Genomic DNA, 144,179 nt, shown 5'->3' on the forward strand with positions numbered 1-144,179 from the left:
ATTATGGCCGCCTAATAATATTGGGATTGGTGGTGATGGGATAGAACTGAAAATATAGAAGAAAACGTATTTATACACTGTTCAGCTTTAAAAATTTTTTTTTTCAATAATTTGTTTTCCTTTTATCCTTTTGTCCACATGGCAGCCGACACTCCATAAAATCCATAATAAAAAAACACATTATAACGATCACTGCTCACAACTTGCAGGGTTTTAAACGGAATCAAAATTAAAATACATTTATCACGACCAGCGGCTGAATCACGTTAATAAGACATAATCGTACACGCAACATCTCTGGCACCAAAAGTAAAACCCGAATAAATTAAATCTAGGTATAAAAACAAAGGAAGAAAATAAAAAAAGCTTATTGTAAGGTTTTCCTCTCATTTTTTATATTTGAACATTAGTTTTCTATTGGGTTATGGGAAATAAAAAATACTTCATTTTTTTTTTCTTTATGCCAAAAAAGATGTGTTACCAGTGTGTATCATATTATATATATATATATATATATATATATATATATATATATATATATATATATATATATATATATATATATATATATATATATATATATATATATATATATATATATATAAAATGAAAAAAATAGTAGAAACAGCACTCCAAAAATAGATGATTTATTAGCTCAGCAAGAGCTATGGCAACGTTTCGGCTGAATACAGCCTTTTGCTTGAAACGTTGCCACAGCTCTTGCTGAGCTAATAAATCATCTATTTTTGGAGTGCTGTTTATACTATTTTTTTCAGATGTAAGAACATTTGGTATTTACCTGGAGGACGGGCACCCACCCATTTACAAGTTGTTTGCTTGTGCTGCTCTTTTTTTTTTTTTTTCCTCTATATATATATATATATATATACACACACACACACACACACACACACACACACACACTATAGTTCAAAAGTTTGGGGTCATTTAGAAATTTCATTATTTTTGAAAGAAAAGCACATTTTTTTTCAATGAAGCTAACATTAAATGAATCAGAAATACACTCTATACATTGTTAATGTGGTAAATGACTATTCTAGCTGCAAACGTCTTGTTTTTATTGCAATATCTACATAGGTGTATAGAGGCCCATTTCCAACAACCACCACTCCAGTGTTTTAATGGCACATTGTGTTTTCTAACTGTGTAAGAAGGATATTTAGAAAACCCTAGAAAACCCTTGCACAAGTATGTTAGCCCAGCTGAAAACGGTTTGGCTGCTTTGAGAAGCTATAAAATTGACCTTCCTTTGAGCTAGTTGAGAATCTGGAGCATTACATTTGTTTGTTCTATGAAACTCTCAAAATGGCCAGAAAAAGAGAACTTTCATGTGAAACTCGACAGTCTATTCTTGTTCTTAGAAATGAAGGCTATTCCATGGGAGAAATTGCCAAGAAACTGAGGATTTCCTACAACGGTGTGTACTACTCCCTTCAGAGGAGAGCACAAACAGGCTCTAACCAGAGTAGAAAGAGAAGTGGGAGGCCCCGCTGCACAACTGAGCAACAAGACAAATACATTATAGAGTCTCTAGTTTGAGAAATCGACACCTCACAGCTCCTCAACTTGCAGCTTCATTAAATAGTACACGCAAAACGCCAGTGTCAACATCTACAGTGAAGAGGCGACTCCGGGATGCTGGCCTTCAGGGCAAAGTGGCAAAGAAAAAGCCATATCTGAGACTGGCTAATAAAAGGAAAAGGTTAATATGGGCAAAAGAACACAGATATTGGACAGAGGAAGATTGGAAAAAAGTTTTATGGACAGACAAATCAAAGTTTGAGATGTTTGGATCACACAGAAGAACATTTGTGAGACGCAGAACAATTGAAAAGATGCTGGAAGAGTGCCTGACGCCATCTGTCAAGCAAGTGAAATGTGAAAAAATGTGAGTGAGCTACATTGAATAAGCCATTGCACATGCCTGACAAGTAGTGTTTGCATAGTTTTTTTCTGCTTTACTATCTGCTATATTCACTTTTTCAACCAGTTTGATTGCTCACATGCATCCAGAATAAAAAAGACTTTGCCAATAATCGCGATTACAAATTTCCTACCATCTCCATGACTACAGACTACAAACAAAACCTAGCGTAGTCAAACAATGAAATCATGTGTTATTTCACTCCCTCTTTTTTCCTTTTCTTGCTATCCCACCAGACAACAGAAGAAAAGGCAGGTGGAAGAATTAGTTTGTAATCAGAAACCATGGAAACCTATGGATATGCATAGGATCTGTATACACAAAACTATTTGCACAGTTAATGATGTAGGATGCATTAGGACAACAGAAAATGGTTGCAAAAGCGTACAGACTGCACTCGGGAACTGGGATTTTCTGAAAAGGGGCAATACCTTTAAGGACATGTGCTAGTGATTGAACATTAGACATCCACCCCACTATTAGAATTGGAATACACACACAAAAAAGTAAAGAGTTTTTTTTTACTTTAAGAGACAGTACTAAATACTTTAAGAACTTTTACTGACGAAACTGCAATTGTGGTTTTTACATATGAATATTATGCACAACTTGTTTACTAACATAATTGGAATTTTTTCTTTACAATACAGTCAACCAGAAAAACCCAGCAAAAAAAATGTGACAAAACCTTGAAGAATATCAAATGCAGCAATTTTTGGCTGCAACGATAAAATACTGGAGCAGCCAAGATAGACCATGTGAACAAATCCCGACTGAGCATTGATAGGCAAGATGGATTCAATCATCAGTCATAATGATCACTGCGGACAACACGAGAAAGGAGGTCAGAGTCCAAATTTTTATATTTCAGACTTCATTTGCCTAATTGAAGGCAATGGCGCCGCTATCGGGGGCATGTCTGGATAACGTTTTTCTCGGATTCAGGTGGAAGCCCCAGATGTAGTCATGAAAGGTGACTAAGACATGGTTTGTAGAGAAAAGCAAAAAGACTCAAACTACCCTGGTCCAGCGTCCAGTTCGGTACTCCATGTCAGCCGGGCCAGCGCTCTGAAAACTACCCTGATGCCAAACCAGGATAGTTGAAATTTGCTCATCCCTAGTGATGTTAAGTTGGCTTTACTCACACACATCGTTAGGCCCCATTCACACATGATTTTTTCACATATGAGCAAAACAGACCGATTATTCTGATCGGACTCTGATCTGAATGTCATCAGATTTTCTCGTACGTGGAAAAAGAAAAAGAAAAAATATCCACATACTCCATTCTGACAGTTTTGTGAAAATCGGACTGCACTCGGATGTGAAAATCACAGACAGCAGTCATACGCAAAAATTAAACATCTGAATGAGACCTAACTGATATAATCATTCCTAGAATAAGTGGCCTAATGGGAAATCCCATTGGGGAATAGTAAAATTTACTTTGCAAGGGTGGATTTTGTTTTCTAGTAAAACACTACAAAATGCAATCTAAAATCCATACATCCTAATAGTTCATCACAAAAATGCAAGTTTTGGGAGATTTTTTATTTTCAAATCTTTTTTTATTATTTTTTTTCAAAGTCGTAAAGACAGTAACAGATATTTCAATGTGTAGTTATTCATGTAGAGCACAGTAAGCTCCCTTCAATGGACGCCACAATCTGTTATGTGCTTTGGGGTGGTGTGTTAGCAGGACACAATAGTCACTCAAAGGACTATTTCGCTGTAAGATGGCAGATTTTCGAGTCTATGTCACTGATATTCAGTCATTTTTCTTAATGGATTCCAATTTTATATATACAATTTTGAAAAATCTAACGCTGTCACTAAGGAATGAGGTAGATGATACCTCATACCTAAAATGTTGGGTTACTAGTAGGGATGAGCGGACTCGTGAATGGTCTGGCTCGACCGAACTTTAGTCCAAAGTTTGGTTCGGGTACCAAAACCAACTTGAACCTGAAGTCCATAGAAGGCAAAGGAGACCCGAACTCTGTCTCTCTCTCTCAACTCCAAAAACTAAAACGGACTTCCAGGAGAAGTCAATGTTCAGAATTCACCACCTGCCCGGTGCAAAACCCCGAACTTTACAGTTTGGGTTTGCTCATCTTTAGTGAATAGTGATGATTCCATCCACATATAATTTGCTCTCTTAATTGTTGACCCATATTAATTCCAACGTACTCTATAATTTTCAGATATATCATTTTATATTGTCTGACTGCGTCATAAGGTCATTTTCTCAAGGCCATAAAGGCGTAGTCAGAGGTGTAACTTGAAATTTCTGGGTACCAACACAAATTCTGTACCAGGGTCCACATGTACCACTGGGTGACCACAGGTTTAAGAGCATTTACTACTTTACACCCTTTACAGCTATGTTCATTATCATTACAACTTTTTTGGATTCTAAATGCACAAAATAGTTACAAGCCTGCCGCCATTTTGCTCAATTTTTTTGAGGGCCAGGAAAGGGTTAAAGTAGTAATAATAATAAAAAAATTATCCAAACCAGTCCTAGTCCCTCAACTAAGTCCTTAATCTGCATCTGGCGCAGCTACTTCGGTCCTCTGGGCGGGTCTTTGGTTATTCTGGCACGAAAGCCAATAATTGGCCTCAAGCAGTCACATGCGGGGCCATCACAGTCATATGGGGGCCAACAACATGCACTGCCCCCTATCCTCCTCCCCCCAAGTCACCACTTGAGGCCAATTACTGGCTTCACTGGCGGAAGAATCGAAGACCCACATGGAGAACTAGGAAGCGGAGACGTCAGGAGTAGGGATGAGCAGACCCGTGGAAGTTTGGGTTCTGGTACCAGAGCCGAACTTTAGTCTTTCTCGCTCTCCTCCTGGACTTCCCTGCAACTCCGAACATTAAAACGGACTTCCGCTGAAAAGTTCGGGGTTCGTACCGGACAGTTGCCAAACTCCGAACATGGACTTCTCCCGGAAGTTTGTTTCAATGTTCGGAGTTCCGGGGGAAGTCCAGGAGGAGAAAGATATTTTCCACCTCCAAAGTTCAGGTGCTCATTGTTTTTAAAGGGGTTCTGGTTCAAGTTGAGGTAAAGTTTTGGTACCCGAACCGAACTTTGGACTAAAGTTTGGCTCTGGTACCAGAACCCGAACTTCTATGGGTCCGCTCATCCCTAGTCAGGAGGCGTAAGGAGTCAGATGATGGCCTAGGACAGGTAAGTATATTATGATGGGGAGGGGGTTTAACCTCTTTTAATGTCTTTTCACAGCAATCAAGGCACTTTCAATTCGTACTGATTTTATATGGACCAAATCGAATCTGCCAGCCGAGTGGAGAATTTCCTAGAAACTAATTTCGGGAGATTCACTCATCTCAAGGCAATAGTCATAACAGTCATCTCAGCCATCGTAACACACTGCTCTTTGGTAACGGGGAACCAGGTATAACAGGGGAAGAAAACATCACATGATTTAAAAATAAGTATTTACAAAGTGACTCGACATTATAAGAAAAGTTTAATTTCACAAATATGTTATTTAAGGACATGTTCACATGTGGCAGATATGCTACAGCTATTCCACTCATATATGTGGCGAGGTCCGCTAGGGTGGAAAAACCTACCACAAATTTGCTGAGTGCGGACGTAAAAGGTGTTTTAATAGAAGGACACCTGTATGAAAAATGGGCGGTATAAAAAAATGAAGGTCCGAAAAAAAGAATTCTAGGAATTTGATTGGTTGACATGGCCAGCAAACAGTTGAGCATATTAATCAATCAGATCACTCCTTAAATTTTATAACCCGATACTAAAAGCTGATTGGTTACTACGGACAACAGATCCATTTTTTTTTTTGCCTGCACTAATCATTATAGTTTTTGCTGTTCACTAATCTCCTATAATATGGATTAAAAGAGCCCCAGCTCTATGGATGAATAATAAATAAGGTCACCATGATGACTGATTTATGAGCTTGCATATATGAACCTTCTTAGTCAGCCATGTTCTGTGAAAAAGTTCCAAAAAAGTACTTTTACATCAAATATATTACCTCAGGGGAGCAACCGGGCCTTGACGCTCATCATAGCAACCAGACAGATGTCGGCTGCCCTAATCGGTTACTATAGACAACATGGCCGTTTGCTCCTCTGAGATTTGATACCTAGGCCTATGTTCCCTAACAGGTATTACAGTCTAGTCTTGTGACAGATAGCCGCTCCATGTGATGCATAGGAAACCACTAAAAGTACAGGCTGGATAAAAAGCAGCCATTTTTTTTTTTTTTATCATACTGGAAAAGCATTGGCAGAGAAATGCTCAAAATGGTCGCCGTGGATAGTAAAAATTGTATCAAATGCGCCTCATATTGGTTCAAGTTCTAGCTCTTTTTTTTAATATACTTAGACAAAGCTGTCCTCCTGGCACTGGTACTGCCATAACAACACTTCACTTGGCAACGCCAGTCTTGATGGTTTAAAAAAAATTAAGAAAACAACATGGGTCCATCATGACAGATGATGGCTGTAAACTTGCAAATCGTGTCAGATAAAAATCACAAAAAAAAATGTCCCGGTATGGGGTAATTTTTTTTTTTTTTTTTGCAAAAAAGCTGGCAAACTCAATATTAAAAAAAAAAAAAAAAGAAAAGTGTAAAAATGCAAATTTCTGAATTAAAAGCATAAATAAAAACTTATAATAAATAGTCAATATTCCTTAGAAAAAAAAGAAGTAAAGGGGTAAAGTGCAAATGGAAGCACCAGGGATTAGTGTGGTCTTGTTAAATCCTAATCTGGTAGCCGACATCATTGAGTGTGCTGAGGTCCGCTGGTGTCTTGTCCATCATGGCCGGCCTGGGAACAAAATACAGAAAGAGGTTAATTGGTGGAGTAGACAACGAAAGAGTACACGTCTCCTACCAAAAATTACCTTTGGAGCTACTAATGGCCAACCATTCCAAATTTATGTTTTCTCTATATATATGATGGCATTCTTGGGACTCTGTTTATAAGGGCAAGACACGTAAAATGCCTCGCTATTGGTGTAGGTCCACGTGTGGCAGATTGGCAACAAAATCCACATGTTTACATGTAGATTTTACCACAGATTCATCACATATTTCATTTGTACCATGTTGATATTTGAGACTAGATGTAGTGGTTGTGAATCTGAAAAGGGTCTTTCATTACTACTACTTCCTTGTGGGGTGCCCAGGGTGCTTAAAAAAACATACCCACCTACCACACAGACGTCATTGCACCTTTTACTGTTGGTGTCACCTGCAGGGTTCCTGCCTTCCCCTCCCACACGAGTTTCATATTTCTCTCTTTTGTGAGTTTCACTCCCAGTAATACAGGCTGGACATTTGGTCAGGGTCAATTAGAGGCCACTGATTGACTGCAGTCATCACATGACACTTGAAGAGTATCAGGTGGTGGGTGATGCTGGCAGGAGAACTCTGCATTAGGTCACGGCCCCACTATCAGTATTTGGTCAGTATTCGGTCAGTATTTTTCTCAGGAGTGGGAGCGAATACCAGGTGAGGAACAATCAGAGGAAAAGTTTAATAGAAACAAGTCACCAATTCTGCATTTATCACCCACTCCTGGGAAAAAATACTGACCAAATACTGATAGTGGGGCCGTGGCCTTAGCTCCAGTTCAGTAGATCAATATTTTTTTTTTGTTACTATTCATGGATCACCCTGGACCTACTGAAAAAACTTTGAAAAGTAGTGAACATTCCCTTTTAAATATTCCCAATCAGTAAATCCATCAACTGTTGATGTTACAGACGCGTTTCGAATTATAATATATGCTATGAATAAGCACGTACAGTAGTTCAAAATGCACAAGGAGTCTCAAATATCAATGGCTGTTCAGGTTCTGTATCATTAATAAGATTGGAAATTTGAATCTGGATCTCTTTGTGTGAAGGCCATGTCAATTTTCCGTGCACATGTGGGAAAAAAATCTGTTGGGGTAGTGGTGTCTATAAATACAGGTGAATGTGAGCCCCTGTCTTTGTAGTACAAAACTACTAGAGCACATTTACACAAATCACTATGGGGCCCCCATGCCCACTGGGGCCCGGTTCTTCTGTCCATGCTTGCTTGGTGCAGACAACACGAGTGTTCACATCTCCTACCCAAAGTTATCTTTGTATTTTAGCCATCAAATACACCCAGTTTACAACACTAAAATGTAGGTAATAACTACAACCAATTAGCTGCAGGAACAACATTGTGGAAGCGAAAAGTAGAAACTGACAAGAAAGCAGGGAAGCTTCGGAACCGTAGCAGCAGTGGATCAGTAAAATGATTATGGCTTTTATTATTTTAGTAAATTTTGCCTGGCTGGATAATTCCACTAAAAGGCCTTGATAAATTTTACATGTAAAAAAATATTTTTTTACCTATGGTATAGGCTACCTTTAGTTAAAAAAATTGCTTCAAGTTTCAGTCTGCAATTTTCATTCCATCATTCATTTTCAGACACTAATCTGCAGTTTACAGTTTGATCCAAGTTTTAGATTTTTCTCTTGTGGGAGCATCCCTCCAAGTAATAAAGGCTGGAATTGAGGTCTGTGCGTATCCAGGCTGCTGCTATCTTCACTAGCTCATACATCAGCACAGCTTCTATCCTGCACTTATTTAATCTTTGTGTGCTTTCCTCCTTGTCTATCGTCTATTTTCTCTGCTCTCCATAAAACTTAGATAGATACTTTCCCCTCTGCCCACTGCACATCTGTGTACAGCCCCCTCCAACTTCTTCCTGCCATTTCTAGCACTGAGAGAAGGGAAGGGGGAGCAACGGCAATAAAAAAATATTTTTGAAGACTATTAAAAAAGAAAAAAAATTCTGTGTGACAGTGTACATAGCCTTTAAGATAGTTACAGATGGGCCATGACCAGCAGCCTTGAAGAGAAGTTGTCCCAAGTTTTGCACTAGGACCCCTAACTCTTAAGCTTTGGCCCTGATTTAAATGGAGTTCTAATTTTTTCAATCATGAAGAACCTTAACAAGCAGCTAGATCAAAATATCACCATCTTCACCTGAAATGATTTTGCTACCTAATCTGAGAGCAATATAATATAGAGGCAGAGACCCTGATTCCACCAATGTGTCACTTACAGGACTGCTTGCTATAGTTTTGATAAAATCACTGTTTTATCAGCAGGAGATTATCACTAGAGGACTAGTGAACCCAAAATAGTCCAACCACACCCCCCACCACTGATTGGCAGTACACAGAAATCTGCCAATCAGAGATGTGGGCGGGGTTATACATGGTTCAGCATTTAGAGAACTGCTAGATCTGCAGCAGAGAAAACAGTTTTTAATCAAAACTGCAGCAAGCAGCCCAGTAAGTGACACATCGCTGGAATCATGGTCTCTTTCCCTACATCATAATGCTCTCAGATAGGATAGCAAAAGCCTGGTGAAAGATTCCATTTAAAAGTTGCTGATCAGCAGGCATAGGACTGCCAACTTTCAAAAGTTAGTTTTATCCTTTTTTTTTTCCCAAAAAGCTGGTGACATCAGGGTGCAACCGGTTGTTTGTCAAAGCTGTGTCATTATCAGGGGCGTAGCTACAGAGGGTGCAGGGGTTGCAGTCACACCTGGGTCCTGGGGCATAGAAGGGGCCCAAAAAGATCCATTTGGCTCATATGTAAAGACCGATGAAAGTTGGAGACCCTGTTGGAGATTTTGCAAAGGGGCCCACAATATTCACGTTACAACAATGGTCATAATTTGTATCATTTTCTTTATGGAAAAAAAACAAACAAACATAATAAAAATATATAAATCTTACATCAATGATACAATAAAAAAAAAGTTTCCAAAATATTGTTGCTGCAGATATTTCCGTCCTGACATCACGGGAAGAATCCTGACCTTATAGCAATGTCAGATCGATATAACAAGATGTCAGTCTGACCTCGAGTCATTCACGGGTATTCTCTCATCCTGGAAGCCTGTGACGCAGCCGACAGCTGGCAGCAGGGTGGCATCTTTCCCTCTTGACCTACTCCATATACCAGGACGATGTTGTAGTGATTCCATAGATAGACTCCTATATTATTACTAAATCCCACGCTCTAAATATTTTCTAGGCCAGGGGTGAATGGGGGAAGACTGGCGCTGTGATGCAAGTACTATAATTATCAGCACCGCTCAATGGGGCAGCAACGTCACACGTGCCAGGGTTGTTAAGTCATGGGTAAATATAGGCCTTTGTGTCATGGCCTCCTCCCAGCTGCCACGTTTACTGTAGGTTATGTTTGGATACATGTCACTTATTTCTGTCTTTGGCTCTTGTGTAATCCTTAACAACAGTAGTATTTACAGGGGTGAAAGAATTAGGCTGGGCTCAATGGAGAGGGTTGGCATGCCTTGGCGCATCACGGAGAGGGGAGTACAGTTACATGAGGCAGCAGAATCTTTAATTATAAGGTTACGTTTAACTTAACACCAGCCCACCACCTGCGCGTCACCACAACACTCACAACTATTAACTCCTCCATGGCTGAGGTCAGTCTTCAGCAATTCATATTCATTTTTTTTTTGCTACATCGAATTTATTTTTTAAAGGGGTTTTCTCATGATGATAAATGAGTAAAATTGCAATTTTTCGCTTAGTAAAAACCATCCCCATTCTCAAAAACTGAGGACTTTTTTAATTATATAGTTTACTGCTCCTTGTCTAGGTCACCGGCCACCTCTACAGTCTAGCAGTGGTGGCCTGTCTCCCAGGCAGCATGCGCTTCTAAGCGCCTTAATGTGCAGCTCACAAGTTCAGAGCCCCTGTGTTCCTCCGATGGCAAAGCTGTCTCTCCATGCAGAATGGGAAAGCACACAGCTAAGAACTGTCAATGATCAGGAGTATACCACCCCACCGACAGGCAGGAAGCTGGGAGGCAGGGGAGAGGTGCGCTCCTGAAAGCAGAAGCTAAACCTTTAACTGTGATGATTATGCTCATCAATGACATCTTTGTGGTATAGCTATACTTTACTATTATGTATCCTGTATATCTAAGAAATTAGTTCTGTAACTTATATTAAATTAGTAGATAGATATAATCTTTGTCACTATATAGAATAGCCTGTTTAGCCCGAAGAGAATTCTACGTGAAAAGAATGATCATTAATATGCTGGTTCCGTGTGCGTAGAATATTATTGATAGAATTGCAGCCCCTGTTCACACAGGGAAATGTGATGCCGAGTACGGTAACTTTAATGCATGAGTGATTCAAACGCACAATGAACGAGCATTTTCCTGACACATATACAAAATAATGATTGACAAATGCTTGTCCTAAAGATAGATCTAGATATAAGAGACAGGGAGAAAGAGAGAAAGACTAAGAGGAGCCTGATATGTCATGGACCCCTAAACCCAACCTGGATGTGTCCCTATCCCCATTTCCCTCGTTATTTTACCAATTGCTTTGGCAATGCTAACATGTAGTACTTAGTCCTGCCAATAAAGCTCATTTGAATTGAACGAGAAAGAAAGAAAGAGAATGAAAGAGAAAAAGAAAAAGAGAAAGTGAATGAGAGAGAGAGAGAAAAAGAGAAATAGAAAAAAAGAAGAAAGAGAAAGTGAATCAAAGAAAGAAAGAGAGAATAAGAAAGCGAATGAAAGGAGAAAGTGAGATAACGAGAGAAAAAGAATGCAAAAAAGAGAAAGAGAGAGAAAAAAAAGAGAGAAAGATCAGCGATAGATATAACAGAGAAACAGTACAAAAATAGAGCAGGTGTTCCCCACTACAAAGTGATTCAATAAAGGCATCGTTCAAAAAGTGCTGCCTTTTATGGATGTATAGATTAGATAGATAGACAGACAGACAGACAGACAGACAGACAGACAGACAAACTTCTCCAACTCAATGCAAGTTCCTTAGGGCTATGGTTAATCTCATATTACTTACGATTTATCTCTCCGGCACGCGCGTCTATGGGGGCTGATACGGACTCTTGGAGGAGAGACTGACTTCCCTCGTCTTTCTTTCACTGGAGACTGAGCACTTGAAGATTTCAGGATCTAAGAGGATAATAAAAAAAACACAACAGATCAGTTAAGAGAGGCGTTTTTTCCTACACTGCATCACATAGCAATCATTCTAATACATTAAAATCAGCACCCCATTGTTGTGTAACCTTCCATTATTTCTCCCCACAGTTTATATACTCCTCTTTAGCACTATTCTACCATCTTTTTAGCAATCGCATATAATCCTGCGCGAAGCATCAGCAATTCTTATGTTCACAGGTGAAAGAGTGATGCGAATGAGCCGCTAATGCATGGTGCATGCGCGAGATTTTGCAGCTGACAGGGAAATGTCCTCTTATATGGGATCAAGCTTCTGGCCCCTCAGAGACGCTAAGGCCAGACATTTACCCATTGGGAAATGTAGTATTACAGGGTGCATTCACATAAATAGCCATCTATGGACAGCTGAAATAAGCCACCAGTCACATCTAAATGTTGCCGTCTGAATGGTCAATGACTTTTCTTTTGACAATAGGATTGAAATTGCATTAAAAAAAGAAAAATCCTATAGCCATATCTAGGGAATGCAGTTCTGCCACGCTCAGTATCACACTTTATAGGCTTATATACAGATGTAGGCGACAAAGATTATATTAAATTCATACGTTCTATAAAATGGAATAATTGCACTTTTTAATTACTTGATATTCTTGACTCTAAGAAGCCATGTCTCTATGAAAGTAAAAGAGAAAAAAAATCTGTTTCCATGGCAACAGATAAAAAGTGTTCTAATCTGAAAGGATTGAAATAAAGGGCGACTCCACATCAAGCTCCTGCCTCCCGCCAAGATTAAAGAAAGCAGAACGCACTCAAAAAGCTGCCTGTACTTAAGAAGAACTGTATGATTTTACTCAACAGTACCATATATATATATATATATATATATATATATATATATATATATATATATATATATATATATATATATATATATACATATACATATACACACAGTACAGACCAAAAGTTTGGACACACCTTCTCATTTAAAGATTTTTCTGTATTTTCATGACTATGAAAATTGTACATTCACACTGAAGGCATCAAAACTATGAATTAACACATGTGGAATTATATACTTAACAAAAAAGTGTGAAACAACTGAAAATATGTCTTATATTCTAGGTTCTTCAAAGTAGCCGCCTTTTGCTTTGATGACTGCTTTGCACACTCTTGGCATTCTCTTGATGAGCTTCAAGAGGTAGTCACCGGAAATGGTCTTCCAACAATCTTGAAGGAGTTCCCAGAGATGCTTAGCACTTGTTGGCCCTTTTGCCTTCACTCTGCGGTCCAGCTCACCCCAAACCATCTCGAATGGGTTCAGGTCTGGTGACTGTGGAGGCCAGGTCATCTGGCGTAGCACCCCATCACTCTCCTTCTTGGTCAAATAGCCCTTACACAGCCTGGAGGTGTGTTTGGGGTCATTGTCCTGTTGAAAAAGAAATGATGGTCCAACTAAACGCAAACCGGATGGAATAGCATGCCGCTGCAAGATGCTGTGGTAGCCATGCTGGTTCAGTATGCCTTAAATTTTGAATAAATCCCCAACAGTGTCACCAGCAAAGCACCCCCACACCATCACACCTCCTCCTCCATGCTTCACGGTGGGAACCAGGCATGTAGAGTCCATCCGTTCACCTTTTCTGCGTCGCACAAAGACACGGTGGTTGGAACCAAAGATCTCAAATTTGGACTCATCAGACCAAAGCACAGATTTCCACTGGTCTAATGTCCATTCCTTGTGTTCTTTAGCCCAAACAAGTCTCTTCTGCTTGTTGCCTGTCCTTAGCAGTGGTTTCCTAGCAGCTATTTTACCATGAAGGCCTGCTGCACAAAGTCTCCTCTTAACAGTTGTTGAAGAGATGTGTCTGCTGCTAGAACTCTGTGTGGCATTGACCTGGTCTCTAATCTGAGCTGCTGTTAACCTGCAATTTCTGAGGCTGGTGACTCGGATAAACTTATCCTCAGAAGCAGAGGTGCCTCTTGGTCTTCCTTTCCTGGGGCGGTCCTCATGTGAGCCAGTTTCTTTGTAGCGCTTGATAGTTTTTGCAACTGCACTTGGGGACACTTTCAAAGTTTTCCCAATTTTTCGCACTGACTGACCTTCATTTCTTAAAGTAATGATGTTCACTTGTTTTTCTTTACTTAGCAGCTTTTTTCTTGCCATAATACAAATTCTAACAGTCTATTCAGTAGGACTATCAGCTGTGTATCCACCAGACTTCTGCACAACACAACTGATGGTTCCAACCCCATTTATAAGGCAAGAAATCCCACTTATTAAACCTGACAGTGAAAACCATTTCTGGTGACTACCTCTTAAAGCTCATCAAGAGAATGCCAAGAGTGTGCAAAGCAGTCATCAAAGCAAAAGGTGGCTACTTTGAAGAACCTAGAATATAAGACATATTTTCAGTTGTTTCACACTTTTTTGTTAAGTATATAATTCCACATGTGTTAATTCATAATTTTGATGCCTTCAATGTGAATGTACAATTTTCATAGTCATGAAAATACAGAAAAATCTTTAAATGAGGTGTGTCCAAACTTTTGGTCTGTACTATATATATATATATATATATATATATATATATATACATACATACACACAAACAAACAAACTTACAGTATATATGCACATACATGGCAATGGAAAAGTATTCAGAAACTTGATTACCTGTCAGATATTACTAAATAACATGTCCGGAATTCTAACTTCTAATAACAGTAATATTCATAACTAGTAATTAATTCATATTACGATTAATTGTTTTATACTACAAAAATTCACAGGTAACTTGCCTCTTAAAGAGGTTATGTAATTTAAAAAAACGTAAAATTCTTCAAAAAGGTTCATGTGTGAGAAAACTTGTACTTTTGACCAACACCATTGATTTTACCATATCGTGTACTGGAAAACAAATTCCAAGTGTGGTGAAATTGCCAAAAAAAAGCAATTCCACAAATGTTTTTTTTTTTTTTTTTTACCACGTTCACTAAACCCTAAAACTGACCTGCCATTATGATTCTTCAGGTCATTACGAGTTCGCAGATACCAAACATGTAGAAGTTCTTTTTTATTTAAGTGATGAAACAAAAATCCAAAGTTTGTAAAAAAGAAAAATGGCGCCATTTTCCGAGAACCATAGTGTCTCCATTTTTCTGGATCTGGGGCAGGGTGAGGGCTTATATTTTGAGCGCCGAGCTGACGTTTTTATTGATACTATTTTGGGGTGGATACATTGTTTTGATCGCCCGTTATTGCATTTTAATGCAATGTTGCAGCCACCAAAAAAACATAATTCTGGTGTTTTGGTCTGTTCTTTTTCTCGTTACACCTTTTACCGATCGATTAATTATTTTTATATATTGATAGATCGGGCGATTCTGAACGCTGCGATACCAAAAGTGTATTGTTGATTGTTTTTTAATTGTTTTACTTTGAATGGGGCAAAAGGGGGGTAACTTGAACTTTTATATTTTTTTTTTATTTTTTTATTTTTAAAAACTTTTTCATATATTTTTTTAAACTTTTTACATGTTTCAATAGTCTAGAAGCTGCGATCAGATCAGCTGTCATGTGCCCAGAAGGATGCAGGCTCAGCCCCGAAGCCTGCATCAAACAGGGGGAGACGACCTTATGACGTACCTATATGTCATTGGTCATAAAGGGGTTAAAAAAAAGAAGTGTTAATTAAAAGAAGATTAAGGTGCAAATGAAAAACAGGCGAACAAGAGCAAAAACTAGACATAAAAAGGCGCAAATTCAATTATGAATTGAACCTCAAGGCTGTGTGACCACAATGAGGTTTTGGTGAGTTTCTGACGCTACATATTTGTGTACATCAAAAAAGTAGCGTTCCAGCAAAGTGGGTTGGATTTATAGGAATCGCCTGCCCACTGCGCTTTTTTTTTTTTAACTGACCTGCGGTGCGTGTTTCAAATCCACAACATGTCAATTTCCTTTGCAGGTATGTTGAATTTTATGTGCAGATTTTTTACCATAGACTTGTAGATGCAGAAAATCCGCAGGTAAAAAAACGCACATGTTTTTAGTGCATTTCCGTGGCAGAAATGTATAAAAAAAAACCTGCATGCAATCCGTACACGAGTGTATCAATAAAGTTAATGTAATACCTTTTTTCTCCTGCGGAGGCACTACAGGGAAAATGAACAATTGCAACGAGGTGATAAGCAGTAGTAGAAAAAAATGTTATTGTCTTATTGTCACAGGAACGCTCTTAAAAAAAACAAGGATGGCACTTTTTATATACAGCTGTTCAGACACTGACGCATATTATAGGGATTGTCCAGTGATACATTAAAAAGTGGTCAGGTCGGGGATGGACCAATCACAATGGACCACAGAGTCGCCTCTCCACCCACCTTCATCCTCATGTCCCGGGCATGTTTCTCCAGTTCCTTCTTGATGTCGGCCCGCACCATCTTTCCCATGTTGATGACTAGATACCTCCACTCGATGGGCTGGAACGTATGGGCATCATGGGGGACATATAAACCAATTTTGACCTTCTTCACCGTGTGAGAATACTTTTTGTAAGAGTCTTCAAAGTCAAAGATGAGCTCGCTCAGAGTCTTAAAGGTCATAGGTTTATCCATGAGATCCGATCTCCGGCTCATGCCCAGTGTGCCGTAGCGCCCATTGTGGTGGATCCCCAGGACTACGTGGTGGAAGAAGTTCCCTGAGAACTGGGTTTTAAAGCTGATGGGGAACCGCTCCACGCTGGTCTGACCGTTTGTAAGATATCTGCAGTACTGAGTTAAGGATTTTATAGCGTTAGGAAAATACTTTGGTATCAAGAATTATGAAAGAGATATCCAGGCACAGTCATTATATTCCATGGTATAGCGGTATCCTGGCACAGTCATTATACTGCACGGTATAGCGGTATCCTGGCACAGTCATTATACTGCACGGTAAAGCGGTATCCAGGCACAGTCATTATACTGCACGGTAAAGCGGTATCCAGGCACAGTCATTATACTGCACGGTATAGCGGTATCCAGGCACAGTCATTATACTCCACGGTAAAGCGGTATCCTGGTACAGTCATTATACTGCACGATATAGCGGTATCCTGGTACAGTCATTATACTGCACAGTAAAGCGGTATCCTGGTACAGTCATTATACTGCACAGTAAAGCGGTATCCTGGCACAGTCATTATACTGCACGGTAAAGCGGTATCCAGGCACAGTCATTATACAGCACGGTAAAGCGGTATCCTGGCACAGTCATTATACTGCACGGTATAGCGATATCCAGGCACAGTCATTATACTGCACGGTATAGCGGTATCCTGGCACAGTCATTATACTGCACGGTATAGCGGTATCCAGGCACAGTCATTATACTGCACGGTATAGCGGTATCCTGGCACAGTCATTATACTGCACAGTATAGCAGTATCCAGGCACAGTCATTATACTGCACGGTATAGCGATATCCTGGCACAATCATTATACTGCACGGTATAGCGGTATCCAGGCACAGTCATTATACTGCACGGTATAGCGGTATCCAGGCACAGTCATTATACTGCACAGTATAGCGGTATCCTGGCACAGTCATTATACTGCACGGTATAGCGGTATCCTGGCACAGTCATTATACTGCACAGTATAGCAGTATCCAGGCACAGTCATTATACTGCACGGTATAGCGATATCCTGGCACAATCATTATACTGCACGGTATAGCGGTATCCAGGCACAGTCATTATACTGCACGGTATAGCGGTATCCTGTCACAGTCATTATACTGCACGGTATAGCGGTATCCAGGCACAGTCATTATACTGCACGGTATAGCGATATCCTGGCACAATCATTATACTACACGGTATAGCGGTATCCAGGCACAGTCATTATACTGCACGGTATAGCGATATCCTGGCACAGTCATTATACTGCACGGTAAAGAGATATCCAGGCACAGTCATTATACTGCACGGTATAGCGGTATCCAGGCACAGTCATTATACTGCACAGTATAGCGGTATCCTGGCACAGTCATTATACTGCACGGTATAGCGATATCCTGGCACAGTCATTATACTGCACGGTATAGCGATATCCTGGCAAAGTCATTATACTCCACTGTAAAGCAGTATCCTGGCACAGTCATTATACTGCACAGTATAGCGGTATCCAGGCACAGTCATTATACTGCACGGTATAGCGATATCCTGGCACAGTCATTATACTGCACGGTAAAGCGATATCCTGGCACAGTCATTATACTGCACGGTAAAGCGGTATCCTGGCACAGTCATTATACTCCACGGTAAAGCGGTATCCTGGCACAGTCATTATACTGCACAGTATAGCGGTATCCTGGCACAGTCATTATACTGCACAGTATAGCGGTATCCAGGCACAGTCATTATACTGCACAGTATAGCGGTATCCAGGCACAGTCATTATACTGCACGGTATAGCGATATCCTGGCACAGTCATTATACTGCACGGTATAGCGGTATCCAGGCACAGTTATTATACTGCACGGTATAGCGATATCCAGGCACAGTCATTATACTGCACGGTATAGCGGTATCCAGGCACAGTCATTATACTGCACAGTATAGCGGTATCCTGGCACAGTCATTATACTGCACGGTATAGCGGTATCCTGGCACAGTCATTATACTGCACGGTATAGCGATATCCTGGCACAGTCATTATACTGCACGGTATAGCGATATCCTGGCACAGTCATTATACTGCACGGTATAGCGGCATCCAGGCACAGTCATTATACTGCACGGTATAGCGGTATCCTGGCACAGTCATTATACTGCACGGTATAGCGGTATCCAGGCACAGTCATTATACTGCACGGTATAGCGGTATCCTGGCACAGTCATTATACTGCACAGTATAGCGGTATCCTGGCACAGTCATTATACTGCACGGTATAGCGGTATCCTGGCACAGTCATTATACTGCACAGTATAGCGGTATCCTGGCACAGTCATTATACTGCACGGTATAGCGATATCCTAGCACAGTCATTATACTGCACAGTATAGCGGTATCCAGGCACAGTCATTATACTACACGGTATAGCGGTATCCTGGCACAGTCATTATACTGCACAGTATAGCGGTATCCTGGCACAGTCATTATACTGCACGGTATAGCGATATCCTGGCACAGTCATTATACTGCACGGTATAGCGATATCCTGGCACAGTCATTATACTGCACGGTAAAGAGATATCCAGGCACAGTCATTATACTGCACAGTATAGCGGTATCCAGGCACAGTCATTATACTGCACAGTATAGCGGTATCCTGGCACACTGGCACAGTCATTATAGTGCACGGTATAGCGATATCCTGGCACAGTCATTATACTGCACGGTAAAGAGATATCCAGGCAAAGTCATTATACTCCACGGTAAAGCAGTATCCTGGCACAGTCATTATACTCCACGGTAAAGCGGTATCCTGGCACAGTCATTATACTGCACAGTATAGCGGTATCCTGGCACAGTCATTATACTGCACAGTATAGCGGTATCCAGGCACAGTCATTATACTGCACGGTATAGCGATATCCTGGCACAGTCATTATACTGCACGGTATAGCGGTATCCAGGCACAGTCATTATACTGCACGGTATAGCGGTATCCAGGCACAGTCATTATACTGCACGGTATAGCGATATCCAGGCACAGTCATTATACAGCACGGTATAGCGGTATCCAGGCACAGTCATTATACTGCACAGTATAGCGGTATCCTGGCACAGTCATTATACTGCACGGTATAGCGGTATCCTGGCACAGTCATTATACTGCACGGTATAGCGGTATCCAGGCACAGTCATTATACTGCACGGTATAGCGATATCCTGGCACAGTCATTATACTGCACAGTATAGCGGTATCCAGGCACAGTCATTATACTGCACGGTATAGCGGTATCCTGGCACAGTCATTATACTGCACGGTATAGCGGTATCCTGACACAGTCATTATACTGCATGGCATAGCGATATCCTGGCACAGTCATTATACTGCACGGTAAAGAGATATCCAGGCACAGTCATTATACTGCACAGTATAGCGGTATCCAGGCACAGTCATTATACTGCACAGTATAGCGATATCCTGGCACAGTCATTATACTGCACGGTAAAGAGATATCCAGGGAAAGTCATTATACTCCACGGTAAAGCAGTATCCTGGCACAGTCATTATACTGCACGGTATAGCGGTATCCTGGCACAGTCATTATACTGCACGGTTTAGCGATATCCTGGCACAGTCATTATACTGCACGGTAAAGCGGTATCCTGGCACAGTCATTATACTCCACGGTAAAGCGGTATCCTGGCACAGTCATTATACTCCGCGGTAAAGCGGTATCCTGGCACAGTCATTATACTGCACAGTATAGCGGTATCCAGGCACAGTCATTATACTGCACGGTATAGCGATATCCTGGCACAGTCATTATACTGCACGGTATAGCGGTATCCAGGCACAGTCATTATACTGCACGGTATAGCGATATCCAGGCACAGTCATTATACTGCACGGTATAGCGGTATCCAGGCACAGTCATTATACTGCACGGTATAGCGGTATCCTGGCACAGTCATTATACTGCACGGTATAGCGGTATCCTGGCACAGTCATTATACTGCACGGTATAGCGGTATCCTGGCACAGTCATTATACTGCACGGTATAGCGATATCCTGGCACAGTCATTATACTGCACGGTAAAGCGGTATCCTGGCACAGTCATTATACTGCACGGTAAAGCGGTATCCTGGCACAGTCATTATACTCCACGGTAAAGCGGTATCCTGGCACAGTCATTATACTGCACAGTATAGCGGTATCCTGGCACAGTCATTATACTGCACAGTATAGCGGTATCCTGGCACAGTCATTATACTGCACAGTATAGCGGTATCCAGGCACAGTCATTATACTGCACGGTATAGCGATATCCTGGCACAGTCATTATACTGCACGGTATAGCGGTATCCAGGCACAGTCATTATACTGCACGGTATAGCGGTATCCTGGCACAGTCATTATACTGCACGGTAAAGAGATATCCAGGCACAGTCATTATACTGCACAGTATAGCGGTATCCAGGCACAGTCATTATACTGCACGGTATAGCGGTATCCTGGCACAGTCATTATACTGCACAGTATAGCGGTATCCAGGCACAGTCATTATACTGCACGGTATAGCGATATCCTGGCACAGTCATTATACTGCACGGTATAGCGATATCCTGGCACAGTCATTATACTGCACGGTATAGCGGTATCCAGGCACAGTCATTATACTGCACGGTATAGCGGTATCCTGGCACAGTCTTTATACTGCACGGTATAGCGGTATCCTGGCACAGTCATTATACTGCACGGTATAGCGATATCCTGGCACAGTCATTATACTGCACGGTATAGCGGTATCCTGGCACAGTCATTATACTGCACAGTATAGCGATATCCTGGCACAGTCATTATACTGCACAGTATAGCGATATCCTGGCACAGTCATTATACTGCACGGTAAAGCGATATCCTGGCACAGTCATTATACTGCACAGTATAGCGGTATCCAGGCACAGTCATTATACTGCACGGTATAGCGGTATCCAGGCACAGTCATTATACTGCACGGTATAGCGGTATCCTGGCACAGTCATTATACTCCACGGTATAGCGGTATCCTGGCACAGTCATTATACTGCACGGTATAGCGGTATCCTGGCACAGTCATTATACTGCACGGTATAGCGGTATCCTGGCACAGTCATTATACGGCACGGTATAGCGGTATCCTGGCACAGTCATTATACTGCACGGTATAGCGATATCCTGGCACAGTCATTATACTGCACGGTATAGCGATATCCAGGCACAGTCATTATACTGCACGGTATAGCGGTATCCTGGCACAGTCATTATACTGCATAGTATAGCGGTATCCTGGCACAGTCATTATACTGCACGGTATAGCGATATCCTGGCACAGTCATTATACTGCACGGTATAGCGATATCCTGGCACAGTCATTATACTGCACGGTATAGCGGTATCCTGGCACAGTCATTATACTACACAGTATAGTGGTATCCTGGCACAGTCATTATACTGCATAGTAAAGCGGTATCCTGGCACAGTCATTATACTGCACGGTATAGCGGTATCCTGGCACAGTCATTATACTCCACGGTATAGCGGTATCCTGGCACAGTTATTATGCTGCACGGTATAGCGGTATCCTGGCACAGTCATTATACTGCACGGTATAGCGGTATCCTGGCACAGTCATTATACTGCACAGTATAGCGGTATCCAGGCACAGTCATTATACTGCACGGTATAGCGATATCCTGGCACAGTCATTATACTGCACGGTATAGCGGTATCCAGGCACAGTCATTATACTGCACGGTATAGCGATATCCAGGCACAGTCATTATACTGCACGGTATAGCGGTATCCAGGCACAGTCATTATACTGCACGGTATAGCGGTATCCTGGCACAGTCATTATACTGCACGGTAAAGAGATATCCAGGCACAGTCATTATACTGCACAGTATAGCGGTATCCAGGCACAGTCATTATACTGCACGGTATAGCGGTATCCTGGCACAGTCATTATACTGCACAGTATAGCGGTATCCAGGCACAGTCATTATACTGCACGGTATAGCGATATCCTGGCACAGTCATTATACTGCACGGTATAGCGATATCCTGGCACAGTCATTATACTGCACGGTATAGCGGTATCCAGGCACAGTCATTATACTGCACGGTATAGCGGTATCCTGGCACAGTCATTATACTGCACGGTATAGCGGTATCCTGGCACAGTCATTATACGGCACGGTATAGCGGTATCCTGGCACAGTCATTATACTGCACGGTATAGCGATATCCTGGCACAGTCATTATACTGCACGGTATAGCGATATCCAGGCACAGTCATTATACTGCACGGTATAGCGGTATCCTGGCACAGTCATTATACTGCATAGTATAGCGGTATCCTGGCACAGTCATTATACTGCACGGTATAGCGATATCCTGGCACAGTCATTATACTGCACGGTATAGCGATATCCTGGCACAGTCATTATACTGCACGGTATAGCGGTATCCTGGCACAGTCATTATACTACACAGTATAGTGGTATCCTGGCACAGTCATTATACTGCATAGTAAAGCGGTATCCTGGCACAGTCATTATACTGCACGGTATAGCGGTATCCTGGCACAGTCATTATACTCCACGGTATAGCGGTATCCTGGCACAGTTATTATGCTGCACGGTATAGCGGTATCCTGGCACAGTCATTATACTGCACAGTATAGCGGTATCCTGGCACAGTCATTATACTGCACAGTATAGCGGTATCCAGGCACAGTCATTATACTGCACGGTATAGCGATATCCTGGCACAGTCATTATACTGCACGGTATAGCGGTATCCAGGCACAGTCATTATACTGCACGGTATAGCGATATCCAGGCACAGTCATTATACTGCACGGTATAGCGGTATCCAGGCACAGTCATTATACTGCACGGTATAGCGGTATCCTGGCACAGTCATTATACTGCACGGTAAAGAGATATCCAGGCACAGTCATTATACTGCACAGTATAGCGGTATCCAGGCACAGTCATTATACTGCACGGTATAGCGGTATCCTGGCACAGTCATTATACTGCACAGTATAGCGGTATCCAGGCACAGTCATTATACTGCACGGTATAGCGATATCCTGGCACAGTCATTATACTGCACGGTATAGCGATATCCTGGCACAGTCATTATACTGCACGGTATAGCGGTATCCAGGCACAGTCATTATACTGCACGGTATAGCGGTATCCTGGCACAGTCATTATACTGCACGGTATAGCGGTATCCTGGCACAGTCATTATACGGCACGGTATAGCGGTATCCTGGCACAGTCATTATACTGCACGGTATAGCGATATCCTGGCACAGTCATTATACTGCACGGTATAGCGATATCCAGGCACAGTCATTATACTGCACGGTATAGCGGTATCCTGGCACAGTCATTATACTGCATAGTATAGCGGTATCCTGGCACAGTCATTATACTGCACGGTATAGCGATATCCTGGCACAGTCATTATACTGCACGGTATAGCGATATCCTGGCACAGTCATTATACTGCACGGTATAGCGGTATCCTGGCACAGTCATTATACTACACAGTATAGTGGTATCCTGGCACAGTCATTATACTGCATAGTAAAGCGGTATCCTGGCACAGTCATTATACTGCACGGTATAGCGGTATCCTGGCACAGTCATTATACTCCACGGTATAGCGGTATCCTGGCACAGTTATTATGCTGCACGGTATAGCGGTATCCTGGCACAGTCATTATACTGCACAGTATAGCGGTATCCTGGCACAGTCATTATACTGCACAGTATAGCGGTATCCAGGCACAGTCATTATACTGCACGGTATAGCGATATCCTGGCACAGTCATTATACTGCACGGTATAGCGGTATCCAGGCACAGTCATTATACTGCACGGTATAGCGATATCCAGGCACAGTCATTATACTGCACGGTATAGCGGTATCCAGGCACAGTCATTATACTGCACGGTATAGCGGTATCCTGGCACAGTCATTATACTGCACGGTAAAGAGATATCCAGGCACAGTCATTATACTGCACAGTATAGCGGTATCCAGGCACAGTCATTATACTGCACGGTATAGCGGTATCCTGGCACAGTCATTATACTGCACAGTATAGCGGTATCCAGGCACAGTCATTATACTGCACGGTATAGCGATATCCTGGCACAGTCATTATACTGCACGGTATAGCGATATCCTGGCACAGTCATTATACTGCACGGTATAGCGGTATCCAGGCACAGTCATTATACTGCACGGTATAGCGGTATCCTGGCACAGTCATTATACTGCACGGTATAGCGGTATCCTGGCACAGTCATTATACTGCACGGTATAGCGATATCCTGGCACAGTCATTATACTGCACGGTATAGCGGTATCCTGGCACAGTCATTATACTGCACAGTATAGCGATATCCTGGCACAGTCATTATACTGCACGGTAAAGAGATATCCTGGCACAGTCATTATACTGCACAGTATAGCGGTATCCAGGCACAGTCATTATACTGCACGGTATAGCGGTATCCAGGCACAGTCATTATACTGCACGGTATAGCGGTATCCTGGCACAGTCATTATACTCCACGGTATAGCGGTATCCTGGCACAGTCATTATACTGCACGGTATAGCGGTATCCTGGCACAGTCATTATACTGCACGGTATAGCGGTATCCTGGCACAGTCATTATACGGCACGGTATAGCGGTATCCTGGCACAGTCATTATACTGCACGGTATAGCGATATCCTGGCACAGTCATTATACTGCACGGTATAGCGATATCCAGGCACAGTCATTATACTGCACGGTATAGCGGTATCCTGGCACAGTCATTATACTGCACAGTATAGCGGTATCCTGGCACAGTCATTATACTGCACGGTATAGCGATATCCTGGCACAGTCATTATACTGCACGGTATAGCGATATCCTGGCACAGTCATTATACTGCACGGTATAGCGGTATCCTGGCACAGTCATTATACTACACAGTATAGCGGTATCCTGGCACAGTCATTATACTGCATAGTAAAGCGGTATCCTGGCACAGTCATTATACTGCACGGTATAGCGGTATCCTGGCACAGTCATTATACTCCACGGTATAGCGGTATCCTGGCACAGTTATTATGCTGCACGGTATAGCGGTATCCTGGCACAGTCATTATACTGCACGGTATAGCGGTATCCTGGCACAGTCATTATACGGCACGGTATAGCGGTATCCTGGCACAGTCATTATACTGCACGGTAAAGAGATATCCAGGCACAGTCATTATACTGCACAGTATAGCGGTATCCAGGCACAGTCATTATACTGCACGGTATAGCGGTATCCTGGCACAGTCATTATACTGCACGGTATAGCGGTATCCAGGCACAGTCATTATACTGCACGGTATAGCGGTATCCTGGCACAGTCATTATACTCCACGGTATAGCGGTATCCTGGCACAGTCATTATACTGCACGGTATAGCGGTATCCTGGCACAGTCATTATACTGCACGGTATAGCGGTATCCTGGCACAGTCATTATACTGCACGGTAAAGAGATATCCAGGCACAGTCATTATACTGCACAGTATAGCTGTATCCTGGCACAGTCATTATACTGCACGGTATAGCGGTATCCTGGCACAGTCATTATACTGCACAGTATAGCGGTATCCTGGCACAGTCATTATACTGCACGGTATAGCGGTATCCTGGCACAGTCATTATACTGCACGGTATAGCGGTATCCAGGCACAGTCATTTTACTGCATGGTATAGCGGTATCCTGGCACAGTCATTATACTGCACAGTATAGTGGTATCCTGGCACACTCACTATATTGCACGGTATAGCGGTATCCTGGCACACGCAGTATATTGTGATGCAGAGTCATTTTGTAGTACACTCAGTACAGTAATAACCTGGCACATGCCCTATACTGACCCACTGATTTGCCCCGACACGCTGCCTCAATACACAACAAAAGAAATTATTATCAATTCACCAACTCCGACTGAAAAGATGGATCCTAGAAGCATTGCACGCCCGCGGGCTGAATGTAACATTTCAGGAGAGATCTGGTGTCGCTTCCAGTTTGATCACAATGACCTTTACCTTTTATTACCTTATTCAGTTATTACAAGGCTGCACACCAAGGTACAAAATCAAGAGGAAAACCACTGCGGAAAATGCCAAAAAAAAGGCGTAAAACTTCAAATAAACAAAACAGATCTCTTCATTCACACCCCATAAAGATGCGTACTATGTGAATAAGCAGAAAAGTGACAACTGGCACCCCATATATCTCTGATACATAGATGATCAGACATATTAACATCCAAAAATATTGGAATCGTCAACAAATATGTTATATGCATGTGAAGATTTGTGGCCCTAGGTATGTGGAACTTTTATGGGGCACAAATAATTTAAAGCTTACCGGCCACTTTAGGTGACTTTTCATATGTGTACATGACAAATAACACTACTGCTTACATTATATAACTTGTATCCAACATTTTCCATCAGTTACCCCTTCTGCAAGCTCTTGTTCTGATTTTCAGTTGCCTCTGAGCTAGTGGGAGGAGACTTGCTGCTCTGATGTCTCCCATGTACTGCACACACAGAGGGAATACTGCTCTCCTGTGTAGCTGTGAATCCAGCACTGGGATGAGATAAACCCTTACTAGAAAGCAGCTGCAAAATCTGTATGTGTCTCTCTCTCTCACTTCGCTCCTCCCTTTTTCCCCGCTTTAAATATTTCAATTGGTTCCGTAATCTGATCCCTCAGTGAGTTGGCAGCCAGCATTCTTAATACAGAGCAATATGGATATTTTAACTGCTTTTCAGAGTGAATGATGAGTTCAAGAGGTGGGGTGGAGGGAAGAAGTGTCTCATATGTACAGAAAGGAGATTTCTCTGATATTTTACAAAGTTTCTTATATTTGATTTGTACTATTGATTAATGCAAAGTGACCTTTTACCTTTTGGATTCTTTAGAAAATTTCTGGAAAAGTCTATCATAGGGCCATCCTCTTCCCAAAATAATTGCTTTATTATTAACTTTATTATTAACCTTAATATCTCGCTCTCTCATATGTTAGTTAACTTAATAAAGTGTCACAAACTGAAGAAACGAGAACTTATGCTATTCCATTTTTACAGTGTAATAGACTGCAATACTTGCTTCAACAACTAGAGGGCAGTAAAATGTAAGACAAAAATTAATGTGTTCCTTAAAGGGGGAAGTGTCATTTTTTAATATTTTCAATTTAAACTTATTTTAATTTTTTTTTTTTTACTACTTTATCATTCAGCTTGTGGAATTTATTTTGCTGCTCCCCTATAAGCTAAAAGAAGAAAAAGCGAATAGCCACATTATAATATTGGCGAATAATAATGTAAACTTTTTAGAAAAATGACCTTTTGTTTTAGAGATATTTTAATAAAAAAAAAAAAGTAAAGGGTTTAGTTAACCCCTTCTTACAATGCAGCTTCCTACAAGACATAATGGGGCTAAGGGTGACCATTATACACATACTAGATGTCACAGAAATATCAGTCCTCCATAACTCCCTACTAAAGTCACTGGTGCAGTCCTCCACTGGAGCAAGCCGCCTTGCTTGCCGCTCTTTGCTTTATATATAAGATCTAGGACAGTAGTTTTTAATTATCTTGCTTTCTAGTTGATGCAAAGTGAGAACTTTATTGGAAGTTGCAGTTTTGCAAAGTTAGTGAACTGCATTTTGAATACTACTAGAAAAATCCCATACTAATCACTGAAAGAAAATCAATTAAGCCAAAGTGACAAGGATAAATAAATTATTGAAATGTTTCTGCCTAGGGGAAAATCTCTAAGCCTAATTATAAAGAGTATATGAATGACAGCAGCCATTATTAATGCTACAAAGCATCTAAAGTAAAAAAAAAGTCAACTTTTTGTGTAGACAGAACTATGTGACGTCATGATCAAACCCTTTATAGTCTGATCCTGCAGTCCGGCTCCTGTTTGCCCCTCTTCTATTGTCTGTAGGTAAAATGTATAATATTAAGGGGTTGTCCATGGTCTCATTATTTTAACAGGTATGTTGGGAACACAATTTTGTGGCACTTACTAATATATAAGCATGTGTTCCACTGAAGAAAGGCTCAGAACCAGGAGCACGATAATTCAGGAGATCCCCAACAATCAGTAAGTCATCGCCTATCCTATCGGTAGGGAACAACTTACCATTTGGGGAATAAGCCTTAGACTGTATGTCCCTATTTTACCAACCGAGATGTTGATATGTTTTCCCATTGCATGACGGAATAAATGACGGAATGTCTATACGTTTCCGTGACAACAGACAACAATTACACCTTGTGTAGTCTGATCCTGCTGTCCCACTTCATCCCACTTCATTCTGTGTCCAACTTTATGTTACCAATTTTCAGTTTACTAAGAAGTAGAAGACCAAGGAAACAAAGTCTGTCTGCAAGTACCAGACTGCACAAGGTTATTTATTTTCTGTTACCATGGAGCCGTATAGGTTTGCATGTAGAGCTGAAGACACAAAACAATATTGGACATTTTTACTCAATTCCAGTTACAAATGTTAGAATTTTTTGATAGGGTAAGAAGTTGGAAGGACAATAAGCGCAATAGAGTTTTATCCGGATAAAGTGAGGAGTATGTGGGCAATAGTGCTCACCTGGTAGAGTTGTGTGATCACAACCGCTGAAAAGGCTTAAGGTTGCTGCAGACCCACAGATTGGAGAACATCAGAGACTGGAATAAAATGATTTACATCTGCGCTGTGGTGGTTCTGGTCCTGAATTCATGTACTGAGGGTGTTTCTGGCGCTGAATTCATGTACTGATGGTGTCTCAGGCGCTGAATTCATGTACTGATGGTGTTTCTGGCGCTGCATTCATGTACTGGCATTCTCTTTTTTTGTCGATTGTTTTATTTATTATATACCATTTTTATATATATATTTTAAATATATGTCAACCACAACGTATTGTATATAATTCCTTTATTGTTTGCATACAATTTAAAACTTTTAAGCAACATGTTGTATTCCGGTCATATGACATCTAAAGTCCGTTTCCTTACGCACATTTATTGGAATGCCATGTCTATATATACCTGCACTTTTTGGCTGTATTCAACACTGTGGTTTGTCCTGATGAAGAAGTTTGTCACTTCAAAATTCGTTGACCAATAAACAGCATTTCTGGATATCTGACAGCATTTCAGTCGCAAGCAGCGCAGATTTAACTAATTTTATTCCAGTCTATGATTATTATTTTTTTATAAATTTGGTTGCAAAGGGGGGGGGGGATTTTTAATATGTCAGATATCCCTTTAGTTCTGTCTGGTGTTCTATGAATAATATAAATTATTTTTAGTCACTTTCTCCTCCCCTAGGCAATTTATTAGATGCATTATTGGTTTAAAAATGTCAGTGTATATGTTTTATTAGATTAATTGAAACACTAGAAAATATGTGACGAAAACAGCTCAAAATCCTTCAGAATTCTGTATTCTGCATCCAATCAAGGTTCGCAGAGCAAACAGCAAAACCCTGTATTTGACAGAAGCACCCAGCCATGATGAAGACTGTCTATCAGCCATTATTGTGTTTCCTTACTGACATGTCACAGCTTTCTGCATGACGCTAGCTCAATAAGGATACAGGATCTCTACGCTGACAATGGAAACATAAACCTAGACGTGTTTGCTATGTGGACAGTTATAAAAGGCCATTCACACCTATCTAAGAGGGGACATAGACAAGTATTTCTGGATCTGTTAACCCACATATCAAGAAAGGAGCTCCTGCGGACCCAACAGTATATAATAGATATACATATACCAGGTACAACCTTGTATTCACTCAGTCTAAAACCTTCTTCATGTGCTAGTTTCCAATTGAGAAATATATTAGAAATGGCTGCATCTGCAGGCGCAGCTGCCCTTTGAATCATATCGTGATTTACTCCTAGTGAACAACAAAACTAATTAATTCCTCCCAAAAAAATCTCACATACAGTCATGGCCAAAAGTGTTGGCACCCTTGAAATTGTTCCAGAAAATGAGGTATTTCTCAAAGAAGATTATTGAAATTACACATGGTTTCTTATACACATGTTTATTTCCTTTGTGTGTATTGGAACAACACACAACACAAAAAAACAGAGAAAAGGGCAAATTGGACATAACTTCACACAAAACCCCCAAAACGGTCCGGACAAAATTGTTGGTACCCTCAACTTAATATTTGGTTGCACACCCTTTGAAAGAGATTAGTTACTTACCGGTAACGGGATTTCTCGGAGACCATGACAGCACCACGAGAGGGAATCCGCCCACCAAGGACAGGAAACCTACAGGCTTAAAAGGGGGCGGCCCTCCCTCTCGCCTCAGTTTGGATTACAGAGCATTGAGAGGACCACCCGGTTAGTAGACATAGCAACATAATCATGAAACAAACAGTATATACATTTTCTTACAACACCAATGTGTGAGAATAAAGAATGAAAACAGATAAGAAGTGCTCCCAAAAAGGGGTGAAGGGAGGGAATATAAGGGTGCTGTCATGGTCTCCGAGAAATCCCGTTACCGGTAAGTAATCTCTTTATCGGTCGACCATGACAGCACCACGAGAGAATTGCAGAGATGAAGATTCTAGGGAGGGACCACCGCTTGGAGCACCCTTCTCCCAAATGTGAGGTCAGACGAAGCACCCAGATCTAGTCTATAGTGCTTATAGAAGGTAGATGGAGAAGACCAGGTAGCTGCCTTACATATGTCCTCCATCGAGACGCCAGACCTCTCTGCCCATGAGGTTGCCACCGCCTACAACCGGCTTCCTCCATCAAGGACAGGAAACCAAAACTGAGGCGAGAGGGAGGGCCGCCCCCTTTTAAGCCTGTAGGTTTCCTGTCCTTGGTGGGGGGATTCCCTCTCGTGGTGCTGTCATGGTCGACCGATAAATAAATAATTGAAATCAATCGCTTCCTATAACCATCAACAAGCTTCTTACACCTCTCATCTGGGATCTTGGGCTCTTTGCAAACTGCTCCAGATCTCTCATATTAGAAGGCGCCTTCTCCCAACAGCAATTTTAATATCTCTCCACAGGTGGTCAATGGGTTTGGGATACAGACTCATTGCTGGCACTTCAGAACTCTCCAGCGCTTTGTTTCCATCCATTTCTGGGTGCTTGTTGAAGTATGTTTGGGGTCATTGTCCTGCTAGATTACCCATAATCTAGGACGCAAACCCAGCTTCCTGACACTGGGCTACATTGCGACCCAAAATCCTTTCGGTAATTTTCAGATTTCATGATGTCTTGCACAGTCAAGGCACGCAACGCCAGAGGCGGCAAAAAAACACCAAAACATCTTTGACCCTCCACCATATTGGACTGTAGGTACTGTGTTCTTTTCTTTGAAGGCCTCATTCCATTTTCAGTAAACAGTAGAATGATGTGCTTTACCAAAAAGCTCTATCTTGGTCTCATCTGTCCACAAGAAGCTCTCCCAGAAGGGCTTTGGCTTACTCATGTACATTTTGGCAAACTGCATTCTAGCTTTTTTATGTCTCTGTGATAGCAGTGGGGTCCTCCTGGGTCTCCTACCATGGAGTTTCATTTCATTCAAATGTCAACTGACAGTTCACGCTGACACGGATGCACCCTGAGCCTCCAGGACAGCTTAAATTTGTTCATATTTTTCAACAATTTTGGTTCTCAAGTCCTGAGACAGTTCTATTCTCCTCTTTCTGTTCTCCATGCTTAGTGTGGCACACACAGACACACAATGCAAAGATTAAGCCAACTTTTCCCCTTTTTATCAGGTTTCATATCGCCCACGCCTGTTACTTGCCACAAGTGAGTTTAAACAACCATCACAAGCTTGAAACAAAGTTGTTTACCCACAATTTTAGAAAGGTGCCAACAATTTTGTCCGGCCCTTTTTTGGGGTTTTGTGTGAAGCTATGTCCAATTTGTCTTTTTTCCTCTGTTTTTTTGTGTGTTGTTCCAATACAAACAAAGGAAATAAACATGTGTATATCAAAACATGTGCAATTTCAATAACTTTCTGTAAGAAATACTTCATTTTCTGGAACAATTTCAAAGGTGCTAACACATTTGGCCATGACTGTATTATACACATATTCATACAAAAATAGCAAACTGCCCCAGGTAGTCTAGAAGTAGGTTAAGAACATCCAGTTCTTATGAAATCTTTCAACCATGAATGTAGAAACTGTGCATGAAATGTGTTATATAAAGTGACAGGCTGAGAAGAACTTCATATAAATGCTAACTTGCCCGGACTAACAAACACGTGGGTGAACTGGTCACTGCTTAATACAACATCAACATAATCCTCTTCTGCAGCTGTTACAAGTTACCTGACTGTCTTTATAATGCACTATTTCTGCCAATTTCAAGCACACACCACATTGTCTTCACCAACAAACATCATACCAGTAAACAGGTCACTAGCACCCACAACATCAACATAATCCTCTCCTGCTGCTGTTACAAATCCTAAAATCTGATTGGCTCCAGTGTGCACTATTGCTGCCCCCTTCTGACACATTCAGCCTTGACATTGTGTTTTGTCCTCACCAACAAAATCATCATATCCGTGAACAGGTCAGTGCCACACACAACATCAACACTCCTTGGCTGAAAGTTTTTGTGCTGCTCATGGATCCCGCTTCCCTGGCAGCTGCAGAGGAAATACATAGCCAAACACAGCTTTTTCTTGGTTATAACAACATTAGTAGTCATCTAACAAATTAAAAAAGTTTGCTCAGCTTAAGTCCATATCTGGAAAACTCTTAATTTCTATTTTGTATACAAGTACATAAGAAAACATTAAAGGGGTTTTCCAGGTTTGGCACGAGAGTCTACATTTACTCTATATTACTGCAGACTTGTAAATTCTCATATGTACACTACCTTTTAAAAGTTTGGGGTCACCCAGACAATTTTGTGTTTTCCATGAAAACTCATACTTTTATTTATCAAATGAGTTGCAGAATGATTATAAAATATAGTTCAGACATTGACAAGGTTGGAAATAATGATTTTTATTAGAAAGAATAATTTTCTCCTTCAAGCTTTGCTTTCGTCACAGAATGCTTCTTTGCAGCAATTCCAGCATTGCAGACCTTTGGCATTCGAGCTGTTAATTTGCTGAGGTAATCTTGAGAGATTCCCCCCCCCCCCATGCTCCCTGAAGCCCCTCCACAAGTTGGATTGGCTTGATGGGCACTTTTTGCGTACCATACGGTCAAGCTGCTCCCACAACAGCTCAATGGGGTTGAGATCTGGTGACTGCGGTGGCCACTCCATTACAGATAGAATACCAGCTGCCTGCTTCTTCCCTAAATAGTTCATGCAGAATTTGGAGGTGTGCTTTGGGTCATTGTCCTGTTGTAGGATGAAATTGGCTCCAATCAAGCGCTGTCCACAGGGTATGGCATAGCGTTGCAAAATGGAGTGATAGCCTTCCTTATTCAAAATCCCATTTACCTTGTACAAGTCTCCCACTTTACCAGCACCAAAGCAATCCCACACCATAACATTACCTCCACCATGCTTGACAGATGGCGTCAGGCACTCTTCCAGCATCTTTTCAGTTCTGCGTCTCACAAATGTTCTTCTGTGTGATCCAAACACCTCAAACTTTGATTCATCTGTCCATAAAACTTTTTTCCAATCTTCCTCTGTCCAATGTCTGTGTTTCTTTCCCCATATTAATCTTTTCCTTTTATTAGCTAGTCTCAGATATGGCTTTTTCTTTGCCTCTTTGCCCTGAAGGCCAGCATCCCGGAGTCGCCTCTTCACTGTAGACGTTGACACTGGCGTTTTGCGTGTACTATTTAATGAAGCTGTCAGTTGAGGAGCTGTGAGGCGTCGATTTCTCAAACTAGAGACTCTAATGTACTTGTCTTGTTGCTCAGTTGTGCAGCGGGGCCTCCCACTTCTCTCTCTACTCTGGTTAGAGCCTGTTTGTGCTCTCCTCTGAAGGGAGTAGTACACACCGTTGTAGGAAATCCTCAGTTTCTTGGCAATTTCTACCATGGAATAGCCTTTATTTCTAAGAACAAGAATAGACTGTCGAGTTTCACATGAAAGTTCTCTTTTTTGGGCCATTTTGAGAGTTTCATAGAACAAACAAATGTAATGCTCCAGATTCTCAACTAGCTCAAAGAAAGGTCAATTTTATAGCTTCTCAAATCAGCCAAACCGTTTTCAGCTGGGCTAACATACTTGTGTAAGGGTTTTCTAGGGTTTTCTAAACATCCATTAGCCTTCTTACACAGTTTGCAAACACAATGTACCATTAAAACACTGGAGTGGTGGTTGCTGGAAATGGGTCTCTATACACCTATGTAGATATTGCAATAAAAACAAGACGTTTGCAGCTAGAATAGTCATTTACCACATTAGCAATGTATAGAGCGTATTTCTGAATCATTTAATGTTAGCTTCATGGAAAAAAAATGTGCTTTTCTTTCAAAAATAATGAAATTTCTAAAAATCCCCAAACTTTTGAACGGTAGTGTATATCGCATATTTGGGGTCACATGACCACCGAGACTCGCCGCTGGCATCAGAAAATCCTGACAGCGCGCTATGCGAGATGTTAGGATTCACAAGTCTGCAGTCACATAATTTCTCACAAGGGGCCCAGGATGGGGGACATTATACCAGGAAGGGGCCGAAAATGGAGAACATTATGCCAAGAAAGGGCTCAGGATGGGGGACATTGTTATAGGATAGGAGGCATTATTACTGGAATGGGCCATGATGTGATAATATTACGGGAAGGTGCCCAGGATGGAGGACATTATTATAGGAAGGGGCCCAGGAAGGGGGACATTATTAGATGATGGGGAACATTATACCAGGAAGGGGCCCAATATTGGGGACATTATTACAGGAAGGGGCTAGAATGGAGGAGATTATTACAGGAAAGAGCCAGGACATTATTACATGCTGAGCGAACACACATGTCTTTATAGGATCTAGAACGCTACGTGGACCATACATCTGACCAACATGCAGGTGGGAGCCTGGGTCCAAAATTTGCGCCACTAGTTATGCCACTGCAATTGTTTAGATTTAACATTGGGTAGATCTAACATTTGACAAATCTAGCATGGTATGGATCTAGTATTGGATATATTTAATATAAAACAGATCCAGCATAGATACACGTAACACCGGTTCGATGTAGCACTGCACAGATCTATCATTGGACAGATTATGCATTGGATATAACTAGCATTTTATGGATCTAGCAGTGGATATATTTAACAGAAATCAGATCTAGTGATCTGAAATGTGCAGATCTGGCAGAATACATGTAAGATTGGACTGATGTAGAATTGGACAGATCTAATGCCTCAACAATCAGATCACTGACGACTTTTATGTTATGACAATATAACAACAGATTAACAGTTGTACGTACAAGGACCACTAACTGAATATTAGGGGTTTCTGTCTGAGATCTGGGTGTTTTACATAATACGCCTGTTCTTGGCAATACCATATGATTTTTCTAGAGACTGAATCCCCATCTGTTAGTCAACACAAAGACTTCACAGTCACCTCCTCCCACGTCTCCACAGCCGACTCAGCACCCAAGTCATCTGAAGGGAATAGCAAGCAGCGAAGCAGATGGCTGAAGAGACAAGTCTTCAGCGAAATACCCCAACGCGCGTGGGGCGGCATATTTACAGGAAGGCTTACACCGCGTCTTGTATTTCATATGGTTTAGATTTGACCATACTGTGTTAAGTTCTGACATAACGGAGCTCAAATAAGCAAATCCACAGAATATAATATAGTAAGTAATATATTATACTAACAGATACAAATGTATCTGGACATTCTAAACACTAAAGAACAGACATTGCGGGATACAAAAATTCTTTCTAGATTTCGCTTTAAAAAAAATATCAGTCTTTAACCCATTTAAAGGGTTATTCCCAAAATCTCAGTTTTCTGTACATAATGTCTGTAAAGCGCTATGGAATTAATGGCGCTACATAAGTGAGTAAAATAAATAAATGAAATACAGAATTAATCATGTGTGCCAATACAACCTATCTACATATGCACTGATTTGTAGCTATGAACCCTCAGAGTCCTCTTTACCCTCTGATACCACTTCTAGCAGTTTTAATGCTGTCGGTCGAGCACGTTCAGCAAGGCTGTAGCACAGCTCAGCTATGCTCAGCTCTGAAGGTCTCACTGATTACAGTTGTATTTGCACAAAATGGCCCTGTCTTATAAAAAAAAATTGCACCCCATGACCCTGTCTAATAAAAGATCCATCATATTCTTTCACAGCATGCTCATTGTACTGACAGCTGTGTTATAGTACAGCTCAGCTATGCTATATTAAGCTCTGCTATGCATTCAGGGGAGTAAATGTAAAATAGTAAATAGTAATGAATATTGGTCAAAAGTATCAAAAACTGCCCATGTTGAGATCTATCCTTCTCTATCAGGAAGCACACAGTAGACAGAGGGACCTGCAGCACTAAGAAGAAGCAGGGTGCTTCTGGAAAATATAGTTTTTGCAGTGAAAGAATAGGACCATTGATTCAGATGTGAAGCTGGATTCACAGAGGTGCAGAAGGAGAAGAAAAAAAAGACATAAGTATCCAAGAAAGAAACTTAATGTCTTATTAGGTCTGATCTCTGAGCCTTGAGATTCAAATGGACAAATTGTCCATTTCAAGAGAACTTCTCAACATTGGCACCACAACACTCACAACATATACCACAACCTACACACCAACCATAAGAATAACAAAGCTGTGATACAAACACTGCAATTACCGTTCTAGCAGCTCACACATCTCCTAAGGGTTATGTAAGACACATGTATGTAGTACTGGCCGGGCCAGTCTTTCGGGATTGCTCGGACTTGTCCACACACACACGTGCTGCTCAGACAATAACTCATTAAAAAGGGGAAACCCTTCCCCAGGACCGGCTGCCATTACACTATGTCACTGCCACGTATAGCACTTCCCTCTGTATGCCCTCTGAGCTATATAAAATATCATAGCGAGACGTCCTATCCATACCCCTGACTGTAAAAAAAGGAGAGAAAACCCCGTGTTTTTGTAAAGCGGGATCAATTTTTTGTAACTGCATCTTTCACATTGATTTTAAATTGATTTTATTTGTACTGTGACTTTAACTCCTTTCCTCTGCCCCCAATGTTTTGGGTTTTTTTGCGCTTTGCTTTTTTCATTCCCTTCTTTCAAGAGGTATAACTTTTTTATTATTATGTCAACATAGCCATAGGAGCATTTTTTATTATTATTTTTAGTTCTGAATGACACCATTAATTATATCATATAATGTGCTGAAAAAAGGGAAAAAAAAGTGGCAATTCTGCTATTGTTTTTTTTAGACTTGTTAAAAAAAAATTTAATATAGAGAGAGAGCGAGAGAGATATTTGCAGACGCTTTTATGGGTAACATTTTAGATACATACAATGTTTTGATTGCTTATTATTTCTTTGTTGCAAGTGTGAAAAAAAAGCAATTCTGCCTTTTCGATTTTTTTTTTTCGCTTTACAGGGTCTACCGCATGGGTTAAATAATTTAACATTTTGTAGCAGGTGTTTACACAGCCTCCAGGCACTTAATAGCCCTCTATATCTGTACTTGTACACACACTGTCTGGTGACCGGATCATGCAGAATTATTCAAGTACCCCATTTATTATACTGATGGTTGGACGGTAAAAGACAAGCACTTTTAACCACTTACTTTTCGTGTCCCCCCTATTTCCATCTAGATTGTAGCTTGCGAGCAGCAGGACCCTCACTCCTTTTGGTATGCATTGATTTATGTGTCACTCTGTTATGTCTTTATTGTCTGTACAAGTCCCCTTGAAATGTAAAGTGAATATGTTGGCGGTATAGAAATAAAAATTATTATTATTATTACTTATTTTCTTTGTTTAAATATTTTTATTACATTTTTAATTATTATTACATTTTTATAGATTGGACTTGTATTGATTCGACAATACCAAAAATGTTTTTTTTTCCCTTTATTTTTAAAGCAGAAAAAGTGGTGAGAGTGATTAAAATTTTCATTATTTTTTTTTTTTCACTTTATTTTTTCGGTCCCCTTGGGGGACTTTAACCTAAAATCCTTTGATCGCTTTTTTTTCTCTGTACTACAATACCACAGCATTGCAGTATATAGGAAAAATGATAAACTCCTACAAAGCCCAGGTTGTGGTTGGACTTCAAAGGAGTACCAAAACAGCGATGGGGGACCTCAGCGAACCTGCAGCTGCCATTAAAACCAATCAAAACCCCACAAGTGTGACCTAGTGGGCTGATGGCCACCCAAAACAAGCGTGCCACTCAAGTCACACACTTTAAATGTTGCTGTCAGAGATTGACATTGGGATTTAAGAAGTTAACAGAAACAATTGGGGCTAGCTCTGGTTGCTGCCTTTAAAAGGAGGACGCTGGCTGGTTAATACAGCCGGCATCCACCATGTGTGGAGCTGACTTAGCTCCTTAGCCCACTCCATACAACAACTCACGACATAATGTTACGCCACACTATGGAAGTAAAATTGAAAGGGTGAAAAAAAATCCATACTTTCTTTTCTACAAATTTAAAGGGGTATTCCTACCTTGTAACTTGATGGCATATTGCTAGGATCTGCCCATGAGGATCTGATCTCTGGGACTCCCCTCAATCTCAAGATAGGTAAGGTACCGAGGCCCGGCCCCACAACTCCTAAACATTAAAAGGGCGACTAATTTAGCACTTCATGGTTTTTCCCGCACAGCAGCGCTCCTGGAGGAACTACAGCTGGCCCAATTTACGGTGAAGGAGACTCACTAAACTAGCACTGCGGTGCCGCAGGTCAGACCCCCGCCGAGCACAGGGACAGCATATCCTACTGATGTGCCATTACTATACAAGATAGGAGCACTCCTTTACTTTTAGGGTGTCCCGCTGCTTTGATCTATGGGGGAAACTAACCGCAAAGGTTTCAATTTACCTGCAGCGCCCTCACAGGGGAAATTAAACATTACATGGTGATTATTAACCTCAATGGGCCGTATGTGACGTGTGCAGGTCTGCCGAGTCCGCCAGAGAGATGAGGAAATATTTGCACCCATTTGGCTAATTAATAAAGGGAGTACATAAAAATTGGTTTCTACGCCCGACAGCCCCTTTAGGCTCATCTCTATAAAACCGCAGAGATACAATCACACTTCCCAGTAAAATGTCAGCTGCGCCGTCCAGTAAGTGACCTGATTAAGATGACATTTCACTAATCTGCTCATCTCGCATTGACTGCGAACGCTCATCGTCCATCTCCTAGCAGCTAAGCTGTGTACACATTACAGCGGCGATGGTGTCACCGGACTGGATTCCAGCAGACGACAGGACAAATCAGGAATCCAAAGAAAGTTCTATGGCTCCGGGGAACGTAGTGGAAATACCACAGAATGAATACATACGGCTGCCCCGCTCTGCAAAGCTTCTCAGGCAGCACAAGCTATGATGACGTCACTTAACTACTTCTCCATATGGCGCGGTAGGTAAAGACTTAAGCTGATCATGGGTATGCACATTAACCCCCTATATGAATTAAAGGCTGCATCCTGTACCTCCAATATTACACAGGGTTATATAGAATGTTTCATTAGATGGTGACACCAGCATCTCCAGAAATGTACTCAGCAGATTTGCCATGTACATGAGCCCTTAAAGAGTAACCGTCATTTAAATTTAATTTTCCATTACCTCAATAGTGCATGTGAATATAAGAAACTCTGTAATAGAGAAATCCACTTCTTTCTCCTCCTGGACTGATTTTTCATTCTCAAACTTCTCAATTAAAAGGTAAAAATGTGTCTTCTGGGAATACAGACTTTCCCATTAATGAGATAGGAGATGGCAGTTGGTGCTCATAAAGTTCAATGGAGAAGTAGAACTATTGTTTCAGTAGAACTTGCAGCGGAATATCTGTGTCTGCCTCTATCTCCTCCATAGAATGTCTGTGTCTGCCTCTAGCTCCTCCATAGAATGTCTGTGTTTGCCTCTAGCTCCTCCATAGAATGTCTGTGTTTGCCTCTAGCTCCTCCCTAGAATGTCTGTGTTTGCCTCTAGCTCCTCCATAGAATGTCTGTGTTTGCCTCTAGCTCCTCCATAGAATGTCTGTGTTTGCCTCTAGCTCCTCCTTAGAATGTCTGTGTCTGCCTCTAGCTCCTCCCTCCTCCATAGAATTTTAAAAGCACCAGTTGTCATCTCCTATCTCAGTAATGGGAAAATCTGTCTTCACTGAAGGAGGAAAAAGAAGCAGATTATTTTAAGAAATAAAATACAAGTTATAGTCAATCATTCTGCTCAGCTTCTCCTTCTCTGTACCGAGTTGTCCACAAATCCCACTGCATGTACAACATGACAGGTTGTTATTTATTACCTATCCACATCAACACATATTGATGAATAAAAGGAGATACCGTATTTTTCGGACTATAAGACGCACTTTCTTCCTCCAAAATTTGGGGGTGCGTCTTATAGTCCAAATGTTGGGGGTGGGGTGTATATATATGTAGGGTGTGGGGGAAGCGGTAGCGGTGGAGGAGAGGGGCACAGGAGGCAGCAGCCGCCTACTGCAGCCTACACTGTCCCCGCTGCTAAAGAAAATGAATATGGGGCGTGGGGAGCACTGAATATTCATGCTCCTTAATAGCGGTATACAGTGTAGCCGCGCTGCGGCTCCTGCAGCTGCCGGCTATCTCCTGTGCCCGCTGTTAAAGGGCATGAAAATTCAACCTCTCTCCACGCCCATGGGCGTGGGGAGGGGGTGAATATTCATGACCTTTAATGAGCGGGCACAGGAGATAGCCAGCAGCCGCACCGCAGCTCCGCTGTGTGCCGGCTATGAAGGAGAGTGAAGTCACTGCTCCCCGCGCACACAGTCCCGGCGTGGGGAGCAGTGACTTCCGGCAGCTGATCTCTCCTTGTGAGCCGCGCATGGCAGTGACGTCATGCGCGGCTCACATGGAGAGATCAGTGCAGGCAGACCGAACGCAGCGCTGGAGGAGAGAAGAATGGTGAGTAGGAGTGTTTATTTTTTTTTAATGTGCAGCATGATGGGGATTAGGGGGACCATGCATACCAGGACAGGGATTAGTGGTGCCATGCATACCAGGACAGGGATTAGGGGTGCCATGCATACCAGGACAGGGATTAGGGGTGCCATGCATACCAGGACAGGGATTAGGGGTGCCAAGCATACCAGGACAGGGTTTAGGGGTGCCATGCATACCAGGACAGGGTTTAGGGGTGCCATGCATACCAGGACAGGGATGAGGGATGCCATGCATACCAGGACAGGGATTAGGGGTGCCATGCATACCAGGACAGGGATGAGGGGTGCCAAGCATACCAGGAAAGGGATGAGGGGTGCCATGCATACCAGGACAGGGATGAGGGGTGCTATGCATACCAGGACAGGGATGAGGGGTGCCATGCATACCAGGACAAGGATGAGGGGTGCCATGCATACCAGGACAAGGATGAGGGGTGCCATGCATACCAGGACAGGGATGAGGGGTGCCATGCATACCAGGACAGGGATGAGGGGTGCCATGCATACCAGGACAGGGATGAGGGGTGCCATGCATACCAGGACAGGGATGAGGGGTACCATGCATACTAGGACAGGGATGAGGGGTGCCATGCATATCAGGATAGGTATGAGGGGTGCCATGCATACCAGGATAAGGATGAGGGGTGCCATGCATACCAGGATGGGGGAATGCAAGGCATACCAGGATGGAGATGGGGACCACGTATAAAAGGAAGGGGGGCGGCATATATACCAGGATGGGGGATAGTCAGAATTGGGGGACATTACCCTTATACCAGTGTCAGCAGAAGACCCCCTCCCCCTTAAAAGTGCATCATGACCACATTTTTTGCTTAAATTTTTATGTTTTTATTTTCCTTCTCTAAAACCTAGGTGCGTTTTATAGTCCGAAAAATACGGTAGTTCTCTGACCCTGCTCCAATGCAGCACCGTATAGATTGTTTCCTGAACTCCTACTATATAAGTTGCTATTTGCAGACTCAGCTGATGCGCCCCCTCTTCTCTCGCCGGGTTCAGTCTGGGACACGCAATGGTCGTCCTTGTGAATAGGACACGTTCCTTTGTTATGTCAGACTTAGTCGAGTCATCATATTCTTAATACTCAGCAAAAATTACCTCCTTACAGGTTAATGGAAGGTGAACAACACCGTAAACATCAAAACCAGAACTACATCGAAAAGGAACTACACCCAACACATCAGCTGTGATTGCTTGTATACATCATCCATCCTTATGTGTACAACAACAGGATAACTCAAATTTATGAAATTCACAGTAGTGAGTATAGAAAAGGTGAATGTGGTCATATAAGTACTCATTTTCCACATCAAATCATGTCAAAATTCTCCTAATAACATAATATATGACATTCATAGCACTCTCACCCACAAAGCTCTGCACAGTTCTGCACTGCCCTATATCTCCTCTCTTGTCTCTGTCTTCCACCCTTCCTGTGCCCTCCGTTCCACTTATGACCTAAGACTTACATCCTCCATAATCTGAACCTCCCGCTCTCGCCTCCACCTCCTGTGCTGCACCAGTGCTCTGGAATGCTCTACCCCAAACAATCAGGTTAATTAATTCCCAGTATCCACAATTATAAGTGTGCTCTAAAAAATGCCATCTCTTTAGACCGGCCTATCACCTCACCAATCTATCTATTCCCTGCTCTTCCTTCCTGACTCTTCTTCAGACTTCGGTTCCTTCTGTCATCCGCATCCTCACGCTCCGTGCACTCCGTAGCACTCTGTATCTGGTCATATATTGGACGATGACCGGTTCATGCAGCGTTATTTGAAAACCTCTATTTATTAGGTCACACTCGCATAACTATATTTTCAGGTTCATGTCCTGTCCGTCGAAAAACTGACCTCGCATGGACAGCGTTCAGTCCAATCTTATTCAATGGGGCTGTTAAGAGGAGCGTTCCTGAAACGAATCTGGGCGGAAAAAAATAATCACAGTCTTGTGTGTCGAACGAGACTCGCCCTATACAAGTCTATGGGTGTGCAAAAACTAAAAAACGGATCCCATACGAAACATCTGTATTGCATCCGTTTTTTTACATATACATTGTCACTATTAACCTTGGAAACTGTAATTGATCATCTAGATGTACATATGTATAATATGTCTATAAATCACAATTCTGCAAATGTCTCGTTACATTTTCTACGGGCTCGAATAAAACGAAACAGCAGGAGCCTTTGAAAATGTTCCCAGTGGCCAAGTAAGGAATAGAAGAGATTCCCTCCACAGATCTCCGCTTCATCCCGTGTGAAGACCTGACTCCTTCATATGGGGGTGACCTTAAATGACTGTCGCAGGAGGCTGATCCTTGTTTAATACATTGCTGCAGCGGCTTTACAAAAAGCCTCATTACTCAGGGACATCACATCCTGATGCTGGTAAATGTACTGCGGAATATGGCTCTAACAGGACAAAGAAAGCAGAGGAGCATGTCTGACAGCAATTTCCCTAGATCTAAGCCCGGCAGTTCAGAAAAAGTATTAAAATACTGAAGATGGGGAAAAAAAAGTGGAAAAAAAAACAAGTAATAAAAATAAAAAAATAAACAATTCTGCCATTATTTCTTGGGTTTCATTTTTACGATGTTCATTGTGCAGAAAAAATTACCAGGCAATATGATTCTCAGGGTCAGTATGATTACGGCAATACCAAACTTGTATAGTGTTTTTTTATTATTATTATTATTATTATTATTATTATTATTAATTTTTTTATTATTTTTATTATTTTAGTGAGTTAAAAAAATGTTAAACTTTATAAAAAAAAAAATAAAAATGTTTGCGTTGCCATATACTGAGACCTTTAACTTTTCTATTTTTCCATCAATGGAGGTAGGAAACTGTAAGGGGTTGAAGTTTTCCCCTATAATCAACGTGCCATGAATAGCTCATAGTTGGGGTCCCACCCTTAAAATGGTCTAGATATATAAAAAATATATTGAAATGAGAAGGTAGGAACACAAAGTGAGTGATGAGACGATATTTTGTAGACAGTGGTAGAATAGTAAAGATGAGCCTTATAATAAGGCAATGTAATGACATGGAAGAAGGGTCCGTGAGGACTTGGGGCTCCAGCACCAATAGGAAAATGTCAAAACATAATTTTTACGGCGTAATTAAAAATATGGTGAGAAAAAGCAAAAAAAAATTAAAAAAAATGCAAGGATCCATAAGTTTACGCGTTTAGGGTTATAAACCCTTATTCATAGCTGTCAATAAGAATTACTAAACCCGAAACGCGCAAGAAAATGGATACTTAATAATTTTTAGCTTTTTGTGCTGGAGCCCAGTCCTCATGGTCCCTTCTTCCATTTCTGACCTGGATACCAGCCTGGTGTGTTTCTACACTCCTTGCACCACACCCTGACCAAACAAGATCTACCTGGGTTCCTATGTGAATACAAGTGGTTTTCACACTGAATTTTCCTCCCTGGAAGGTGTGCTGATATGTTTCCTTCCCTAATGTAATAATATCTTTAAGAATATAATATTCTGTTGATAATTCGATCACAAGAATGAAGACAGCAGCAGGAGAAGAGTGTTATGATTTTATACAAGGCAGGGACCTATCCATTTATGTAACGACTGAGCTGCACATGGCAAGTGCAGTATTATAACACACGACCCATAGTTAAATAAATGAGAATGATGATAGCAGAAGAAGAATGTGCTGATTTTGTTGTAGGCAGTGACCTGTTTACTTGTGTGACTATGTGAGGACTGGAATGCTTATGACCAGGGCAGCATCATGAATTAGTAGAGGTTAGAATATCCTATAGCCAATCAGATTTTAAGAACGATGATAGCAGGAGGAGAGTGTGTTTATTTTGTGGGAGGCAGTGACCCGTCCACTCGTGATTATCTGAGGTCAGGGCATTGCCTGATCAGGGCAGTATCACGAATTACCAGAGGTTAGAAAATTACAGCCAATCAGATTAAGAGAATGTTGACAGCAAAAGAAGAGGAGTGTTCCAATTCTGTTGGAGGCAGTGACTAGATCAATTATGTGATAATATGAAGACAGCTGCACCTGATAAGGAAAGTTTCATGAATTAGCAGAGGTTAGAACACCCGACTGCCAATCAGATTTTTCGAATGATGCCAGCAGAATAAGGGTGTTCTGACCTTGTGGAAGGCAATGACCTGTCCATTCATGTAATTATGTAAGGACAGGGCTGTACCTGACCAAAGCAATATCATAAATTAGCAGTGACTAGAAAACCCTAGAGCCAGCTTATGAAAACAACAAAAGAGGAAGAGTGTGCTGATCTTGCGGGAGGCAGTGACCTGCCACAGACTGATCTTGAAATTGGAAAGCACAACAAATCCTTTATTAGATTAGTGATGGATACATACTTACATACTTTAATGCCAATTTACTTTTCTGCATATACGGTAAATACTGCAGAATTTTTGTAATGATGACGTCAAAGACTGCACTACAATGAAAGGATACATTCCCAGGATCACAGCTTCTAGACACTTAATAGGTAAGGATTCCCTGGTCATCTCCCGAGCCGTCTCCATTAACCTAGAAGAAAGAGTGAGATAGAGATATACACCATCTTCCTGGCAGAGAAGACTAGACAGATGGTCTCAACATGTGTCAAGAGAGGCATCCAACAACCATTGACACTCAGGGTTTCCCATTATAAGGGAGTCTTTGTGTAACTGGGATCTGTGGGATTAGACTGTCAGCTGCCTACAAACAAGTCACAAGAATCATCTGCTGATGGAAACCAGATCCGTTCTCCCTCAGCCTGCGGTCAGTAATAAATTAAGTAATTGGTCAAGGTACACACATTATATATATATATATATATATATATATATATATATATATATATATATATATATATATATATATATATATATATATATATATATATATATATATATATATATATATATATATACACATATATACATATATATATATACAGTGCCTACAAGTAGTATTCAACCCCCTGCAGATTTAGCTGGTTGACACATGCGGAATTAACTTGGCATTGTGACATTTGTACTGTAGATCAGCCTGGAAGTGGGAAATGCACTGCAGCAAATTTTGTTTTTGTTTTTTTTTGTTTTTTTTTTAAAAACGTTAAAAGTTAATTCAGAGTGTCATTTATTATTCAACCCCTCAAACCACAAGAATTCTGATTGGTCCCCCTAAAGTATTAAGAAGTAGTTCAGGCACCAAGAAAAATGAGTTTCACATGTGTGGATTAAAGATCTCTTTTGCCAGCCTTTTCTGACTATTTAAGACCCTCCCCAAACTTGTGAACAGCACTCAGACATGGTCAACATGGGAAAGACAAAGGAGCATTCCAAGGCCATCAGAGACAAGATCGTGGAGGGTCACAAGGCTGGCAAGGGGTACAAAACCCTTTCCAAGGAGTTGGGCCTACCTGTCTCCACTGTTGGGAGCATCATCCGTAAGTGGAAGGCTTATGGAACTACTGTTAGCCTTCCACGGCCAGGACAGCCTTTGAAAGTGTCCTCCCGTGCCGAGGCCAGGCTTGTCCGAAGAGTCAAGGCTAACCCAAGGACAACAAGGAAGGAGCTCCGGGAAGATCTCATGGCAGTGGGGACATTGGTTTCAGTCAATACCATAAGTAACGTACTCCACCGCAATGGTCTCCGTTCCAGACGAGCCTGTATGGTACCTTTACTTTCAAAGCGTCATGTCAAGGCTCGTCTACAGTTTGCTCATGATCACTTGGAGGACTCTGAGACAGACTGGTTCAAGGTTCTATGGTCTGATGAGACCAAGATCGAGATCTTTGGTGCCAACCACACATGTGACGTTTGGAGACTGGATGGCCCTGCATACGACCCCAAGAATACCATCCCTACAGTCAAGCATGGTGGTGGCAGCATCATGCTGTGGGGCTGTTTCTCTGCCAAGGGGCCTGGCCATCTGGTCCGCATCCATGGGAAGATGGATAGCACGGCCTACCTGGAGATTTTGGCCAAGAACCTCCGCTCCTCCATCAAGGATCTTAAGATGGGTCGTAATTTCATCTTCCAACAAGACAACGACCCAAAGCACACAGCCAAGAAAACCAAGGCCTGGTTCAAGAGGGAAAAAGTCAAGGTGTTGGAGTGGCCTAGTCAGTCTCCTGACCTTAACCCAATTGAAAACTTGTGGAAGGAGCTCAAGAATAAAGTCCACATGAGACACCCAAAGAACCTAGATAACTTGGAGAAGATCTGCATGGAGGAGTGGGCCGAGATAACTCCACAGACCTGTGCCGGCCTGATCAGGTCTTATAAAAGACGATTATTAGCTGTAATTGCAAACAAGGGTTATTCCACAAAATATTAAACATAGGGGTTGTATAATAATTGACCCACACTTTTATGTTTAAAATTTAATAAAATTCAACTGAGCAACATAACTTTTTGGTTTGTAAGATTTATGCTTCTGTTCATAAAACCTACTCTCGTTTGCAGTTTGAAGGCTCTAACTTATTTGCATCTTATCAAACCAGCTAAATCTGCAGGGGGTTGAATACTACTTGTAGGCACGGTATATACACACACACACATATCGATACATGCTATTTACTAATTCATACTGATATTTATATATCCACACACACACTCCTACATGTCAGCAAATCACTAGCAATGAGCCGAGGAAGCATCCAAGTCCTCTTTTTCCCATTTCTGAGAGCTATTTTTAAGCAGTTAAATTGCCCAAACTTATAGCATAGTGCCCCCTAAAAAAAAGCACCTTTATTGTACTAATCATTTCTTCAGAAATGTAAGTTTAATTAAATATTCCAATTAGTGTGATCGGTGCACCCTGGGTGTGGCCAAGAAGCTTAGCCCACCATTACGAGCACTGGTTTTACATGCCCCGCCTACCTCATGGTGATTGACCAGTGAGGAAGGAGGGACATGCAAAACAAAAGGGCGGAGCGGTGCAGAAAGCTTCTTGGCCACACCCAGGGTGCACTGGGCATCCTAATTAGCTTATTTGATTACATATCAGTTTCTATAGAAAGGAGGCAATGATTCAAACACTAGAGGTGCGATTTTTATAAGGGATCAATGCTTACAAGACTATGTGCTTAGTTTATGCTGTCAGCTTGGACTCACAGACTCCATTTAACCCCAAATCTCACAGTCACCTGTATCCAATACCATTCAGCGTTTCTTTCCCGCGTGCCAATGTAATGGAAAAGTAACTTAGATAATTCTATGACAAATAGATGTCACATACAGGTGCTTCTCACAAAATTAGAATATCATCAAAAAGTTAATTTATTTCAGTTCTTCAATTCAAAAAGTGAAACTCATATTATATAGAGTCATTACAAACAGAGTGATCTATTTCACGTGTTTATTTCTGTTAATGTTGATGATTATGGCTTACAGCCAATGAAAACACAAAAGTCATTGTCTCAGTAAATTAGAATAATTAACAAAAAACACCTGCAAAGGCTTCCTATGCGTTTAGTCTGTTTAAGTAGACTCCACAATCATGGGGAACACTGCTGACTTGACAGATGTCCAGAAGGCAGTCATTGACACACTCCTCAAGGAGGGTAAGCCACAAAAGGTCATTGCTAAAGAAGCTGGCTGTTCACAGAGTGCTGTATCTAAGCATAGTAATGGAAAGTTGAGTGGAAGGAAAGAGTGTGGTAGAAAAAGGTGCACAAGCAACCGGGATAACCGCAGCCTTGAAAGGATTGTTAAGAAAAGGGCATTCAAAAATTTGGGGGAGATTCACAAGGAGTGGACTGCTGCTGGAGTCATTGCTTCAAGAGCCACCACACACAGACGTATCCAGGACATGGGCTCCAAGTGCCGCATTCCTTGTGTCAAGCCACTCATGACCAATAGACAACTCCAGAAGCGTCTTACCTGGGCAAGGAGAAAAACACCTGGACTGTTCTCAGTGGTCCAAGGTGTTGTGTTCAGATGAAAGTAAATTTTGCATTTCATTTGGAAATCAAGGTCCCAGAGTCTGGAGGAAGAGTGGAGAGGCCACAATCCAATCTGCTGGAGGTCTCGTGTAAAGTTTCCACAATCAGTGATGGTGTGCGGAGCCATGTCATCTGCTGGTGTAGGTCCACTGTGTTTTATCAAGACCAAAGTCAGCGCAGCCGTCTACCAGGACATTTTAGTGCACTTCATGCTTCCCTCTGCCCACAAGCTTTATGGAGATGGAAATGTCATTCTCCAGCAGGACTTGGCCCCTGTCCACACTGCCAAAAGTACCAATACCTGGTTTACACACAACAGTATCACTGCGCTTGATTGGTAGCAAACTCGCCTGACCTTAACCCCATAGAGAATCTATTATAGAGAATCTATGGGGTATTGTCAAGAGGAAGATGAGAGACACCAGACCCAACAATGCAGACGAGCTGAAGGCTGCTATCAAAGCAACCTGGGCTTCCATAACACCCCAGCAGTGCCACAGGCTGATCGCCTCCATGCCACATTGCCGCATTGATGCAGTAATCGATGCAAAAGGAGCCCGGCCAAGTATTGAGGGCATTTACTGACCATACATTTCAGTAGGACAACATTTCGGATATTAAAAACATTTTTCAAGCTGTTGTTATAAAGTATTCTAATTTACTGAGATAATGACTTTTGTGTTTTCATTGGCTGTAAGCCATAATCATCAACATTAACAGAAATAAACACTTGAAATAGATTACGCTGTAATGACTCTATATAATATAGGAGTTTCACTTTTTGTATTGAAGAACTGAAATAAATTAACTTTTTGATGATATTCTAATTTAGCGAGATGCACCTGTAATTTCATGAGAAATAGATGTCACATAGGTGAACAGGACTGGACAGCACAGCACTTTCTGTGGCAAAAGCTAAGAATCAGCAAGGCATTCTGGGAACGATTCAAGCAGGTTTTTAAAAATAATAAAACCTTTCTTACCCGCTGATCGGTCGCGTCTTTCTAATTTCAAAGAACTGCGTTCCGGTGTGGTTGTATCTGAGTTTCTGACATTAAGGAGAAACAACTAAAATTGATCTAAAGAGCAGGAGCAATGGAAGAAATGATATAAATACAACTCTACTAAAACAATGGACCTACATATCAAAAGTAGTCAGGTCTGAAGACCCTATGACAACACTTCCTGTCTCGGGTCTGACCTGGCACAGCCTTGCATAGGGGCACAGAGAGAGCACCCCCTGGAGATATAGCCTGTGCCCTCCTTATTGCACATATCTCAGGTTGAGGAATCAGTGTCTGTGCCCTACAACCATATATGCGTATGGGGCTGCCGGAGACAGAGTACAATGCTCTGTTATCTCTGACAGTCCCATAAAAACTAAATGAAGAAGTGGTGTAAATGCTTTACTTCTGCTCCGTTCAGAGAGAGCTCTGAATCTGAGCGTTTACACTGCTGCAAACAGAGCTAGCTCCTATCGCAGGAGATAGACTCGGGTGCCGACTGTATACCACAGCCAGATCCTAGTTGTATAAGCCCTCGCCATACATGCAGTGACAATCGACCTCTCTACTGTGAAAACAGGATGATTTGCTATTCAGAAGTTCGGGAAAGCAAAATAACGGCTCTGGTACACGTTGTAGAGGCGGCCACATTGGGTGTGACTCTCTTTTTCCAGAATGCAATAGGAGCAGTACTTCTGATTTGCTCTGTGTCCACTTTCCTTGCATTGCGCTCTCCAAGCCACCCAGGTGTGCAGGACGCTGCTGCCGGCCCCATTCACTTAAATAGGGCTGCGCTGCAGTTTTCTGCGCAGAGGGTGGCCAGGGAAGAGGGTGGACACTCACAGTCCATGAAGAGACAAGGAAGCAGGCAGCCGATCCTTCTCCACAAACATCATCTGTAGGAGAACGCTGTCATACAATTAAGATAATCCGGACCAAGTGGTTGCGGAAAAAACCTGAGACATGTCCAATTTTTATGAGTGTTGGATCAAAATACAAGTCAATGGGTCGGTAATAAAAATCTGACTGCACTCGGATGACATCTGAGTGCAGTCTTATTTTTACTGACTGACAGAATGGAGAAGGTGGAGAAATGTTTTCTTTTTCTCCACATCTGAGAAACACTGATGACACTCAGATTACACTCTGATCAGAGTAATTGGACAATCTTTCTCAGATAAAGAGGAAACGGTCGTGTGACGCTACCCAAAGAGAGGGTCTAAAATGAGGGACTTACCTATTCAGGGTCCATGTCTGCTAACAAGACTTATGGGCAAAAGCTAAAGAAGAATTGATAAAACAACCTGTTTTGCCAAGAGAAATCTTCTCCACCAATTCAAACAATTCTAACAAATGCTTTATATAGTTTTAAATCTATTATTTTTCATTAGAAACAGCACCACTTTTGTCCACAGGATATGCCAAGTACTGCAAGGAAATTATATTCTAGCGAATAGGGATGAGCTGCCATACCGGACACTACCTATAGACAACGAGGTCCGTAAGTAGTGGGGGAAATGGACCCTTTATTTAATCTGATACAATTCCCGTTTTCCGTCTGTCCGGAATGCTTTTATAGAATGGATTTTGTATTAAGGAAACAGCTGGTTTCCAGCAAAGAGATGAGGCACGAAAAACAGCTGCAAGCTGGCATCTCTGCCAGATTAAGTGACATGCCAAATCATGATGGAGGGTATTGACCGGGGCGGCTCCTGGCACAAGAGCAAAAGTGGTCAGTGACAAATGAGGTCGAGAGCGCAGCAATATGCCGACTGTCTAACAGAGAGGAGCCGCCGTGTCTCCAGAAGACGCGAGCATAAAAAGGGAGAAATGTGCTACATCACTGACTGCAGGAAAGGAGCCCAAAACCTAAAGACACCGGCTTATAAAAGTCCAGCAGCATTATAGGAGGAGCGGCTGTACAGTATATAGGTATAACGTATGGATAATGGAGATGAGCGAGAAAGCAGCCATCACGGGTCAGAATAGATCATGTTAGTCAAATTTGGTGATGGATGGATAAAAGTTACACAGATAAAAGATATATATATATAAAAGATAGATAATAGATACACAGATAAATTGATCGATAGATAGATAGATAGATATATAGATAGATAGATAGATAGATAGATAGATAGATAGATAGATAGATAGATAGATAGATAGATAGATAGATTCTTCATATAACCAAGTGAATGTCATTAATACGTTTTCTATGGGAAGATCTGTTCTATGTGATGCATAAGAATAAAGGGGTTATCCATAAACAACAGTAATCACCTACCCATTTGGAAGACAATTGTAAGATCCCTGGGGGTCTGGGCTGCTTAGACCCTCATGATCTATGAAACAGGGGCCTGAATGGAGCAGAAGTGAGGATGGTGACCACTTCTTTGGACAGTTTATGGAGCCGCGGTGTTGATCATTACTACGATATTCACACAGGGGGCTTTGGAAACCCCCTTTTTGCTGTTGATGAAGGTCCCAGTGTTTGGATCCCCAGCGATCATCCTCTGGATAGATGATCTGTGTTGTGTTGACAGTGTCTATGTCGGGTTCAGATGTGAATATTTTGTATATTTCATGGTTTGTATACGGACCACAATGCCCAGATTTACCGCAGATCTCCAGATCCAAACTTATAGCTTCTTGGACAAACATGAAGCTGTAAATTCGGGTTGCAGTCCATATCTAGACAGTGAAATATACCTGTGTGAACACAGCCTGACACCGGTACAGTGTAAATGAGCCTTCTTTTATAAAGAGTTGTGGCCAGGATAATATGTTTTCAGCCTATAGAACAGTGATCCCATTCAATGTCTAAGGCCACGGCTCCACTATCAGTATTCGGTCAGTATTTTTTCTCAGGAGTGGGAGCCAAAACCAGGAGTGGGTGATAAATGCAGAATTGGTGACTTGTTTCTATTATACCTTTTCTCTGATTGTTCCCCACCTGGTTTTGGCTCCCACCCCTGAGAAAAAATACTGACCGAATACTGAACGTGTGAATGTGACCAGAGAGAAGAAATCCTAAACATAGTCAGGAATTTATACCCAAAGTATGTTAGGAAACAAAAAACTTTCCATAAAGGCAACCCTTTAAATTAGAGTCCGGTGATGGTGCAGCAGCTTAGAAATGTATCGGCAACTTGCTAACTTTACAGCCACTTGCTAACTTTGCAGCAGCTCACTTTACAGCAGCTTGACAGACCCTTCCTCTTAAGGTGGTCTGCACACACTGAAGCTTTACATCTGCTCCCTGCTATCCCAGCGCTTGTCTGCAACTTGTAAATACTTCCCAGCTGTTCATATAAATCACCATCAGCAATGTGTAACTTCACCTTAAAGTGACCCTTCTTCGGGATCCCTGGGACTAAAAACATCACAAAGGAAATCACTGCTGTCAGTATGAGGGGCGGACCATACCAGAAATCAGAAAAAGTTACAAAACTTTATAGAAAACTCCATATACAGAGGTGAATTATGTGCTCCTAACCCACCAAGTCTCCCCTCCGCAGCGCTCACTCTCACCCTTGTGTTTTCTCTGAAGCACTGATTGAGAAGCTGCAGCTGCATCCCCCTACTCCCTCACCTTACTGTCTTCTGTTTAGTAAATTACACTGGTGCAGCTTATAATCCATTAAAGGGATTGTCTAAAAAGAAAACAGAAAATGAAAAAAAATCCCACTGTACTCAAGTCAAAACCAGGAGTGGAACAATCAGAGGAAAAGTATAATAGAAACACGTCACCACTTCTGCATTTATCACCTGCTCCTGGTTTTGGCTTACAAATACTGATGTGAAATGCTGACCGAACACTGAACGTGTGAACATGGCCTAAGGTTGGATTCACATACCTGAAATTTGTGGTCAAAGGCTGTCAAGTTTGGATCAAGAGACCCACAACTGGTCCGTGCCGCACTGTCCGTGCTCGGACCGCCAAACACAGATGTGTGAATCCAGACTAATTTTGAATGCAGCTTTGGATGTGAATGGAGAAGAGCAGTAATTCTACAGACCATTTCATCATTTTATGCAGATGTAACATAGAATTCTGCTCATTTATTGGTGATTTTATCCATCTCATAAAGACAATATGAAAGAAAGGATACTGCAGCGTCTTCATGTATCTCTGCACGGTCTGCAGCCATTCCGGGATGGACATGGAAGTCTTGTAGGTTGGTACGGATGGCACTGAAGGCTGAAATAAAGAAAAAGAAATGTGAACAGTGACAACACGCAGCTTCTGTAGCGACACATTTGTTTACATGTAACGATCCTCGCGCCAAGCACTTTCCATATGGAACATAACGTGTTTGTTACAAGATTGTTATCATAACAGTCGCAGGATTCCCTCCTTGAGCTGAACAGATAATTTCCCTTAAATTCACATCAACAGATGTCAGATCAAAGATTTCTTATAATGAGCAATTCATTACAACATAGTTCTGCTGAAAATAGAGATGTAGCAGAGCTGAGAATGTCACTTGGCCCAAATGTATTGTTCCAAGGACTGAAAGGAGTAACCGAAAAGTCCCAAGTTTCTCCATTGGTGAAGGGCTCCTCCAGGAGTACGTAACTATAGTAATATATTCATTACATATACATACATACATATACATATATATATATATATATATATATATATATATATATATATATATATATATATATATATATATATATATTATATATACAGTGGTGGCCAAAAGTATTGGCACCCCTGCAATTCTGTCAGATAATACTCAGTTTCTTCCTGAAAATGATTGCAATCACAAATTCTTTGGTCTTATTCTCTTCATTTAATTTGCTTGCAAGGAAAAAACACAAAAGAGAATGAAGCAAAAATCAAATCATTGATCATTTCACACAAAACTCCAAAAATGGGCTGGACAAAAGTATTGGCACCCTCAGCCTAATACTTGGTTGCACAACCTTTAGCCAAAATAACTGCGAACAACCGCTTCCGGTAACCATCAATGAGTTTCTTACAATGCTCTGCTGGAATTGTAGACCTTTCTTCTTTGGCAAACTGCTCCAGGTCCCTGATATTTGAAGGGTGCCTTCTCCAAACTGCCATTTTGAGATCTCTCCACAGGTGTTCTATGGGATTCAGGTCTGGACTCATTGCTGGCCACCTTAGAAGTCTCCAGTGCTTTCTCTCAAACCATTTTATAGTGCTTTTGGAAGTGTGTTTTGGGTCATTGTCCTGCTGGAAGACCCATGACCTCTGAGGGAGACCCAGCTTTCTCACACTGGGCCCTACATTAGGCTGCAAAATTTGTTGGTAGTCTTCAGACTTCATAATGCCATGCACACGGTCAAGCAGTCCAGTGCCAGAGGCAGCAAAGCAACCCCAAAACATCAGGGAACCTCCGCCATGTTTGACTGTAGGGACTGTGTTCTTTTCTTTGAATGCCTTTTTTTTTTTCCTGTACACTATGTTGATGCTTTTTCCCAAAAAGCTCTACTTTTTTCTCATCTGACCAGAGAACATTCTTCCAAAACGTTTTAGACTTTCTCAGGTAAGTTTTGGCAAACTCCAGCCTGGCTTTTTTATGTCTCGGGGTAAGAAGTGGGTTCTTCCTGGGTATCCTACCATACAGTCCCTTTTCATTCAGACGCCGACGGATAGTACGGGTTGACACTGTTGTACCCTCGGACTGCAGGGCAGCTTGAACTTGTTTGGATGTTAGTCGAGGTTCTTTATCCACCATCCGCACAATCTTGCGTTGAAATCTCTCGTCAATTTTTCTTTTCCGTCCACATCTAGGGAGGTTAGCCACAGTGCCATGGGCTTTAAACTTCTTGGTGACACTGCGCACGGAAGACACAGGAACATTCAGGTCTTTGGAGATGGACTTGTAGCCTTGAGATTGCTCATGCTTCCTCACAATTTGGTTTCTCAAGTCCTCAGACAGTTCTTTGGTCTTCTTTCTTTTCTCCATGCTCAATGTGGTACACACAAGGACACAGGACAGAGGTTGAGTCAACTTTAATCCATGTTAACTGGCTGCAAGTGTGATTTAGCTATTGCCAACACCTGTTAGGTGCCACAGGTAAGTTACAGGTGCTGTTAATTACACGAATTAGAGAAGCATCACATGATTTTTCAAACAGTGCCAATACTTTTGTCCACCCCCTTTTTTAGGTTTGGTGTGGAATTATATCCAATTTGGCTTTAGGACAATTCTTTTTGAGTTTTTTTTCATTGAAGTCAAATTAAATGAAGATAATAAGACCAAAGAATATGTGATTGCAATCATTTTCAGGAAGAAACTGAGTATTATCTGACAGAATTTGGCCACCACTGTGTATATATATATCACTAAGACCTGAGATCTTAATTGTGGAGCTGCAGCCATGCGGCGAGACTTTCCAGGAGTAAAAGATGTGAAATCAACAATACAAAAGTGAGAACATTTACAATCCCATTTGCATGACTTCCTCATTAAAGTCTCTGACAAAAGCCGAATTCAGACATCCAAGTATCACATAGACATATATGAGGCTGGCGAGTTCAGGTCACAGATCCGCGGCCAGTCCGTGCATGGCGGTCAGTACACAGATGAATGAATCAGGCCTGTCATGTTGTCGATAAAGTCAACGGCTGAAAACTATCATCCTTTGTAATTATTTTCTTTTAATTCCTTTTCCAAATAGTATTATAGAAAAAAAAAATGTTCTTGCCTGGAAACTGTCAGTAAGCAGGCTGGCTGCATATACAGAACTGCAGAAGCTGTTCATATATTACAGCTAAATCTCTGTGGCTGGGAACATAGATAGTGATCATTTTTTCTAGAGAGACCAAAAAATGGGTAAAAAAAAATAATAGAATGTTTGAAAATTATTTAAAAAAAAAAAAATGCCCTTTTCCAATATTGAAATGTTTTGTATGCAAAAAAAATAAATAAAAAAATATGACCATAATGACCCAAACTAGAAAAGTATCATGGAGAAAAATAACAAAAAGGCAATCAAAAAGTCACACATGCCTCAAAATCTACCAGTGAAAATATAAACTTATCACACAAAAAATAAGACCCTGAAACAACTCCGATGACATAAGATGATAAAAGTTTTGGGTCTCAGAATAGAGTGATATAAAAACAAATGAATTGAAAAAATAAAATTGTTTTATTTATTATTTTTATTATTACTTATTGAGCCAAAGTAGAAAAACATTTTAAAAAATATATACGGTAAATTAGGGTTCAGATATATAGATCTAAAGAATAGAGATGACGTCATTAATACCAAACAGTGAAGACTGTGAAAATGAAACTCCAAATTCAAAATCAGTTGCTCCCATCACCATAGCCTATGGGGTGCAAATTTTGGTCCCACTGTCATATGAGCAAGTGCTGCATCTTAGAGTGAAGTAGTGAGTGACCACTAAGCACTACCTATGTACAGTCATGGCCAAAAGTATTGAGAATGAGTCAAATAGTAATTTTTCCAAAGTTTACTGCTTCATTTTTTGTAATGGCAATTTGCATATACTCCTGAATGTCAAAGAGTGATCAGCTTAACAGCATTTACTGTACTTGCAAAGTCAATATTTGCCCAGAAAATGAACTTTAACCGCCAAAACACATTTCAACATCATTGCTGTCCGGCCTTAAAAGGAGCAGCTAACATCGTTTTAGTGATTGATCCATTAACACAGGTGTGGGTGTTGATGAGGACAGGGCCGGCGATCAATCAGTCATGATTAAGTAAGAATGACATCACTGGACACTTTAAAAGGAGGCTGGTTCTTGGTATCATTGTTTCTCTTCAGTTAACCATGGTTATCTCTAAAGAAACACGTGCAGCCATCATTGCACTACACAAAAATGGCCTAACAGGGAAGAGTATCGCAGCTACAAAGATTGCACCTCGGTCAACAATCTATCGCATCATCAAGAACTTCAAGGAGAGAGCTTCCATTGTTGTCAAAAAGGCTCCAGGGCGCCCAAGAAAGACCAGCAAGCGCCAGGACCGTATCTTAAAACTGTTTCAGCTGTGGGATCGGACTACCAGCAGTGCCGAGCTTGCTCAGGAATGGCAGCAGGCTGGCGTGAGTGCTTCTGCACGCACTGTGAGGCGGAGACTCTTTGAGCAAGGGCTGGATTCAAGGAGGGCAACAAAGAAGCCACTTCTCTCCAGAAAAAACATCAGGGACCGACTGATATTCTGCAAAAGGTACAGGGAGTGGACTGCTGAGGACTGGGGCAAAGTCATTTTCTCTGATGAATCCCCTTTTCGATTGTTTGGGACATCTGGAAAACAGCTTATTCGGAGAAGAAGAGGTGAGCGCTACCACCAGTCTTGTCTCATGCCAACTGTAAAGCATCCTGAAACCATTCATGTGTGGGGTTGCTTCTCAGCCAAGGGAATCGGCTCACTCACAGTCTTGCCTAAAAACACAGCCATGAATAAAGAATGGTACCAGAATGTCCTCCAAGAGCAACTTCTCCCAACCGTCCAAGAGCAGTTTGGCGCCCAACAATGCCTTTTCCAGCATGATGGAGCACCTTGCCATAAAGCAAAGGTGATAACTAAATGGCTCATGGAACAAAACATAGAGATTTTGGGTCCATGGCCTGGAAACTCCCCAGATCTTAATCCCATTGAGAACTTGTGGTCAATCATCAAGAGACGGGTGGACAAACAAAAACCAACAAATTCTGGCAAAATGCAAGCATTGATTATGCAAGAATGGACTGCTATCAGTCAGGATTTGGTCCAAAAGTTGATTGAGAGCATGCCAGGGAGAATTACAGAGGTCTTGAAGAAGAAGGGGCAACACTGCAAATATTGACTTGCTGCATTAACTCATTCTAACTGTCAATATAACCTATTGGTACTCATAATATGATTGCAATTATATTTCTGTATGTGATATAAACATCAGACAAACACTAATAAAAACCAGAGGCCAGCAGATCATGTGAAAATATAATTTTGGTGTCATTCTCAATACTTTTGGCCATGACTGTAGATCACAGCAGTTGATGACAAACTTATCTTGATTGCTGTGCATTGGCAGCAACTGAGATGATAAGCTGTGCAGCTAATAAATGAAGAAAGTATTGAGCAATTTGTACTGCACGGCACATGATTCAATATGGTTTTCATTTATTACTAAGAGCTACTTTTATGTGTTTACTTTTTCTAACTCTAACCAGAGTTACGGCAAGATTTAGATCCTGGGTTTAGGGATAGATTTTAGGGCTAGGGCTGGAGTAATAAAAGAAATTACAAAGTTAAATTAACAAAAATGTAATAAAAAGTGAACCTTGAAAAATATATATATTATTACAAGGTTCAAATTTAAAACAAGAAAAGCGAATATCAGCTCATCTGAGGGACAAGGATACAATTTGCACGGAATGCTTGGAGTACTGCAAGTCCCAGGAGGAAACAAAAAAAAAATTTTCAAAAAAGTCCTAAAAAGTGTTAACGTTTATTTAAAAAATAGTAATGCTGAAAAATATTTAAAAGCAGCCGAAAAATCCATCCAGCAACCACCGAAAAAAAACAGATGCGTTTCAGACAGTGCTTAAAATCAAAAAATAGTTCACTAAGTACCCTATATTTATTATGCAACTTTGCTTTACATTTATATATAATGATGGTAGGGTATGAGATATATTTTTTGTCTTTTGTAGGTTTTGCTTCTTTTTGCTAGTGTGAACATGCTCCTATTACTTGCATGTGTTCCATCTTGGACCTCAGTTCACATTGCTTGGTTTCTTGTCTAGTTTGCAATCTGTGCAATTTAAGGGTGTGGCATCCCCTTTGTTGAGCTGATTAGTATATATGTAGCTTACCACGGGCCTGGGTGGTCTAGAGTTGGGACCCGGTCCTATTTGTCTACCCTTTTATATGCATTACTTCAACTTTGATATACAGTAAGGTTTTTAATATAGACAGTATAGGTACCGTCCCAATTTAGGGTCACCTTGCCGCTGGTGGGACGGCTTGTATACTTTTTTTGATCAAAAATAGTTCACTAAGTACCCTATATTTATTATGCAACTTTGCTTTACATTTATATATAATGATGGTAGGGTATGAGATATATTTTTTGTCTTTTGTAGGTTTTGCTTCTTTTTGCTAGTGTGAACATGCTCCTATTACTTGCATGTGTTCCATCTTGGACCTCAGTTCACATTGCTTGGTTTCTTGTCTAGTTTGCATTCTGTGCAATTTAAGGGTGTGGCATCCCCTTTGTTGAGCTGATTAGTATATATGTAGCTTACCACGGGCCTGGGTGGTCTGGAGTTGGGACCCGGTCCTATTTGTCTACCCTTTTATATGCATTACTTCAACTTTGATATACAGTAAGGTTTTTAATATAGACAGTATAGGTACCGTCCCAATTTAGGGTCACCTTGCCGCTGGTGGGACGGCTTGTATACTTTTTTTGATCAAAAATAGTTCACTAAGTACCCTATATTTATTATGCAACTTTGCTTTACATTTATATATAATGATGGTAGGGTATGAGATATATTTTTTGTCTTTTGTAGGTTTTGCTTCTTTTTGCTAGTGTGAACATGCTCCTATTACTTGCATGTGTTCCATCTTGGACCTCAGTTCACATTGCATGGTTTCTTGTCTAGTTTGCATTCTGTGCAATTTAAGGGTGTGGCATCCCCTTTGTTGAGCTGATTAGTATATATGTAGCTTACCACGGGCCTGGGTGGTCTGGAGTTGGGACCCGGTCCTATTTGTCTACCCTTTTATATGCATTACTTCAACTTTGATATACAGTAAGGTTTTTAATATAGACAGTATAGGTACCGTCCCAATTTAGGGTCACCTTGCCGCTGGTGGGACGGCTTGTATACTTTTTTTGATCAAAAATAGTTCACTAAGTACCCTATATTTATTATGCAACTTTGCTTTACATTTATATATGATGATGGTAGGGTATGAGATATATTTTTTGTCTTTTGTAGGTTTTGCTTCTTTTTGCTAGTGTGAACATGCTCCTATTACTTGCATGTGTTCCATCTTGGACCTCAGTTCACATTGCTTGGTTTCTTGTCTAGTTTGCAATCTGTGCAATTTAAGGGTGTGGCATCCCCTTTGTTGAGCTGATTAGTATATATGTAGCTTACCACGGGCCTGGGTGGTCTGGAGTTGGGACCCGGTCCTATTTGTCTACCCTTTTATATGCATTACTTCAACTTTGATATACAGTAAGGTTTTTAATATAGACCGTATAGGTACCGTCCCAATTTAGGGTCACCTTGCCGCTGGTGGGACGGCTTGTATACTTTTTTTGATCAAAAATAGTTCACTAAGTACCCTATATTTATTATGCAACTTTGCTTTACATTTATATATAATGATGGTAGGGTATGAGATATATTTTTTGTCTTTTGTAGGTTTTGCTTCTTTTTGCTAGTGTAAACATGCTTCTATTACTTGCATGTGTTCCATCTTGGACCTCAGTTCACATTGCTTGGTTTAGTGCTTAAACCAAGTAATGATTAAGGACAGTGTCTGAAACGCGTCTGCTTTTTCTTTTTTGTTGTATGGATTTTTTTTGGTTTTTAAATATTTCACTTTTGAGAACTTTTTTTTGCTGGATTTTTTGTTTCTACCTGGCAATTAATGTATTATTTTATTTTTACAATTTTATGTCGGACTTCAGCAAAAAGCGAAACAAATCTAGAGGATCAAAGGGCAAACTATGATCAGTAAATACACATGCTTCCTTGATAGCTTCTCTTGCTTTCCTGTGACATGTTTTTGTTCTTTTTGTATGTAATATTTCGGTACATGGAAAAATGTCATAAAAATTCAGTTAAAAAAAAAAAAATATTCCTGCTTGGGGGGTGGGGGGGGGGTACAGGCTTCAATACTGGACTGGTGGAAGGGACTGCACATTGTCAGTAAATGAAAAAGCCAAACACGATCACGGCAGAGATATTTATTTTGGGTGGGGAGATTTTGCAGTTCTAGACTTTAAAATGCAGATGACAGGAGACGCCTGCAAATCTCCACACTTTATACCAAGGAAGGTTATAATTAACTAAAATACAGAGTAAAATCTGAGTTCTGTCCAGTTTTACTGTCACATTGTATCTGAGTGCTCTCAGCTTCTCTGGTCTTCTGGGGCTAAATATACTAAGCCTCCATCTGTCTCTGTCTGGGCTCTTGATTGACTCCTTGCTTTGGTTGCCCCCTCCTGTTTGGGTTCCTGAGTCTCTCCTGACCAAAATATGACCCAGCAGGGAATAAAGAGAGCGTAGAGGTACGGACACCATACTTCTATGAATCACTGATAATAGATGCCGCTCACATTGCTTTCATTAACCCCTGCAGTGTACGTATTATCCGAGCAATGAGTAACAGAAACATGGCTTCCTGTCTGCTGAGAAATGCCGGCAGCAATAAGAACAGTCAACTTCCAAGAAACTTTTGCTCCCTCTCAGACAATATGTCTACTAGAAAAGTCTTCATTTTTTTGGATTGTAATGACCAAATGTCAGGTCTGTTGAGCTGCTGGAGACTAGATAGGCAGGATGATGCACAGACGATATGGAGGTGCATGTACACGCAATTTTTGTGAGACTTCTGGCTTCCATTATCTGGTCTGATATATATACAAAAAATGTATTACAATCTGGGATTATCCATAGGATATAGCATAAATAGATAGAAGCAGATCACACCGCTGGAGAATGGGGCCCCGATGTGACCTGTCGAAAATGGAGAGGTGGCTCGTTCCATCAATTTCTTTTGGGGCTCTGAAACCCCTTGAACTCTTTTTGTGATTCCTACAGATTATAGTAGATAAACATGGCCACCAGTCCAACGTTTTAAAGACTAAAATAAGTTTACCAAGACTAACAGGGTTTTCTCAGCTTTTGATCCCACCGGTGATTTCTACCATAGAAAAAAAAATATTCCCTCAAAACCTCTTTAATGTATTAGGATTCTTAACAGATTCCATTAAAAGACTTTTCACTTTATATACTTAAACCATATTCACTTCATGATGTTACTCACCTGTCCCGGCTCCAGCGCCGAGTCCTGCGCCCTCCTCCAGCTCTGCACAGCTCCTTCCGATTCTCTGCGAGCCGAGTTACCAGTTTCCAGCAGATAAAACCCTACAGAATAAACCACTTTTCACGTGAGCGTCCTTCCTGACTGTCAGCACAGGTAGCGGTTCTTTAAAATCCACAAGAATAAATGGATCACCACGTCACTCTTCCTTCCCAGGAAAAAAAAAAAACATTCCTTTAAAATCGTATATTAAAATTCCAGATCACCTGCCTGACTCGGAGTCTCAATTTTTGCCATTTTCCTGGTGACCTGGAGACGGTTTTTGTATATGAATAAAAAATGGGTTATCATGAAAATACGGCACACACCTCTGAAGTCACACTCCTAAGTCTTATAGGCCAACTCTGGCAGCATGCTACCTGAGTATTCTGGTAGTTGGTTATTATACTGCTGTTCCACTCTGCTCTGCTACATCACAGGGTTCTGCTAATTTATAGTGAATCACCTGACCAACTCAACTCTGCTACATTGCTAGAGTAAGTTATCAGACCTATTCTATTCTGCCACATCACTCTGCTAGGCTACATCTACAGTGAGTCAGTCACCTGACCTACCCAGCTCTGCTGCATCACTGGGCTCCGCTACATCAACAAGTCTTCTCTGCTTTGCACTTATCTTGCCTTTGCTCCATCAGTTTCTCTTTGCTGAGTCTCTATCTTCTATGTGGTCGACTACTCTAGTTCTCCAGTTGCCAACCCTTCATTGCTCTCTTCTGTCCATCTCATTGCACCAATGTCATCAGTCCGTGTTGCACAACAACTACTCACCCAGATTCCAGAATCCACCTTACTAGGTGAAACATAATAGTGGAACCCCCACCTATTGGGAAAACAGGGGTCCCCTGACCTCCATTCCTCCAGGTGAAATGGATGGTGGTAGCCACATCCAGATGCAGGGTGAATGGAGCAAAGGCTATGGCCGTTTGGCCGTTTTTGGGACAACTCCTAATTCAACCTTCACCTAATTGTAGCTATTTCTGGGCACCTCACCAGGCAGAATCGGAGTCCGTGGACCCTTGTTTTCACAATAGGTGGGGGACAGGAACGGGAATATCCTCTGAATATAAAAGAAGTGTCTTAGATAATTAATGTATACATTCATGTGTCAATACTTTACAGATAAGAGTTCCCCTTTAAGCATCTGCTTCTGTGTAAGAAGGACAGGTGCAGGATTTATTGTCAGATTCATGTAGTAATCAGACTGTGATGTTGGGGGTTATTGTGACTCTCAGCGGCAGCAACTGCCATCAGCTTAACTTCCCGAAACTGCAGAAAATCACATTACACACGAACTGGACATGAGGACGCCGCTGCTCTCGGACTGAATATTTTATGTGTCTGCTGCTCCGATTCTGTGTTACTAGATGTCACAGATGTATATATCATTTACATTATTTACTAAGACCGAGGGTTATTCAAAATTCATCCATAAAATAAAAATCTGCCAAAGAGCAAGAAAAACAAATGTTATTATTTGGGTCCCTTTAATTGCCTGCAGATCAGTGGAGATCTTTTGAGTGATCAGGGTGAGTCTCAGGACTCCCACGGATCTTCAGGAAATTAAAGGGAAAGAAAAATATAAAATATTAGTTACTCTTTAATTATATTGGATTTTAGAAAAGTTGAGAACGATAAAGCCCACCTTTCTGTTTCCTTACTGTGCACATAGACACATGTCGGGTGGAGAATTGAGCTCAGTAAATGCAGGAAGATGCGTGGGGGGTCGCGGAAGTCAGCATTGTGCTGGGTGATGACTCCATATCCTGACCACAATGTAACACGTAATATATCCGGAGGGTCCGTGTCCAGGATTCCGCTGACTTTTCCTACTCCTGATATACAGATGAGGGGAGTCCGGTATCTTGGCTGTATATATGTGAGGGATATCTAGCTTTTCTCACCTCCCATTCTACATCCATAGACATTAATATGGAGTCGGCCCAGATATAACAGCTTCCCACTGTCCTGGGAGGATTTTCTACCAGATTTTGGGGGTGTCTGTGAGAATTTCTGCCCCTTCATCCGGAAGAACATTTGTGAGGTCAGACCCTGATGTTGGGGAGAGGTCGGGTTCACAGTCTCTGGTCCAGTTCATCCCAAAGATGTTGGATGAGGTTGAGGTTCGGCTCTGGCCGGTCATGTTCTTCCTACTAAACTCCCCCACCATGTCTGTATGGAGCTTGTGCACTGGGCACCATCATGTGGAACAGAAAAGTGTCTTCTCCAAACTGTTCCCACAAAGCTGGAAGCTACAATTCTCCACAATGTCTTGTGCTGAAGAATTAAGATTTCCCTTCAATGGAACTAAGAAGCCAAAACCAACTCCTGTTAACAGCCCATAGCATTATCCTCCTCCACCATCTGTACAGCGCAGAATGCAGTCAGGGGGGAACGTCCTCCTGCAATCACCAAACCCAGACTCCTTCATCAGACGCAGATAGAGAAGTGCGATCCGCCACTGCACAGAACACATTTCCTCCAGAGTCCAGTGGTGGCGGCTTTACACTACTCCATCCGCCACTCGGCATTATGCTTGGTGATGTACGGCTGCATGCAGCTGCTCGGCCATGAAGCTCCTGGCGGGGGTGCAGTGTTTGTGCTGATGTTATACCAGAGGAGGTCTGGACTCTGCAGTTATGGAGTCAGCACAGAATTGTTGACTTTTCTGCCCTCTCCTCCTGAGCATTCGGCCCCCTGCTCTGTAACGTTATGGGGTCTGCACTTCTTGGCTGAGTTAGTACAGGTCCATACACTTCTCAATAATTTCACTCACAGGTGATGGGGGAAGATTTAGGAAGAAGAAATGTCATGAACGGACTTGATACCCCAATGTGTCCTATTACCGCGCTGGAATCAGGGAGCTCTGCACCACCGGCCAATCTGTCACGTTAGTAAAGGCAGACGACATGGGGAGGGGCCGGATGTTATACACCGGGGGGATGAGGACCCGGAAGTTATACACTGGTGAGGTTGAGGGGCCGGAGGTTATACATAGGGGGGTGAGGGGCCGGAGGTTATACACCGGGGGGTGAGAGGCCAGATGCTATACACCGGGTGGTTAGGGGCTGGAGGTTACACACCAGGGAGGGGGGGGGGGGTCAGAGGTTACACACCCCGGGGGTGAGGGGTCGGAGGTTATACACCTGGGGGGTGAGAGGTCATATGTTATACGCCAGAGGGTGGGGGGTCAGAGGTTATACACCGGGGGGTGAGGGGCCGGATGTTATACACCGGGGGGTGAGGGGCCGGATGTTATACACTGCGGAGTGAAGGGCCGGATATTATACGCCAGGGGGTGAGCATTTGGAGGTTATACACAGGGGGGTGAGGGGCCAGATGTTATACACCAGGGGGTGAGGGTTCGGACGTTATACACTGGGGGGTGAGGGGCCGAATGTTATACACCGGGGGGTGAGGGGCAGGATTTTATACACTGGGGAGTGAGGGGCAGGATGTTATACACCGGGTGGTGAGTGGCCGGAGGTTATACACCGGGGGGTGGGGGGTGGGACTGGATGTTATACACCGGGGGTAATGGAGCTGAATGTAAAACTAGGATTCAACGAGTATTAGGTGTGTTCCAATACTTTTTTGTTCATATAGTCTCTCATCTACCATGCTATATTTTTTTATAAAATTGTAAAGCGCTGTGGAATATGTTGGAGCTATATAAATAAAAATTATTATTATATGTGCCCTCAAGTGAGTCCCCATGATGCCTCTATGAGAGTGGCAGCTAAAGTGCCCCAATTATCATGGTGACAGTGCCTCCATAACAGTGACACTACAATACTACCTGTAAGGTCTCTTATTTTTGTGGGAACACAGCTGTTTGCTCCCTATGTTTGTGGCAGCCACAGAGTCTGGAATAATGCCGCCTATATAAGTGCCAGGCACAGTCCCAGCTATACGGGTACCAGCCATAGTGCCCCTTCTCTTACCTGGGCCACTGTCACTAGGGCACTGGTTGGTGGATACATGATGGTGGCAGGGACCCGCTGCGGGGACGGTAGGCAGTGGTATTCGCGTGCTTGCAGACATTGTTATGGTGCAGGCATCACAGAGCCGGTGTTGCAATCACAGGCCCATCTTTGCATTTACATTAGTGCCACCATTTTGCCCATTTAGTCGACATGGAGCTCTGGCTTTATATAGGATTTGTGGAAAGCGAAATGAGAATTCCTGTGGGACCTGTAGGAGGATGGTAGTGATAGTGTGGGAGCTGATGCCAGTACTTGGGTGATAATTAATTCCTCCACACCTACAAGTGCTGATCACACGGCCACAGCTTCTAGGTTAAAGACTTTGCTTAAAAAAAAAAAAAAAACCTTGATGATAATGAATTTTCCTATAAAATCTGAGACTGCGACTTGCTTCTACCAACCATACAATGTGTCTGCGGCACGCTACCTCGGTCTATAAATCCGAAAGTCCACTGAATTCATATGCATCAGTTTCCGGTCTGTGTTGGGTTCTCTTACTTTACTGTTAGGCTGCGTGCCCACTATGCGTTTTCCAAGCCTTTTTTCTGCGGTATTCCCGCAGCGAAAACGCTTAAAAAATGCTTGGTAATACATGCCCCATGGTCCCCATTGACAATCCGCATGTGTTGTGCACATGCTGTGGAAATTTCCGCTGCGGATTATCATTGCGGAAAAATACGCAGCATGTCCATTAATTTTGCAGAAATGCGGCGTAATTGCCGCCATTGACTTGCATTGAAACGCTTAATATCCGTGTCAGCACATTTGCACACACGGATATTATGCGATTCTATGTGCGGATGGTACCCGGGTCTGGAGAAGATGAGACTCTCCTCCAGACCCGGGTACCATAGTACCTGTAAAAAAAAGAATTAAAATAAAAAATAAAGATTATACTTACCTTCTGATGTCCCCCGGCCTCCTCAGCGATGCGTCCGGTCTCTTGTACAGCTTGCGGTGGTGTGACGACGTATTAAGAGAAGCATAGAGTCTAGATCACGTGAAATAATTGTCCCCCTCTACTCCTCCTTGGTCAGGCCCCATCTGGAACACTGTGTTCAGTTCTGGGCACCACATTTTAGAAAAGACATTGAAAAACTGGAGCAAGTTCAGAGAAGAGCTACCAGGATGGTGAGCGGACTACAAACTATGTCCTATGAGGAAAGGTTAAAGATCTGGGAATGTTTAGCTTGCAAAAAAGAAGGCTAAGAGGAGACTTAATAGCTGTCTACAAATATCTGAAGGGATGTCACACTGTAGAGGGATCATTCTTATTCTCATTTGCACATGCAAACACGAGAAGCAATGGGATGAAACTGAAAGGGAGAAGATATAGATTAGATATTAGAAAAAACTTTTTGACAGTGAGGGTGATCAATGAGTGGAACAGGCTTCCATGAGAGGTGGCGAGTTCTCCTTCAATGGAAGTCTTCAAACAGAGGCTGGACAGACATCTGTCTGAGATGGTTTAGTGAATCCTGTATTGAGCAGATGGTTGGACACGATGGCCCTGGAGGTCCCTTCCAACTCAAACATTCTAGGATTCTATGAAATTGGTGAGTTCTGCAAACATTAATCTTAGGAGACTCTGGCTCAACCCTCCAAAAGCTGCTCTTTTAGGCTAAGTTCACACCATGCTTTTGCCATACAGTTGAGACTCTGTTTACAACCCCTGATGTACATCTCCGACAGAAATGTGTCTCGACAGGGTAGGTGATAACTTACTGATCACTGGGGGGTCCCACCACTTATTTCCCCATAATTCCTAGAAAGGAGCTCTGGACTGCCCCATTAGAATGAAGGCATAAATATGCAAACACGTCACAGCATCATTTATTGTCTACAGGACTTTGGGGATAGCGCTCGCGTTGACAATAAATGAAGCGGTGGCACTTCTGAGCCCTGGTCTCAAGAGAGGTGATGGTCCCAGCAGGCAGACCATTCCTGTGGACGGATGATAACTTGGTAAGTTGAGACACCCCTTTAAGAAAGAAAAATATTCAAAATGATTTCCTAGAATCACAACGAATCTCTCTAAATATGAAGCGAACCATGTAAAGACATTCGGGCAAATTTGCCATTGGAAAACTCCTGGAAAGTTGCGCGATGGCCACTTTGGAAATACGCAAAAGTCAAAGCACCTCACCTTGGGAAGCAGAGTTGCATTTCGGATCCTATCCACCATATCCTTCCCTTCAGGGTGGACTTTTGCGACGTGAGTCCACATTCGTTCCCAGGTCTGACTGTCAATGGGGAACCCGCTCTTATTGACGTAGAAGAGCGCCCCCACCTCTTTGTCCTCTTCTTCCGAGTAGCCCCCCGAGCTATTCCCAGAGGCGCTGGCTGGGGCTGGTGTAAGAGAAGAGGCCAGGGGACGGTCATGCAGGCTCCGAGAACGGATGGGCTTACTAGTCTTTGTCCCCACATTCTGGTGTTGGCAATGCTTACTGTGAGCCCGGAGGAAGGTGGAACTAGAGCCCGTCATGGTGAGAGAACGGTCCAGTCACCAAGGGTGGAAGGATTAAAATATCCCGGGGAGTATAATGTCCATTTCTAATTTCTAGAACTTATCCACAACACATGAGGAAGGCACAGACAACAGTCACATCCGGGAGACCTACAAAAACAGTAAAAAAAACAGTGTATATATAATTTATATATTTATAAATCATATTATATATCCTATTATTTTATCAATTAAATGACTTTGTAATAGTTTCCTGTAGGGTAAATGTACTAATCACTGGTTTTAGAGAAGCCAATAAGACCACTATTACATCTTTCCCAGACTCGTGAATTATGTATTTGCAAATCCGATTCATTCTCCAAGTTTTAAAAGAAATGTATTAAAAATATGTACACTACCGTTCAAAAGTTTGGGATCATTTAGAAATTTCATTATTTTTGAAAGAAAGCACATTTTTTTTCAATGAAGCTAACATTAAATGAATCAGAAATACACTCTAAACATTGTTAATGTGGTAAATGACTATTCTAGCTGCAAACGTCTTGTTTTTATTGCAATATCTACATAGGTGTATAGAGGCCCATTTCCAGCAACCACCACTCCAGTGTTTTAATGGTACATTGTGTTTGCTAACTGTGTAAGAAGGCTAATGGATGTTTAGAAAACCCTAGAAAACCCTTGCACAAGTATGTTAGCCCAGATGAAAACGGTTTGGCTGATTTGAGAAGCTATAACATTGACCTTCCTTTGAGCTAGTTGAGAATCTGGAGCATTACATTTGTTTGTTCTATGAAACTCTCAAAATGGCCATAAAAAAGAGAACTTTCATGTGAAACTCGACAGTCTATTCTTGTTCTTAGAAATGAAAGCTATTCCATGCGAGAAATTGCCAAGAAACTGAAGATTTCCTACAACGGTGTGTACTACTCCCTTCAGAGGAGAGCACAAACAGGCTCTAACCAGAGTAGAAAGAGAAGTGGGAGGCCCCGCTGCACAACTGAGCAACAAGACAAGTACATTAGAGTCTCTAGTTTGAGAAATCGACACCTCACAGCTCCTCAACTGGCAGCTTCATTAAATAGTACACGCAAAACGCCAGTGTCAATGTCTACAGTGAAGAGGCGACTCCGGGATGCTGGCCTTCAGGGCAAAGTGGCAAACAAAAAGCCATATCTGAGACAGGCTAATAAAAGGAAAAGATTAATATGGGCAAAAGAACACAGACATTGGACAGAAGAAGACTGGAAAAAAGTTTTATGGACAGATGAATCAAAGTTTGAGGTGTTTGGATCACACAGAAGAACATTTGTGAGATGCAGAACAACTGAAAAGATGCTGGAAGAGTGCCTGATGCCATCTGTCAAGCATGGTGGAGATAATGTGATGGTGTGGGGTTGCTTCGGTGCTGGTAAAGTGGGAGATTTGTACAAGGTAAATGGGATTTTGAATAAGGAAGACTATCACTTCATTTTGCAATGCCATGCCATACCCTGTGGACAGCGCTTGATTGGAGCCAATTTCATCCTACAACAGGACAATGACCCAAAGCACACCTCCAAATTATGCCTGAACTATTTAGGGAAGAAGCAGGCGGCTGGTATTCTATCTGTAATGGAGTGGCCAGCGCAGTCACCAGATCTCAACCCCATTGAGCTGTTGTGGGAGCAGCTTGACCGTATGCTACGCAAAAAGTGCCCATCAAGCCAATCCAACTTGTGGGAGGGGCTTCAGGAAGCATGGGGGGAAATTTCTCAAGATTACCTCAGAAATTAATAGCTAGAAGCCAAAGGTCTGCAATGCTGGAATTGCTGCAAAGGAGCATTCGGTGACGAAGGCAAAGCTTGAAGGAGAAAATTATTTTTTCTAATAAAAATCATTATTTCTAACCTTGTAAATGTCTGGAATATATTTTCTAATCATTTTGCAACTCATTTGATAAATAAAAGTCGAAAACACAAAATTGTCTGGGTGACCCCAAACTTTTGAACGGTAGTGTATATATATTTCAAATAATAATAATAATAATAATAATAATAAAAAGTAAAGCATACTTGTCATTTTAAGTTAATTCAATATTTCTGGGTATTATACAACTTGCATTTTTCACCAGTTTCCCCCTCTGCAGGCTATATTTCTAATTGTCAGTTGTCTCTAAGCTAGTGGGTGGTGACTAACTGCTATGATGTCTCCCATACACAGCACAGCACAAGGAGAGGGGATTCCTGTTCTCTTATCTCTAGTAGGTGGAGACTAACTGCTATAATGTCTCCCATACAAAGCACAGCACACGGAGAGGGGATTCCTGCTCTCCTATCTCTATGTAGCACAAGCAGGAGCAGTATCGAGAACATTATACAGCAGTACTAAGCATTGTAGCTGTGAATCCAGCAGTGAAGCGAGATAAACACATACTAGAAAGCAGCAGAGCCTGTGTGTTTCTCTTCCCCTCTCTTTCAGTCTTCCTTCTCCCAAATGCATAGACCTTAGAAGGCAGCAGTAACCTGATCCCTCAGTGAGCTGACAGTCTATGTTGCTTTATCCCAAACATATCTGAGCTGTTTTTCAGAGTGAATGATAAGATTGGGAGGCAGGAGGAGGAGAGGAAATAGCTCATAAGAAGCATATTTCTCTGATTGTCTTTAACATCCAGTGATTTGGGGTTTATATAAAAGGCGTTTTTATACTCTTTTTCTTGTCCTGCATTTGTGTCCATTTGATTTTTTTTGATAGGAAAACGCTCATTATCTGTATCTGTCTGACCCTTGCTCAGTGACTATTCTGATCTCAAGAAATATCAGAATTGTCAATAATTCTGAAAATAATTTTTACATCTATGGCAAATTTAACAAATGCAGATAAAGAAACAGGGCCTTATAGCTCCATAGAAAGATGATGAAGTTATAACCCTTGTGTATCAGCAAACCCCCAATATACTATATAGCTATTACCCAAACCAGTCCTATCAAAGCAGTTGTCCGGCATTAGAAAACAGATCTGCTTTTTACATTTCCAGAACAGCGCCTCCTCTGTCCATGGACAGTGTCTGGTATTGCAGCTATTTAAATTAGTGAAGAACCAGACACAGTCTGTGGCACTATTTTTTGCTATTTTTTATAGTCTTGAACCATCCCTTTAAAAATATGTCTGTATGGCATCAAAACCTGTCAGTACATTGTGACAATGCCTCTGCTTTCACCATCGCTCTCGGATTTTCTTAATGCACCTGAAGATTAACGATGGGGATTTTGCAATATTCTCCTGCCTGGATGGATTTCTCCTACCAATAGAGTAATTTATGTTGGAGTGCCCCTTAAAATTTAGGAATATTATATTAGTTGGAATTTAACAATTACAGTATTTCAGATTGTAGCAACTTTATGGAAAAAAAAATAAAATAAATGCAGGGTCACAGACTACACCAAGAAAGGAAATCACTTCTTGTAGCAAATGTAGCAAACCAAGAAGAAAAGAATTTCAAGGCAATGGCTGTAACTAAATAAGACAGAAGACTACAGTATTCCAAAAATAAGACCATTGTTACTGAAATAGGAAGACTGCTATTAACCCCGTGCCTCCTGGGGCAGCTATTCATACACATAAGAGAAAGACCTATGCTGGAAAAATAGTCCTTGCATCTAAATAATCACCAAATAAATGTACTCACACAAACGCTGTCTAATCCCATAAACTTCTAAACTTTCATTAATATAAAATAGCTACTTCCTTAGGTCTAATGTACTGTCAGCTACCGGTAACACCTTCTATACAGTGCACAAATAATCCCACCAAATACACTGTGGACAAATAATACAACCATCTAAATACTGGCTGAAAATAATACCACCATATAAACTATGGGCACATAAGACCATAATATACACAAATAATGCCGTCATTTATATAGTCCACAAATAATACCACCATCTATACTGCACGCACATAATACTAAAGTATATTCCATGCACAAATAATACCACGATATGCCGAAATAATATAATCATCTAAATTGTACACAAAAAACACCACCATTTTGATAAATAATACTGCAATATATGCTATATCTAAATATATACTGTATAAAAATAATATCACCAAATATACTGTGCACAAATAATAGCACCATCTTTACTGCATACAAATAATATCACCATATAAACCAAGCATACATAATACCACCGTATGCAGAAATAATGCCACCACCTATGTAGTCCACATCTTTACTGTATGCACACATTACTCCTATTTATTCCATGTGCAAAGAATACCACCATGTGCCTAAAAAATTACAACTGTACTGTTTACAAATAATACAACCATCTATACCAGACACAAATAATGCCACAATCTACACTGCATGCAAATAATACCATCATCTATACAGTCCAAAAATAATACCACCATCTACACTGTATGCAAATAATACCATCATCTATACTCGGTACAAGAAACGCCACCATCTATACAGTCCAAAAATAATACCACAAACTATACTGCAAGGACATAATACCGTCATATACACAATCTGTAAATAATATCTTATATACAAATGATACCACTGTATGCACAAATAATACCATCATCTATATTGTCTACAAATAATGCCACCATCTATTACAGTTCAAAAATTATACCACCATCTATCTAGTCCACATCTTTACTGTATGCACACATTACTCCTATTTATTCCATCCGCAAACAATACCACAATGTGCCCAAATAATTACAACTATACTGCTTACAAATACAACCATCTATGCAACACACAAACAATGCCACTATCTATACGGCATGCAAATAATACCATCATCTATACAGTCCAAAAATAATACCATCATCTACATTGCCTACAAATAATGCAACCATCTATTACAGTCCAAAAATTATGCCACAATCTATACTGCATGTAAATAAAACCACCATATCTAGTACCATGCACAAATAATACCACCGTATGTACTGAGCACACATAATACCAATAATGCTACTATCTACACTGTGTGCAAATGACACCATCTTATCCATAAATAATGCTGCAATATAAATTGTATGCTATACACAAAGAATAACTCCATATATACTGTACACAAATAATACTACCATATAAGCTGTGCAAAAATAATACCACTATCTATACTTTGCAGAAATAATTGTAAAGCGCTGCGGAATATGTTGGCGCTATATAAATAAAAAGATTATTATTATCCATACTATACATAAATAATACAACCCTATACATGTACAGAAATACATCCTATAGTGCCCACAGTGTGCACATAGAGCCTACATATTAGTGCCATGGAGTAGAGGTAGATAAATAACTGTGGACGGTAGGGACCAGTTTTACCGCCCCGGAGTCTGTTTGATTCTATTTAGTGGCCCAGTAATAAGAAATCTCATGGACATTAATAGACAGCAATCGAAAAATATGAGTACTGGAAGCAACTGACTACTGGGCTACTTCAGGTAGTGAACATTCGACAGTGCGCAAAGAAAGAGAATTTATAGATCTTTAGAAGAGAACGGCTCTTCCCAGCCACAATGTATATTTTCTGAGGCTCAGCGGATTTGTTGCGAATCTGCTAGTTTGCACTTCCACAAGGATTAACCCCACTGTCATTTAATGGGGCTAATCCTTTACTGTTCTTAACCGCTATAGATCCTCCCGGATTGGCGCCTCTCCTGCGATGTCTCCCGAAAATAATCTCTGATAGAAGAATGAAGGCAGCAGCTGATTGGCTGAAGCAGTCACTGGTAGACAAGTATGTGGTTTTATATTTTATGTAGGGGGACTATAGTGAGTAAGAAGGGGTTAGTCCAGTAGTGGACAACTCCTTTAAAGCTCAATATTTCTGTCACAGAGTATCTAGGGACTGGGCGCCTACCCAATCCCTAGAACTAAGGGTGCCCTTTTTTATCCCTGTCCCCCAGGTTACTCCTGAAGGTGGAGACGCCGTGTTCTCGTGCCTTGCTATGTTCCTATATCAACCCTTATCTGTCCCCTCACCACGCAGGGAGGTGGGAGGCCATCGTGTAAAGGATTATACTAACCAGACAAACAAGGGAATATGGACAGGGATAATTGAAAATAACAACCATACAAAATATCACCAAACAGAGTGAGGCACAGGGGAATTAAATGAATGAGAAACCAAATAGGAGAGGATGAGGATGTACACACAACCAAACTCCAAGTAACAATCTACTGAACAAATCTCCAAACTTCTACTCCAAACACGAACTTCCCCTCCAACTCCTAACCAGTCAGTAAGAACTAACACTGGCAATTTCTAAGTGCCAGTGGCGACCATATATAGCAGATGGCCAACATTGAACAGCTGAGACAATCCAGGGAGGAAAGCTCCAGGAGGTTCAATTGAACAGATTAACCCTTGCACTGCCAACAAGGAAAAAAACTGCACTGTATAATAAGATGGAGAGGAAGTTTTAACGATTGCAGGAATTCGTAAAACCAGACGTACCTATCTTCTGACCCCTCTCTGTTGCGGTATCCCATGACACTTTCAGTTACATAGTTACAAATCCCCTGCATTGACCTATAAATGCTTGCTAAAATTCTGACAGCAAAAGTAACCACTAGGGGGAGCTTAAGAGCCTACTGCATACACTGCATGTTTATTTTATCTGCAGTCATTTAACCCTTTATCTATGCAGGGGATTTGGAACTCAGCATCAAAACTAAAGCTCCAGCCACAACAAAAATATATCAGGAAATAATAAAAGCTTTATTTCTACCTTCAACACGCTGAGCTGCGAAGGTGACCAACACCATGGCCCATAGATCGCACAAGCATAGAGGTGGTCTCATCGCTAGTAAAATCTTTTCTCTCATTGCTTTCTGAGCAGAAATGCAGCAGGATAATTGACTACTGGCCCAGAAAACTATAGAAAATCATGCAGAGTAATATTCAATATAATTAATCCAAAAGGCCACTGATATTTTCCATCTTCACCCTATGATTTCCAGTAATTGGCCGTATATTATCACGCCTCATTTCAATTTTAACCTTTACAAGATGGCCGCAGCACACCGAATCACACGGCAGGGAGAGCGAAACGCGTCTCACAGTCTGTACTGATATGATTCAATAAATCTGCTCCAGCAGCTGTGCACGGACTGTGGTGACTGCAAACCCGAAACCAGAAGGAAAACAAACCTAAACTGCCCATGGGAATTACCTATGGTGGGTCATTTAAAGGGGGATTGTATCTTAATAATATATCACCTACACAAATTAATGTATAATTGCTGGGGGTCGATCGTGAGAATGTCGGTCCCAAACTCCCCTGTGTGGATGGAGCAGTAGGGAGCATGTGCGAACATCAATCCGCTTCTACGAGACCGATGGGGACAGTGAAGTGAACAGTGGTCACACTTGTGCACTAACACTCCACCTACAATGGGAACCACTGTTTTGGAGACTGATGGGGGTCCCAAGAGGCTGGGCTCCAAGCGATCACTCATTTATCATCTGTCCTGTGAATAGAGAATAGATCTATTTTGTGGATTACCCCTTGAAAAGGAACCTGTCACTAGTGTCATGCTGCCCGAAACACGACGGAATCAATCAGAGCTTAGCTGCGTGATTGCAGCCTGGTATGTTTTAGAGAAACAACAATTTGTTCCAAATGATTGACAGGTCTCCCTATACACACGTGGAAAAGAATTGGAAGAGACCTGTCAATCAACTGGAACAGGGACGGGAAGAAGCCGGCCAGAAGTCATTGGACTAGTGAGGTCTCTCCCTATAGTTCCTGTAAAATGTACGCGGCTGCAATAATGCAGGAATTGTAGACTCTGAACCAGCTGTCAGGTTCCCTTTAAATAGCATTTCCCCAATGTGACATTGTCATCAGGATCTCTCTGTACTGCTATGGGTGTGACGCTATAATACCGTCCCCCGGGGCTCACCTCTACAGTCTACAGATGCAGCCAACATAATATCATTGAGGGAAGCCCCGTGGAGTCTGATTCCCCACAGAGCGCTGTCTGCTATTTTAGGAACCTATTCCCATAATTACAAGATATTAGGTAATAAATTAAATTGCTAAGTTCACCCAGAAGATAATAAGAAATGGACCCAAGATATACTGCATGAATAGTATATAAGCGATCAATACGATTCTCATAAATATGTGGAAAAAGAAGAGGTAGGGGCATGTGATACCGTAAAGTGATGATATACTTGACTTTTTTCGGACCCTCCAATAGAGTATATATAGCATAGCACCACGCATGCTGTGCCTCCACTCCATACATATGGGTGCGGTTTCCAATAATTGATGGGGGATACAGGAAATCAGACTCCCTCTGGTCTAGTGATGTTTGAGAACCTTTTTATGTGCACACAGCGTCTTTTGTAGACAGATTCTGTTCGGAATCAACCTGAAGAAGCAATGCAAAACCGCTGCAAAAAATGGACATAATGCACAGCAATGTCATCACCATATTACAACCGTGCGCCGTCTTATGTCGCTTCAGGGTTCGATTAAAAGAAGTAACGTTCATTCTTTGTGCAGCTTCCGCTGGGGGCCGCCAGCTGTATAGAGTGAAAGCTGCAGCGAGAACGACGGTGTGGCAGCCTCCGGAAAATGACCGGCAGCATTATCCCGAAGTGGTTTCGCCCAGGGAAAATTGGCAGCCACACCGGAGTATAAATAATGCCAGGAGATGTGGGCACACATCCTAAGGGGGTTTTCCAGGGACTGGGACTAGATTATTTTTTTATGAGATCAATTACACAGGATGCAAAAGAATCATTGGTGAAAAACACCCTAGGGCACCCACCCATACCAAAAATGAGGGTCTCTAAGTCCAGACAGCCAGACAATCTCAGAACAAATGAGCACAACTGAAAAAGTTATCACATTCCAGACTGGATTCCGGAAACCAGCAGAATAGTGAGTGCAGCTCTGAAGTATAATACAAGATGTGACTCAGGATAAGTAATGTAATGTATCTACACAGTGACTGCACCAGCAGAATAGTGAGTGCAGCTCTGATCAGCTGGTGGCTGCAGATCCTGCTGTGTGCTCCAGCTCTCCTGAGAACCAACACCTCTCCACCTGGGGATCTGCTCTCTCTCCTACCCAGGGAGGGAGTGGGTTTCCTGGGATGAGTGATGGAGCCAAGTCCCAGGCTTCTGCTTCCCGAACCAGGCCGGCGGGGGGCAGGAGAAACCAGCAACCGGCCTGCACATCGGAGGACTTGGGGGTGAGACGCTCCGCCAGGAGTCGCAGCAATGTGGCTCCTACTCCCCCCGGGACTGTGGAGACTCAGAGAAGCCGCAAGGCTTCCAGCATGGAGGTAAAGCCTGACAGTGTGCATGATGGCGCTCCTTCTGGAGGAAAGCTGAGTGCGCACGGAGGTGAGGCCGACCTCACTGAGGAAGGTTGGGGGCTGCGTCCACCTATGCCTCCCGGGTCATGATCCACCTCCGTGAGTATGAAGATGCAAGTAAGCTGGTCAGGAGGCTTCAGGAGGAGCAGCGCTGCACAAGAGCTAAAGCTGCAGGTGCCTCCAAATCAAGAAAGGCTAAGCTCCAGGCGGAGGTAAAGAGGCTGACCAGTGAGATCCATCTGCTGGAACTAAGAAAAGCTACCATCAGGGAGCAGAGTGGTCCTTTTAAGGAAAAACTAGTTAATGAAGACCGCTTCAGAGAAATGGCTGATACCAGAGAGCAAAGGCAGATGGGGCTGCAGTCTGAGAGCCAGGTGGATGATGAGAGTGATGATGACCAGCAGAAAGCCCCACCTGGCAGCCTGCAAAGTCACCCGCAGGCCACGTGCAGCGAGCTCCCTGCAGGTCAGTCGACAATGACATCCGGTTGCAGTTCTGCCGGCTCTGGCGAGGACAGTGACAGCAGCGGCCAGGGAGGGGCGCTAATGGCAGAGATAAAGCTCCTGGAGTCCCCAGTGTGCCTCCAAAACTTCCATCTTGGTGACGATCTACCAGAAGAGGCACCTGGGGGCCAGAAAAAGGCTAAGAAGACCAAGCCAAAACTGCAGGAAGCGGTAAGCTATGTATGTATATGCCCCCCTCCCTGTACCCCCTGCCTCCGCGCCTCTGAATGCTGTTGCCACTGATCACTTAGTTGAGGAGCGGCGGCAGTGTGAGAGGGCCGTCGGGGCTGAGCATTCCAGTCCTCCTACCAAAGTGCTATTCTGTGTTGGTGCCGTGGGTCAGGAAGATCCTGATGCTAAAGATCAGCGGTGCCTCACAACAGCTAAAGATCAGCAGCACATAGCCACAAATGCAAAACAGCGGAAATTACCGACTGATGATGTGGAGGGCACACATAAGACCAGGGGTGATGTCGCCTCCAGTTCTATGGAGGTGACTGAGCCCCTTGTGCCTGATGATGCTGAGGTCAAAATGTCATCCACCATTGTTACTGGTCCAGCAGGAATGAATGTGGTGGTGGGTGTGAATGAGGCCAATTCATTGTCTAGTGGTGTGGATGCTGGTTTGGTGGAGGGTGAGATGAAGGTGGGTAATGGTGATGCTGTTGGGGCTGTTGTAGTCACTGGTCCAGTTTCCCCCCCCGGTGGTGGCAACGGCTGTCTAAAGTTATGCCAGTGTCACCGCCGGGGCAAATAGGGCATCCTCCTCCTCCTCGTCTCCGGGCTTTGGGGACGGCATGTTGCAATGGCGCATTCTGGAGGCTCTAAAGAAGGGGGACAGATCACTAATGGTAGAGGGTCGAGAGGTTGATCTATCCTTCTGGATAGAGAGGCATGGCCTCGGGACCTTCCGAGAGCAAAAAGGGGGGGATACAGTGTGGTCCCTCCCAACAGCCGAGCCAGGCAGTGTGCGTAGGAATGTGGTCCGTCTTCGGTGGAGGGGTAGTGATGCATGTCCACCAAGGTCTAAAGTTGTGGAGCTCCTGCTGAGGATGAGCTTCAAGACGATTGACATCTATGCCTTGATACATCCCTATTCCACGCCTGAGTTTGATGTCAGTTTTGTTCGGCCGGAAGGGCTTGAGCTCTTCTGGACGAATTATGAGTTGGCAAAAAATGAGCCCGGCTGGCAAGACTTTGCCGTTCAGGCAGTGTCTCGCCAAAACCAGATCAAGAAAGTGACCGTGATGACTCGTAACGAGTTGCTTTCTTGTTATGACATCATGACGTGGCTTGGTCGGTATGGAGAGGTGGTGGAGATGTCAAAAAAAAAAACGCGACGAGTTTGGTATCTGGTCAGGGGCCTGGACGTTTATGGTAAAACGTAAGCGTTCAGATGGTACGGTTGCCCACATTCCATCATCTGCCTGCCTGGGTAGGGATCATATCCTGGTCTTCTACCAGGGGCAATCGAAGCTCTGTCACAGGTGCGGCGACCCCACACACTTCAGTGCAAACTGTACTGTGCAGAAATGTGTGTTGTGTGGGGGTGTAGGCCATCTTGCTGCCTCTTGTGTGGAGATTAGGTGGCACACATCCTAAGGGGGTTTTCCAGGGACTGGGACTAGATTATTTTTTTTATGAGATCAATTACACAGGATGCAAAAGAATCATATGGATGAGGATAATAAGCGGTGGCTAGAGAACAAGCGTAAGCTCGGCACCAAAAAACATTTTCTCCCGCTCTGACCAAGGTACCTAAGGAAGGTAAAACTGACTCCCCTCTGGTTGGTCTTTCTAACCGGTTCCAAGCCCTTGATAACATCTCTTCCTCTGAAGAGGAGGCTGAAGGTGAGGTTCCGGCTTCGGCGGAGCTTACAGGGGGCGCCGAGTCTCCTTCTCCTGGGGATGGACACCTCTGTGTCATTAAAGAGGGGGAAGGATTCCTCGTCTGAAGCAGAGGATAAGAGGAGTGAGAAGAACAAAGCCATCTAACTCAATCACCAATGATGGCGGTACCCACTCCGTTGACGCTGGCGTCCATTAATGTCGCCAGCATTAAGTCAAATATGGCTAGATTTGCGGCCTTTGATTTTCTCAGCCGGGTTGAAGCTGACATTTTCTTTTTGCAAGAGACCAGGCTGCCAAATATGGCAGAGGTGTTTATAGCTAAGAGGGAGTGGCGACTTGGGCCCTCCTATTGGTCTCTTGCGGCCGAGCCGTATAGCGGAGTGGCGGTCCTTTTTACCGCAGCGGTAGAATGCCGACGGGTTATTGAGTTAGAAATGGGGAGGTGCCTGATTTTAGATGTCCTCATGAAGGGACAGGAGCTAAGGCTCATTAACATTTATGGTCCCCAATCTAAGTGGGACCGGAAGTGTCTCTTTGCGAGGATCAAGCCCTACCTTTTTACGAGTCGGCAGGTCGTCTTTGGAGGGGACTTCAACACTGTCACGAGGCCCCAGGATAGAGGAGGTTCCAGAGACAAGCTGACTTATGATAGAGTCGCCCTTAATAGTATAGCTAGTGAAGCTCGCCTGGTGGATGTCCACATCCGGCACACCCCAGGCCACGAGGGGTTCACCTATCATAGAGGTAACTGTAGGTCCAGGATAGACAGGTTTTATTTAAAGGAGGAAGCCGTCTCTTCAGCAGTATCTGTTGTTGAGGTGGAGTTCTCCGATCACTGTTTGATTTTGTTTTCCCTGAATGTTACAGAGACCCCCCGGATGGGAAGAGGCTTTTGGAGGCTCAATTTGTCTCTCTTGGAAGAAGCGGAGATAAGACAGTCCTTTGAGTATTTTCTTCAGAGCCAGGTACTCTTACTGGATCTTTGTAGTAGTAAGTTAGAGTGGTGGGAGATGTTTAAGAAAAGGGTGGCGAGATTCTTCCGCCAGCTCTCGAGCCTCAGGAGCCCGGACAGGTATTGCCTGTATCAGGGCCTGAGGAGGAAACTCGAGCATCTTGTCTCAACTGGAGGTAGCCGCGAGGAGATCTCCAGAGTGAAATCTTTGCTAATGAGGTGTCAGTATGATAGACACGCATCTTTGGTTTTTGAGAGGGATTACGGGAAGTACCGCTCGCCCGACCCTTACAGAAACTGCAAGATGTCAGTGAATAGTAAAGTTGTTACAGGACTGGTTGACACTGCGGGGTCCCTGAAAAGATCCAGATCAGGGATCCTGGAGGTCGTCAGATCCTTCTACTCGCACCTCTTGGGGAAGAGGGATCTGGATTGGGATGAGATGTTGGCTTTTCTGGCTGAAGCCGTCCCCGAACCAGGGGTAGATCCCTCTCTTGGTGTTTTGACAGAGATGATCAGGGAAGAGGAAGTTAAGTTGGCGATTGAAGGGCTTGCCCTAAAGAAATCTCCCGGTCCAGATGGCTTAACATCTGAATTCTATAAGACCTTTAAGGACGCCTTGGTTCCCCTCTTGACTGAGGTATTCAATGAGTGTCTTTCCTCGGGCACTCTGCCAAAGTCAATGAGGAGGTCTGCCCTGATCATCTTGTCAAAGGGTAAGGACCCATCTTGCATTGAGAATTGGCGTCCCATAGCGCTTCTCAATGCAGACAGGAAGGTTTTGACAAAGGTGCTGTTTAATCGGCTGGTGAAATTTGCACCCCAGCTCCTTTCGGGGGCCCAGCATTGCTCTGTTCCGGGCCGCAGTACAATTAGTGCTGTACTCTGTGTCCGAGAGGCGGTGGAGCAGGGTAGGGCTGGTCACTGGAAGGGGTACATGCTGTCATTGGACCAGGCAAAAGCGTTTGATCGGGTTAATCATGAGTACCTCTGGTCTGTCCTTCTGAGGTATGGCCTGCCGAGGGGGTTCGTTGATTGGCTTAAGACCTTGTACGCTGGGGCAGAGTTTCCCGCTTGTGAACGGTTGGATTGGCAGCTCTTTTGAGGTTGGGTGTGGTGTTCGCCAGGGTTGTCTCTTGAGCCCACTACTGTACGTGTTTGCGATTGACCCACTTCTTAGGAGGGTGGAGCGTGGACCGTTGGCTGGGATCGGGATGGACCGGGCAGCACCGGAAGCCACTCTGAGAGTGCTGGCGTATGCCGATGACGTCACCGTTTTTGCTTCCTCTGATGGGGAGGCAGAATGGCTGATGTCAGAGGTAAATCGCTACTCTGAGGCATCCAGGTCTAAGATCAATCGGGATAAGTGTGAGAGTCTCTGGCTGGGAGGAGGAGATCCTGGTTTTGATCTCCCGGACACCCTTCCAGAACCCAAAGTCTCTGCAAAAGTTCTTGGCATCGAATTTGGCCAGGGGGATTACCCCAAACAAAATTGGGACAGCAGGCTAGAGATCGCCACTCAGAAGGTGAACCAATGGAAGGGTTGGTCTTTGACCCTAAGGGAAAGGGTAAACCTGATCAAAACTTACCTGCTCCCTTTGCTGATCTATCTGGGCAGTGTGTGCATGTTGCCGGAGCCTCTCTGGACTCGGGTCTACAGTTTGTTCTTCCAACTGTTATGGGGGAATAGACTGAACCTGGTCAAGAGGGAGGTTACTTACCGTACGAGGAGACTAGGAGGGTTGGGTATGGTCAACCCTGTGGTATTCCTTGTGAATACCTTCATTAAGATCAATATTGCAGACCTCTGGAAAGAGAGGGCTCCTCCGTGGGTATTCTCCTGTAAGGGATGGTTTCAGCCTTTCTTCCAGGAATGGGAGACAGGAGGGCAAGTGAAGGATCTCCGCACACCACATGGACATCTCCCGGCTTACGCTACCGTGGTTCTGAAGGTAATTCGCCGGTGAGGTCTGGGAATGTGGGAGGTCAGGACTCTGCCAAGGAAGCTCCTTGACAAAAGGGTTCTGTTGACCCATTTTCAGAGGCCTCTGGCGCTCAGGGATTGCCCAAGTCGGGATCTTGGGGTGGGTCTGCATCTTTTGAATTCTATCAGGATCCCCTCGAAGGTTTGGGACTTGGCTTGGCGCTGCTTCCATGGGAAACTGTGTGTGAGGGACAATCTGGAGTGTAGGAGCTCTGAGGACAGGAACTGTCCTCGGGAGCATTGTGGTACCATGCTTGAAAGCATGGACCACTTCCTGCTTCATTGTCCCTTTAACACAGAGGTGTACAACAGGGTGGGCGCCTCCATTGGCTGGCCCCGGCTGGCCGGTCTCTCTTATGCGGAATGGGCCTATGGAGCATTCGGGGACCTTGGTGGTCGGGACCGCTGCACCTTATTTCTAGTTAGCGCAGTGGTTAGGTATCACACGTGGAACGCACGGTGCTTAGTATCGACGCAGCGGAAAATCCTCCCAGTGGACGATGTGTTTAGGACCATACTCGGTGACCTGGTGAAGGTGCGTTCTCTGGAGTATGAGAGACTGGGTACACGGAGGGCTGCTCTCCTCTGGAGGGGCTTTTCTTTTAGTGTGCCCTAGTCTGGTCATCTCCTCTCCTGGTGGTGGGCTGCTGCTGACACCATAGATTTTAGTTTTGATCAGTAGACAGTGATGTAGGGCTGCAGGCAACGAACTTGGGCTTTGTCAGTTGTGGTTATTGTATTGTTTGTTATTGTATTGTTTGTTTCTGTATATATTGTATATATGGGTTTGGGTGTAGGTGTTAGGAAAAGGGGGGAGGTGGGTTCATCTTGTGGGACACTGATTTTTTGGGTGAAAAACTGGCACTGCCTGATCTGTCCTATGGACGTTGGATATAGACATGAGACGCAGGACCAGCTTTCAGGTCAGTGCCGGGGAGGGACTGGTGGGCTGGAGTGTGGGGGGTTTTGTTTTGTCTTGTATATATTTGTATAGTTAGTATTTATTTTATTTAAAAAAAAAAAAAAATGTATATATTAGTTTGTATATAATTTGTCGGTTATTGTTTATTATATTGTTATTATTTGTTTGGTAACCGGACCAGTTATTATTGTGTATATATTTATAATATGTGTGTGAGGAGAGGGAGCGGCTGGACCAGTTCATTACATTGTTTATTTTCTGGTTATTATTATTGTTATGTTTTTCATTTTTATAATAAAAGATCTACAGGATGTAACTCAGGATCAGCACAGGATAAGTAATGTAATGTATGTACACACTGACTGCACCAGCAAAATAGTGAGTGCAGCTCTGGACTATAATACAGGATGTAACTCAGGATCAGTAATGTATTGTATGTATACAGTGACTGCACCAGCAGAATAGTGAGTGCAGCTCTGGGGTATAATACAGGATGTAACTCAGGATCAGTAATGTAATGTATGTACACAGTGACTGCACCAGCAGAATAGTGAGTGCAGCTCTGGACTATAATACAGGATGTAACTCAGGATCAGTAATGTATTGTATGTATACAGTGACTGCACCAGCAGAATAGTGAGTGCAGCTCTGGGGTATAATACAGGATGTAACTCAGGATCAGTACAGGATAAGTAATGTAACGTATCCACACACTGACTGCACCAGCAAAATAGTGAGTGCAGCTCTGGACTATAATACAGGATGTAACTCAGGATCAGTACAGGATCAGTAATGTAAAGTATGTACACAGTGACTGCACCAGCAGAATAGTGAGTGCAGCTCTGGACTATAATACAGGATGTAACTCAGGATCAGTAATGTAATGTATGTATACAGTGACTGCACCAGCAGAATAGTGAGTGCAGCACTGGGGTATAATACAGGATGTAACTCAGGATCAGTACAGGATAAGTAATGTAACGTATGTACACACTGACTGCACCAGCAAAATAGTGAGTGCAGCTCTGCAGTATAATACAGGATGTAACTCAGGATCAGTACAGGATCAGTAATGTAAAGTATGTACACAGTGACTGCACCAGCAGAATAGTGAGTGCAGCTCTGGACTATAATACAGGATGTAACTCAGGATCAGTAATGTAATGTATGTATACAGAGACTGCACCAGCAGAATAGTGAGTGCAGCACTGGGGTATAATACAGGATGTAACTCAGGATCAGTACAGGATAAGTAATGTAACGTATGTACACACTGACTGCACCAGCAAAATAGTGAGTGCAGCTCTGGAGGCAGACATATATAATGTTCAACCTGTGCAGCTCCTCAGGAACATGATAAGTTATTGGAGAGCAAACGGATCCAAATACTGTTCATGTACAGGGGCCCACCTCTATAGTTGTATAGTTGTCCCCCCCCCCCCTTCTTTACCCGATACAGGATGTAACTCCAGATCAGTATAAGTAAGTATCCTAATTGTTATATTATAGTAAGGAGTATCGGAGGGTCGTGGGTTATCGTGTATAGTCAAAAGGCCTGATGGTCTGAGTCCAGACATGTTCTTTGTGGTTATCTTCTAAATTCTCATTGCCAGCAAGTCAACTGAAGTTTTCTAACCCAACTCACACATTATATATATATATATATATATATATATATATATATATATATATATATATATATATATATATATATATATATATATATATATATATATATATATACACATATATAATAACAGGCACAGCAATATACAGTGCTATCAGCCTAGTGTCCATATCTATGTCATCCTGCAGTCACTGGTTAATGGGATCCACATGTGTCACAGCAATACAATGAGTTGTAGCCTATTGGACACCACAGAGAAACCTGATCCGTTACACATATATGTGTAACACAACTCCGCTGCTATTCAGGGATTTCATTATGGCCGGATACAGTATCACAGCTGCAGCGGATTAACCCTCGATGCTGACTGTATGAAAATAATAACTGGCGATGTGGCACAATCCTGCACCTAACAAACATGGAGCCCATCCATAGCCCAATCCTTCATTAACGGCAATCTAACAACAAAGGGAAGTTATGGACCAGCACAGCTGATGCAGAACATCTTGTAAGGCAGAATTATCAATTATCCAACCGTTATAATAAAAATAAATAATATATACATGTGTACAAGTCAGGAACCAGCAAAATATCCGAGAGGCTGCCCACTTTGTGGGGCGCTCGGATCTACAGCTGTCCATCACTCTCCAGGTAGTAACTGATGGAGGGTCCGGCTGGTGAGACCCCGTACTATCTGTAATCTGATAATGCCAGGGATCCGCTGAATCATGGTGTCTCACCACTGTGCCATCTTGACAGTCAAAAAATATATTGTACTACAAGAGGGGTGTGTAACGTGTCATTGAATAGGGTGACACTGTATAACATGACAGGTCATAAAGGGGAGGGTGTCACATCGGAAAGAGTAAAATGAAGCCCCTTTTAATATTGCTTAACACTTAAGTGCTTATTTGCCCCCCATTAAAAAAGGGAAGAAGCCAACCAGGACCGAACCCTTGTTTTTAGGGATCCCATAAATCCCCAGTATGGCAGTCACTGGTCAACATGACAGCTAATGGAAGCGCATGGCACAGCTGGCAGTTTGCATTAACCACTGGATAGGTATATACTGTATATACTGTACGCTGCAACCCTATCATGGCACATGTGGGATTCCTCACCCACTTTTATTGAGGAAGGCTCATTGCTCAGCACTTATTTGGCTGGCACATGGCACCCAGGCATGTCAGAAAATAACATTGGCACTGACAGTCTAAATAAAAGGGCAGGGCAGCTTGGCAATGGACTGGGGAAACCATAACTGCGCACAGCACTTTATTGGCACCGAAATCAATGGGAATGAATAGTGATGCTGGGCTGTGAGCAAAATGTAACAATATGGACAATTCCTCTAAGAGCAAAAATCTGCATTGTGCGCTGGTGTAATCCCCTGTAGCTGTAGGCTGGTGCTGTGCGAGCGCTGACAGTGCAGCAGGGCAGTGTGCAGCCGCAGAGGAGCAGGACTGTGTGCAGCAGGGCAGTGTGCAGCCGCAGAGGAGCAGGACTGTGTGCAGCAGGGCAGTGTGCAGCCGCAGAGGAGCAGGACTGTGTGCAGCCGCAGAGGAGCAGGACTGCGGCAGCTCCACACCCGTCCCCGTGGACAGCCGCCCTGCAGCAGCCGCTTACCTGCAGTCAGCGCCTGTGGCTCCGGTTCCCCCGGGAGCAGCGGCCGCCGAGCCCCATCCTCCTCCCGCAGACTCTCGGCTCTCCAGCAGCGGACGTTACATTGTATCACTGTCACCCGGCAGCGACGATCTACAGCTCAGTGATTGGCCAGTGCAACAAAGAGGGGCGGGGTCAGAGCAGTATGATGAGCAGAGGGGCGGGGCTGGGATAAGACAGTGGAGATAGTCAGCAGGAGCAGATACGGTCAGGATACGGCTCCTGATACGCGCTCCGTGTGGCTCAGGGTTTTCATTCTATGATGGAGTTCCCCCAGATTAGACATATATGGCAGATCCAGGTACAAATCTCTGGGACCCCTTATCTTATTGGAGGAGCAGGGTCTCACGTTCTGCAAGCCCAGCAGCGTTCAGGATGAGAGCAATTACTAAAGAAGAAAAGGATGGGGCTTCATCCTGTGAGCAGGGGGTCCCAGCATCCCCCATCTACCACATATTAGGGGCGCCGGTGCATCATCATGGATGTCCTATGTAGGAGAAGCTGCTCCTATAGACACCAGACAGGAATCATGGGGGGGGGGGTTTCGTGCATTTCCTCAATTTCTTTAAGGCTGTGTGCCCATTATGTGTTTTTTAAGGGTTTCCGCAGCAGCAATTCCGCTGCAGAAACGCTTAAAAAACGCTTGGTAGAAGGTTTGCCATGTCCCCCAATGATAATCCGCATGTGCTGTGCACATGCTGCGGAAATTTCGCTGCGGATTATCATTGCGGAAAAATACGCAGCACTACCAATTATTTTGCGGAAGTGCAGTGTTTTCGCCGCCATTGACTTGCATTGGAACGCATGGAATCCTCTTTTTCTCCACAGTTACAGACATAGTTGCTGCTAAGAGGCCCAACCACCAAGAGCCCCCACATCCCTGCAGTGCACATGACATGAGCGTTATAACTGCATGGGGCTCATTTTTTTTGTCATAGTAATAACATTGTGACCCTTTTTATGTGTTATTATTGTGCTATGATTGTCCCTGTAGTATGACTAAATCAATCATACACATGTCCTGAACTGGTTTCTGGTGGTCATAGTGGAGCGGGGTCTCATGATTGTTTCACCCTTACTTCAGACTAATATAAAATTCCAAGAAACTGCAAAGAATAAGTATGTGTAACATTTTAAGGGGTTTTCCACCATCTATCGTCCATCTAGAAGCTGCAGGTCACAACCAGAGATCATGTGAAAACCTAGTGTACTCGTCATCAAATGGCTCTATGACTACTGGATGTGATGTCACTTCTGCTTTTTTACATATGTCTGAAACTATATACAGGGTGGTCCAAAAGTAGGTGGACAGAAAATAATATTTAATTTTGATTTATATATAAAATTATATTTACTAACACAAGCATAACATTGACAATTACATTTTATTCTGAACAATGATATAAAAGCCCTTAAAATTGATCACCGCAGGGGCTCAAACTGTTTTCCATTACAATTTGCACAGCTTTGGAGTCGCCTCTTCCGCTTCGACAAACTTTTTTGCACAAGTCTCTTTGGGTATTAATTTCTTGAAATGCATCTCTTATTGAATTTTTCAAATCACTTGACACTTTTGGGTTTTCGACTATAAACTTTGTCCTTGAGTACTCCCCAAAAGAAAAAATCCATTGGGGTCAAGTCTGGTGAACGTGCCGGCCAATCAAGTGGGCCTCTTCGGCCAATCCATTTATTAGGAAATGTTTCATCAAGATACTCGCGGACCACTCTTGAATAATGTGGAGGGGTCCCATCTTGTTGGAAATAAAGGTCATGTGAATTAGGCTGTTGCTGTAACTGGGGAACAACTTGATTCATTAGAATTTTGAGATACTTATCTCCTGTGACTGTTCCATCAAAAAATATTGGTCCTAAAACACCAAAACTTGAAATACCACCCCAAACATTGACACCAGGCTCATTTAGTTGTTGCTCTAATGTTAAATGCATGTTCTCATTATACCAGTAAATACAATTATGTCTGTTAATATGGCCGGATAATTTGAAAGAAGCTTCATCACTCCACATAATGTTATCTAAAATTACTGGATTTTGTTTGATAAATCTCCCCCTTCATAACCTTATTACACTTTCTGTCCACCTACTTTTGGACCACCCTGTATTTAAAGGGAAATTCCACACCAATCCTCTGAATAAAGGGACTGCAGCACTAATTAAAGGGAATCTGTCGACAGGTTTTTGCTATGTAATCTGACAGCTGCATGATGTAGGGTCAGAGACTCAGATCCAGTGATGTATCACTTAGTTTACTGGGTTGCCGCAGTTGTAATAGAATCATTATTTTCTCTGCTGCTAATCTAGCAGTGCTCAGAATGCTGAGCTGTGTATAACCCTGCCCACACCCCTGATTGGCAGCTTTTTGTGTACAGTGTATATTGACAGAAAGCTGATAATCTGTGGGGACGGGATTGAACCAGGAGGCACAAAACATCTAGTCCTATAGTGATAATCTCCTGCTGATAAAACATTGATTTTATTGAAAGAACAAGCACACAGCCCAGTAAGTGACACATCGCTGGAAGCAGGCGCTCATCCACTACATCATGTTGTTCTCAGATTACATAGCAAAAACCTGCTGACAAATTCTCTTTAAAGGGTTATTTCTGCAAGTTAGCTGCTAAGATGGGGATATCCTTTTAAGAACAATATGCCATAACATTATGGGATGGGCTGAGAATACCTCTTTAGTAAAAAGTTAAAAAAAAGTTACATCCTCAAAAAATTCCTTAAATATTACAGAACAGCATGACTGCCCCCTGTAGGTTGGAATCAATACATGACACTTAGGGAGAAACATCATCAATACTAACAGGAAAAAAACAAGTCATTGCAAGGTACAGTGTCCATCCACTGATTTTATTAGGTGAGGATAGTCCTCCAGGGTGGAGAGGTGCCCGCAATAATGGAAAATGGACACTCACTTTATTTAGTATCAACGTGAATCCTCTGATCATAGAATCATAAAATGGTAGAGTTGGAAGGGACCTCCTGGGTCATCTGGTACAACCCCCTGCTCAAATCAGGATTCACTAAACCATCTCAGACAGATGACTGTCCAGTCTCTGTTTGAAGACGTCCATTGAAGGAGAACTCACCACCTCTCGTGGCCGCCTGTTCCACTCATTGATCACCCTCACTATCAAAAATTTTTTTCTAATATCTTATCTTTGTCTCCTCCCAGTTTCATCCCATTGCTTCTAGTCTTTCCTTGTGCAAATGAGAATAAAGATGATCCTTCTACAATGTGACAGCCCTTGAGATATTTGTAGACAGCTATTAAGTCTCCTCTCAGTCTTCTTTTTTGCAAGCTAAACATTCCAAAATCCTGCAACCGTTCCTCATAGGACATGGTTTGCAGACCAGTCACCATTCTGGTCGCTCTTCTCTGAACTTGCTCCAGTTTGTCGATGTCTTTTTTAAAATGTGGTGCCCAAAACTGGACGCAGTATTCCAGATGAGGTCTGACCAAAGAGGAGTAAAGTGCGATAATGACTTCACGTGATCTAGACTGTATGCTTCTGTTATTACATCCCAGAATTGTATTTGCCTTTTTTGCTGCTGCATCACACTGTTGACTCATGTTCAGTCTATGATCTATTAGTATACCTAAGTCTTTTTCACATGTACTGTTGCTTAGCTCTATTCCTCCCATTTTGTATATGCTTTTTTTCATTTTTATTGCCCAGATGTAGTACTTTGCATTTTTCCCTGTTAAAAACCATTCTGTTAGTTGCTGCCGACTGCTCCAGTTTATTTAGGTCTTTTTGAATCCTCTCTCTCTTTTCTCTAGTATTAGCTATCCCTCCTAGCTTTGTGTCATAAGCAAATTTAATCAGTTTACCCTCAATTCCTTCATCTAAATCATTGATATAGATGTTGAACAATACAGGTCCCAGGACAGAGCCCTGTGGTACCCCACTTGAGACATTAATCCAACTGGATGTGAAGCCATTTAAGACCACTCTTTGAGTCCGATCACTACGCCAGTTATGAATCCACCTAACAGTTGCCTTGTCCATTCCATTCTTGGTAATTTTTTCAATAAGGATGGTGTGAGATACTTTGTCAAATGCTTTGCTGAAGTCAAGATATACTATATCTACAGCATTTCCCTGATCCACCCAGTCAGTGATTCTGTCATAGAAGGAAATTAAGTTAGTCTGACATGACTTGTTAGTTACAAACCCATGCTGACTCTGGTTAATCACTTCATTCTTATCCAGGTACTTACATACATGTTGTTTAATAATTTGTTCAAAGATATTTCCTGGTATAGAAGTCAGACTCACTGGCCTATAGTTCCCTGGGTCCACCTTCTTCCCCTTTTTGAATATAGGAACAACATTTGCTCTTCTCCAGTCTTCTGGGACTTCTGTTCATCAAGAATTTTCAAAGATTATGGAGAGTGGTTCTAAAATTTCTTCTACGATCTCCTTCAGTACTCTGGGGTGTAATTCATCTGGACCTGGAGACTTTAACTCATTTATGTTAGCTAAATATTCCCTCACAATCTCTCTGTTTACAGATAACTTGGATTCTTCTATTCCTTTAATAGGACAGTGAAGATCAGTTGATGTTACATTTTCTTTCTGAGAGAAAACAGATGCAAAATAGGAATTAAAAAGTTCGGCCTTCTCAACATCCTTTCTCACCATTTCACCATTTTCATCCTGTAAAAATCCTATAGCATCTTTGACTTTTGTTTTACTTTTGACATACCCCCAAAATCCTTTTTATTGCTTTTGACATCTCTTGCAAGCCTTAATTCATTGTCAGCTTTAGCTAAGCTGACACGTGCCCTACAGGTTCTGCAGACTGCATTATAATATTCTTTAGATATGCCTCCCTCTTTCCATTTGATAAACATTTCTTTCTTTCTTTTTAGCATGTGTTTAAGTTCTGTGTTCATCCATCCTGGTTTCCTTAAATGCTTCCCATTCTTCCTACTTTTCGGGATTGTTAACGATTGTGATTTGAGAATCTCATCTAATATATATAATTGTCTTATCCCGTCTGTCTGTCTGTCTGTCCAGGAAATCCTGCGTCGCTGATTGGTCCGGCCGCAGCCAATCAGCGACGCGGGATTTCAGAAAAAAGATGGCGGCCATTAGCGGCTCATCTGTCGCACGGAGGTCAGCGGCGATGCAGCCGGGAGATGACCGGCGCCAGCCGGTCATCTCCTGGCTGATCGCAGCAGAACTACCCCGACCGGCGGTGCCGCTGACGTCCATGCGGCTAACGTCGGGAGATCAGCGGCTAGGACCGCTGATCTCCCGACGGTAAGTGTGAAGGGAGGACCGGGAAGCGGCGCCGCCAGTCGAGATGCTTCTGCTGCGAGCAGCCGGTCATCTCCCAGCTGCTCGCAGCGGAAGTACCCGCACAAGCAGCGCTGTTCCCGGGCCCACACTAATATGACGCTGTCTGGTCGCGGCCGCTGGCCGCGACCAATCAGCGATATTGGCGCCGAATTTAAACACCGCTGTGCTGATTGCGCCAGGTGTACCGCATACATATTCTAGAATACCCGATGCGTTTGAATCGGGCCACCACCTAGTTTTTAAAAATTTCCCATCCTTCCTGCACATTTTGGTCCTTAAGGACATCCAACCATTGGATCCCTCCTATTCTCTTTCTGAGTCGCTTAAAATCTGCCTTTCTGAAATCTAACCTTGAAGTCTGAGTCTTCACATGTCTTCCTCCTCTAGTTATCCAAAATTCTATAATAGCATGATCGCTGCCTCCTAGGGTCCCAGCCACCTTTACCTCCTCAACCATTTCCTCCCTGTTTATAAGGATTAGATCCAAAGTAGCAGATCCCCTTGTTTTCTCCCCTACCTTTTGGAAGATAAAGTTGTCAGCAAGAGAGGATAAGAATTTGCTTGACCTGTTAGCTTTACTTGAGAGAGATTCCCAACAAATGTCTGGATAGTTGAAATCTCCCATGACCACTACGTCATATTTTTTGGAGAACTTGGTCATTTGATACATAAAGAGTTCATCCATATCTTCAGCTTGCCCAGGTGGCCTGTAGTAAATGCCTACAATGGTGTCCTTTCCGTTGTTCTCTCCTTGTATTCTTACCCAAACAGTTTCCACAGAACTCCCAGTCTCTGAAGCTTCAATCTCTGTGCAGATATATGCTTTTCTAACATACAATGCGACACCTCCTCCTCGTTTATCAAGTCTGTTTCTTGCAAATAAGTTGTATCCTTTTAGCCTTTTATTCCAATCATGTGTATCGTCTCACCAAGTTTCAGTGATTCCAATGACATCATATTCCTTTTCCTGCGTTAGTAGTTCCAATTCTCCTTGTTTGTTGCCCATGCTTTGTGCATTTGTATAAATACATTTTAGTTTGTGATTGGTTTCTCTTCCTCCCATATTTTTATTATTTAAATTGTTTTGTCTTTGTTCTTCCTTTCCACTTCCAGTAGCAGAGATCTCAATAGTATTTGTCAGCTGTATGGCTTTTTCTGGCCTTTTGCTTCCCTTCCCACATTGTTCTAGTTTAAAGCTCTTCTGATGAGTGTAGCAAGGCGACTTCCAAATACATGTTTTCCAGTCTTCGTAAGGTGCACCCCATCTCTAGCAAGTAGTCCATCGTATAGGTAATTCATTCCGTGATCCAGAAATCCAAATCCTTGTTGACGGCGCCATCGACGTAGCCAGTTGTTCACCTGTAGAATCATCCTAGGACTGACTGTCTGATCCTAGGACTGACTGTCGTATATATAATCACGTGTCTTTATTTTTATTGAAGAGTTTAATTTTCTGGTCACAAAACTGTCAAGTGCTCAGTGAGTGGTCCCAAACCCCCAAGTGCTCCAGGTCCTATCTGACACCTCTCTCTCTGCATTAAAGGGGTTGTCCATTACTATATTTCATTTTACAAATAGGCCAATAGTGATCGTAAAATAAAAAAATACACATACTCACCTAACCGACCCCTGCTGCTCCTCCATACACTGTGCATATCCGTCACCAGCCTCTGACATGAGCATCACCCAACCACTGCAACCAATCAGGGGTAATTGACTGACTGCAGTGGTGATGTTCCGTCTGAGTCAGCATAAAGAGCTAGAAGACTGTTTTTTTCCGGTCCATGCGTCACTGGAAAAGCCAACTAGTGGTGTCTGATTGTCTGCAGCAGTCACATGATATCCTTCATTGCAATTGAGAAAACTAGCGGGGGGCATGGGCAGTGGAACGTAGGAATAGCGAGGGTCTTCTGCACCGTGCATGTCCCAGCAGCCCTGGGAAACAGCTATGTCCATATAGAGTTTTTAGGGGAGTTTTTGTTTGGTGGTTCCTCAGCAAAATCACCCTAAAAAGAAAAACATTTAAAAACAGTTTGAAAACTCTTCCTATTCATTTCTTTGGAAAATCCACTCTGCTGTTTCTGTGAGGAGCTTTTTGAACTTTTTTTTTTAATCTGACGAGATATTGAAAGACCCAGGCTGCAATAATCCAATAGCTTACAATATACCAACGTCCTGGCACAGGTGGTGCAATGCCTATTGTGCTGTCTGCTTTGGGTGCAGGGAAGAAGATTAGTCAAGCGTCATTTTATTTTGTGGAAGGTGGATTATCATTATTTTAGAGGGCACTAAAGGGGCATCATTGCTTTCTAAAGTGGGCACTCACAGGGCTTTGTTTGTTTCAGGGGCTTGAGGGGGGGGGGGCACAACAGTTATCTTCCCCTCAGCTCTGGCAATCCACGCAACAAGGTAAGAAATTCCCATTCAGGTCTTTGACAGGGAAAAGTGATCAGAGTATTAGGGCAAAGCTTGTGAATTCCTGGTCATCGGCAAAGAACAGTCCAGGAGAGTTTTACTAACTCCCTACAATGCCATAAAGGCCGACACAAAAGTGATTGTCCTACATGTGTTCTAACGAGAGCGCAAAACTAATTATGTCCATCAGGTTTAGAAAAAACAAAAAGGTCATAGCAAAGGCAATTGCAGAACTTAAGCTATTGGGATAGAAGGAGTCGTTAGAAAAATATATTTCCTTTTTTTTCTTCCTGTTAATTTTTTTCATAATACGACCCGTATGTTCCTCTATATATATATATATATATATATATATATATATATATATATATACAGTACAGACCAAAAGTTACATTCACACTGAAGGCATCAAAACTATGAATTAACACATGAAGCTCATCAAGAGAATGCCAAGAGTGTGCAAAGCAGTCATCAAAGCAAAAGGTGGCTACTTTGAAGAACCTAGAATATAAGACATATTTTCAGTTGTTTCACACTTTTTTGTTAAGTATATAATTCCACATGTGTTAATTCATAGTTTTGATGCCTTCAGTGTGAATGTACAATTTTCATAGTCATGAAAATACAGAAAAATCTTTAAATGAGAAGGTGTGTCCAAACTTTTGGTCTGTACTGTATATTTCTAGAATATATAGATAATAATGCAGAGATTATACCCCCAGTGTCTCTCCTGACTCCTCTATGCAGGGAAAACACTGATGTTACAATTTGTTGTGACGTTATCATAGCAACCACTTAAATAGGGAAACAACTACTTCCACATTTGGGCACAGTGTTATTAAAGGTTTATTCTCAGCTTCACAAACAGATAGAGCTTGAAAATAAAAGCAATTTTGAAATTTACTGCTTATTAAAATTCTCAGCCGTTCTCGAGATATCAAGTTTTTTTCTTTTCTTTTGTTTTCAGCTCGTTGCATTAGAGACCGACCACCTCTGCTGGACACCAGAACGTGCGCAGTGGTTTCAAACTCTTTTCTGTTGAGCTTGTAAACACTATTTTGAAGCTGACCGGGATCGCTGAAGCGCGCTGGCACCTCCTAATCCTGATTTTATGAAATCCCAACTTATGCGATAACTCTACTCTGGATGGTCGCAGGCATTTGAGATTGATGCCATATTTTTTATCAGGATTTTATTTTTACTTAGAGACCAAGCATGGCATAGCTGTTGTCAGTTATCTGGTTACTGTGGATTTATGGCTCATAGGCTGGTGCCACAGATATGAAAAAATATGCATATACTTCCCCACTTTGCCTTGGCAATGAAAATGTATGTCTCATTAATATCCGATTCATACAAATTCCAATATTCTATATTTCCTTTCTGAGTCATCGAGTCTGGGATGGCTATTCTAAATATCACAGCTCCTCCAAGGCAGCCCAGGTGTCATTCAGAATGTATTTCCTCGAGACAAAGCCTCTTACACTTGGTTATTTATGCGTAAACACAAATACCCTTTTGCTGTCCAACTCTCTGAAAAAGACTTATTCTGCCTCAATTACCTGTCTATTGGATCCAGTTGGATGAATACGTAAGTGGTCTGCGCTGCTGGAGTAGATAAATTCTTCAGAGATGATGATGATGAAAAGTTTTTTTATTTGCAACGCGTTTCAACACCGTACCGGCATCTTTTTCAAGTGAAAAAAACAAAATTATTACATTATTGATACATTATTCTTTGTATAGGTGAGCTGTACATGTGGGGACTCAAGGGACATTTTTAAATGTTAAGTGGGCACTTATTGTTACAGGCACACTCAGAATATTGTGACTGCCAAAGCTGCACACAGGGAGGTATTATTACTTTCTAGGGGGCAAAAAGAGGGCACTTTTTTATTTGACATTTGCCCAAGGCATTAATATTCTAGGGGGCAATTTTACCATCTAGAGGCTACAAAGGAGGCATTAGACTTTGCAAGGGGCACACCGATGGGCATTACTATGTGGGGCAATAAGAGGAGCCAAACAGCAGGTGCAGTAATAGGGACACATACGGCTGCAGCCGCTCAGTTTTGGGGTATCAGCAGGATGAGGGGTTTGTGTAGGTTGGGGATAGATGGGAACGGGGCTGGAAATGTGAGAAGTTTCATGTGTCTTTGTTGTAATCTTTGCAGACGAGTCCTGGCTTGAGAAGTTGTCATGTCGGTGTGGGCCAGATGGAAAAGACGACGACTCCATCAGAAAGAACGTCAGCTGTAAGTCACTATCTGTAACTGTACTGTAATCTGCTATATGATCTGCAGGACTGGTATCTACCACTATATGTCGCCATATGGCGGTAATATCAGTGTTGGTCTTTGTATAGAGTTTTAATTTCAGTAACAGCCCGGTCATCTGCTGAGGTTCTCCTGCATCCACTGTAAGGCCATGGCCCCACTATCAGTATTTGGTCAGTATTTTTTCTCAGGAGTGGGAGCTAAAACCAGGTGAGGAACAATCAGAGAAAAGGTATAATAGAGACCTGAGCTGCACTTCTAAGTATGCCTCTGTGTATGAGGGTCTGTGGGAAGAATTGTAGTTTTTGAATGACACCATACACTTTATTATAGGGCAGCACGGTGGCTCAGTGGTTAGCACTGAAACTTTTCAGCTTTGGGGTCCTGGGCTCAAATCCCACCAAGGGCAACATCTGCAAGGAGTTTGTATGTTCTCCCCGTGTTTCTGTGGGTTTCCTCCGGGTTCTCCAGTTTCTTCCCACACTCCAAATACTGATAGGGAATGTAGATTGTGAGCCCTAATGGGGACAGCAATGATAATGTCTGTAAAACTGTCTGGATTGTAAAGCGCTGCGGAATATGTTGGCGTTATACAAATAAAAACATTATTACTTTACTTTTATAATGTATAGGAAAAGAAAAAAAAATCCAAATGGGATGAAATAGCGAAAAAAATTCTGTCAAGATTGTAGTTCACACCACTTTTTGGTACGTATGATGTTTTGATCGCTTTTTATTACATTTTTTTAAAGCGTTGTGTAATCAAAAAACAGCAATTCTGGTGTTTCTTTTTTTTTTTTTTTTTTTTACTGCATCGGGTTTAATTACTTTTATATTTTGATCCATCAGAGTTTTACTTACGGCTATGTTGATTTTTTATTAATTTTTAAATTAGGAAAAGGAGGTTGATTGATTTAGATTATCAATTACTATTTTTTAACATTTTTGCCTCATTTTTTTTTTAAGTCCCCTAATTCTTTGGATTGCTTGTTTTTTTGTACTTCAGTACTGCTGTATTCCAGTATATAGTGTAAATGATGAAGTTCAGCTTGTGGCTGAATTTCACAGCAGTATCAAAATGGCAGGCTTGTGAGCTTCCAGCCATGGTATCCCACTGCTGCCCCGCAACCTCGTCAAGGGGGGTGGTCGATAGGACGATGGTTGTTCCTTTTAAATGCTGCTGTCAGTGACTGACAGCCTCACCTAAACAGTTAAACAGCAGTGATAAGAGCTGCTGTTACAGGTAGATGTGGCTGTATAACACGGTTAGCATCTGCTCTGTGTGGAATGGGCTTTGAGGTACAAGGCCAGGAGACCCAAGGGTCCCACCCTGGACTCTCCAAGAAGTTACATGGGGCCGGATGACAGGCTGGTCCCAATCTGGCTTCCCCGAATGTCTCCATGGGTTCCATGCGACCGGAAGGTCCCACCTGTCAACCCCAAACACTTTAAGTGCAATGTAGTGGTTTTGAGCACACATATCACATCCATAGGCGGATTATAATGAGGGCAATCCGGGCTACCGCCCGGGGCCCCGAGCCTGCAGGGGGCCCGCGGCTCCGGGCGGGGTGTCTAATGCCGGATTGCCCTCAATATATGTGCGGGCCACCGCGGCACATACCGGTAGCAGTGGCGGGAGGGGGGGCCCCGGACCGCTCCCCCAGCAGCGGTGCACGGCCGCTACTTCTTCATCGGCCGGGCCAGCACTGCCACAGTTAACTTCCCTGTGCTGGCCCAGCCGCGTCACTGTTAGGAGACACGGCCCTGTGCGCGGCCGTGTCTCCTTGCTGTGACGTCACGCAGTGCGCGCCCGGCCTGCACTGCTGCAACGGAGAAGAGCAGGCAGGAGGAATGGAGCCAGGGGTGTGTGGGTGTGTGTATATCATTGTGTGATGTCTGTTTATGTGTATTTTTGTGTTTCAAATGTGTTTATGCATGTATGTATATGTCTGTATATGTTTGTTTGTGTGTGTGCGCGTGACTGCATGCGTGACTGCGTGCGGCCTCCTGCTGAGTATAGTTGGTGCCGTGCGGCCTCCTGCTGTCTCTGGGGGGGGCGCCGTGCGGCCTCCCACTATGTATAGATGGCGCCGTGCGGCCTCCCGCTGTGTATAGATGGCGCCGTGCGGCCCCCTGCTGTGTATAGATGGTGCCGTGCGGCCCTCTTCTGTGTATAGATGGCGCCGTGCGGCCCCCTGCTGTGTATAGATGGCGCCGTGCGGCCTCCTGCTGTGTATAGATGGTGCCGTGCGTCCACCTGCTGTGTATAGATGGTGCAGTGCGGCCCCCTGCTGTGTATAGATGGCGCCGTGTGGCCCCCTGCTGTGTATAGATGGCGCCGTGCGGCCTCCTGCTGTGTATAGATGGCGCCGTGCGGCCTCCTGCTGTGTATAGATGGCACCTTGCGGCCTCCTGCTGTGTATAGATGGCTTGTGCGGCCTCCTGCTGTGTATAGATGGCGCCGTGCGGCCTCCTGCTGTGTATAGATGGCGCCGTGCGGCCTCCTGCTGTGTATAGATGGTGCCTTGCGGCCTCCTGCTGTGCATAGATGGTGCCTTGCGGCCTCCTGCTGTGTATAGATGGCGCCGTGCGGCCTCCTGCTGTGTATAGATGGCTACGTGCGGCCTCCTGCTGAGTATAGATGGCGCCGTGCGGCCTCCTGCTGTCTCTGGGGGGGGCGCCGTGCGGTCTCCCGCTGTGTATAGATGGCTACGTGCGGCCTCCTGCTGAGTATAGATGGCGCTGTGCGGCCTCCTGCTGTCTCTGGGGGGGGCGCCGTGCGGCCTCCCGCTGTGTATAGATGGCGCCGTGCGGCCTCCTGCTGTGTATAGATGGCGCCGTGCGGCCTCCCGCTGTGTATAGATAGCTACGTGCGGCCTCCCGTTGTGTATAGATGGCTACGTGCGGCCTCCCACTGTGAATAGATAGCTACGTGCAGCCTCCCGCTGTGTATAGATGGCTACATGCGGCCTCCCGCTGTGTATAGATGGCACCGTGCAGCCTCCCGCTGTGTATAGATGGCTACGTGTGCTCAATATTGAGTCATACAATTAATGTAAGGATATGTGCCCACGATACAGAAATGTTCCAGATTTTTTGTGAGCGTTTCTGCATCTCCCTGGCAGAAAAAACGCATGCGGATTGTACATGCGTTTTCCTGCCAGGGACATGCGGATGTGAAGCGTTCTTCACTTGCATTTCCGCATGCGGGTTGACAAGCGCTTTCCAGGCGATTTTAGCATCACTTGGAAAGTGCTTGACAACTTGGTCACACTATATAAATCTATGCAACCGGCATGGATTTATATCGTGTGACCGTAAAAGAATGGTAAAAAATAAGTATATACTTACCTTCTGATGGCCTGCCGATGTCAGCGGTCGCGTGACCCGTCACATGACTAAATGACGTCACGGCAGGTCCTTTTCAGACCATTTTGAGCTGCCGGCAAGCCAGGACGCATCGGATAAAGACACCGGGGGCCATCAGAAGGTAAGTATAATATTTATTTTATTCTTTTTTTACAGGTTATATGGTACCCGGGTCCGGAGGAGAATCTCCTGTCCTCCACACCCGGGTACCATCCGCACATTGAAACGCATGTAATCCGCATCTACAGATGCAGTGATGCTTATTCCATGCGTTCTAATGCAAGTAAATGGCGGTGAAAACGCCGCGCTTCCGCAAAATAATTGGTAGTGCTGCGTATTTTTCCGCAATGATAATCTGCAGTGGAAATTTCCGCAGCATGTGCACAGCACATGCGGATTATCATTGGGTAACATGGCAGGCCTTCTACCATGCGTTTTTTAAGTGTTTCTGCAGCGGAATTGCCGCTGCGGAAACGCTTAAAAAACGCATAGTGGGCACACATCCTAAAAAAAAATATTATAATTAATATTGTGCCAAATTAATTTCACGTGAACTATCACATGATCTATCACAGGGGACCATGTGAGTCACGTGATAAATCAGGTGTGTGTGTGGTGGGGGGGGGCGCGCCTTCTAAACTGCCCGGGGCCCTTGCTACTCTTAATCCACCCCTGATCACATCACTTAAAAATTAAAAAGGAACAACATACAATACACATCATCGCCAGCGTGGCCGAATACAGAAATTACACAAATGAGGGCGATCCTGCCCAATATATAGGAAAAATAACTTGTAAGAGGGTGAGAAGAGTTTGCCTTCATCCAATCTAGCACTGAACTGGACTCCAGCAAACGAAATCTTTGCTATGTAGCTCTAATTACTCACATTGTACACTAGGGGGGCAGAATATCATCACTTTTCTGTAGCTAAGGCATTCCAGGATATTTGGTCTCATTTTGGGGACTATTTCAGTATAGAGAGTCTGTAAGGTAGTCACTCTGGAATATCTAAATGCATCTTGTGGGTAACTAACATTTCTATTGAAATTAAATGTTTTTTTTTCTTCATAAATGAATTAACTAATATTCTCTCACCAAGCAGATCACGTGTATTGCAGACAAGATCAATTAGAACAGAGCTGGGTTAATAGATGAAATTGAATTTGGGAGGACAGCGGCATTTAACACGGTCAGCAGGGGGTGCGCCTATGATGTGATCGTGGGGCGTCTATAGGTTGCCATGACAGTCGGGGGTCTGCTGAAGACCTCCGTGCTTGTCATGACGATCCTCCTGTGAAAGCCAGCTGACGTTCATAGGAGATCGTGATTTCTGCTATACATAGCAGAGCTGAAGCCTTGCTATGTATAGCACAAGCGATCAGACGATTGCAGCTTCAAGTCCCCTAAAGGGACTATTAAATACAGAAAAAGTTGAAAAAATGTTTAAATATATGAAAAAATTAAAAAAAAATAACAAAAATTAAAATCATCCTACTTTTGTCCCATTAAAAATAAACAATAAAAAATACACATATTTGGCATCGCCATACTCGGAAATGTCTGATCTGTCAAAATATAAAATAAATGAATCCTATCGGTAAGCAGTGTAATGAGAAAAAAAATCAAAATGCCAGAATTACAGTTTTGGTCGCCTCAACATTGCAATAAAACACAATAAGAGGCGATCAAAACATCGTATCTACGCCAAAATGGTATCAGTAAAAAACGTCAGCTCAGGGCACAAAAAATAAGCCCAGCTCCACATCCTGAAAATTAAAACGTGATGGGTCTCGGAAAATTACAACAAAAACAAAGTTTTGTTGTTGTTTTTTTTACAAATTTCCAATTTTTTCATCACTTAAATAAAAAAAATATATACATGTTTGGTTTCTGCGTACTCCTAATGACCTGGGAAATCACATTGCCAGGTCAGTTTTACTGTATAGTAAACATGGTAAATAAAACGCCACCCAAAAAAAAAGTGAAATTGCACTTTCTTTTTGCAATTTCAACGCACTTGGAATTTTTTTCCCCGCTTTCAAGTACGTCACATTATAAAGTGAATGATGTCATTCAAAAGTACAACTTGTCCTGCTGCTAAAAACAATCCCTCGTACGGCTGTGTGGATGGAAAAATAAAAAAAGTTATGGCTCCATGGAGAAGAGGAAGAAAAAAAAAACCAAAAACGGAAAATCATCAGAAAGGGTTAAAAGGTGTTTATTTAGAATATTCTTAGCGGCCACGAGACAAATCATCCTTAAGCATTGGGGGGTTTCCAACACCACTCCAATATAGAATAGGTTGAATCAATTGATTAATTAATCCAAATTGTTATTTTGAGACAATTGGTTCCTCTCAAACTCATCTGATTATTTGGGGTTTTGGTCAACCTGAGCTTCCTTCAGAGGTAAACCTGAAATTAATGCTTGGATAACTGTTCCAAACTAAGACCGAAGTTGGAACTTTCCCCCTATCAAGACGTTTTCCCCATCCTTCCTCTTGTGCTCCCTGATGTACTTTCCATTTTCTTCCCTTACTTTGTTCCTATTGTGCACTGTCTTGCGTGCTTTCTGGGTTTGTCTCCCAATCGGCACTTGTTTTTTAACGAACACTTATAATGATGTGGAATTTAATGTTCTATTCAATACATATATGATAATTATACTTGTAATTCATGTTTTCTATTCCCTTTTGATCATCTTGGAATATTATGCTAAATGTTGTTTGTTATAATTAATATTCAAACAAATCTTAATGAATGGGGGAGTTATCAGTGATCAGGAGAGCAGACTGCCAGTCATTACATGTCTCACACTGGTAACAATGTGGATTGCTCTGGAATAAAACATCGGATGGCAGATATCAAGGTATCATTTTATTCAGCGGCCTACTACCTTTGCATGCCTTCTGTCTCCTTCAACTGTGCCCTTTGGAATGCTCGGTCAGTAGGTAACAAACTCTCCTACATCCATTAATTTTTCCTTTCAAATTCCCTTAACTTTCTGGCTCTTACTGAAACCTGAATCCAGCAGTCGGACACCACCGACGCTTCTGCTCTCTCGTATGGTTGTCTACAGTATTCACATACACCCAGACCTGAGAGCAGACAAGGTGGAGGTGTTGGTCTGCTCCTATCAGCCAAATGTACTTTTCAGGTTATCCCCCCAGTATCCTCGCTTATTTTTCCTTCTTTTGAGGTCCACACTGTCAGACTCTACCGGCCCTTCTCACTGCGAGTGGCAGTTGTGTATCGCCCTGTGGGTCCATCCCGTCAGTTCTTGGATGACTTTGCCACCTGGCTTCCACACTTTCTATCCTGTGACAACCCAAACCTAATCATGAGGGACTTCATCATCCCCATCAGTAATCCACTCTCCCCATCAGCCTCCCACCTTTTATCTCTAACCTCCTCCTTTCACAGCTTACTAACTCTCCTGCTCACAAAGATGGAAACACGCTTTCCCTCCTCATTTAAACACTCCAGCATACATCCTTTACTTAAAAAAACATAACTCGACCAAAACTGTGCTGCTAATTACAGCCCTGTGTCTAATCTTCCCTTCATCTCTAAATTCCTGGAAGACTTGGTCCACTCCCGTCTCATCCTCTATCTCTCAGATCACTCTCTTCTTGACCCTCTACAATCCGGTTTCCGCTCTTTACACTCCACTGAAACTGATCTCACTAAAGTCTCTAATGATCTACTAGCAGCTAAATCTAATGGTCACTACTCACTGCTGATTCTCCTGGATCTCTCTGTAGCATTCGACACTGTGGATCACCAGCTCCTCCTCACGATGCTCCGCTCTATAGGCCTCAAGGACACTGTTCTATCCTGGTTGTAACGTCGGCTTCTCTGCATCCTGCCCGGCAGACACCGATCCCCTCACCGCTGCGATCCCGGTCCGGCGACCTCTGGCTCTCCTGCTGCGTCTGCCCGGGGTGCGCGCACCGCTCGCAGATCCCTGGGCACTGTACTTAGGGTGTCTATCAGCCGTGCCCGCCATCCTGTCTACTTGTCAGTCTGTCAACCTAGCCTGTTTGCCTACCTTCATTACCTGCCTGTCTACCAGCCGTGCTCATCTGCTGTGCCTGTTGGCTTCGGCCATCAGTCTCGTGGGAGTTGCCTGCTCTCACACGAGGTCGATCCCAGAGTGGCACCTGGTCCACTTTCCTGGTCCCTCCTTGGTTCACGGAGTCGATTAAGCCGCTGTGTAGCCAGGGTCGTTCCTGGTAGGCACGTAGTTACACCCCTCTGGTCCCTCCTTGTATCACAGCACAGAGGTTCCACCACCCTGACCCTTAACAGGTTGCGCAGGCCATGGAATCCGGTGGCTCCATCGCTCTCACACCTGTACCAAGAGGTCTCCCGCCAGAGATCCTAACAGGATACGATCCTGTCCTATCTTTGGACTGTCAACTCCCGCTTGGACGCGCTGTCCTCCCCGACTGTGTCCGCCTCTAACCAAGCGGCATCTGCTTCAGTCACACCTCAACCTAGTGGCGCTGTGGCACCCGGCTTAGGACCCCAGCTATCTGCTCCACCACATTTTGGTGGTGATCTCGCTCTATGTCGGGGCTTCATTAATCAGTGCACGCTGCACTTCGAGCTCCTGCCTCATCAATTCGCTTCTGATCAGGCTAAAATGGCATTTATCATGTCTCATCTCACCGGAGTTGGAGTGGCTCATTCCCCTATGGGAGAGAGGGGATCCCCTGGTGTCGAATCTTCAGACTTTCCTTGTGGCCTTCCGCAGGGTTTTTGATGAACCCGGCAGCACATCCTCGACTGCCTCCTCTCTTCTTCGTCTACGCCAAGGGAGTCTCACTGTGAACCCGTACGCGGTGAGGTTTCAGACCCTCGTGTCTGAACTGGCCTGGAATAACAAGGCCCTGGTATCTACCTTTTGGGTGGGCCTTTCCGGACGGATCAAGGACGAACTAGCCGGTCGTGACATACCCTTCTCTCTGGACGACCTGGTGGCCACACGGATCTACATCCGGTACCAGGAGCGTTCTAAGGAGGTGATCCATGAGAGGAGATCTCTGCGCCTTGCTCCAACCTTCCAAATGCCAGTCTCCCCACAGGCCTCTACCTCGGCATCTATTCCTGAAGCTACACAGGTAGACCAGGTTAAGATGGGCAAGTCTCGCCAGGAGGTCCGCCGCACTGAGGTCAGATGTTTTTACTGTGGCAGCCCGGAACACCTAATCCGTTCTTGTCCAGAGAGACCGGGAAACTCCAGTGCCTAGGATTGCTTGGAGAGGTCATCCTGGGCAAAAATTCTTCCTCTCCATCCCTGACTCTGTCGGTATCGATAACCTGTGGGCAGATACACTTCTTCGAGACTGCCTATCTGGATTCCGGTGCCACTGGGAATCTCATCCAACAGGCCCTTGTGGAACGGTTTCAAATTCCTACTCAACGTCTTTCAGATCCGTTAGCAGTTTCCTCCGTGGATGGGAAGCTTCTTTCAAAGTCCATCTTGTTCGTCACCGAGCCTGTAGTTCTTCAGGTGGGAATGCTACACTCGGAGAAAATCTCCTTCTACGTGCTGTCCGGCCTCTCTCATCATTTGCTGCTAGGACTGCCTTGGCTACAGACACAAGCCAGTCTTGAATTGGAGCTCGAGTGAGATGCTCCGCTGGGGACAAGAGTGTCATAAGACCTGCTTGGTTCCTGTCCATCCTGCTCGACCTCCGTCCACTCCAGTTAACCTATCTGGCTTGCCGGCACCTTACTGGTCATATGGTGATGTCTTTGACAAAAAGGAGGCTGAGACACTACCTCCTCATAGGCCATATGACTGTCCCATCGACCTCATCCCTGATGCTTCACCTCCTCAAGGTCAAATCTACCCTCTGTCACTGGCTGAGACCCGTGTCATGTCTGAGTACATTGAAGAGAATCTTGCTAAGGGTTTTATCCAGAAATCCACCTCTCCGGCTGGAGCAGGACTCCTCTTCGTCAAGAAGAAGGACTGCTCTCTTCGTCCTTGCATCGACTATAGGGGCCTAAATCAGATTACGATCAAAAATAAGTATCCCTTGCCTCTCATCTCGGAGTTGTTTGACCGCCTAAAGGGCGCGAAGATCTTCACTAAACTCGATCTTCGTGGCGCGTACAATCTGATCCAGATTCGCCAGGGAGATGAGTGGAAGACGGCATTCAACACTTGAGATGGCCACTACGAGTACCGCGTGATGCCCTTCGGACTCTGCAACGTACCAGCTCTCTTTTAGGAGCTGGTAACATAGTAACATAGTAACATAGTTTTTAAGGTTGAAGGAAGACTAAGTCCATCTAGTTCAACCCATAGCCTAACATGTTGATCCAGAGGAAGGCAAAAAAAAACCATGTGGCAAACACTAAGCTCCACACTGGGGAAAAAAATTCCTTCCCGACTCCATACGACAATCAGACTAGTTCCTTGGATCAATGCCCTATCAAAGAATCTAGTATATATGTGGCACCCTGCTGCGCACAGGTACCACAGGACCCAGGGTGCATGGATGGACTTCTCCACAAGAGGCCCTCATTACATACAAACACCTCCACCCTTCCACCTCACACCACCAGAGGGAGCCCATTAGGGATATATATATGGAGGGTGGAGCCAGGCAGTCAGTTTAGAGAAGTTAGTCAGACTGAGAGAGAGTCTGAGAGCGTGCTGACGCTGAGAGCAGTGACACATAAGCTAGGCCCAGTTGCAGGCTGGCCAGGAGCATACAGAGAGGCAGACACTTACCAGGAGGCCTTATACCAGTTCACTGGGGAGAAGTCCTGAAGTGCACCCATCCTACTGAGTACCCTGGACCGTACCTGACATCCGCACCAGTAAAGGTATTGAAGCGAATCCCCTGTCTCTGTCAGTTACTCCTGCTGCGCCATCCCGCCTGCACTACAAGCCCCAGCATCACCACCCACCAAACTCCACACTGCCCCGGGGGCCCGCTCCACCTGTGGGGAGCAGAAACACCTCAGCTGCCATCCCATCACCCCCCGGAGGTCTGTAGCAGCGCTGGCAAACCTTACCAGGTACCACAGGTGGCGTCACAAACTATTTACTTTATTTTTATTTTTCCTATCCAAGTTACTATCCCCTTTTTTGTTGACCGCCCTAGGCCACGGACCGGGCCAGCCACTGTGACCTATCCCCCACCAGCATCCATAGACCCGGCTGCCGAGTACCCCACTGCCCCGGGGGTGCGTCATATACAGTATAACCTGTAATATTGTTCTTTTTAAGAAAGGCATCCATGCCCTTCTTAAATTTTAGTAGTGAATCACTCATTGCAACATCATGCGGCAGAGAGCTCCATAGTCTCACTGCTCTTACAGTAAAGAATCCGCGTCTGTGATTATGGTTAAACCTTCTTTCCTCCAGACGTAGAAGATGCCCCCTTGTTCCCGTCTCAGGCCTCAGAGTAAAAAGGTCAGTAGAAAGGTCTTTGTACTGTCCCCTCATATACTTGTACATAGTAATAAGATCACCCCTCAGCCTTCGTAAATAACCCCAAATGTAATTGTAATAGTGGGGAAGGACGTAGCCTTCCTTTGGCACTGAAGTAGTTAAAGAAAGTGTTCCCGTAGTTAGACTTTTCTGAACTGTTGGTAGACCAAGCTAAGGGGTTAACTTTAGTGGTCCAGTCAGTAGAGTAGAGGGGGAACTTAGTGCCCTGATGAAGCCTTGAGTGATACAGAGCTTGTTCCTGACATAATTCCTTGTGGGCTGCAGTACCTGTAATCAGCCACAAGATGTCACTGTCCTAGGTGCAGATGTCAGGTTGAGTCTCCTAGCAGTGTTACAGACAGTGATGAGTTAAGGCTGTGTGATGACTGCTCACCGAGGGTGGGCACATTAGGAAAATCTCTGTTTTAGTTTCCAGGATGAGGAAGTGATTCTTCAGTAAGAGATAGGACAGTGAACCATACGGGCAGCCTGAATATATATTGGCTGCTAGGGTAGACGGGAGCTCCATACCCTCAGACAGTGGGATCACCAGTGTGAAAGTCTCCCTACGCAAGAGCAAGAGTCCTGTTAGCCGGCCGGAGAAACTCATCAGAGGTAGTGAGGACCCGGGGCACTTCTAGTCTGCAGGAAGCAGAGGAAGATAAATAGGACTCCAGGATAAGACGTGGGGGGAGAGATATCAGATCCAGATCACTGTTGGTATTGCAGAAGAGTCTCTTGGGCTAGAGATTATAGTCACAGAGATGCTTCACTTAAAGAGGGAACCAGGGCTGAAGATGTTGCCAGCGCCTGTGAGAGAGATAATAACCTGTCGGGCCTTATCCATTATATCTGCCTGTAAATATTGTACATATTCCTCTTCCCCAAGTAAAGTTCAAGTTCTGGTTAAGAACCTCGTGTCCTCTGAATTTATTGCTGCCCTGGTCCCAGAAGAGAAATGCCTGGAGACAGCCGCGACCGGATGGTTTGAAGTAAGTGGAGAGCACCACATACATAGCCACACATCAGAGGGAGGACATGAATTGTCTGTAGGGTGCCAGAGCGAGAGGGGGCTACAGTTCGCCCACGACTACCTCGCTGGGGCACCTTACATTTGGGGTAGTCGGCAGGATGCGAGCTCCTCGCATGAAGAAAGCGGGGAAGAGCCGACGCAGAACACTGAGGAGAAAGTGTTGGAAGGCATGCGGCCCAAGATGGCGGCCCGAAGCATGGATTCCAAGATGGTGACAGTGGCGGTAAAGTCTGGGAGAAGAACCACCTATCGTGGGAGTGGACGGCGCCGGAGAGCGCGAAAAGATGTCCAGCCCCTACGAGTTCCGGCCCAAGGAAGGATGGGCCCAGCAGTGAAAATGCGTCCCAGGATGGGACGTCCAGTGAGGAAGAGGGCGCGGCATAAAGTGAAGTCTGGCCCCGTGAGTATCAGCGCGCACAGAGAAGGGACGTGGCTGAAGGCGGAACTGCCAAGAGTGACGAGTGAGGCGGCGGTCGCGTCAGAAAGCCGGCCCAGGAAGAGGAGGAGTTGGACACGCAGGACGCGCATCACTGGTAATCGACCAGCGCCATTTTCAGTCCAGCACACGAGGGGAAGGAGGTGCTGCGGTGGACGCTCTGAGAGAATGGCGACCGGCGGATCGGATGACCTGTCCGGAATGAACGCCGAGGAGGAGATCTTGGAGCTGAGTACCCCAGGGGCCGCAATCGAGAGTCGCTCACCCGCGGATGCTATAGTGAGTCCTTGCCCCCGGTGGCTGTCCAGTGGTCCACTAGGCCCAATCCGGAGCTGGGCCTGCTTGTCCATGAGTTCCGTATGTGGTGCTGGAGCCGGATGCCGGAAGACCCGTCCCCCTCGGCCGAGGGTGGAGAACATTCCGGTGGGGCCGGAGCAACAGCTGCAGCAGGGCTTGACGGAGGCGAGCAGCCTATACCCCAGCGGCCGGTTTCGCCTGCGGCGCTTGCCGCGACAGCTTCCACGGCGACAGGGGCCCCTAGGCCTGAAATGGGTGGTGTGGAGGCGAGGTCTCCCAGGAAGAGGGCCCCGCAAGAGAGTTTTTGGCAGCTGGCAGTGGAGGCCATCAACACCCCTTTGGCGAAGCGTTACGCCGAGCTCGGGAGTCTGAAATGGACTACCCGCAACCCCCCGATGACGCCACGAGAGCAGCGGCGATGGACTGACACCTTCCTCAGAGACTGGCTGGAAGGGTCCAACGCGGCGCGGAGAGAGTCGGTAGAGGCCTCCCAGACTCGGGGACGAGTCCTCGAGTTCCACATCCGTGAGGGGTACGGGTTCCTGGAAGAAGAGTGGACCGGGGACGAGGTGTTCGTTACTCGCGAGGTAATTAAGTGAGTTTATCTCCCTGACCGCCTTCACAATCTGCGCTTGGGGGACATAGTCCACTTCGTCAAGTGTGAATGTTCCAGGGGGTGGTACGCTGCTGCGCTAACCCGTCCATACGAGTGGAAAGATGTCCTGGAAAAGGACGAAGAGGTCTTCAGGAGGAGGGCCAAGAGGGAGGCTAAGCAGCGCTGGGCTAGGGAAGCCCCTAAAGGCTTTCTGTCCCCACCTAAGGCCAATGTTCCGCCAGCAGAGGAGCCTAGGAGGCGGCAGTGGGGGGCGATTGTGAGTGATGAAGAATAAGATCTCGCAAGTGGCAAGGAAGCTGATTTCCCTAGTGTGGTGCCAGAGGAGGAGTCGGCGCCACAATACCCAGGAGGGGCTGAGAGAGCTGTCGGGGAAATCCAAGCTGGCGCCAGTAATGTCGTCCACAGCTTTACAGTGACCAGCTACGGCCCTACCCAGGTTGGCTGTGGTAGTGCTACATCCTCGGACGAGGACCCTGGGCCTACTAAGTACCCCGATCAGCCTTGGAGGTGGAAGAAGCCACCTTCATCAGCAGCATGGGCCGCCTTCATGAAGGAACGGGGGGAGGCCCGGAAGAAGTGAGCTGGCTAAAAGGTCCGTTGACCTTTCACCTTTTCTTCTACTAGGACCCACCAGCTGTGGTCCTGATTCTGGGACTGTTTCCCAATGGGGGCGGAGTGCCCCATGTTGAATTAAGTTGGAGAGAAAAAAAAATATGGAGGACTGTTCCCCTACCTCCCAGGCCAGGAAGGCCTTAAGCAGCACTAAAGTTGTGTGTTCAGGAGAGCTGCTCTTTTTGCTTTTACTTTTTATTTTTATTTTTTTTGCGCTTGTTGCGCCTTTCTCTGCTGGAATTTAAATGCTGAGGCACACTTTGAGGATGAATATCCTCCAAATCTAAGAGACTTGCGGCCTAGCGGGAAGAACCGGTGACCCCCGCTAGGGCCAAGAAGAAAGAGACTCACGGGGTGTTACCTGTGACTGTGTGCCTCAGAATGCAGCCCTTGAAGGAGATTGGGGGCTATTGAGGTGTTGGCCTGTCTTAAAAATATGGACATGGACACTGTGTTTCCAGGGTTCTTGCCAAGAAGGACCAGTACCTCTGAGAAGTTTTGAAAAGTTGATAATGGACTGTCCTGAATTGCTGTTCCGGGGCCCTTAACCGAGAAGGGCCGGTCTCCCATTCAAGAAGACAACTTCAGGACCAGTCGTTTACTAAAATGTTTTAGTAAATATAGTAATGTAATATGATGTCATAGCTGCTGATCTGTGTTGATTGTTTAGTGTGGTCGGGGACGACCAACATTAAAGTGTAGGGGAATGTAATAGTGGGGAAGGACGTAGCCTTCCTTTGGCACTGAAGTAGTTAAAGAAAGTGTTCCCGTAGTTAGACTTTTCTGAACTGTTGGTAGACCAAGCTAAGGGGTTAACTTTAGTTGTCCAGTCAGTAGAGTAGAGGGGGAACTTAGTGCCCTGATCAAGCCTTGAGTGATACAGAGCTTGTTCCTGACATAATTCCTTGTGGGCTGCAGTACCTGTAATCAGCCACAAGATGCCACTGTCCTGGGTGCAGATGTCAGGTTGAGTCTCCTAGCAGTGTTACAGACAGTGATGAGTTAATGCTGTGTGATGACAGCTCACGAGGGTGGGCACATTAGGAAAATCTCTGTTTTAGTTTCCAGGATGAGGAAGTGATTCTTCAGTAAGAGATAGGACAGTGAACCATACGGGCAGCCTGAATATATATTGGCTGCTAGGGTAGACGGGAGCTCCATACCCTCAGACAGTGGGATCACCAGTGTGAAAGTCTCCCTACGCAAGAGCAAGAGTCCTGTTAGCCGGCCGGAGAAACTCATCAGAGGTAGTGAGGACCCGGGGCACTTCTAGTCTGCAGGAAGCAGAGGAAGATAAATAGGACTCCAGGCTAAGACGTGGGGGAGAGATATCGGATCCAGATCACTGTTGGTATTGCAGAAGAGTCTCTTGGGCTAGAGATTAGAGTCACAGAGATGCTTCACTTAAAGAGGGAACCAGGGCTGAAGATGTTGCCAGTGCCTGTGAGAGAGATAATAACCTGTCGGGCCTTATCCATTATATCTGCCTGTAAATATTGTACATATTCCTCTTCCCCAAGTAAAGTTCAAGTTCTGGTTAAGAACCTCGTGTCCTCTGAATTTATTGATGCCCTGGTCCCAGAAGAGAAATGCCTGGAGACAGCCGCGATCGGATGGTTTGAAGTAAGTGGAGAGCACCACATACATAGCCACACATCAGAGGGAGGACACGAATTGTCTGTAGGGTGCAAGAGCGAGAGGGGGCTACAGCTCGCCCACGACTACCTCGCTGGGGCAACTTACATAATAACCAGTCTTGGTATTGCAGACCCCCCAGTCCTCTAATAACCTTGGTCGCTCTTCTCTGCACCCTCTCTAGTTCAGCTATGTCTTTCTCATACACCGGAGACCAGAACTGTACACAGTATTCTAAGTGTGGTCGCACTAGTGACTTGTATAGAGGTAAAATTATGTTCTCCTCATGAGCATCTATGCCTCTTTTAATGCATCCCATTATTTTATTTGCCTTTGCAGCAGCTGCCTGACACTGGCCACCAAACATGAGCTTGTCGTCCACCAATACACCCAGGTCTTTTTCAGTTACAGTTTTGCCCAGTGTTTTACAATTAAGCTGTTACGGATCCGGGTGGTGGAACCTTTGTGCTGCGGTGCAAGGAGGGACCAGAGGGGCGTAACTAGGTATCAACTCGGACCGGCCAAGGTCGTACGGCGGCTCAATTGACTCCGTGACCAGGGAGGGACCGAGCAGAGGGACCAGGTGCTACTCTGGGGACCGACCTTGTATGAGAGCAGGTGACTCCCACAGGTCAGAAGGCAGGGACTGACCGGTACAGCAGGTGAGCACAGCAGGCAGGCTGACGGGTGATCCGGGCAGACGGACTGGCAGGCACGGCAGGTAACAGGCAGGAGCCTCCAGGTAGGCTGACTGGTAGGCACGGTAGGTAACAGGCAGGAGCTTCGAGGTAAGTGGGCTGGCAGGCACGGCAGGTAACAAGCAGGAGCCTCCTGGTAGGCTGGCTGGTAGGCACGGCAAGTAACAGGCAGGTGCTTCTAGGTAAGCGGGCGGACAGAGCCCATAGACCGGCTGGCGGACTGGCAGTAGGCAGACTGTCGGGCTGGAGAGTAGACAAGCAGACGGACTGGACTAGTAGTCCGGATGGCGGACTGGACTTGTAGTCTGGCTGGTGGGCTGGACTTGTAGTCTGGCCGGCGGGCTGGACTTGTAGTCTGGCTGGCGGGCTGGACTTGTAGTCTGGCTGGCGGGCTGGACTGGTAGTCAGGCTAGCAGCGGGACCTGAGGGCTGAAGCAGAGTATAACACACAAAGCTACAACCTTGCACGGGCACCTCCATATTGGAGGAGGTGCCTTTTATAGGTGAAGTCCTCCGGCCATTGGCCGGGGACTTTTTAGGACGGCGCGCGTGGCCCCTTTAAGAGGGAGGGAGCGCGCGCCCTAAGCACAGAGCCAGGGAAGCTGCGTGCACCAGCAGCAGCTGCAGGGAGGCCAGAAGACGCCAGAGCAGGACCGCGGCGGTAAGGGGGATGGCGTCTCTCCCGGGCAGGAGGCAGAGACTCCGATGCTACAGTACCCGCCCCTTTACGCCCCCTCTTTTTCAGGCCAGCAAGAAATTTTTTAAGGAGAAGCGGGGCGTGGATGTTCTCCCTGGGTTCCCAAGTTCTCTCCTCTGGGCCAAACCCCTTCCAATCCACCAGAAAAAAGGTTTTTCCTCTTACCCTCTTGGTGGCCAGAATGTTCTCTACCTCATAGACGTCCTCAGCGGAGACCGGAGCTGGGGAGGTACCTAGATTGTCGGAAAAAGAATTAAGCACAACTGGTTGGAGGAGAGATACGTGGAAGGAGTTGGGAATCCGTAAGGTGGCCGGGAGTTTTAACTTGTAGGCTACTGGGTTGATTAGCTTGAGGACTTCAAATGGGCCGAAGAACCGTGGGCCCAACTTATAGGAGGGTATTTTGAGACGAACATGTTTGGAGGAGAGCCAAACCTTGTCTCCCGGACGGAATTGAGGTGGATCCAGACGTCTCTTATCAGCATGCTTCTTCATCCGCTCGGAGGATTGAAGAAGTGCGGATCTAGTGTCCTCCCAAATAGTGGAAAATTCGCTGACCAGAGACTCCGCGGCCGGGTTGTCCACAGAAGCGGAAACGGGAAACGGAATCTGGGGAGGTTGACCGTAGACCACAAAGAACGGGGACTTGGAAGAAGATTCGCTCTCATGGTTGTTGTAGGAGAACTCGGCCCAAGGTAGGAGCTCCACCCAATCGGTATGGTGAGCGTTGACGTAGTGCCGGAGGTAGCTGGTAAGGATCTGGTTGATATGCTCCACTAGGCCATTGGACTGCGGATGGTAAGCGGAGGAGAAATCCAGGGTGACATCCAGCAGCTTACACGTAGCTCTCCAGAAGTGCAAAGTGAACTGGACCCCTTGATCAGACACAATGTAGAGGGGTAGGCCGTGGAGATGAAAGATGTGATGGATGAAGTCCTTAACCAGCACAGATGCAGATGGGAAACCATACAGAGGAATGAAGTGGGCCATTTTAGAGAAGCGGTCAGCGACCACCCAAATGATCGTACAACCGGCAGAAACAGGGAGATCCGTAATAAAGTCCATAGCAATGTGTTGCCACGGGGCAGCAGGTACGGGAAGAGGCTGGAGATGGCCGGCAGGAAGATGTCTGGGAACCTTGTTGCGGGTACAGGACGAACAGGCCGTGACGAAGTCTACCACATCCTGGCTCAGGGTAGGCCATCAGTAATGCCGGGTGCAGAGTCCCCTCGAGCAGGTAACGCCACTCCTCCAGTGCCAATTTGATGGCTAGCAGTTCTCGGTCTCCTATGGAGTAGTTGCACTCAGATGAGGAGAAGAGCTTGGAGAAGAAGCCGCAGGTTACAATTCTCCCGGATGGAGATTTCTGGGTGAGTACCGCTCCGGCTCCAGAAGAGGAAGCATCAACCTTCAGAAAGAATTGTTTGTTGTTATCCGGACGGTGCAGCACAGGGGCAGAAGAGAAGGCTTGTTTTAAAGAGAGGAAGGCCTCCTCCGCTTCGGACAGCCATTCCTTAGGATTTGATCCCTTTCGGGTGAGCGCAGAGATGGGAGCAGTCTGGGAAGAGAAATGTGGGATGAAGAGACGGTAATAGTTGGCGAAGCCCAGGAATCGCTGAATCGCCTTCCACCCTTCCGGACGGGGCCACTTTAAGACGGCAGAGACCTTCTCGGGGTCCATCCGTAGACCTGTCTTAGAGATAATATAGCCCAGGAACGGAAGAGAGGACTGCTCGAAGAGGCATTTCTGAAATTTTGCATATAGGTGATTCTGCCTGAGCCTAAGCAGGACCTGACGAACATCCCTCCGATGTGAGGGAAGATCCGGAGAGAAGACCAAGATGTCGTCCAGGTACACCACCACGCAAGAATATAAGAGGTCACGGAAGATGTCATAAACTAATTCTTGGAAGACGGCAAGAGCATTACAGAGACCGAAGGGCATCAAACGGTATTCATAGTGACCTTCCCGGGTATTGAATGCCGTCTTCCACTCGTCTCCTTGGCGGATCCGGACCAGGTTATATGTCCCACGAAGATCGAGCTTGGTGAAGATCTTCGCGCCTTTAAGGCGGTCGAACAGCTCAGAGATGAGCGGCAGGGGGTATTTGTTTTTGACAGTGATTTGGTTGAGTCCTCTATAGTCGATACATGGACGTAGTGAACCGTCTTTCTTTTTAACGAAGAAGAATCCGGCTCCAGCCGGGGAGGAAGATTTCCGGATGAATCCCCTAGCCAGATTTTCTTCGATGTACTCCGACATGGCCCGGGTTTCGGCCAACGACAACGGGCAGATACGCCCACGGGGTGGAGTGGCACCGGGTATCAGGTCGATAGGGCAGTCATATGGCCTATGGGGTGGTAGAGTCTCTGCCTCCTTTTTGTCGAAGACATCAGCATAGGACCAGTAGGGTGCCGGTAGACCGGGTAAATTAGTTGGAGTAGATGGGGGTCGAGCCGGGCGAACCGGAACCAGGCAGGTCTCATGGCAATCCTGCCCCCAACGGAGCACCTCACCAGATTGCCAGTTCAGAACGGGTTCATGTTTCTGTAGCCAGGGTAGACCTAGCAAAAGGGGGTGAGAGTCCGGAAAGCACTCCCACCTGCAGGGTCACGGGCTCTGTGACGAGCAAGATGGTCACCGGATGGAGTCTTCCATCCACGGAAGCGACTGCCAATGGTTCGGCCAGAGGTTTGGTAGGAATCTGATACTTCTCTACAAGGGACTGGGATATGAGATTCCCAGCGGCTCCGGGAATCCAGATGTGCGGTTTCAAAGAAGCGGCTCTCTCCACCGGAAATAGAGACAGATAAAGTCAAGAATGGGGAGGATTTATTTTTGCCTAGGACAACCTCCCCGAGCGATCCTAGACACTGGAGTTTCCCCGCTTCACCGGGCCGGAACGAATCAGGTGCTCCTTACTGCCACAGTAGAAACAGTTCCCCTAGGCTCAGCGTGTCTCTTGGCGAGATTTGATCATCTTGGTCTGGTCTATCTGCATAGGTTCAGGCGAGCGTGCCCGGGGAGTTGCAGGTTGGGAAGCAGGTCTCTGGAAAGCAGGAGCAAGACGAGGAAATCTTCTCTCCCGAGTAGTCTCCTTAGCACGTTCTAGGAAACGGATGTCAATCCGGGTTGCTAGTGACACCAGATCATCCAGGGTGGTAGGAACGTCCCGGCCGGCTAACTCGTCCTTAATCCGACCGGAAAGGCCCTCCCAGAAGGTAGACACCAGGGCCTCGTTGTCCCAGGCAAGCTCAGAAGCGAGGGTATGGAACCGTATGGCATACTGGGCCACGGTGAGACTCCCTTGGCGGAGACGGAGCAATGAGGAGGCTGTAGAAATCCTTCGTCCAGGTTCATCGAAGACCTTCCGGAAGGCAGTGAGGAAAGCCGGAAGATCAGACACCATGGAATCTCCTCTCTCCCATAGAGGGTTAAGCCATGCCAATGCTTCCCCGGTGAGGTGAGACATGACGAACGCCACCTTGGCCCAGTCGGAAGGAAACTGATGTGGCAGAAGTTCAAAGTGCAGCGTGCACTGGTTCAGAAAGCCCCGACATAGGACAGGGTCACCTCCAAAACGAGGAGGCGCAGAAAGCCAGGGTCCTAGGCTGGATGCCGTGGTACTGGTAGGCAGCGGTGCTGCCGGAGTGGGTGTCGCGCGACTTGGGGCTGACACAGGTGGAACAGACAGCGTGTCCAGGCGAGAGTTCACAGACCGCAGGTAGGTCAGGATGGTTTCCTGTTGGGATCTCTGACGAGAAACCTCCTGGTACAGGTCAGCAAGCGAAGGGGCCTGGGAGCTACCGAGTTCCATGGCCCGTGCAAACTGTTAAGGATCCAGGTGGTGGAACTTCTGTGCTGCGGTGCAAGGAGGGACCAGAGGGGCATAACTAGGTATCAACTCGGACTGACCAAGGTCGTACGGCGGCTCAATCGTCTCCGTGACCAGGGAGGGACCGAGCAGAGGGACCAGGTGCTACTCTGGGGACCGACCTTGTATGAGAGCAGGTGACTCCCACAGGTCAGAAGGCAGGGACTGACCGATACAGCAGATGAGCACAGCAGGCAGGCTGACGGGTCATCCGGGCAGACGGACTGGCAGGCACGGCAGGTAACAGGCAGGAGCCTCCAGGTAGGCTGACTGGTAGGCACGGTAGGTAACAGGCAGGTGCTTCTAGGTAAGCGAGCTGGCAGGCACGGCAGGTAACAGGCAGGAGCCTCCTGGTAGGCTGGCTGGTAGGCACGGCAGGTAACAAGCAGGTGCTTCTAGGTAAGCGGGCGGACAGAGCCCATAGACAGACTGGCGGACTGGCAGTAGGCAGACTGTCGGGCTGGAGAGTAGACAAGCAGACGGACTGGACTAGTAGTCCGGATGGCGGACTGGACTTGTAGTCTGGCTGGCGGGCTGGACTTGTAGTCTGACTGGCGAGCTGGACTTGTAGTCTGGCTGGCGGGCTGGACTTGTAGTCTGGCTGGCGGGCTGGACTGGTAGTCAGGCTAGCAGCGGGACCTAAGGGCTGAAGCAGAGTATAACACACAAAGCTACTACCTTGCACGGGCACCTCCATATTGGAGGAGGTGCCTTTTATAGGTGAAGTCCTCCGGCCATTGGCCGGGGACTTTTTAGGACGGCGCGCGTGGCCCCTTTAAGAGGGAGGGAGCGCGCGCGCCCTAAGCACAGAGCCAGGGAAGCTGCGTGCACCAGCAGCAGCTGCAGGGAGGCCAGAAGACGCCGGAGCCGGACCGCGGGGGTAAGGGGGACGGCGTCTCTGCCGGGCAGGAGGCAGAGACGCCGATGCTACATAAGCATATAATTATACATTTTATTTCCTCTGCCCAAGTGCATTACCTTACATTTATCCCCATTAAAGATAATTTGCCATTTATCAGCCCAAGCTTCTAGTTTACATAGATCCTCCTGTAATATAAAATTGTCCTCCTCTGTATTGATTACTCTGCAGAGTTTAGTGTCAACTGTAAATATTGAAATATTACTCTGTATGCCCCCTACAAGGTCATTAATAAATATGTTAAAAAGAAGCTGGCCCAATACTGACGCCTGTGGTACCCCACTGTTAACTCAGATCCAGTCTGAGTGTGTTTCATTAATAACCACCCTTTGTTTCCTATCACTGAGCCAATTCTTAACCCACATACATATATTTTCCTCTATCCCCATTGTTCTCATTTTTTGTGTGGAACCGTATCAAAAGCTTTTGAAAAGTCCATATACACAACATCCACTGCATTTCCTTGGTCCAGTCCGGAACTTGCCTCCTCATAAAAGCTGATCTGATTAGTTTGACCTTGTAAACCCATGTTGATATTGGGTCATGAGGTCATTCTTCTTCAGATACTCTAGTATAGCATCTCTTAGGAAACCCTCCAGGGTTTTACCCACAGTAGAGGATAAGCTTACTGGCCTATAATTTCCAAGTTCGGTTTTTGTCCCCTTTTTGAATATTGGCACCACATTTGCTATACGCCAGTCCTGTGGTACAGACCCTGTTATTATGGAATATTTAAAGATTAAAAATAATGGTCTATCTATGACGTTACTTAATTCCTGCAGTACTCGCGGGTGTATCCCATCCGGGCCCGGGGATGGTTAACGACATCTTCCGAGATCTCCTATACTCATATACTCATGTGTGGTAGTGTACCTGGACGATATCCTGGTGTTCTCCCCTGATTTGCCTTCTCATCAGACAGATGTTCGACAGGTATTGCGGAGGCTCAGGAAGAATCGTCTATATGCTAAGTTTGAGAAATGCGTCTTTGAACAGACTTCTCTTCCATTTCTGGGATACATAATCTCGGAGACCGGACTTAGGATGGATTGCGAAAAAGTGTCCACAGTAAAAATGGCCCTGACCTGAAGGGCTGAAGGCTATTCAGCAGTTTCTGGGATTCGCTAATTATTACAGCCTCTTCATTCCTCATTCCTCTTCCTGGACTGCTCACATCTCTGCCCTGATCCGCAAAGGGGCTAATCCGAAGGAATGGTCCCCCGAGGCGGAAAGTGCCTTCGTGTCCTTGAAGCAAGCTTTCTATTCTGCTCCGGTGCTACATCGTCCTGACTGTAGCAAACAGTTGTTCCTGGAGGTTGAGGCATCTTCCTCAGGGGCCGGAGCAGTACTCACCCAGAAATCCTCGTCCAGGCGAATGGTGACCTGCGGCTTCTTTTCTAACTTCTTCTCTCCTTTCGAGCGCAATTACTCCACCTGAGATCGGGAGCTGCTTGCCATCAAATTAGTGCTGGAGAAGTGGCGGTTCTTACTAGAAGGGGGCTCTGCATCCAGTGGTCATCTACACGGACCATAAGAATCTCGCCTACTTGCAGTCTGCTCAAAGACTAAATCCTCGTCAGGCCAGATGGTCTCTATTCTTTGCTCGCTTCAACTTCACTCTCCATTGTCACCCGGCAGACAAGAATCTTAAGTCAGGCACCCCTCTCGCTCATTCCTGTCTACCGATCAAGAGGAGGAGCCCCTACACATCATTGACCCCTCCAGAATAATGACTGTTGCCCCGTTGGACCTGTCTCATCTTCCTCCTGGTAAGACCTTTGTGGCGGCTCCCGATAGGGGGAGGGTCTTACTCCGGCGTCATTCGTCCAAATTGGCAGGACATGCCGGTCAAAGGTAGACGCTTCTGCTAATTTCCCGACATTATTGGTCGCTGACTCTGCGCAAGGATGTTGCGGATTTTGTCTCCGCTTGCTGTTCCGGTGTCCGTAATAAGACACCTAGGCAACTTCCAACTGGTCGACTTCTGCCTCTACCTGTGCCTTCTGCTCCTTGGCAACACATCGCTATGGATTTCATCACGGATCTTCCTGTATCGGTCGGTTGTACTGTCATATGGGTGGTCGCTGACCGCTTCTCCAGGATGGCTCACTTCATTCCCCTGCCAGGTCTTCCCTCTGCGCTTGTGCTGGCTAAAGACTTCATCTGTCACATCTTCCATCTCCACGGCCTACTTCTTCATATTGTCTCGGAAAAGGAGTTCAGTTTACTTCATGCTTCTGGAGAGCCATGTGCAAGCTGCTGTATGTCGCATTGAATTTCTCTTCGGCCTATCATCCTCAGTCCAATGGCCAGGTGGAACGTATTAATCAGATCCTCACTAGTTTCCTTCGGCACTTTCTCAATGCTCATCATAGTGACTGAGAAATCTCGGCCCAAGGCAGAAGTTGCACCTACAACAACCATGTGAGAGAGTCCTCAGCCAAGTCTCCGTTCTTTGTGGTGTACGGTCAGCATCCCAATATTCCGTTTCCTGATTCTTCTGTGGACAATCCGGCTGCAGAGTCTCTCGTCAGACTTTTCAGTGATTTGGGAGGACACTAAATGTGTGCTACTACAGTCCTCGGAGTGGATAAGGAAGAAGCATGCTGATAAGAGACGTCTGGATCCACCTCTACTCCGTCCGAGAGACAAGGTCTGGCTTTCCTCCAAATATATCCGTCTCAAGATACCATCATACAAGTTGGACCCACGGTTCATCGGTCCTTTCGAGATTCTGAGCCAAATAAATCCAGTGGCGTACAAGCTGAAACTCCTTGCCTCCTTACGGATCCACAATTCCTTTCATGTGTCTCTCCTTAAGCCTGTTGTCCTCAATTCTTTCTTTGACGATCCAGGTACCACTCCAGCTCCAGTCTCCGCTGAGGATGTCTTTGAGATAGAGAACATTTTGGCCATCAAGAGGGTAAGAGGAAAGACTTTCTTTCTTGTGGATTGGAAGGGGTTGGGTCCTGAGGAGAGGTCATGGGATCCCAGGGAGAACATACATGCTTCTCTTCTTCTAGAAAAATTTCTTGCGGGCTTGAAGAGGAGGCGTAAAGGGGGGTACTGTAGCATTGGCGTGTCTCCCTCATGCCTGGCAGAGACGCCAATCCCCTCACCTCCGCGGCCCCTGTCCGGTGTCCTCCGGCTCTACCGCTGCGTCTGCCCGGGGTGCGCGGATCACCAGGCACTGTGCTTAGGGCGCGCACGTGCTCCCTCCCTCTTAAAGGAGCAGCGCACGCCGTCCTAAAAAGTCCCTGGCCAATGGTTGGAGGACTGCCCCTATTTAAGGCACCTCCTCCAAAATGGAGATGCCTGTGCAAAGTTGTTGTTTTGTGTACTAAACACTTTTCCAGCCCTCAGGTCCCAGTGCTGTCCGCCAGCCTGTCTATCAGCCGTTCCTGCCAACCTGTCTATCAACTGTGCCCGCCAACCTGTCTACCAGCCGGGTCCACTTGTCAGTCTGTCAACCTAGCCTGCTTGCCGACCTGCATCACCTGCCTGTCTACCAGCCGTGCTCATCTGCTGTGCCTGTCGGCTTCGGCCATCAGTCCCGTGGGAGTCGCCTGCTCTCACATGAGGTCGGTCCCAGAGTGGCACCTGGTCCACCTTCCCGGTCCCTCCTTGGTTCATGGAGTCAATTAAGCCGCCGTGTAGCCAGGGTCGGTCCGGGAAAGCACTTAGTTACTCCTCTCTGGTCCCTCCTTGTATCACAGTGACGCGCCCCTGGGCCTGCTGTGTCTCGCAGCGTCTCGCGCACGGGGGCTTACCCGGAACCGGATCAGATGAGGGTTGTAGTCTCCGAGTGGCGGGGACCCGGTCCGTGCCCAGGGAGTCAAACTCCGTGTGTGGCAGTCTTGATAGATGTTATTTGAGTGTCGACTACGCCACCCGTTGATTTGCAGCTATGGAGCTGCCGCTGCAGGGCAGACCGCTGAGGCCGGTGTAGAATTGTGCAGCGTGATAGTATAACCCCCAACGGGAGGGGTATGGCCTCAGGGCAGCCGACGTGGAAGATGGGGGTAGCAGGAACCACTCAGAGACGGTGCGGTGTAATTCAGGGTCTTTACTGGTAACAACGATAGACCCTCCCGGAGTACTTGCTAGCGAACGGGGCCTGGTCAGTCCTTGAGCAGATGGGATCTCCCCTGGCCAGGCGGAGTTGTAGGCCTCCCAAACTGACTGTACTCTTCTGGCTACCTTGCTAGAAGCGGATATAAGTAGCCCACGTCCCTGAGTGTACCGTGTGGTGCTCACCTGTATGGCCGGTGACTCGGGGCCTTCTATTGGCTTCCGCTCCACGATGGCGGTGCTGGTCCCACACGTGTGACCGTGCCTTCGGGTTTCTGGGCCTGAGGACCTGAAATCCCCTGCCGGTCGGATTCTGCTGCTGGGTAAGAGTTAGTCCCCACAGCCTCGGACGCCGGGTCCGGTAAGAAAGCTTCTCAGTCAGGGCGAGCTCTGCAGCTGCCAGCCCCTGACTCGTAGTAGTATTGCTCCCACTGAGCTCCAGCTGTTTCTTCCTATGACTGTTTCTTGTCTCTACTCTCCTTGACTCCTAACCCTGCTTCAGCCCCGGGTTTATATAGGGGAAGTTCTTCCCCTCCCAAGACTGGGCAGGAGGTGTGGCATGCACAGGATCCCTGACCAAAGGACCTCCCACCTGCTCTCAGACGTAATATCTCTATCACTGTGGCAACCAGACCCCTGGGGTGTCACATTCCCCCCTAGTGAAATTTAGTACTCCGGGACTAAACATATTTTTAGAAAAACATAACAAGGTATAACAATAACAATACAATAAGAAAAACACATAAGATGGTTACGGCGTGTCCGCAACCGGGTGCAGTCTTTGAAGAAAAGCAAGGTGTCCATTTCACCAAAACAGGGAGACGTAACCAGGTAGGGGGTCTGTCCTACCCCGAGTCCTTAACAGTCTTTAGTCCGTCCTGGGTTACGCTCCAACTATGTACACAGGATTCTCGGTAAATCCACCAAGGACTCCTACAAATAACTAGAAACACAAAATTATACACAAGCAACAATACACAGGTAAACATAAATAAAACAATTTATACACTTCAAATCCTCCACCGTGCGGGTAACTGGCCTCTAGTGGCCCTAGTGGACCTACGGAGCTGACTGCCTAGCCCTGAACTACAGGGTGTAGGAGCTGCCAAGGGTAAACTGGGCAGCTGTCTACCGGCTCTTTGGCTCACTAGGGATATGGCAGGCTCACTGCAAGCAGAGGGTTGATCCTCCTGGTCTGCGGGTGTGGGGTCTTCTGCCTCCTGGACCGGCTGTTCTTCCAGCTCTACCTGTTGCTCCGTAGGTGCTTGGGATGCTGGTTGGAGGAAGGTGAGTACGGGTACCACAACTGCACCATTGACTTGAGTCCAAGACCGAGGGAAGTCCCCGAGCACAGTACTAACCATATCTTCCCTTTCCTCTACGGGTCGATGGTCTTTTTGTTCCTCTTCAGGGTTCCTCAGTTGTTCGGGACACTTCTTCAGGTGGTCCCGGGATACAATAGCTGTGGTTTCCCCTCCGTCTTTACTGATGGTACAAACCTTCGGGTTCTCGTGGCTTGAGGGCAGTACGGTGTACGGGTCCTTTTCCCACTGGTCGTCCAACTTGTGGAGCCGTCTCTTCCTCTTCAAGACCTGCTCTCCGGGTACCAGGGGAACAGCGGGAGCATACTGGTTGTAAGTTTTCTCTTGTCTTTCCCTAGCCTGACAGAGACTTCGCTCCACGCTCTCCTGTACTCTCCGGTACTGCTGCTGCCTCTCTGTGTCCCAGTCTGTTTCTGGTGAAGTGTCCTCGGGTGTCAGGACTCCCATTTCCAGGTCAACAGGTAACTTACCAGGTCTTGCCCTCATTAGGTAAGCCGGGGTACAGTTGGTGGAACCTACCGGGATGTGGTTGTATAGGTCCACCAGATCGGGCAACTTCTCAGGCCACAGACTGCGTTCTTCCAGGGGCAACGTTTTTAAAAGATCCATTACCACCTGGTTCATTTTCTCACAAAGTCCATTAGTTTGCGGATGGTAGGGTGTCGTCCTTATCTTCCGGCAGCCATACAGATTGCAGAATTCCTGGAAGACCTCCGCTTCAAAGGCAGGTCCCTGGTCCGTCAGCACTTGGTCCGGGTACCCGTGTGGACGGCAAAAGTGCTGCTGGAAGGCTCTAGCTGCTGTTTGAGCCGTTAAGTCCTTGACAGGGACGACAACCAAGAACCGGGAGTAATGATCCACGATGGTTAACGCGTAGACGTAGCCACTTCTGCTTGGGGTCAGTTTTACATGATCCAAGGCTACCAGTTCCAACGGTTGCCGGGTGACGATGGACTGCAGGGGAGTCTTCTGGCTGGCACGGTCCTTCCTTCTCAGGTTGCACGGGCCACAGTCTCTGCACCACTTCTCAATGGTTCCCCTCATGCCTACCCAGTGGAATCGCTCGCGCAGCAGGAACTCCAGCTTCTTCCACCCGAAGTGTCCAGCTCCGTCGTGGTATGCCTCCATCACCATGGCTGCGTCTCTTCGTGGCACCACTACTTGCCAGAGTAGTTCATGCGTCCGGGAGTTAACCATTCTGCGGCACAACTTCCCCTTGTAAAGGAACAGTCGACTCTTCTCTGCCCATAGTTGTTTGGCTTCCTCCGGAGCGTCTGGTTCAAGGCAAGCCTCCGGGCGAGTCAGCATCTCCTTTACCAGTCGGACGGCAGGGTCGCTGTCTTGCGTTTCCGCCCAGTTGTAGTGAGGTAAGGGGTTCAACGTAGCAGCCTGCTTACTCCTTACCCGGTGGGAATACTGGATAGTCCCATGACGGTGGAACGCAGGGAGTTCAACTTCTTCCAGTCCCTCCGGATCTTCTCCTTCGTCCGGCAGGTTGGGCATCCTGGACAGGACATCCTCGTTGGTATTGGAGCGTCCGGCCCGGTATTTGATTGTGAACTCGTAGTTGGACAGACGGGCCATCCACCTCTGCTCCAGGGCACCGAGTCTTGCCGTGTCCAGGTGTGTCAACGGGTTGTTATCCGTGTACACGGTGAACCGGGAAGAAGCGAGGTAATGCTTAAAGCGCTCGGTGACTGCCCATACTACGGCCAGGAACTCTAGCTTAAATGAGCTGTAATTCTCGGGGTTCCTTTCGGTGGGTCGCAGTTTTCGGCTGGCGTAGGCGATTACTCGTTCCTTCCCCTGCTGGATCTGGGACAGTACGGCTCCTAGCCCGATGTTACTGGCGTCGGTGTAGAGGATAAAGGGCTGGCTATAATCCGGGTACGCCAGGATTTCGTCCCCCGTGAGGGCCATCTTCAGCTGGCGGAAGGACTCTTCTTCCAGCTCCTCCCATTTGAAGGGCGGCTTCTGGTTCTTGGCCTTCCGGGACTGGCCTATCAGGAGGTCCTGCATAGGTGCTGCCTTTTTGGTGAAACCGGGAATAAACCTTCGGTAGTAGCCTACCAACCCGAGGAACTGCCGCACTTCTTTTACGCTGGAGGGGCTTGGCCATTCCTTAATTGCGGTGATCTTATCAGGGTCGGGAGCCACTCCGTCAGCGCTCACCACGTGTCCCAGGTACTGCACCTTTGGTTTCAGGAGGTGACACTTGGAGGGTTTCACCTTTAGGCCGTAACTCGCCAGAGCTTCGAACACTTCCGCCAGGTGTTTCAGGTGGTCCTCATACGTCTTGGAATATACGATGACATCGTCCAGGTACAACAGGACCGTCTCGAAGTTTCTGTGGCCCAGACAACACTCCATTAGTCGTTGGAAGGTTCCTGGTGCGTTGCAGAGTCCGAACGGCATGCAGGTGAACTCGCTAAGTCCCATCGGGGTGGTGAATGCGGTCTTCTCCCGGTCCGCCTCTGCTACAGGAACCTGCCAGTACCCGCTAGTGAGATCCAAGGTAGAGAAGAAGTTAGCAGATCTTAAAGCAGCCAATGACTCCTCTATCCTTGGTAAGGGGTACGCATCCTTGTGTGTGATACGGTTGATTTTCCGTTAATCTACACACATCCTCATGGTGTTGTCTTTTTTTCTGACTAAGACTAGTGGAGCTGCCCAGGGGCTACAGCTATCCCTGATCACCCCAGCCTCCTTCATGTCTCTAAGCATCCCCTTGGCGTGTTGGTAGTGGGCAGGGGGTACGGGTCGATACCTCTCTTTTATAGGAGGATGGTCTCCCGTGGGGATGTGGTGTTCTACCCCCTTGACTCGCCCGAAGTCTAACGGGTGTTTACTGAACACTCTCTCGTACTCCTGAACCACCCGATAGACTCCTTGTTTCTGGTGTGAGGGAGTGGAGTCAGTACCCAGATGTAGTTGCTGACACCAGTCCTCCATGTTTTTCTTAGAGCCGTTACCTTCCTCCGGGTGAGATGGAGGCAAGGGTTCCACAGATTGTATAGAATTTTGGTTAATGGTATATAATTTGGCTAGCGTGGCATACCTGGGCAGGTACACTTCCCTCTCCCCGATATTTATTATGCGAACGGGCACCCTCCCATGGCGTACATCAACCACCCCCCGTGCTGTCAAAATGGTGGGCCTACTGTCTGAGTAAACTGGTTCTACCATTGCCTGGTAATCCCTACCTCTCAGACCAATAGCTGCCCGGCACCAAATCATCATTTCACTTTTTGGGGGCATGGCAATAGGAAAAGGGTCACACATTCTCACGCTACCAATCTCACCGCCGGACAGTTCCACCTGTTGCCGTCGCATCAGTGCCCGGATCTCTTTCTAGAGCACCCGCTGCTCGCCGAAGCTGGCGTTCTTGGCAACCTGCTGTAAAAGGAAAATCACCTCTGCAAGACAATTTTCAATTACATTAGTTCCTAGAGTTATTTTTGGGTGACTCTCATGTTTGTCAATATCTACAATGATCAGTCCCTGTGCTGCCAGTTCGACTCTACCGATTTTGATGGTCACCTCTTTAAATCCGATCTGTGGCACGGGCTGGCCATTGCTGGCGATGATACTCAAGTCGTCGTCAGGGTAGCGGGTAATATCCGAGTCATTCCAGTACTGCTTAAAGAGCACGTACGGGATGGTGGTGACCTGTGACCCGGTGTCCAGTAGGGCACTCATGGGAATGCCATCCAGTACCACAGGCAAGACTGGACGTCCTCCCACATATCTGTCGCGCCAGTTCGATGGGCCTGGTGATCTTTTTCCTGGGGGTTGGCCCTCTACCCCAGGTTGTGCCCGTTTAAAGAACAGTACCTTGCCATATGTCCGGGTTGATTGCAGCGGCGGCAGATGGGTCATCCGTCCTCGCTGTATTGGTCACTGGGTCTTCCTCTGGCCGGTGGGGTCCTCCTTGGTCGACGCCACGGGATGTCCTCCGGTCCGGATGCCAGCTGGATCTTCCCTGGGGTGGAAACCTGTAAAGACTGCACAGTTCGGGTTAGCGCAGCAACGCTCTTAGCTAGCTCTTGGACCTGATGGTGTAGGTCTGGAGCCGGGTCACTGTCCAAAGCCTGCGCATCAGCTCCCACAGGCCCTGCCGACAAGGGCGCCGCCTCCTGGTGGTAAGTAATAGCTGGGCGCCTGTGGGTCATAACGCCACCCGGTGCCGGTTCTCGGAGCACCCGGATGGCTCTGTCCTTGAACTGTGCAAAGCCCAGATGGGGATCCTGTAAGGCCATCGCCCGCAACTGGGTTCGGTGGGCATTACAATACAGTCCCTCTATAAATTGTTCAGTCATCAGCCTGTCCTCGTTTCCCACTCCATCAGGGTCGGTCTGCTTAATGGCCCTCAGGGCCTCTTGTAGGTTTAGTGCATAGTCCCTTATACTCTCATGCGCTCGCTGCTTGCACCCGTAGAATCTAAGCTTAATCTCGGCTGAGGTGCGGGTATCAAAGGTATCCTTCAGCCGGGTTAGTATCCCTGCGACAGTCTTCCTCCCAGGTGGCCAGGATTTTACTTCACTTTTAGCTGCCCCGGTTAGTTGGGCCACCAGGATGCTCACTTTTTGCTCTTCTGTGAGGGGGTACACCTGAAAGAGGCTATCCAGCTTTTCTCTAAAGTCATGCAGGGTATGTGACTCCCCTGAGTACTGGGGTAGCCAAGCTGCTCCCGGGATATAGGGCATGGTGAAGGGCATAACTGCAGCAGCGGTGGCGCTGGCGGGGGTTGAGGCAGTGAAGCTCTCCTCCGTATCCGACATCTTCCTCCCCCCTAGTGGACCGTGGCCTACCTTGCGATGATCCTGTTCCGTAGGCCGCGGCTCCGCAGTAGATCGTCAGGGTTGAGGACCTTCCGTCGCGCTCCGGTGACGTCGGCGTCTGCTGGGCTCCTTCCAGGACCTTACGCAACGTCCGGACGTGAGACGGGGCTTCAGTTCTCGCGCGCTTTCGAAGTCCACGCCCCTCTTCTTCCCGCGCGGCGTCCTCAAGATGGCGTCCAATGGCGGGAAAACTCCACGGATGGCGGGAAGAAGGCCGAAGATGGCGCCGGATGGCGGGAAAACTTCGCGGATGGCGGGAAGAAGGCAGAAGATGGCGCCGGATGGCGGGAAACCTCACCACTGGTAAGTTTGAACAGTCTTTGCTTTTCAGGCATGCAGTACCCGGTGGTTGCGGGCACGAAATCCTGCCGACTACGCCAAAGTTGACGCGCCCCTGGGCCTGCTGTGTCTCGCAGCGTCTCGCGCACGGGGGCTTACCCGGAACCGGATCAGATGAGGGTTGTAGTCTCCGAGTGGCGGGGACCCGGTCCGTGCCCAGGGAGTCAAACTCCGTGTGTGGCAGTCTTGATAGATGTTATTTGAGTGTCGACTACGCCACCCGTTGATTTGCAGCTATGGAGCTGCCGCTGCAGGGCAGACCGCTGAGGCCGGTGTAGAATTGTGCAGCGTGATAGTATAACCCCCAACGGGAGGGGTATGGCCTCAGGGCAGCCGACGTGGAAGATGGGGGTAGCAGGAACCACTCAGAGACGGTGCGGTGTAATTCAGGGTCTTTACTGGTAACAACGATAGACCCTCCCGGAGTACTTGCTAGCGAACGGGGCCTGGTCAGTCCTTGAGCAGATGGGATCTCCCCTGGCCAGGCGGAGTTGTAGGCCTCCCAAACTGACTGTACTCTTCTGGCTACCTTGCTAGAAGCGGATATAAGTAGCCCACGTCCCTGAGTGTACCGTGTGGTGCTCACCCGTATGGCCGGTGACTCGGGGCCTTCTATTGGCTTCCGCTCCACGATGGCGGTGCTGGTCCCACACGTGTGACCGTGCCTTCGGGTTTCTGGGCCTGAGGACCTGAAATCCCCTGCCGGTCGGCTTCTGCTGCTGGGTAAGAGTTAGTCCCCACAGCCTCGGACGCCGGGTCCGGTAAGAAAGCTTCTCAGTCAGGGCGAGCTCTGCAGCTGCCAGCCCCTGACTCGTAGTAGTATTGCTCCCACTGAGCTCCAGCTGTTTCTTCCTATGACTGTTTCTTGTCTCTACTCTCCTTGACTCCTCACCCTGCTTCAGCCCCGGGTTTATATAGGGGAAGTTCTTCCCCTCCCAAGACTGGGCAGGAGGTGTGGCATGCACAGGATCCCTGACCAAAGGACCTCCCACCTGCTCTCAGACGTAATATCTCTATCACTGTGGCAACCAGACCCCTGGGGTGTCACAACAGCACAGAGGTTCCACCACCCGGACCCGTAACACTGGTTCTCCTCCTACCTCTCTGACCGCTCCTTCACTGTATCTTTTGCCGGCTCTTCTTCCTCCCCTTTTCCCCTTACTGTCTGGGTTCCTCAAGGATCAGTCCTAGGTCCCCTCCTCTTCTCCTTATACACCGCCCCTATTGGACAAACAATCAGTAGAATCAGTTTTCAGTACCATCTCTATGCTGATGACACCCATTTATGCACATCATCTCCTGACCTCACCCCTGAGTTATTACAAAACACCAGTGATCGTCTTTCCGCCGTCTCTAACATTATGTCCTCCATCTATCTGAAACTAAATCTGTCAAAAACTGAATTTCTTGTGTTTCCTCCCACCACTAACCTACCTATGCCCAATATTGCCATCTCCATGTGTGGCTCCACCATTACTCCCCACCAACAAGCCCGCTGTCTTGGGGTTATACTTGATTCAAATCTTTCCTTCTCTCCCCACATCTAATCACTCACCTGCTCGTATCATCTACACCTCAAAAATATTTCTAGAATTCGACCTTTTCTTACCTTTGACTCTGTAAAAACTCTTACTGTCGCTCTAATTCATTCTAGTCTGGACTACTGCAACTCTCTAATAATCGGTCTCCCTCTTAGTAAATGCTCCCATCTCCAATCTGTCTTAAATGCAGCTGCCAGGATCATATTCCTCGCCAAACGCTACACCGATGGCTCCATCCTGTGCCAGCCATTGCATTGGTTACCCATCTGCTACAGAGTTCAATATAAACTCATCACCCTCACCCACAAAGCTCTCCATGCTTCAGCACCGCCCTACATCTCTTCTCTCGTCTCAGTCTACCACCCTACCCGTAACCTCCGTTTGGCTAATGACCTAAGATTAACATCAATAATGTGAGCCTCCCACTCCCGTCTCCAAGATTTCTGGCGTGCTGCGACAATTCTTTGGAATGCACTACCCAGGACTCTCTGATTAATTCCCAATACCCACAGTTTTAAGTGTGGCCTAAAAACGCATTTCTTTAGACTGGCCTATCGCCTCACCTCACTTATCAAACTATCCCTTTTTTTCTCTTACAAAATTTCCTTCCAAATCAGGACCCTTGTATCATCTGTTCACACACCCCCATATACTAAATAGACTTCTGTGTCTGTCCTTGTTCACATACTGGTTGGTGACTGGTTCATTTAGCATTAGGTGATCACCCTATTTATTACATTGATGGCCGGACCGTACAATACAAGCAATTGTTACCATCCACCTTTCGTGTCTCCCCTATTTCCTCAGATTGCAGCTTGCGAGCAGCAGGGTCCTCGCTCCTCCTGGTATCTGTTGATTTATGTGATTATTGTTATAGGTCTTTTATTGTCTGTTAAAGTCCCCTCTAACATGTAAAGTGCTGCGGAATATGTTGGCGCTATAGAAATAAAAATTATTATTATTACCTACATGCCCATATGCTTAGGAGGGTTGATACTATTGACATATTCACTTTAACCCCTTCATGACCGGGGGATTTTCCATTTTTGAGTTTTCGTTTTTTGCTCCCCTTCTTCCCAAAGCCATTGCCTTTTTATTTTTCTGTCAATATGGCCATGTGAGGAATTATTTTTTGCGGGACGAGTTTTACCATTACTAGTTTTACCACATCGTGTACTGGAAAACGGGAAAACAAATTCCAAGTGTGGTGAAATTGCAAAAAAATGCAATTCCACAGTTGTTTTTTTTTTTTATTTCCACGTTCACTGAATGCTAAAACTGACCTGCCATTATTATTCTCCAGGTCATTACGAGTTCGTAGACATCAAATATGTACAGGTTCTTTTTTATTTAGGTGGTGAAAACAAATTCCAAAGTTCTCTAAAAAAATATAAAATGGCGCCATTTTCCGAGACCCGTAGCGTCTCCATTTTTTGGGATCTGGGGCCAGGTGAGGGCTTATTTTATGTGCACTGACTGAAGTTTTTATTGATACCATTTTGGGGTAGATCCGATGTTCTGATCGCCCGTTATTGTATTTTATTGCAATGTTGCGGTGACAAAAAAGACGTAATTCTGGTGTTTGGAATTTTTTTCTTGTTACGCCGTTTACCGATCAGATTAATTCTTTTTTTATATTGATAGATCGGCAATTCTCAACGCCGCGATACCAAATATGTGTATGTGGGGTTTATTTTTTATTATTTTATTTTGAATGGGGCAAAAGGGGGGTGATTTAAACTTTTATATTTTTAAATTTTTTTTTTATAATCTTTTTTTTACACTTTTTGCATGCTTCTATAGTCTCCATAGGAGACTAGAAGCAGCAACTGTCCGATCGCCTCTGCTACATAGAGTAGATGAGCAGATCACCTGTATGTAGCAGAAATGCTCCTGTGCTATGAGCGCCGACCACTAGGTGGCGCTCATAACGATCAGTACATGACAACCACTGGAGTCTGCTGCAGACCCAGGGTTGTCATGCCCACCCATCAGTGACCCGGGGTAAGAGCCGCGCTTCCTGCTCAGCGCTGTTAAATGCCGCTGTCAGAGATTGACCGCGGCATTTAACTAGTTAACAGCCGCGGGTGGATCGTGATTCCACTCGCGGCTGTTGCGGGCACATGTCAGCTGTAATAATCAGCTGACATGTACCCGGTTCAGTGCAGGCTCAGCGCCGGAGCCCCCGCTGAACTGGCCTTTCCGACGTGGTGCGTACTATTACTGACCAGGTTGGAAAGGGGTTAAGAGTAGGGATAATGTTAAAATTGTAAACTATTCAGTGTTGTGGCTGCTGTACATAAAACTGGCCAACAGATGGCGCTTTAGGTGAAGAAGATCAACTACTTCTTAAAAGTAATTTCATTTCTTGTTGTTAAGAAGGATTTACTGTATTTGAAAGAGCTATTACTTTCGCTAAAAGGTATCACCTCCATAGGATATGTGATAAATTGTGGATCGGTGAGAGTCCCACTAATGGAACCCCCCATTAATCAGCGCTTTGAATTACCCTGGTGGAATATAGCCCTGACCTGGCACCACTTATTATTATTATTATTATTATTATTTATTTATATAGCGCCATTGATTCCACTTATTTATTCTCTATAGGGCTGCCAGAGAAATCTGAGTGCAGAGCTCAACTCTTTCCGCCAATCGTCTCCAAGGCATTGGGGGGGTCCCTGCAGTCGGACCACCAATGATTTGGTAATTATCACCTATTTAAGTCTTATCCTTCAGTAGAAACAACAAGCCGTGTTCTAAAGTCTGCAGATATGACCTTTTATATAATAAATTATGTCGCAATTTGGTCGGGGCTGTTAAAGGCTCAGAAGAAAGCGATCGCTGTGATAAGTTTTGGCAATGTGACAAAATCCTTTGGGTCACAAGATGTTCTTGCAACACTTAAAGGGAATCTGTCAGCAGGTTTTTGCTATGTAATCTGAGGACAGCATACTGTAGGGGTTAAAGCACAGAATTTAACGATGTGTCACATGTCAGGCTGTGTGGTGCAGTTTACTTAGACTGAAGGTTTTATCACCTGGAGATTATCATTGCTGTGACTAGCTGGCAAGTCCGACTCCGCCCTCTCCTGTGATAAACAGCTCACTGACAATAGACATTGTACATACAGAGCCTGATGTGGGCAGGGTTAGCTTTCTCAGCTCTGCTACATGCTACATCTAAAAACTCTGATTGTGTCAGAATGGCTGCACCCAGTAAGCTAAGTGATACATCATTGGATTCAGGTTCTCTGCCTCTACATCATGCTGCTCTCAGATGAGGTAGCAAATACCTTCTGACAGATTCCCTTTAAGTACAAGAAAGATGGAACAAATGATGCACTCCAGTGGTTACTGATATTGGGGCTGGAATGTGTTCACCTTTTTCTGCTCTTTCTGCACTTATGCTGTATAATGCTATGTATGATGCACCATGTTGTATTCTGTGCCCCTTTAAGATGTGAGAAAAATGCAGTGCAGCCCCGATTGGTAGCAGACATGACACAGATAAGTGGTACTGTACTTCTGACAGTTGAAAGCGGCGTGGGAGCAGGCGAGCTCTCATCCCTGGCTCCTGCCTGCAGATGCCGCAAGCAGTGGTAAGTGATGGCCACAGACAGGATCCAGGGATGAGAGCGCGCCCGCCCCCCTCTGTTTGCGCTCTGCTGGGCTCCTGACTTGTCACTGGGCCACACACCGCTCACTCTGGGCAAACGAGCGCTGTCAATTAGGATAAGTTGAAGTGCAGAGTCGTTGGCCACACCAAGAGTGCACCAAAGCTCCCTCATTTGCATATGAATTAAAAAGCTTTTTCTCAGCCGCTAAAACACTGAAATATAATAAAATATGAATATAATAAAAATGTTCACCTACAAAGTCCCCCAAAGTAATTCCACAATTATACCTCTGTCTCCTGCCAGTCTTCTGACATTTTCTTCCAGAGGGGGATGTCACATGTCTACTGCAGCCAATCAGTGGCCACTGATTGGTTGTAGTGCTGGCGGTTGGTCTGAGCCAAAAGAGAAAACTAAGATGCTGTTATTGCCCAGACAGTTGATTGGCTGCAGTGGTCATATGATATCCTCTGTTGGAGGAGTTAGTGGGCAGTGGTGCTGAGAAACAGTGCGAGTCCCGTAGATGAGTATCTGCTTTATTTCTTCTTATACTTTATGATTAACCTGGTCTTTTTTGGTAAAATAGGACTTTCACACTTTTTATTCTTAAAGGAAATATTCAACCTTGGGAGGGCAGACTGTCAGTCATTACATGTCTCACACTATTTGGGTATAAAATCATTTTTGCAATTGGGTTTCATTAAAATATTTCCACCATTTGCCTTTAATAGCCTCTGTGTTGCACTGTCTATTGATGGGTGCAGAATGAGTTAACAGAGATTCCATCAGTGAGCTTGTTTTGATAGCCTGATGGAGAGTTTGTAAAACTGTTCTCTGTCTTTTTCTGAGCTCCTCTCAGCTGCTTTATGATCATAGATCATAGATCACATGAAAATTATACATTTGGGGAAATAAATAGCCTGTAAAAGCCAAACAGTGCAGCATTTTTAATGTGACCTGATGCAGATAGGATTTTTAGCTATTTATGCATTTAGGTAAAAAAAATGTTCTCAGAGGTGGACAACCACTTTAATTATTTGATTGAAGACAGAATCTTGGGTTCAAAGGTGGAACATACATTTTCTATGCCCCAATGTAAAATCTGTAAGTCCAACGATCACTTTTTGGGCAAACTCTGGACCCCTATAGTAATGCCCCTGCCTGGAATTTGGACATAAAAGGAAAAAAAAACAACATTTCCATGGAATTACTTTTTAATCTTCATGTTTTGACAAAACTATAATGAGAAGACGATGACAATGGCACTGGGGGAGAATTCATCAGCGCACTGTCTCCTATGACATCACATTGAGCGATACCGGTCTTATCCCCGCAGAGCCGCCTCTCTACATCTTCATTATCCTCCCTCTCTCTGACCTTTCTTGTGTTATGTCTGACATTGGAGGGTCGATAACAATGACATATCCTCCCTGTCTTTTCTAGGTCAATATTCCTATATTCATATTATGGAGATGTCTGCATTATAGCATTTCTCTTTGTCTTTAATTCAGCAAAATTGTGCAGAATACACTTTTATCTATTACATGTGCATTGTGTGTATGTATATATGTGTATGTGTGTGTGTGTATATATGTGTATATATATATATATATACATGTGCCTATATATATGTATATATATATATATATATATATATATATATATATATACAGTACAGACCAAAAGTTTGGACACACCTTCTCATTTAAAGATTTTTCTGTATTTTCATGACTATGAAAATTATACATTCACACTGAAGGCATCAAAACTATGAATTAACACATGTGGAATTATATACTTAACAAAAAAGTGTGAAACAACTGAAAATATGTCTTATATTCTAGGTTCTTCAAAGTAGCCACCTTTTGCTTTGATGACTGCTTTGCACGCTCTTGGCATTCTCTTGATGAGCTTCAAGAGGTAGTCTTGGCTGGTACTTGCTCACCCCATGATCCATGGCTGCATCCTCACTACTGCCCCAGGGATTGTGCACAAGGCTGCAGCAGTGACGTCACTTCTACAGCACTGCAGCCGATCACTGAGCTCAGCGGTTCTGCCAGTGTATATTAGGTTATATGTAAAAAATCTCTGCGATGTGTAGATGACACATTTAAAAAAAATTGTCTTTTACTTTGCCAGTACTCTATCATGTTGGGGGATCTTCAGCATGTAAATACAGCACGGCGCCGGACAACCCCTTTTAGCCACACACCCTTGTTGAGTGAGCCACAAACAACATAACAAACACATAATCAGTCTGGAACTATTTGTGTTAAAATTTGCCAAAATTTTGGCACATCCACATGAATAAATTGGCCCAATATGTGTGTTTTGCATGATCCAATTCAGTGGCATAAAATCTGTCAGTGTAAGGAGACTTAAAGGCCATGAGTTAAATATGCAAATTGCCTCTTCCGTGTGGAAGAGAACTGGAACTCTAGTGCCACCTACTGGAAATAGCAATCCTAAGGGCGCAGTCAGACAGGCGTATTACTCACATGAGGATCACATTGCAATCCTCGGACTGGCTGTCGGCTCTCCTGATCCAAGTGTGACACCATGTATTTCTATGCAGCTATTAGGAGAGTCAACGGCCAGTCCGAGGATTTCGATACAATCCTCGCGCGAGTGATACGGCCGTCTGATTGCGCCCTAAAAGTCATTATCGACCCTTTAATGAGCCTTGCTACATAACTTAGGCTCGATATTGACTTTTAGGATTGCTACTTCCAATAGGTGGCGCTAGAATTCCTCTCTGAAAAGGCAATTTGCATATCCTTATTCAGTGTGACACAAGGACAATCTGACACTTTCGCCCCATGATGCACTGTGAATATGGAGCATGTCATGATAGTTTCCACAAACTTCAGGTTACAACCGCGTGATGTTCCCATTGTTTTGCACTTTGGCTGTCTTGTGAATACTCTGATACACGTTGGACTTTTTCATTTCGTTACTTCTGCCCTTTGTCCTTCATCCCAGTGATGTCACCTCGCCCTTTGTGTGACTTATGATTTATGATGAAGTGCCTAATCAGATCATATTTTTATTTATGGCGTTTATATCTCAAATATTTCTGTAGTTCTTTATGCATTGGACACGGAGTCTCCTCCCCGTCATATTCGCTCCGATGGACTGTTTATATACTACTTTTTGCTGATATTCAAATTAGAATATACAATTTACGAGTTTGACCAGATTGGACAAATATGGAATTCAGTAAGAAGAATGATGCTAATTTGCAAAGTGTAAAATTCAAAGCTACCACAACTGGATTGCCCCGATTAGAACTTTGGGAACATTTCGGGATGAATGGAATTATCAGTTTTAAGGAAAAGTAGTTAGGAACATTAAACATGAATAATGCAGCAAAATTAAAAAAATATGCCAACTATTACCCCTTTAATCCCCTCGCTTTTATCTTATTTTGTATCGTATGAGAAATCTAGAAATCTTCTGTGTGCGTCAGGAGCTCATCCATGTCCTCCTCACTATCCTGTGTGTGGCTGTGAGATAACTAGCTGCAGCAGGAGTCTTCCCCCCCCCCCTTCTGCTTTGTATGCAATAGGACAAAAAAATACATGAGATTTATCTCACTAGCTAAAGTGCGGAGCTTCAGTTGACCACCAGTCAAAAATAAAACTTATCACCAGGCAATTAACCCATCTTCTAAGCAGGATTCCTAAAAGACTGACAGTTTCAGAATCACACAGAAAATGCTGCAGAATGACAATCAATGATGGCAGCTACTAGAGCTGATTGAAAAGATTTGCAGGACTTTGGTCTAGTGGCCACATTGGCAGTCTGTGGTTCCCAGACCGGAGTGCCAACTTCCCCTTGAATACCACATCCCAAGCGCCTCTTCTGATTACTAGGCTGTTGTGATGATGTGTGGGCCTACTAATCAGAAACAGCACCGAGGATGCAGCAAGTAAAGGGAGGATGGCAGCGCTCAGGTAGTCACAGACAATGGAAGTGGCTGCTGGACCAGGGTCTTGAGTATTTTTTTTTTTTTTTGCTCAACCGTAGCGATTATATTTCTTGTTTAATTCATACATTCATTTTTAGAGTTTTGTGTTTCTTTAAGGTCGTCACACTTGATGGAAGAAAATGAGCTAGTGTCAGCAAAATTTTTGTTTTTGGCAAAACGACGGAAACCAAAACAACATTGAAGGACCCGATTGTAAAATCATTGGGTAAAGTTGATGTTCGTCTCGTGATGCATCAGACACAGAGTCGCCGTTTATATTACAAAGAAGGTCCATGACATAGATGAGAAGGGAGCCGCACATCTCAGTAAAGGCAAATGGTTATCCATTTATCCCCTCTTGCTCACGGATATTTTCCATCAGCAGACAGGACCGCCCGCATTCCAGATCATCTGTTTTCATAGAAAGGAATGTTCTGAACTTTATCAAAACACAATGTTAGTGAATACAAGACTGGAGCATGTCAACGGAATAAATCACATCCACGTTTCATCAACCTGAGCCCATGGATCGGTCAATGGGGCATTCACAGAGCGGAGTGCTCATAGGGCAATGTACCATTGTGAGAATAGGAGATCGACGGTAAAATAAACCAGGATAATCCAATGCCGGAAGAGATTAAATCTCAGTCTCACCAGTCGAAGAAGACCCTTCACTCAGAATTGTGCTCTTCAGTCACTTATTGTGTTCCACCATTTATACCGTTCTCCTGACAAACAATGCAGCAACAAGTACTGCTTCCAAAAATCTTTTTTTCCTCCTGGAAATACAGTACAGACCAAAAGTTTGGACACACCTCATTTAAAGAAATTTCTGTATTTTCATGACTATGAAAATTGTACATTCACACTAAAGGCATCAAAACTATGAATTAACACATGTGGAATTATATACTTAACAAAAAAGTGTGAAACAACTGAAAATATGTCTTATATTCTAGGTTCTTCAAAGTAGCCACCTTTTGCTTTGATGACTGCTTTGCACACTCTTGATGAGCTTCAAGAAGTAGTCACTGGAAACGTTATTTATATGCACTATAGATTTTTACTTACAGCAGGGTAGATGTTCATTTTGTTTCCATCTTAGGGATTGTCTGTTTAGTGGCCAGTATGAACATGCTCATACGTTGCATGTATGCCAACTTCTACTCCAGGTAATTTTTTTCGGTTTTGCTTTAGGTTCTTGCACTTAGTACACACAAGAACGTGGCCTTCCTTTCTTTGACCTGGGCATTATGTTAATATAGCTTCCCATTGTTTTGTGTCCATAGTCAGGCCTCAGTCATGCTCGTCCATTATTCACATTGACACATGGTAAGGTTTTAATACTAGATGTTAGGACTGTCCCGATTGGGTCACCTTGACGTTGGTGGGATGGCTCTTATGCTTTTTTTGACCAAAAACAGTGCTTACTAAGTCTCTTATGCACTATTGCTTTTCTTACTTTCATTTGGTTTTTAACTTAAGAAATTTTTTATGTGGCAAGTCATACTTGCTAACATTTACAACCCACCCCAATCCCTCCCAGGAACACCCCTTTTGGTCCAAGACTCAACCAGAACTGTTTCAACCATGCAAAGTTTGAGTGAGAACATAGTCTGTAAAGTCTCAAAGTCTACGTGCGTGTAATAGAATATACAGAACACTGATACAAGAAGTCAAAGTCCCTTGCATTTATGATTTAAAAAAAACAAAACTACTATTAAAGTAGCTTGTCATCAGCTTTCTAATACCCTCTTTAATGATGAGTGTATTAACCCTAAAGGCTGAGGACCAGAGTCATTATTGCATTTGACCTGACTTTTCTGTTGCGTTCTTGGCACTTTGCCATATTCATCTTTCAATTTGCACCATTTTTAAAGACTATTTTATATTTATTCACCTCTTTTTTGTCCATTTTCCACTGTTGACGAACATTAGGGATTTCTAGATCTTTGACTGATTTATAATTAGCAACTTTTCAAAAAATTGCAAAGTTTGTCACAAAAATACTACAGTCACTTTTGAAATTATATATGCACAGATTTATTTTTGCACAATTTTTGCAAAATGGGAATTTTTGCTCAAAGAAGGAAAAAAAAAAAAAAATTCTAACTTTCACTTTGTGCAAAATTCATGAGCAGTGTGCACCATTTTCATATCCCGCTGTCTGCAGGGAGGAGAAGCAGCAGTTGTGGGCATGGTCCCCCTCCTAACCCCGCAGAGTCAGTGATTGACAGCAGTCCCAGACCAAATCCGGTGACCACCGGCAGGAACAATTACACTTTGATTTAAACACGTACATTTACCAATACAAAATCCAGGTACGATTAAAGAGGGTATTAGGAGCCTGATAAAGGGATCCCAATATCTTTTTAGGGGTAAAAACAGATGACAGGTTCCCTTTAAATTGGTTGTCCAAGCTTTTTTTATTGCAGGAATAGTGCCCTGCTGATCTTTAGATCGAGTCTGATATGGCATCTCTGCCCTACTGAAGTGAATGAGGCTAAACTGCAATACCACACACAACCTGCAAACAAGTGTGGCACTGTTTTTTTTGGATGAAAGCAGTTTTTTTTTTTTTTGTTTTTTATCCTGTAAAACCCCTTTAAAATTTTGACAAAAGTTATCCAACAATTAGCACTTGAAAATAGCTTTGTCTGTTTAAAAAGGGGTTTTCTGGTAAAGGCGCCGATCCTATAAGTACAGAAAATAAAAACCATCAGGACGGGATTCTTGAAACGCATGAAAATTTTTATTTAAAAAAACATAAAAAGTGAAGAATCATAAAAAGACAAAAAGGAGGTTCATGCCTGAAACATAAGCGTGCCAGTTTCACCTTTGAGATCATGTAACACACGAGTAAGACGTATTCATTACTATATAACAAGTTGTGAAATGATTGATTCTTCCATACAAAAAAATTCACAAAAAAATGGATTTCACATAAAAACAAGTAAATAGAAAAACGAAGCGTAAAACACTGACCTAAAAATACATTCAAATGAACAATAAAGGGGTATGCCACTCATTTATGATCGGTGAGGGTCCTTCTAAGGGAATGAAAGGACGCAGCAATGTGTCCCAATCTTTGTATTTTCCACTACAGATCGGAGGGATCGATCGCCATTTCCTGCACAGCCGGGAGCCGCACTGCGTAGGGTAAAATTGGAAGGAGGAGTATGTGAACTTTACTCAGGATTGGTGGGGTCTTGCACCAGACATAAGGTGATGGCATATCCCAGCACTTTAAGAGATGGGAATACCCCTTTAAGAAAAAGCATTCAGTAAGCACGCCTCACTGCCTACCTTCTGATTGCAAACTAGATATCCTTTAGTTAGAAAAGTGTATTTAGTCTTGTACATTTTTCCTTTATGTTAAATTGCAAATTATAGTGTAGAAAAAAAAAAAAAAAAAAAAAAAAAAAAAAAAAAAAAATCGGATGTAATACAGATGAGCCATAAGGGATCCGATTTTTATTTGCGCACTCAAACTAGAAAAAGCAGAAATATAAATGATTGCACAGCAATGACCCTGATCATACCCTGGTACTCATTGCCACCATCTTTAATAAAAAATC

General features: G+C 44.5%; 2 protein-coding genes across 2 annotated transcripts in view; both read right to left on the reverse strand.

Moving 5' to 3' along the window:
* Positions 1-6,505: 6,505 nt before the first annotated feature.
* Positions 6,506-89,346, reverse strand: VASH2 (vasohibin 2). Its single transcript, XM_073671967.1, has 8 exons — positions 89,196-89,346; positions 70,052-70,522; positions 54,965-55,053; positions 50,829-50,885; positions 46,365-46,439; positions 16,366-16,747; positions 11,858-11,970; positions 6,506-6,775 (listed from the first exon to the last, which is right to left on the reverse strand). The coding sequence occupies exons 2-8, from the start codon at positions 70,388-70,390 to the stop codon at positions 6,703-6,705; spliced, it is 1,128 nt and encodes a 375-aa protein (XP_073528068.1). The 5' UTR covers positions 70,391-70,522; positions 89,196-89,346; the 3' UTR covers positions 6,506-6,702.
* Positions 89,347-139,266: 49,920 nt separating this feature from the next.
* Positions 139,267-144,179, reverse strand: part of FLVCR1 (FLVCR choline and heme transporter 1) — a 52,339-nt gene continuing 47,426 nt past the window's right edge. Inside the window, exon 11 of the transcript XR_012318069.1 lies at positions 139,267-141,380. The gene's annotated coding sequence lies outside the window, so the exon portion shown is untranslated. The remainder of the gene's footprint in view (positions 141,381-144,179) is intronic.

Source organism: Phyllobates terribilis, unplaced genomic scaffold, assembly GCF_046119375.1.
Source record: "Phyllobates terribilis strain yellow unplaced genomic scaffold, ASM4611937v1 Scaffold_3__8_contigs__length_932513732, whole genome shotgun sequence".
In the NCBI taxonomy this organism is placed as follows: Eukaryota; Metazoa; Chordata; class Amphibia; order Anura; family Dendrobatidae; genus Phyllobates; species Phyllobates terribilis.

Coding starts and splice junctions, on each gene's coding strand:
- VASH2 (XM_073671967.1), bottom strand. CDS start 70,390: ATGACGGGCTCTAGTTCCACCTTCCTCCGGGCTCACAGTAAGCATTGC. Junction 46,440..50,828: donor AAGACGCGACCGATCAGCGG/GTAAGAAAGGTT, acceptor TCTTTCTTCTAG/GTTAATGGAGACGGCTCGGG. Junction 11,971..16,365: donor CCCGGGACATGAGGATGAAG/GTGGGTGGAGAG, acceptor TTATCCTCTTAG/ATCCTGAAATCTTCAAGTGC.